Genomic DNA, 103,801 nt, shown 5'->3' on the forward strand with positions numbered 1-103,801 from the left:
GTGTTAACCTGGTTCTCCTGCTGTGGAACAGGTCAGTATGACCCTGTGAGGTGAAACAGTGGGAGCTTTCTGAACTCTCAGCCACTAATTGAAGGATTTTTGTTGTCGTTTGTGAATATCTGTCGGTTCATGCCATGAGCCACAAAAAATGTATTTTATGGTTTTCTTCACGCTTTTGAAAAATGAACTGGTATATACTCAAATTTAATCAACAAACAAATACACAAAGAAACAAGATAAAGTACGTAGTAAAAGACTGGAGAGGTTATTATTTTAATATCCATTTAAAATGACACAAAGTTATTAGTCTTTCTTTAGTTATTTGAAAAGCGATGTGTCATGGTAAGATTTTTACAATGATCATAAAAAGGAGCAATTTACTAGACATACAGGGACAAGAAAAGAGACATAAATGCTTGAAAAAGTAGGATAAGCTATCAGAAACATTCATCATAATTTGTGAATAAGACCAAAGCCCCCTGAACATCTGAAAAAAGAAAAGTTTTGCCTAGGAAGAATGGAAGTATGGGTATCCATGACTTACATTTATCCAGTCCAACCAGTTAAACCTGGGTTTGAAGACTGATCACCTCCATGCCACGTTACACTACAACAGTTTATTCAAAATGAACCTCTACGAAGTTTAGAGGACATACTTTATACTTTATAGTAGACATACTATACATAGTATGTAACTAACTTCTTTGACATTTTTTTGTTACAATTATTTGGGATGCTTCAAAATGAGCAATATTCAAAACATTCTACTTTTCTGAAAATGTTAATTTTTGGGTTTCAAGAGCCATAAGGCATTAAAATAAACAGAAATAACACTTGACTTATATCTCCAGGTAATAACTATTTATAGCATTTAAATCACATCTGTATCTTAACTGACTGGGATCAATAAAACATTTTTGAACAGAAATAAACAATATTCTCATGTATTAAGTTTCACCCTTCGGTTTCTAAACTAACCCTATTGTGGATACATACATATGTACTTATAAACACTATGTCAGATTTGTTCTCTCTTTTTTTTTTAGCAACGGTTTGTTTTGTTTTTAATTGCTAAGAAACTACAGTACAGCGGACTACCATACATAACAGGTAGTATGCTAGTTGGAAGCGTCGCCCCGCCCCCACGGCACGTTGCGTCGTAGTCATGGAGAATGCGTTCCCCGCTCGTCCAATGAGAAGCGTCGCTGGGTCCATGTGTGTATTGTTTAAACTGCTCAAAATCTGACCGAGTTTCAAGCCCGATTAAACCTCCACCAAACTCCAGCTATGGCGGCTGCCGTGTCTCTCAGTACCACCTCAGGCACGGATGAAGGCGCAGACAGCGGGGCCACATTTGTCTCTCGACCATTTAGCGCAAACCACGACCTCGCTACGGATAAAGAAAACTTTATGGCCGGTGACCGTCAGCGTTACACCGAATTCGCTTCGGTGGAAGAAGACGCCACATCGGGCCCAGAATGTCAACGAAGGGTGGATGAGGATTTGATACCACTGAGCCCTGAAGATATTGAGAGCCGCCTGGAGAGAACACGTCGGGAGTTTTACAACCGTAGGAAAATAATAATAAAAAATTTACCACCGGATGTTACTAATCAGGTAAATGTGAAATTTTGCATGCTGTAATGAGCAGTTTGACTAAACGTTAACCTAGCTCCAAAATGCCCATCATGCTACCAATGTTAGCCTGCTAACCTTTTAACCCTGCCTTTTAACTTTTGCTGACGTGATGTGTAGGCTTAGTCTGAAACTGTTTACTTATGACCAAAAGGTAAAATTTATTCTGAAAGTGTAATTGGGTCAGATACACCGTGACATGTCTGAAAAGACAGTTGATTTACTTCAAATGCCCGGTGATAAGATCGCTGTTTGGGCAAAAGTGGTCATCTGTGGCCTGTTTCACCAACTTAGCAACTTTTGATATTTGGGGTTTCCCAGGTCAAATTAACAAGACATGGTGAAACAGGTGTTTAATCAGGACGCGAGTTACTTGTTTCACGTAGCAGTCTTTGTCTGTCATTGATGTTTTGTACTATTTTTAAATCTATTTTTAGTTTGGAACGTGCCTGGCTCGTGGGGAGCTGTAGGCCTGTGGGCAGTACCATTGTCCACAGGCAGTGGGGGGGGGCGGGGGGGGGAGCACAGGGAGTTCGAGATGTGAGGGTCCTGTAACAAAAGGTGGAAGGCGTAGAGACAAAACGAGTCAGAAAATGCTAGAGAGCGTCAGTATTTGTTTGTGAACGGGCAAAAGCACTGCAGAATTTCTGCCTCAACAATGAGGCAGTTGCCCCTTCACTCCCCTTTCTCTCCACAGGTGCACTAGTTTAACTGTGGACGTGAAAGAGTTAATTGTCAGGCTCAAAATCTCAATTTCAGCACTTTAACCCATGTATCACAGCCTGCGTCCTTCTCACAGGAAAAAACCACTGAGGTTTCATTTTTTGTAAAGCTTTGTTATTGAAGACACTTTTTTTTTCTAATGTTTTTTTTTTAATGTTTTGTAAACGTTTATTCACAGGAGGTCCATGATCTGTTGGGAAACTATGATCTGAAGTACTGCTTTGTTGACAAATACAAGGGCACAGGTTGGTTTAACTTAATATTTTGGTGAATAAACCCCTCAAACTAATATCAAAAAGCTAGTATAATCCATTCATGTTTAACTGTTAGCTGTAGTGCAGCTGATCATAGTTTGTTGGCGATATTTTGAAGTGTTTCATGGTAAATTTACGTTAAAGCAACTTATAGAAAACTTACAAATGTTGATGGGTTAGAATAATTTAATATGCTCAAAACAGTTCCTCCTATTAATCTTTAGCTATGTTTCCTTTATGTTTTAATATTTTGGGAGCATCTTTTTTTTTCCCTCTTACTTGTATTGTTCGTCATATTTAATTTTTCAGATTCACACTTGGACTGAGCATCCATAAGACTGTAATGTCCCTCTTGGATTAATGAAGCATTCAGATTCTGAAATTATAAGCGTCAAACTTATGGATGCAAATTTAGCTAAAAAATGCATGTCCTCATACCTGGGCTGAATACAGAAACCTAAGACTATTACGTTTCTGAATGAACTATTAGAAAGATGCCTACGCACAACTGTTGATTATTTAGTATTGTTCAGCTTATATTTAGTTTCAAAATATTGTTGCTGTTCTGGACAGCTTTTTAAATTTGAGAAACCCATCAGTTCCCTTGTCAAAAGTAGCCTGCGGTTCAAAGCTGTGACTTTCAACCAAAGTAAAGCCTTATTCCCCACATTCATTCAACAGTTAAATTGATTAAAGTTTATTCTTATTCATCTATGTGTGAATTCATGGCCAATATGTTTTGGTTTTTAAATGTGCAGACAAAATAAAGAGACCCTGTTCAACGTCAACTCGAGTAACTGAGTTTTGCAAACTGTCAATTAGTAGTGGGTGTCTTCTCCACCTCTTTAGTGCCTCCAGAACATGACTCTGCCACTACCATGCTTCAGTGGTGATGATGTGCTATGTTTGCCAAACAGTGGTTTTAGTCTGGTAACCAAAAAGCTTGACGTTTGTCTCAACCTTCTTCTAGTCGACCCAGAATCTCCCACGTGCCTTTGGGTGCACTCAATCACCCAAAGGCATGCATTTTATTAAATCTTTTTTACATTAGTGGTAATCTGGACATCCCAGGTGTTTTTTTTTTTTTTTTATTATTTTTTAATTCTACCTTCACATGACGCACACAAACTGCTCTCAGAAATGTGTCTTGCCAACAGTAACACTTCTTCAGGCTTCTGTTGACTTAAGCCAGACACTTTTTTTTTTTTTTAAACTCTTTTCTGTATTTTGATAATAGACTTGAATTTGTAAAACATTCAAGCCTTTAATATAAATTCCTAGTTATAGATCAAGATTATATTTTATTGATAAAGGTAATAAAATATTGGAATTGTATCTATGCACACAGATCCAGTTTGTTTTTGTGTCAAATCAAATTACTAAATATTTGTAATTTGTCTCCATTTCTAAAAGCTTTATGTAGGAGTAGAACTTTTCATATCTTATCCTTAGAAACATTTAAGGCACTATAACTGCCTTCCTTTACACACTGTGGTGTTTGATTTGTTTTAAAAGTCTAGTTTTAATATGTACAGCAGCATTTAGGTTTATATTGTGCTCTATATATAAAAAAGTTTGATTGCTGTATTAAAGATGAGCATCAAAACTAGTAAAGCACAGAGGGAAATGGCTTCAGAATCAAACGACTTGAACATAAAAACCTTGGTTAAAATACCCAGTGTGTTCCAGTAAGTCATCATTATGGCAGCCATAAACTCCCTTTGTCACGATTTTCCCTCTGCTTTGTCATAAATTCAAATAAAGCTGCATTTTCGGTGTGTGTGTGTGAGCTGCATCCCTTACCAGGAAGAGGGACTTTGATAAAACAAACAGAAGCTCCTGAAAGATGCTTGCTTTTTGCTTGTTTTTTTTGCAGTCGCAAAGCCATGTCTCCAGAAGGTTGACAATAATAATATTGGGGGGGAAAATGAATAGCAGTGGTGAAAATGGCGACTGCACTGTAGCTGCCAAGCTGTTGCAAGGCCGTTAAATTTTTATTTTCACAATATCAGAAGTCTGTCACTTTGAATAAAGTGAAGGTCAACAAAACTACAACTTTTCACGTCCTGATGTGGCTGTCGGCGACACTGAGTCGGCTGTCAGTCTCGCTGAGAGCAGTAAGGTTGCTCTGGCAGAAGAGACGGTGTCGTCTGACATTTTGCCATCAGCGTCGTCTTTTATCTGACAAGCTTAAGAGAAAACGGTGTCAACCGGTTCGCAGCTTGAATCTGTGTTTGAATGGCTTCGTCTTTGTTTTTATTTCTGATTTTTACGTGTTTTATTTGGTTTACACATCATTCCAAGTTAGTTTTTTTTTTTCCTTTTCTCCCCACCTATCTCTCTCAGCATTTGTGACTCTCCTCAACGGCGAACAGGCCCAGTGCGCCATCAAGGAGTTCCACCAGATCATGCTGCGGGAAAGGGAGATCTCCGTGCAGCTGCAGCCGACCGACGCCCTGCTGTGCATCGCCAACCTGCCCCGGGCCTTCACCCAGCAGCAGTTCGAGGAGCTGGTGCGACCTTTCGGCAACCTGGAGCGCTGCTTCCTGGTGTACAGCGCCTCTACCGGTCACTCCAAAGGCTACGGCTTCGTGGAGTACATGAAGAAGGACTCGGCGGCCCGAGCGAAGTCAGAGCTGCTGGGGAAACAGCTGGGCTCCCGCATGCTCTACGTCCACTGGACCGAAGTGAGCTCGCTCACATACCCGCAGCTGCACTCAAAGTGTCTGTGTGTGGACCGGCTGCCCCCGAGCCTCCTGACCGCCCAGGACCTCCGAAACGCTTTGGCCGACACCCATTCTCCGGTTTTCTGCCAGGTCAGGTTCAGGATGCACAAACACTCTGCTGCTCGTCAAGATAATAAATTCATTAACTTATTCCTCCTTTTCTCTCAACAACAATAATGAACAGATTTGAGAAAAAAAAATGCTTTTCAAGTTTCATTGTTCTATTATATTTGTTTTAAGGTCAGGTGATATGTTTTTGAAGCTTAGTGAAAAAGGCTATGCTTGTGACAAGTTGACCCTGAGGGTGTTGGGGTTATTTTAATTTGTTCTTATGCTTTCCTTTATGCTTGGTCTTGCATCTTTCACTGTTGCCCTAGTTTTTCTGTGGTTCCTGGGTTTCTATAGCGATAGGGCAGAGTTTGCTGGTAAAGACCAACAGGATCAGCTGGTGTCCTTCAGTATGATTCACTCTTTTTTTTTTTTTTTTAATTACAAAAAGGTGGAAACATTTAGTAGAAACATACATTCAAAGCTAAACATTAGTGTATGTGTAAAAGTATGATTTATATGCGCAGGTTGGTAAGGTACCCAAAAATTGTACTCCAAATAAGAAATTTGGTACATCTTTAGATGTACCAAAATGTAGTTATGTGGAAATTTTGGCATTTTAAAGATCAAATTGAAAATGTATCTAAATAACATGACCACAAAATGAGGGAAAAGAAGCCATTTTATAATTTTTTTTTAAATATAGAACTTATGAAATTTTAACTAAAGTCAAGTGAAAGTACAAAAGTACAGCATAGTAAAAATGCTCAAGTAAATGTAATAAATCAGTCACATCTATTTATGCGCGAATGATTTTCAAGATATAATGAAGAATCAGTTCAGACGAGTCTGTTGTGCGTTTGAGCTGCCAGTCAGTTCAATAAATGGCACAAAATGATTAGTCCATATGCTGACAGTAGATCTCCGGGTTGGTTTCACCTTTGGACTTTCTCTCCGTAGTTGGCTCAGGGGCAAGATGGGAGTTTCCGGCGTTTCGCCGTGCTGGAGTTTGCCACTGCGGAGATGGCTGAGGAGGCGCAGCGACTCGGAGACGGCCGGCTGCTGGGAGGGACGCACATCAGGGTGTCCTTCTGTGCCCCCGGCCCTCCTGGAAGAAGCATGCTGGCTGCACTGATCGCTGCCCAGACAACGGTACTATGGGAAAATTTGTGTACACTGACCCACATGGTCAGTCGTAGGAATCACTGATATGCACTTAGGATTTTATCGCAATATATTGCGGTACTACTGTGATAACAAAGACTATTAAACATTTTTTAAAAGCATTTATTTTTAGGTAATGGTTTTGCAGGATGGTGACTGCATGGCACTGCATTCATAGCACCAGAAATATTCTTGAAAAAACATTCTCATCTGAAATGGGCTGCAGGATGCTGCTTTCTTAAAAAACGTTTATTTTACCAAGTTGAGCACAGTAACTGCATTTAATCTAATATTTTCAAATCTACCGATTTACTGATGTTTGTGGAGAAAATATCAAAATAAAGTTTCTGACCATATTGTCAGTTTTGTTTTACTGAACATCAATAACTGGAATTTATCACGACAAACAATAAATCAAAATTCTTATAAGAGATTTTTAGCCATGCCCACCCCAGTCAGTCCCCCTCCCCCCCTGGTTTGTCTGTTTCCTGATGGGGTTTTTTCTTCTTCCTACCTACAAGGCTGTGAACAGGGGTAAAGGTCTCCTCCCTGACCCCACAACCATGCAGATCCTCACCAGCCTTAATAACCCTGCTGCTCTCAAGATGCTGCTCAACGTTTTGTCACAGGGACACAAACAGGGTGAGCTGTCCTCCGCCTCAGCTCTTTATCGGTTACTTTTCAGTTTATTGATGGTGTTTATTTGCAGGTCTCCTCGGAGTGGCCCCTGCCATCCCACTGCTGCCCAACCCCGCCCTGTCGGCGGCCCTGCTGCAGCTGCTCCTCCAGAACCAGGCTAAGGTCCAGCAGGTACCCTTACCTTTTGGCCTCCGCCTTGATGCCATCTCTCCTCCTGCTCCTTCATCTTCTGTTTGATTCATCTTCATCCCTCCTCCTCCTCTCTGTTCTGCTCCTATGTGCCATTAGCAAGCCTTTCTGGGAAATCATCTTCTCTGGGCTCAGGTGCTGCACAGTAAAGAGAAGAAAAAAAAAATCCCTGTTGTGGTTTGTGTGAGTGATGATGGTGTGTGAGGTGGAGGCTGGAACTTGATGGGTTCCAGCCGGTTTTTTTTTTAGGTAAAAAGGGACAGATTTGTCGTGGTTGGTAAGCTCTCTCGGGAAGAGTGAGGGTTTTCTGAGTGATGCTGTGGGTGTGCTTCTCTATTATACGCCTGGACTGTCAAACGCTGATATTTGAGGGAGAAGTTGGTGAGTGAACGTAAACGCTGGTTTTAGTGTGTTGCTGTGCGTCTGCAGTTTTTCCTCTGAGTGCTGCAGCCATGTTGGGTGACCCTGTGGTAACACTGGTCTGTCCTTTGGCCAGCAGGCGGGGCTCATCGGGGACAATCCTCTGGCTGCTCTGCCCGTCCAGCAGGGAGTCCATCTGCTTGGAGAGCTCCCTCAAGGTTTGGCATCTTTCACTTCCAGCCGGAGCTCCTTGAGCGACTAATGACATGTTTTTGCTTTTCATCTGATTATAAACATCTGTATCCTCTTAATCATGCATCACACTTCTAGCGTTTGCCAATGCTGAAATATTCAGATTAATCAGTTCTAATCATACTTCAGGAATCTGCATTCAATAGCGGAACAATACTGAGTAGCTTAAATGTATTCGTACCCTTCAAGTCTTTTTCTTGAATGTAATTTACTGTGATCTTGTGATGGAACAACGAAGAAGGGGATAGCTGTGATGCAGAAGGATTTAGTGTTTTTTTGTGTTTGGGACCTTCTTTAAGCTGATGTGCCAAAGTTAACATCTGTGCAACCAGTTGCACTCAGCAGTTCATTGGAGATTTTTGGTGAACATCATTAAGACCAAGGAGCACAGCATGGATAAAAGTTTGGAGGTGTATTATAATTTTTGTTAAAGAGACTTGGGTTAGAAAATGATACTGTGAACTTGGAGCATTTAGTGGAGCACAGTCCAGTGTGCTCCAGAACTAGAAAATATCTAGTTCTGGATTGGCATGGCTAGAAAATATCTAGTTCTGGATTGGCATGGCGGGGTGAAAAAGTAATTGAGATCCCCCCCCCCCGTTAGCTTGTTTTGGGCATTTGGAGGAAATATCTTCCACCAAATGCCGTTGTTTTACAACAATAAGAACTTCTTGCTAGAATGTATCCCAGTAGCTCTTCATTGGGGTTGATCTGTTTGGATTGCTGCAGGCGGCGTGGTCCCAGGTCTGGCTCTGCAGATGGAGGCTGTGCCCTCTCTGAAGCCAGGGTCTCTTGGCAGAGGCCTAATGAGGGAGCAGGATTCCCCCACATCAGCGTGCGGCTTCCCTCAGACTCCCTCTCCCTCCCTGCCAGGCATTTCCTTGCCCCTGATGGGTGGCATGATGGGGGCAGATGGCCTCACAGCACAAGGAGTACGTTTCAAAGTAGATTTTTTTTATTTTTTTTGTTCAATTCTCATCTAATTGTACGAGAATTGAACAAAAACCCTTCTCCTCACCGCTAGGTATCGATGCTAGGGGATCTTCCTAAAGAGATGAACCTTCCTCAGAGCGCCTTTCTCAATGCCAGTGTTTATCCTTCAGGTGAGATGCCGTATTTTTAATTTTTTCATTTAAATCTGTTCATGTGCAAGGCAAGCAGTCAGCCAGACACGTTCGGCTCATGTTTCCCTTCTCTGCAGCAGCGAGCAGCAGGCCTCACCCCTACAGGAAGCGGCCAACACTAAGCAACGTGTCTAACCAGCACACGCTTCACAACATGCAGCCCAACTACAACCTGCGTTACCAGGACTCCTACAGCCCCGAGTATCCTCCTCCTTTACAGCAGGTGATCACCTCTTCCTGCCCCGTCGGTTGAGTTAGACATGAATAGATGTCGCGTGGCCACTAGTGGGTCTTTCTGCACATTGCTGCTCAATTACGGGTCTATATGATGTAATTTGGTCTGATGCCCATCTGCTGCTTCTCCTCAGGATGCTCTGGCCTACTCGTACAAACAGCAGGAGAACCTCGACGTTGGAGCCTTGGCAGGATTTGGTCAGCAGGTAGTGTGTGTGTGTGTGTGTGTGTGTATGTATGTGTTCAGCTGTTTCAACCTTATCTAAGGCTTTTTTTAAAAAAAAATTTTTCATTCATTAAAAGTGAATTCAGCATATTTATCAGTTTTTCTTAATTTTTTTTGTTGGAATTTCTTCAGTTTTCCCGTCAACCTGACTACAGTGAGCGGTTTCCCCACTACGCTGATCCCAGCAGCCCACCCCTCTCCTCGTACTTCAGCTCAGGACCAGAAGCCAGCAGCAATGGCAGCCCGCCTGCCACCCACCTCAACAAGGTAACCAGCAAAACCCGATCATTTTCTATTTGAAGTATCAATCACCTGTCAGTGCCTGGATGTGAAGAAGGAGGCTAATAACAGGATGCCAGTGTTTAATGATTAACATTGCAGTGTGAGGGTAAGTGAGAAATGTGTGTTTTTTGTCTACAGGCTGTGGGAATGCCTCCAGGAACCCACAGCGCCCCCTACCTTCCAGACATGGGGAACGTTATTAAGGTAATTGACAGCTAGCCTCAAACTGTTTTTTCTTTAAAGGTGTTGGCTTTATAAAAAAGTTTTTTTTTTTTGTTTTTTTTTTACTATTTTCCTCTTATTTCTAGACCCCGATGAGTAGCCAGAAGCGTGTTTTTTCCCGGCTCATCCCGTCTCCGGAGCCGAGCCCAGAGGGAGGCTATGTGGGCCAGCATTCCCAAGGCCTCGGCGGCCATTACGCAGACTCCTACCTGAAGCGAAAGCGTATATTCTGAGTATTGTACGTTGAGCCATTTTTACGTTTGGAACAAAGCGGCATCTCCTTGTAAAGGATGCCAAGCCCCCCTCACCCCAGGTCGTCCTCGGCTCTGTTTACTCCTCAGTGACCTCCGGAGGGCGCTGGCGAGCGCAGCTTGTTGTCTGGACAGTGGGAACTCTATATGGTGTGTGGGTTTTTTTTCCTGTTCTTCTCTGCTCCATGTAAGTGTGTTTTTATTTACCGTTTTGTAAATTAACTTTTAAATTCTTTTATTTTGTGTTTAACTTGTACAGTGAGGGGGGGGGGGAGTAGCAATTTTATTTTTTGCATGAAGTGTGATGTGCTGGTAGCTACAGATTGTTTTGGCCAGTTTACAGCGCTGCTTCTTGAATATTTGGCTGTTCACACTTTCTAAAGGGACAGGCAAAGTATAAAAAAAAAAGATCTTTATCTCAGGCTTTTTTTGAAATTGCCTTTAAAAAATGTAAAAAGTTCAATATTTTTTCCTTCTACCACATGGTTTTGTATTTTACTGTAAAACTGGTTCCAGGCAGGTTTTTCTTTACTCAACATGCAATTTTCCATCCACCAATGATGAGTTGGGTGTGTCTGGTGTATTATGAAACAGCTGTGTGAGTCTGGGAAAGTTTTTCTTTTTTTTTTCTGAGGTCTCTCACGTTGTTCTTCTAGTTTCCAGAATCTGTTTTCAGCACTGGTTGTCCACCTGGGAGGGCACAGGTCACTGTCCTAACCTATTCTCACCTCTAGACGATAGTTTCTTACTCATATCTCCACAAATCATTAGTTTTCTTTGGGTGGGGGCAGGATTTTTTTTTTTTTTTTTTACTTGTTGGTATAGTTTAATGACTGGACCAACTGTAGATGGAAACTTTTTCTGCTATCATCAGGTTGGACAACTTGTCTTGATGAGCTTTAAATATTGGAGGCAGTTTGTGTTTGTTTCCATTCAGTCTGGGGACATGCTAATAGAAACTAATCACTGATTAGTCTAAAACATAACTGTCTTTTTATTCTTTAAGTAATTTATGGTTGACAGTTTGATTGTGAAAACCCATTACCTCGTACTTCTGCTATAAATGCAGCTATACTTGAGCCTTAACGTTTTCTGTAGTAATCATCTTACGCTGTTGGCTTCCATCTACATTTTCCATTTCTGTGTTGTTTGCTGTGTAAATAGTTGAAGCCTGATTTCTTTTTAGAGTCCTGAACGTATTTTCTTTATTCCTACCTGTGGTCAGGTGCCTTTTTTTTAAATTTTTTTTTAAATTAATTTTCCTGCTTTGTGTTTCGGTTGATGTGCTCCCGGTATGTTAGAAAAAGTGACGTTTTAAAGAGTGGCACCACAGCAGACTGTTCATGTTGTGTATGAACCAAGAGATGCAGCTTTTTATTGTGTTCATCGGCCGATTTTACAAATTATTTGGTTCCACTGCTGTGTCCTCATCTGTACCACCATGATTGCCTCTGTATGTTATTGTGACATGCGCAAGTAAATGTTATTTAAATCAATCGCACTTTGACTGATCATTTTAAAGGTAGCAGACTTTGGTATGTGACGATCAAAATAAACTTGACCCGATGTGTCCAAAAGTCGGAAAATTTATTTCATTTTTTTTCCAGACAAGTTCAAAGACTTTTTCAAACTTGTACTGATAAGTTTTGTCCTTCAATTCTAATATTTATATATTTTTAAAGGCATTTTTCATTCAATCTAGTTACATTTCTGTCATACCATTCCAATAGAGCCACATGACATCTGCTATATTAAGCATTAAAATATACAATTTACATTTTAACTCAGAATTTGAGCTCTCAAAGTGTTTGCCAAACCGAAACACAGATACTTAAAATATGTAAAAGAAGAAAAAAAAAAAAAACTTAAGTCTTCCTACTCGGTTTGAGAAGCCAAAATAGAAAAAAAAAACACTGGTGCTTTTGTTCCAACATAGAACGGTAAAACACACTCTCTTGTAAACATCGTCATTTCTCTTGTCTTGCAGATGGACATATTTTCATCCTGAAGCCTTCAATTTTGGGAACTCTGATAAATATGTCTGAAACAAAACTCTTTGTAAAATGTATCTGAATTCAAATCCAGCCTGATTTAGCTGGGTTGCTTTGATGATTTTGTGAAATTTTGATTGAATCCGTTAAGTCAGCCCCGTTTATTAAAGCTTTTAATCTGTAGAGAACGTGGAGCATATGTTGCCTCTTGCTAGTTTTATATCTTTGAACATTAATGGTGCCTTTCCAGATGTGCAATTTGCCAGGTCCAGGCACCAACGCATCATAATATACTGACTTCTACAGGTAGCACCGATAACGAGACAGATGGTTCCTCTGCGTAGATCTTCACAGAAAATTTGATTTGACACTTTATTTTTCTTGATAAAACTTTGCACAGCAAAATGCTGCAACATTTCTCAGTCTTGTTCCGCTTCTGCTTTATTCTATTAATCATTTCAACATTTCTGGTTAATGCGCAGAAAAGAGTTTAGTGACGCACATATTACATCTTTCTATCATCACAATGACTCTTGCGAGGACGTCTGCTCATTTTTCATGAGCAGAAGTCAAACCTCAACTCTTATCGTAAACCTATGCATTGCCAGTATATGCCTAAACTTAAGTCACCCCTTAGTCTTAAACCTAACCCCAAAAATAGCACTTTTCCTTCTGGGTCCTATAAGTTCTATACTCACAGTTTAGTATTTGTTAGAAAAATGGGCCTTACAAGGAGAGAAATGCTAAAATAAACACACACACACGTCACCCCAGCACGGTTTTCATTTCTCCATTGGACAGTCTCCCTACTTTGGCTCTCAGAGCTGTCCTAGTGGGTGGGGTCTGTCATGCTGCGGCCCCTGCTCCAGATCTGGTCTGAGGCTGACTCGTCTTACAAATGCAAAATGGCACCAGTCACAACATCCAAACACACCAAATGAAATCCTTTGCCTGGTGATCCACTGCTTGCCCTTGGATCCTCTTCTCTCTGTGCATGGCGATGGACTGACGCAGCTTTTGCCACCCATCGTGGTATTTTTTCATCTTCTGTTGCTGTTGATATTTAAAGATGTGCTGCTATTTCTAGAAGCGTTTTAGCTTGGCATTTCTTTAAGTCAATTTTTGCTGTTATTATTTTTTTTAAATGGGGTTTCACAAATCCAAGGTGCATTTTAAAGAATCTACAATCTGTAGAAAATATTTCAGTTAATGTTTTTTCTGATTTTTTTCATTTAACTATTATTCATCCTGCAATTTTCCTGCTTGTGTCACCTTCAGGTTGTGTAGATGCCCACAAATTATTGAAAATATACATTTTGATTGTTGTGTTTTTTTATGTGTTTAGTGTGGAGTTAGTACATTCAGGCATAACCATCCTATGATTTTTGTTTCTGAGCTACATCTGATCAATCATGGCTGCTATAGCTAATGATCCATTGGCATCAATATTTTTTGTCAATATTTGTTTTTTATTTATAAAAACCTTTTTTGTTTTACAAAAGTTATATCTGTTTCCTTCGAATCATTGTGATAAGGAGTGAAGAGAGTTACTACATCCCATTCTAATTTAATTGTACAGATAACACACCCAAATTTAGATTTGATAAATTTATGAATATTAGTAATTCCATTGTTAGGTTTTATATTTAAAATATTTAGGATACATTACAAGGACATTATTTTTATTTATTTACTTATTTGTTTACTTATTTATTTATCTGAATGGTCACTGTTCTACTTTATCCACTTAAGGTATCTAAAAAAAAATGTGGAAGTCCAAAAACTAAAATACAAACACTAGTTGGTGTATTTACTTTATAGTATACTGTAAATAAGATGTTTTTTTTTCTAAAATAAAGATACAAAAATAGTTTTGCATAGATATAAAATTTTTAAATTAGTTGAAAATGTTATTTTAAACAGTTGGTAATGACAGTCTGCAAAGAAATATAGTCCAGATCTAAATTAGCACTACATATTTTACTTAAACTCTACATAATAAGCAACAAACAGATCCTTATTCCGCCCCCTGACACTACGACTCCCTGAGTGGGAAGCCATATTACCTAATGTCACAAAACTCCCATGTTGTGCATCATTACAATGACACTTATTTTGCATTTTAATGTTATTGTGAAGCTTCTCGTCAGTCGCTGTTGGGCTGCAGCGACAGCTCGCAAGAGAAAGGGATTAATGATTTGGAAGCTTCTGTTCTCAATTTATGTTGGGGCTTCAGAAAATAAAATGCGTGCCTCGATGTTTTGATACTGATTTTACGAACTCAGTGTCGTGACTGGAAATGATCAACTGAATCTATTCCGTAGAGTTAGAGCTACACATCCTTTTTTGTTGTCTTACTTAATGAAACGACTTAATGCTCGATAATCAATTAATGCTCGATTATCAAATCTGATTCAGCCACTGCTGAGGTCCCTTAACCGTGTACTCAATTTGCAACGAATGTCTCGGTTCGTACTAATAGATCCTAATAGTGCTTCATTGCTGTGAATGTGACCTGTCTGAATGTTAAGCAGGTTCCTGCAAAGAGGATAATTATTTAACAAACTCACTAATCAGCTACCGAGGCTGATAACAGGTTGCTTTAAAAAAACAACAAAAAAAACTGAAATTGAACTTGTCAAAATGAGAGAGAGCCTAAACACGATTCTCTGATTAGACAGCCTGATGACATTCAGATATGAAAGGGAGGGGTGAAAAAAAACACAAAAAAAACTAAGTGAGGCAACTGCTTTAAATGTCACCCTTGCTCTCACAGGCCCAATATTTTCTGCATACTCTGGCAGTGATGGTGGGTCAATGCAGATCTTATCAGGCAGAAATGAAAAGCTTCAGTTGTTTAGTTTGATTGATGGGAGTTCTGGACCGAAGCTCTTCGCCCAGCAGATGAAGGTGCGAGGAGGCAGGAGTCCTCTTCCTCTCAGCAGCCATCAGAACGAGACGCTTTGATTAGCTGTTGTTCTTGTACTCCTGCTGAGCCTCAAGGAGCAGCTCTGCTGAGGGAGATTGCCCCTTGCAGCTAAAAGCATATGCCCCCCCCCCCACCCCACCTAATTACCCTCCCCTCCTTTTTTTAAGAGTTCGTGACATTTCTCAGAAAGAAAAAAACAAAAAACGGCTCACTTTGGGTCCGTCGTGGCACACAACTTCTGTTTTCAGCATCGATCCGTAAGAGAGACACAGAAACGGGCAGCATTATGAGGGAATCTTTCAAGCAGCCTGCCATTACGTTAATGTGCTTCTCGCCGCCTCTGGCTTGATTTTCTTTCTGTAATATTTATTTTTAATGCTTCCAGCACCTCTGAATTGTGTTTCGCATACCTGCAGCCTGTCTACCCAGAGTTCTCAGAGGGATCCGCCGAGGCTTGGTGGACGCTGTGTCAGACACATTTAGATTTCTGCCTTTCATTTTTCCTCCCACACAGTTACCCTGCACAGTTGCTGGTGAATGCTGCTGAAACCTGTTTTTTTTTCTTTTTTTTTTTTTTTTATATTTCTTTCCAAACACACACACTGAAACGCAGAGCTCTGAAGACAAATCACTGCAGCACCGTTTTACCACGGATGACAAACATAAAAATAATAGATAATAAATCTCCCAGAGCTCTGTAAATGCTGTTCACTTCATGGCGGCACTTTGAAATCTATTTAGACGTACACGTTGTAATCTGCATGTAAAAAAAACAGGGGGGATTCACACGTGCAATGATTTATTGCAGCTTTATTTTTGATGGAACAGCAACAAAGCAGAGCCAAATAAGGTATGTCAGAAGAGCTGTTTATAGCTGGATTAGTCATAGAAAACAGCCCACTCCCCCCCTGTGACAAACAGTCTATAAAATAGAGGAACATCTCGGTAGACCAGGAGAAAGCCACTCGTCTGCTTTTCCCTGCATGCAGAGCGGGGAGAGAGCCTTTCAGTTTGAACCGAGCTTGTGCTCATGGACCCAAACAAGATTAGAACCTCGTGGGGATTGAAATCCCCCAGCACCGACACATCCCTCCTCACCCACCCCTGAAATAAGCTCGGGTATTGTTACGCTCTTCATTTTCATCTTTTTCCATTCAATCCTCAGTGGGACTGTATATTATACGGGCAATGCAAAATTGGATAGCTACTTCCTGTAGTATGGAAATAATAATAATAATAATAATAATAATAATAATAATAATAATAAAGATACGTTTAAAAAAAAAGACGTACCCGGTGCAGGGATGCCGTGGTAAAAGAGGACACTTGATTATTAAAAAAGAAAAAAAAAGTCACCCATCTTTTTTTTTTACTTCTTAATAAGCACAGTAGCATCTGTTTTAACATATATAGTGGTAGAGAGTGTGAAAATCACATGAATCTGTCTCAGAAAGCTAACTAATTCCAGCCTCTTTCTTTAAAAAACCCCCCAAAAAAACTGATCTTCCTCATCTTCCTTTCTTGCTAATTCATAAACTCTGGCCCGTACAGCTTAGTTCAACATTAATGGACCACTTTTATCTTGCGGGGCTTTGTCCGTTCCTCATATTCTTCCAATGCCATTAGTCACTTTTCCTCTTTGCTATTCTGACCACTGCTGCCTCTATTTCAGGAGTGTCGGCTGGAGAGTACATTTACGCTTCACTTTATTGTGTGTTGCTCAAATAATACCTGACAGAACCCAAGGAACATGAAGAGGCAACACCGAGAGATTTCTTTATGTTTTAGATGTGCAAAAAAACCAAAAAAAAAACAGCCAAATCGTACAGATTTAACCCACTATTTCAATCAAGGATCTGTTTTTAAAGAAAATGATAGACGTTCCTGGAGAGGATAGTGAGGGGAGCTGAAAGGGTCATTGGAGTGGATGTGTTTTGGAGCTGGAGGGGTCGGGGCTCTGAACGGTTTCAGACTCCTCACATCCTCTAGAGCAGGGGTCACCAACTCCAGTCCTCAAGGGCTACCATCCTGCAACTTTTAGATTCACCTCTGCTCCAAAATGTCTGAATTTCCTCACCAGCATTCATTCCTCTCTGCAATAGGCTGGAAATGAGCAGTTTATTTGATCCAGGTGTGTTTGAGCAGAGACGCATCTAAAAGTAGCGGGACGGTAGCCCTCGAGGACTGGAGTTGGTGACCCCTGCTCTAGAGCCTTTAGACAAACAGAACCGTCCGACTGTCTTACAACTTTCTGCCTCAAGCTGGTAAAACGCTCAACTGTTTTCAGATTCTGCACTTCATAACTTTATTTTCTTTCATATTTTCTCTGTCAAAGCCCATTAAAGAACTCTTTTGTTACATTAGCTATCAAATGAAAAAACAACAAATCAATTAAATTAGGCTTTCTTTGACACATTGTAGATTTACTTTGCATACATTAAGTATAACAGTGTCAATGTATTGCATACAGACGAATTTAATTTCAAAAATACGCTTATTTGCCCCCCACTCCCCCATTTTGATCAAACAGTTTGAAGTCATTAAAAGCATGACAGACCATCTGAGAAAAACGTGACCCTGTGGTCATGCTGACATTTGACTCCCGTGCCCAGTTTGCAGTTATGGCTCCACAATGCCATTAAGGGAAGGTTTATTTGCTCGGAAATCTATTTATCACGTCATTTGAGGTCTCAGTAGTGCCCAGTGTGTCCCTAAAGTGAAACACTGCCTCGCTTCCATGTTGCAACATTAACTCTTTGCCTCCGCCGCCTTCAGCTGTGCAGACATTCCAGGGAGAGCTCATTGGTTTGGAGGAAAACGAGAAAAACACTCACCGCTTCAGTTTGCCATCTTAATTGAGCTGAAAATCTCAAGGATTTTTTCATTTTTTCATTTTTTTCTCCAGCTCTGCTCCAGAATTCGCCTGTAATTAGTGCGAGTCTGTGCAACGAGGCTGACGTTACTCTTGGAGTCGTTTGGTCACGTAATATAAATACAACACAAAGTCTTGCCTGTTCCATTTTTTTGTCATCTTTAGCAAACGAGTAAACGCAAAGTTGGACACACACACATGGAGTTTCACACACACACACACACACACACACACCAGCCATAAGACTATTGCTCACTGTCAGGAAAGAGGTGAGGATTAATATTTCATGGCTCTCCGCTGGCAGAGAGCGGATCTATTTCTCGACATTCCCTGCTGTCCGCTGATTAGACTTCAACGAAGCCCAGAGGCCAATGACCATCTTCCTGTCGGACACTCACAGCTCCTGGCCTTCTTGTAAATTGCTTTAAAAAAAGAAAAAGGAAAAAGAAAGGAGGCTTCCCTGCAGGTCAGATTAAGATCCTTTCAGTCTCCTGCACATACCTCCCAACTAACATTAAAATCAAGGTGGGGAGTATGCATAAAACCTGGTGTTTTTCTTTTTTTTTCTTTCTTTTTCCAGAGACTGCACAGCCATCTGTTCCACAAGTCAGACTGCTTGGCATTTCAATTATTCCTCACAAAATGAATGTATATCATGGAGAGCCATTTGATGAGGGTGGTCATAATAAATCAAATACTCGCTAAATGAAGTGCACAGCTGATTCAGGCACTAAAGCCTTTCTCCCCCCACCCCACATACACACACACACACACAACGCAGAGAAGAGATCCAATCCGCACTGCAGTCTGCGGTCATTTTGTCGTCCATCCTTTCCGCTTTCATTATTAGCATTTTATTCATTCAGGGAACATTAAAAGAATGCTAATGGTCTGGCAGTGTTTTTGTTTCTGTGACTTCATCTCATTTGGATTGCACTTTATGTTGAAGTGTAAACAGTTAAGTTGCTGGGGATGTTTCTGAAAGGTCTGAAATTGACCTAAATGGAGCTGAAAGCACACCACAGTCTGTACGCTTTCTTTTTTCTTTTATTGGTTTGAGTTTGTTGTTGTGAGGTTTTCATTACATGACCTTCAATTGTAAAAGAAAGACTATTATTCAAGATAAAGTGCAAGCACAGTTGCTATGCAGGGACATAAAATCCAATACTTCAGGAGTTTGGAGTCCTTATTTTATCTCTGCTGAAGGAATTCATTTAGTTGTTTAACGGTCTGGAAACAATTCTTCAGGATGGAACTCTTTGCAGGGAAATCAGACTCAGCTTAAAAACAAATATTGTAATCATTTTAGTTTTAATTATTTATTTCAGCAAACTGAAACATAAATAATTTCACATACAGCCAACATCAGATACACATAAATGTATCAACATCGGCTTATGCTTGAGGAAAAATGCTAAGTTCTGAATTTTAACGTGAAACATACACTCTGTAATATTCTTGCATTAAGGGAATACAGAAATAAGAACAGGACATAAACCTAAATCAGAAAATTTTAGTCTGATTTAATCTCAGGGAGTGAGGGAAAAAAAATGTATTATGTTTTTTTTCATTTAGTGTAAAAAAAATCTGTCTACCATTCTTCCTGCATCACATTCCAGCTTTCTAAATATAAACTTTATGCACGACAACTGACGGTCTTCTCTCAAGAAAACATTCTTGAGTGTTTGTCAAGCTGCCCTCAATCAAAACAAACATTAATTTGCAGATTTATTCACGGGGTAAGAAGACATATTAAGTGCATCGAATCTTAAAAGAAGAAGGCACGTATGAACCAGACATTACGCATGCTAGACTTGAAATCTGGGGTACATTTTTTTCCTTCTTTTTATTTAATTCGTGGCTCAGAGGCTTTTAAATTATGTGGCGTTTGAGGGTCGACATGTGAAGCCCGAGGAGAGCTTGGCTGAACGATATGCTCCATTCTCTAAAATCCCTATTGTGAACCGTCCCGCGGTATCAGTTTCTGACAGTATTTAACACGCACATTTCCCTCAAAGCCATGAACTCGGAGCAAGGCTGAGCCTATTTGACCTGTGCATTGAACAAACATAAAGATCAAGAGCGTTTGAGAGCTAAGATGAATTAGCGTCATTCGCAGATTTCTCCGAACAGCTTGACATTTTTAGCCAGTTACAAAAATGCAACAAGAAAGCAAAGGAGCAGAGCGTCTTCAGCTGAGACAAATGTCTAATATTAGGCCTCCTCTGGCCCTTTAAAGACACTGACAAAATGATTAATGCTCTTCTGCATCACTGTGTTCTCCCTGCAAGCTTCTACAGCTCAGATCCTGCAACCACACTTTTACAGACTAATTAAGACTTGAGCTTTCTCTACAAATATACAATATACGTTTCCGGATTCAGAAGCGATGTCAGTGTGTGGAGCGTGACTAAAGCAAGGCGAGCTTTGCAACAAGAACTCCATTCACTCCTAAAACATCCCCGAATGATGAAATCTAAGAGCGGAGTAAATGCGAGCCACTTTTCAAACCGATTTTATTGTCTACAAAAACGTTCCACTACTTCATCAGACGCGGCTCGATTCTTTCAGCTACATTTCTCTGCTCATTTTTCATCCCGTACGTTCTGGTCATGGATGTTTTCCTGCTGTGTATTGGTTTCAACTTTAATACCTTAGCTCAAAGCAATATTTCCTCACACGAAGCAAGTAAAGCAGAATGGAAGTGTGTGGTCTCTTCTTTTTTTTTTCTTTCTAACTGACATTCAAGTGAAATGCAAGTGGAGTAATGTCTTGATTTGAGCCAAGCCAGACAGGAGAAGAGACAGAAGGCACACGAACAAGAGGGAAGCAGCTCCTTACAGAGTCGGCCTGCTTCGAAAGGCGGTAATTACAGTATAGACAGAATCCAGACTAGAAGTCTATAACACAGTGAGGCTGCATTTCTTATGGTAATGCGTTTGCTTCTCTCAATAACACAAAACATACGAGTTTGATTGAATTTCTTTTTATGTTCTGTGCCAATCAAAGCCGCTAGCCATCTCAGGATGCTATTGGACAAGTTCAGCTAAAACATATGAAAAAAAAAACAAACAGTCCAAATCAATCCCATTATGAGCCAACGCAATTCAATACATCCGATTTGGTAAATTAGTAAATATGAAAGGCCATTTTATGCATTTTGCAGATAAGGAATTCAATAGAGTGCATAAATGTTTTACTTTGATTGAATTCGCCTCACGCTGTGTCTTAGGCAACAGAATCAGAAGGGGAAAAAAACTCCCCTTTTATCAGAAAGAAACCAGAAGCAACCATTAGGATGTCCAGTAATCTGCCTCCACTAGCTGGGAAACGACAGGAAGGACAGAAACATGAACACACAAACGTAAGGCTAGGTTACAAATATGGTGTAGAACAAAAAAAAAATACAGATAAACAAGTAAACATGCAACACTACAAACTGTTGTAAATTGTCATGAAGTGCTTCAAAATAGAAACAAACACAAAAAACAACAATAAAATGTGTTCATTGGCATTTTATGGCTAGAGATAGTTTGTAGAAAAGTTAGAAATGATCATACAAAGGTATCAGTCAGGAGCTGGCTACAAAAAAGCTAAACATTATGCGTCTGTCATGGCCCAGGTAAGACTTTTATCCAAAATTTAAGAAGAAATATAACAAGACTGACATTTCTAAAATTGGACAATCATGTGATGCTTGGACAGCTGTTAGAACAGAAACAGTTAATTGTGGATAAACTAAACTAAACTAAGCTAAGCTAAGATAAATTAATCTAAACTAAACTAAACTAAGCCACACATCACCAAAAGAACACACTACCCATAGTGCATATGCTCGAGTTACTCCCCTTCAAGACATTTTGTTAATGGAGTGGCATCAAGAATTTTTAACCATGAACAAACTTCTGTCAGAAAACTGAAGATGAAAAGGAATTTCTTTCCTGCATCACCTTGAGTTCAAGACATACCTCAAAAGTAATAAAAAAATGGCTACAGCAGAAGAAAATTAGAGAGATGAATTTGCATGATAATCGTGGCAGAAATAAATCTAAAAATCTGAGTTCAGCTAAAGAAAGCTTTGGGAATCCCTGACCGGATAGATTTGAAAACCCTTTGCAAGTCAGAGTGGCAAACAGAGAGCAAAGGTCAGGGATGTCCACTGATAGAAATGTTAAAGGGGCAGCATGGATTAGCTCCAGTCAGTCCCAACCCAATGCTTTTTAAAAGAAAGATTAATGTCCTGTTTTACAAGTTGAATGGAATAGATATTTGCCTATATCAGATTTTACAATATTATTCAAAAATCTTGCAGCCAGTATTCCAGCAATAGTCTGGTGTTTCTGGGTCAAACAACAAAAAACCCCTGTTGTTGTTAATAGAAATCTTCGGTGCTTGAGGCAGCACCTTTTGGTAGAAATGAGTGAATGCTTTCAGTCGGCCCTGAGGAGAAGGTGGACTTGCAGGTAATTCATCCTGACGCTGCCTCCCAAGGGCAGCATTTTTCTAGTTACAGTACAGATTGGTGCAGATTGAACGCCGATGCTGTGAGCAGAACACGGCTCTCCATTCAGAACCCTACGCTGTACTGTCAGATGTGTTCTCTCTTATTGGAAATCAACTTTCTCAATCGAATGGCGTTATTGTTTTTTAAGCATTAAAGCTCATTTAGCTTCCAAATCGTCCCTTTTGAGCTGTCAGGAATCGGGATTAAGCAGATTAGAACGAGGAGCTGAAACATCCAGAGGTTTCTGGTTGTTAGTGACTTATGTCTTATCTGTTTTAGGGTCAGCAGTGGCAATAAGTAGAGCATTTCGGATGGCCTGTTTCTCTGCAGCCTTCTATTTGAATCTGAAGATTATTTTAGGTCAAGTCCAGAGCCGTGGAATGAGTCCAACAAATCACCAACAGGAAATATTTTATGGAGGCAAGGATCTGTCTTCACTTTTATGCAACCTAAAAGATTAGACTTCTAACTCACTTGCTGTCATAAGTAAATCTTCTATTATTTTTTTTTTATGGAAAATTCTGATGTTTGAGGAAAGTTTCAAAGCTAAACTCAAATTATGTCTGTGCAGGTAAAACAAATTCTTATGCTGTTTTCCTTAAACCCCAATCAATATCTGACCTAAAAGTGACAAGATAGCTCAGTAATTTCAGTTACTTCATTGCAGTAAAAATGTGCTGAAGCGGAAAAGAGGATAAACCGTGTAATCCGGCTTTCGGGAATGAGAGCATTATTCGCAAAAGTGGCACTTTTATCACCGAGGCATTAACTTGTCAGAAGATAGGTTTGAATTTCTGTAAATTAATATACAAAATTTGAGAACAATGATGAGAAATTGTTACTCATAAATGTCCTTACAATTAATTTGGCCTAAATGGAAATGACCCTTTCTCTGACAAGAAAATCTACCCAACAAACCAGGTACTTTAACGAGCATTGGGGTCAGCTACTTGTTGCCAACCTAAGGAGCTGACTATGGCAATAGTTGGCAGAATTGACATATGGTGCATATCAAAAATATCCATAAAGCTACAAATTTTACCACAATGTATCAATGTATTTCTGAGTATTTTGTAGTTGAGCGACAGACCAGCGTGGAGAGAGATATGTTTTCAGTTTACTTGCCGCAAAAAAAAAAAAACATTAAAAATGCGACTTATGTTTATATTACTTACTCTACCCATAATTAAAACCCAGTGCAACAAATTACCTCAAGAAGTTACCTAGAGTCCAACAATGTGAAATTTATTGTCAGTGGATAAAGTTCTGGGAAAGTTTAAAGCAGGCTTAACTCATTCAGTCATCCAACAAACCAAACAAGTTGTGTAAGAAGAGCCCCGGGCTGTCTCTGGAGGAGCAACAGATGTACGCAGCTCATGATGGAGCATCAACTGACTGTAAATTCTGCATTGCATAAACTTCTCCTTTATGAAAGAGACATTGTTAAGGGGGGGAAAAAAAGCCTGTTTGTTGTTTGCTACAAGCATGTGAATGAATTTGCTCTGGTCAAATACCAAATTTAAACTCCACCACCTCCATGCATCTGTTGAGCACCACATACTCACAGTAAAACATGGGGATGGCAGCATCATTCTGTAGTTTTCAGGGTATTTGATAGTCAGGCTATTAGGAAAACGACTTTTATACAGACAGAACCACGACGGAGAGTTTATCGTGTTCATGTCCAGTCTCAGTCGATGACAAAACAAATGTGACAGATGTTTAAGAGTTCCCGATTGTAAAAGAATTACTTGAAAACTGCAGATATGCACTGCTTCGTGTTGGCCCATTATATAAAATACCAAATAAATACATTGACGTTTGTGGTTGTAAAGAAACAAAATAAGGAGAAAACAAATATACGTTTCAAGACTATGAGTGCTTTTGCATGGCGTTGAAAACATCATACAAATGACTGTGCTCATTAATTTTAGGCACAATGCGGCAAAAAAAAAAAACCTCGTTCTGTTTGTCCAATTAGTTTGTTTTGTGTTAGGAAAATGCGCAGGGAACGGGCATGGGGCATAACGGATGCGCGCAAAGAGGAACAACCACTCATCCACCACAGAGAGAGCGAGGGAGAGGGAGGGAGAGGGCGCGCTGTGATGAAGCCAATGTTTTGTCGTCGAACTCCAGCAAATACGAGGATGGGGAGATAATGGTCCACACTGAGAAGGATGACTGAAGCTCAGCAACTATCAGTTTGCGCCTTTTTTTTATGTCACAATTGGACTTAACACCTGAATCTTGAAAAATCTGGACCGCAAAGAACAAAAGATCGCATCTGGGTTTTGGACAGTTCTTCGCACCATCCTGATTTATTTATGTATTTTTTTGAAGAGTGGGTATTAGAGTCCAGTTTTAGATTCTCGGGATTGATCATCTCTGTGGATGGAATACTGGAGACCTCTGCGCTCGAGTTTGCGCACAAGGATGCCGTAGCTCCACACGAATCGTGATAAATGAAGTACTTTTTGAAATTGGCTTGGATATTTTAGCTCGGCCGGAGAGACACACGCACAGCAATAATAGCGCAACACACAGGGAGAGGAGCCAGCGCCAGCGTTCTTTGTGTCTTTGCAATAAGAGGCTGATAAAAAAGCAATAAATTCTCCAAAATAAACACTGTCATCCGGCTGTGCGCCATGGGCGATCAGGCGTCAAACTTCAGGAGACGCAGCAGGACCGGTGTCTCATCACCAGAACCCCAGAGTAGTGAGGATCGTGGCCGAAAGGAGATTCTGGGATAAACTGAAACTGACCACCGCCGATAACAATGAGATTAATGGCTTTCTGGATGGCTTGACAGGTTATCACTGTGACAGTTTTTGATGTTATTCAGAAAACAAGGTTCAGATCTGGGCTGTGCTGGACTTGGTCACTTTGATTTGTTCGCTCAGACATCAAGTGGCAGAGAGGGAACATGAAATGATTCGCTTTTTGCTTCAAACGCGCGATTACAGCCATATCATTTAGTCAATAAGTTAAAAAAAAAAATTGATATTAGTGTATTATATTTAATTTTTTTTTGCACAATGATGGAACCACCACCATGTTCGAAGAAGAGCCTTTCGCTGTCGCTCCCGGTTCCTCGGGAGGGACAGGCGACTCTGAAACCTCCACAGCATCTTTGGAGACAGCCCCGGACCCCGATTAAAATCAAACACCGGGGATACTCCGACACCGACCGGCACCACCACCGGCACATGGAGCGCTCAGACGCCGTGGATACGAGTGACCGACCGGGACTGAAGAAGTCTCGGATGTCCTGGCCGTCCTCCTTCCACGGGACCACAAACACATCCATCGGAAACTGTGTCGGGAATAAACGGTAGGCGAGGAGGGAGCAGTGCGCATCCCAACCATCTCAATAATAGCCCATGGCGGAACCACAAGGCGTATGCGTAAACGGGAGAAGGAGGGGTGATGGTGTGGTGGGGAGTGGGTCATTTTAATGAGTGTGCAACAACGCGGTGCATGTGAAGGGTTAACCCATATGCCGGGGCTTTCTACCTGGAGGCGTGGGCTTTCGGTGCGTTATGCGTCCTTGGGCAAATTGTGTCAAATATGTGCCTGAAAAGGGACAAATAAAATAAATAGAGGGAAAAAAAAAAAAAAAAAAGCAGGCCGCCCACTCCTTACGCAGAATCAGCATCTGTAAACACAAGTAACAGTTTTGCAGTCCACATGCTACATGTACCCCGCGAAAGAGTAACACCGATGCGAGTCTGCGCGCGCTCCAGGCCTTTACGGTAGCGTGAGGTGGAGGTGCGGGGAGGGGGAGATGGAGGGGGAGGGGGAGTTGGAGCCCAAGCACATGGCAGAACCTGAATATGGGAAATGCTCTGACCTCTGACCAGCCGAGAGGGTTGAAATAAGTAAGTAAGTAAATAAATAAATAAATAAATAAATAAATAAATAAGTAGGGCAGTGACTGTAATGAGATGAGTGGAAATTATGCAGCGCTACCTGGACATGTGTCACCACCACACTGTCAACACAGATGGTTTCAGACAACATCTAATCTGGGCCACATGGCTGCTCTCTGATCAGATATGACAGTGAGATATTCGTTGCATCAACCAGAGGGCTCGGGCTGACACCGCGGACAGATACCAAGCCCAAACAGATAGAAGAATTGTACTATGCACGCCTACCTGCATGCATCCTGGCCAATCCACTGTTGAATTGAATTATATGAAGCATGTTCAGCAATAAAATTAGATTCAAGTCTTTTCATTAGGTGAATCGTGAAGCAGTACAACCACTTTGTTCTTACCCAACAATTTGCCGTTTGCCTTGAAGGTAACAGGGTTGTTTTTTGGGGGTTTTTTTTCTTCTTCTTTTCTTAGCTGCTTCTTTTTAGTGCAGTAAAATGCACAGTCTGTTCAATATGAGGTAGCTTTGCAGTTAAATGACTCATTTTTATGAGATTATCTGAGGACGGCCAAGGCCTATGCTGAATTATCAGTTTTAAGTCAGTCTTCTGTGGTTCTTTCAAATGCGACTAGAAGTTGACATGAATGATGATGAAACGTTGGGTCAGGCAGTTATGTGTGCTTTTCTTTTACTACTGTCATTAATTTAATGACACAGACGGCCAGCCCAGCGGGCCCCAGGGAGCACAGGGGAACAAGCTGACTAGAGGAAAGCCGGATATGTGTTTCAGATCCCCGGACACGCGCTGAGACGGTCTGATTTTTAGTGCATTGGGACTTACTCGGCCTGTCCCTCTCTCTATGTGGGCGGTGAGAGAGGGAAAGAGAGCAAGAGAGAGTTGGAGATAATTTAATTCCAGCTCTCTGTGCTCACCATGCCGGCTCCAACTGTTCGTGTTCACGTCGGCGCATCGTAGCGCATGAGGTGCAGTGTGCGATTTATGGTGTGTTTTGTGATACACACCGGTCAGGAAGGCACCGAGCGGCCACGGTTGCCAGATAAATGTTGCGTGTCCAGAGTAGTGGTGAAATGAGGCTTGCTAAGTGTGTTTGTGTGTGTGGGTGTGTGTGTGTGTGTGTGTGTGTGGAGGCATATGTGTGGGTTGTGCACAGGTTGATGCCTGACCTGTAGCCCGTATGGTTGCCATTAAACCTGACATTATCTCTTCTCATATCAATGGGAGATCAGAGGGATTTCTGTTGTGTTATTACTGTCATTCTTCTGTATTACAGGGACAATGAATTCCTCCTCTATGATTACTTCAGGATGAGGAATGCTTTGAGGAGATGCCTCATCCTGGCTTTGTTTTCATCATCCTTCATGAAATCCATGTTGATGCAGCTGCTCTGTGTTTTCAGCCGTTGGCTATGTTAGGTTAAATCTGGCCTATGGAATACAGATCAGCCTGTATATACTGAAAAAGAAAAAAAAACCTGCATATGCTTATTTACATGAGCAGAAGGGATAGAAATGTGGGCTTAGCAGGACAGCAGACCAACAAGGAGGACCTGTAGGAAATCTCAAAGTCAGCTTCTGAGATTGGAGCTTCAGAAAACATCAGTCAGTAAAAATCAGTCTGTCACGACATATCTTTAAATAATTCAGAACAGGTTTACATGTGGGCATTTATGCCACATTCATTTTGAACTTCTAAGGATGCATTGAATATGTCTTAGCAGACTTGAATGATTGTGTACATTTTCTGTGATTTTCACACACACACATAAAATAAATAAATAGCAGTAATAGGCTGCACAAGTTTGAATTATTTAATCCACACTTCAAAATTAGTCAGGCTCAAACAAATACGCGTACCAAAATGTGGTTCAATTTGAGCAGATTTCACCTCAACCACATGTTGTTTACCCATCAGTAACATCCTGCTATGTTACTGACATTTTATCACGTTAATTTAAATCAATTGGTTTCAGCTGATGGGTTGAAACCAACCCATCACCCTGTCGGGTTGAAGTTGACCAGTCCAAGGCCCAAACCTGTCATAAACTGGAACCTACCGGAACACCTGTTTCACTCTCCACGGTGAATCAACTTTACAATCCAAGTGGAATGAGTGTGTGCCGGCCAAAAAAGAAGCACCTGCTCCAAAATCAACATCTTTAAGCACTTCTGAAAGCCTTATGGTCAGTGGGCACAGTGTCTGAAGAATGCTAGAATGAGTCAAGATGAACCTTATAAGCTGTAAAAGCTGTCAAACATGATGGTAGCATCACACTGAGGGTTTGTTTTGAATTCTTCTGTACTGGCAGCCCAGTAGGACTTAATGTCAAATCAGCTTCTATCTGACGGAAACCTGGATGTGGTTCGGCATTCCAGAAATGACACCAAACAGACATCAAAACTGATGTTGGAGTAGATAAATCTTTCCAACCCCACTGGAAGTTTGTGGACTAACCTGAAATACCAGGTTTGTTGGAGGAAAGCAGTTCTGCTGAGAGCTCAAATGTTCATCAGGAACTATGCCAGGACCTTGTCCATAGCTACATGATACTTTTAGGGGTATGTTCATATGTTCAAGTTGGTATGTATAGTTTTTACCAGATTAGAGAACGAAAAACACAATAACTATAGATGTGTTCCCCACTTTTTCATTTTGGTCATTAACATTAATGCTGTACAATCATCTTGAAAAAAATGGCTAAAACCTATTTATGCTTTGTAAACTTCTGACCCATGCTGTAGGATTTCAGTGCTTTTATCTGGCCCCAAACATGTTTTCTTTTTTTTTTTTTTCATGTAACGTCTAATCAGCCGAGGAACACGGAGTATTTTCATGTAGCGGAGAGGGGAGGGGGGGAATGATTGGTCCTTGGTTTCGTCGAGAACTGGCTGACCCAGAGTGCGACCTCGGTGTCTCAGAGAAGCACACTGTTCAATCAAAGGAGGGTCGGTCAAGACCGCGTCTTGCAGCTTCAAAGATCAATGATCCCGAGAGCTGCTGGAGGGAAAGCCTCACGCAAGGTTTAAGTGAGAAACAGATTGAGATGTGCAGCTGTGGTAGAATCCCCTCGAAAACAAAACTGATCTTCACGCTCATGAGTCTGTGGATGAGAGAATCCGGGTGCCGTTCCGCATTCCTCCTTGAAGAATCCGTCTTTTCGGTTGTTTTCGCTCGTCTATTTCTGTGCCTATGTTATAGCCTACAAAATGGCAGTCTTAGTGGCAATCAACTTCCCCCGAGAGAATCCGTTTGCCTCCTCCTTACATCCCCGATGCCTTTTGTTCAGCCGTCTCATCAGCTCTTGCATAAGGGGAAGCTGATATGAGCGTATCAGTCATCAGGTCCTGTCCCCTCTACGAGCCCTGGGAAGTTTTAACACCCAAATAGCGTACTGACAAAGACAGAGCAGCAGGTCATCGTACAAATCTGCTGCCATGGGTATTTGTCTTAACCCTGCTACTGAAAAAAAAGCAACAACAAAGTGTGTCAATATGAAGAAGAACCCAGTGGATTTACATCAGGAGTGGCGGAGCTATAAAGTGAAATAGATGTGCCGAAAAGAAGGGAAGCCTTCACAGAGTCGAATCGCAGCAGAGAGCTGGATTTCTGTTCAGTTGTCTGTAGCAATTTCAAACCAAAGCTTTTCCCCACCAATCACCTCAGGCTATCTTAACAAGATTTTGTATCCCATAAGCTACAAATCCACCTCAGATTTATAACCCAGAGCTGTCTTTTTTTTCCCCCTCTTTGTTTATTTGTTTGTTTCTTTCTGTTTCTTGCTCGACTGACCGGCCGGCCGCCACAATAATTTCGATCATAATGAGGAACAGCTTCGGCTAATTACCTAACAGCTGTATCTCGAAGTTAATCATACGTTTACATTCCTAGAAATAATAAGAAGTCCCCACTCTGAGGGTGTTCCTCCTAGTAAATGTGTTTTAATAGCACTAAGTAATGGACCTCTTATCTCATTTGTGTGCAGAAACCATCTGTTTAAGCTACAGATTGTGCTCCTCGGTGAATACATCATGCTTCCTCTTTACTCTCGGAGCTAATTAGTATCCGGAGGCGGTGCGTGTGCTGGAACGCCACTCGCTACTGGCCGGGCTCAGGCAGATCCCAGGAAAACCTTCCCATGAAATCCCTTTTGCGTTAACACAGGGATGACACCAAACAAGTGCGTGTGTGTGTGCGTGTGTGTGTGTGGGGGGGGGGGGGGGTGCGTGTGGGTGTGTGTGTGTGGGTGTGTGTGTGTGTGTGTGTGTGTGCGCTCCCGGGCAGAGCATGCAGCCTTCACCTGAGGTCTCTTTCTTGTGTGTGAAAACCTTCTTGTGCATAGCCTCTCGCTGACACTCAGGCCGCCGGTTTTGCACATTCAGCCGGTTGTGTGAACCCAGCGGAAACATCGACATCCGTGCATTTTAATTACCTTCACACCAAATCGCATTAAAGTGGTGATTGGCCAATTTTTATTTATTTATTTATATTCTTTTGCTTTTCACAAGTGGTGACTGGGCAGCGATCCCAGTGGGAGCAGACAAAAGAGAGCTGCAACATGAGGCACAACCAGTCAACCTGCATTCTGCCACCATTATCTCCCCCATTCGATGGAGCTTGTCCGCTTTCATTTTATTTCAAACAAGTCCTTAGTCCTTTCTCATTCTGGATTCATGTCCATTAATTCCCCTTCATTGAACTTTCTGTCTTTATTATGCTCCACTTTCCCCCTGTTTCATTCAAGATAGCATAGTGATTTTGATAAGCCTGAAGCTACTTCCTCCCCCACCCCCTCTCTTTTTATCTGATAATATTGTTCAAATCTGGCTTTTGTCCATTCAGACAATAGCCTTTGATTTTTACCTCACTCTAAACGGGAGATATTGATTCTATCCTTGTTTTTTTTTTCTCACGGGTTTTTTTTTCTCTTTTCACCATGTGCTCCCCTCATCATCGCCCCTTCTTCTCATTGGCTCCCCGCTGCCTCTGAGATCGTTTCTGATAGTCTTATTGCTTACAGCGGCATTTAGCGCACTATCATACATTTATCATTTCATCCCACACTCTCTCTATTGTCCTTTGACATCCTTTGTGGCTTGCAACGACCCCACCGCACACATATTTCATCTTTCTGTCTTCATGAGGATATTTGCATTGAGTTCCATTCCTTTCTCATTGTTTCCTATGTCCTAACCCTGACCATTACCCTAAAGTTAACTTTAAAGCTAACCACTATCAGTACATGGCAAACCCTAAAATAAACCTAAGCTTAATCCACACCTTAGTCCTAAACATAAACCGTAACCCGAAAACCATCACTATTTTTTATGGTTGTATGAATCTTCACAGCATATTATTTTTTAATTTTAAAAATTGGTCTTACAACATTAGAATTGCAAAAACACACATACTATTCCTGAATTAAAATCTGATAAAAAATCTTTACATTAAAGTGAAGACATTTTTTTGATTAAATCAAACATATTTACATATCTCTTGCGCTAAGGATCATATTGGGAACAAACATTGTCTTTATGTGGCTGGAAATCAACTGACATAAAAAAAGAGAGTTCAAACAGACCTAGACATCAAAGAGAAGTCTGTTTGATCGAAAAAAAAAAAAATATATATATATATATATTTTTTTTTTTCTCGCTTGCTCTGAAGTGTAAAAACAAACCTCCTTTAAACCCAATTTCAAATCACTTTCTCGTTGGATTTATTCTTCTTATGTCAGAAAATAAACCTTTTTAGCTCCAGTAACAGTAATTTATTCTTCCGCCCCATTGGCGAAGAAGAACTGAGAAGGAAAAAAAAAGAAAAAATAAAAACCTTTTGAGTGAAATCAAATTGCCCTCTTGAAACCAAGATAGAGGTCCTCAATGCTGAAAATGATTTAAATGTCAAAATGTGCCGTTTCAGAATATGGGAGGTTTTTTTTTTTTTTCGCTCTGAGCAAATACATGGCTGAATTAAAAACTGCACACTGACACAGCTGCTGTGCTTCCAGTAGACGAAATTTCTCAGAAGCAGCGGTGTTCTGTTTTAGTGGTAGCAAGAAATGACTTTTCTTTTTTTTTTCTGTTTTCTGATGCTGGGACACAAAGTGATGCCACGAGGGGAGGGCAACCCCTTCTGAAATGCGCTTCAGGCTGCTGTCTGAGTGAAGATCTGTCTAAATGACTGAAACTGACAACCCCTCTGTCAGCTGTGTGTCACTGAAGCGTGCACACGGCGGAGCAGAGAGAACAAATGTAAGGCCGTGTGGCGGCGCGTCGTGTCCGAACCGCTGTGTGTCTGGCGAGGGGAAGTGCAGAGCAGCTCATCGGAAAACTCACAACAAATCAGAGCTGGGTGACATGAAGGCGTACACCTGGAGACCATGCTTCGTGTCGAGAGACTCGCTTTAAGACGACTGGAGCCAAAGTCTCATCTGAGGTCTCAGATGAGATCTCCTGCCTGTGGATGCTTTTCTTGCCCAAATATTCCTGGCACGGTCAACCTCACTGGACAGCTTTAAAAGGGAGTCTTTCCTGTTTGGAGTAACTGGACAGATGGCTTTACTGTGTTCATCGTGGCCTTCTCCAACGTTTCTGACAAAAAGAAAAAAGAAGAAAAAAAGCTTTGATCAGATTGTCATTTTTGTATTGTTCACGCTCAATATTTTTTTTCTCAGTGCATCATTAACACCGCTGACAGATTGAGAGTGTGACCCAGGCAGAGTTAGAGGACAAAAAAAAGTTTGTTTTACCCACTGCTGGTGTTGTACAACTCGCTGAAAGGGCTTTTATTTGAGCTTACATGCTGATAATTCAAACAGTTTCAGCATGAGAGCTCCCTAAATGTGCCAATGAATATTTCATAGTGTGCTAATTTAGAAAATAGACAAAACAAATCAGGCGGTGAATGCTGATTGCTCTCTGAATCTCTTGAAGCAAAGAAGACTGTTTTGAAATTCACAGTAAGAAACAAAAGCTAAATGCGGTGCCACGCAGAACAGAGAGGAAGTCAGGCTTATATACTGTAGATGCTTTTGTGTCTACATTTTTATGCCATTCATGTGATGTAAGCAATAAAAAGTACATATGAGGATATTTTAGCAGAGAATCTCTCTTTTTTTCACTTAAAAGTGTTATATATTTTTCAAAACCTGCTCACAGAAGCCATTAAAATCAGGTTAAATTGTAAAAGTACAACTACTTTAACTTTTTTTCCTTCATGAAGAATTGCTAGGGCAAAGCAAAGGATGTTGAGTCCATGTAGATGGACACGTAGATAGACATCCGTTTATGATAAAAGCTTCTTAGTTTGAATTATTACATTTTCAAAACATAAAAATTAACAAGACAAAACAAAACCGACAGAGTCCTCTTACATGACCTCTTCCTGTAGTGCCATGAATTTTTCTACAATCATCCTCCCATCAACTTCCGTGTCCCTGCTGGGAAAACATATCATCAGAGCATGATGCTGCCACCACCATGTTTCATAGTGAGGTGAGGTGTGTTCCAGGTGAAGTGCAATGTTCACCCAGAACACTGGACGGATTGCAAAGTGCTCTCTGAAACGTCGTGTTCCTTTTTCTTCATGATGTTCACATCATGAAGGACCAAAAGGACAATCTGATCAACACGTTTTAATGTAAATCACATAAAATCCTAATCAATTACATTCCCATCTGTGGTTGCATTGTGTCAAAACTTGGTGGGCTATGCATATGTTTTGCAGTGTGCTGCATAATGTACATCTAACGCACGTAGTTAAGGTCTGTGAGAGCCGTATGAGTGTCTGGCTGGAAAATCGTGCATACCTCGGTTTCCTGTGTTTCTAAAAGAGCCGCTGTTCCATGTCCTGACCTCTGCTAAGTCAAGTGTGAGCTACACAACCTGCCAAAACATTTCTTGTAGGTCATGTTCATGTTCACACATTAAGGGGAAATGTGCAGACTGTTGGAGGGCAGAAAGAGGAGAAAAACATGCCTCAAAGGTCCAGGGTGGTATTTTTGTGTCACGCTTCTCTCCAGTCTGACTTTTTGACATTTTGAAGAGGCTTCTTCTCTAGTTTGAGGTAAATCGCTGTCCTTTAATCTTTTTTTTCATTATGCAGTTTACCACGTCTGGATGGGATTTCTGAAAGATGCTTCAGCCGAACGGGAGATGTGTGTTACCTCCAACAAAGCCGGAGTAATTAGGACAAATGATGCCTTGGGTTTCTCTTTGTGTGTTTATTTCTGATTCAAGGGCTTATTGTATGATTACTTGTGTGAATTGGGGGTTCTGTTGCGTGAGGCTTCCTTAACGGAGATCAGAACCGACTCCTCTCTCTGTGCATTTTTCCTCTCCAGAGCTTCTTATTCTTTTTTGTTTTTGGCTTGTTTTCTCAAGAAAATCCCGAAAGCTTTCTGATGCAATTCACAGCAGAGATGGTGCTCAGCCAAAATTTACAACGTCCCAAAACCGAGCTCCTGTTTGCGGCATCAAACTCCAAACGCAAAGATCCGGTATCCAACGGAATCCAAACTAGTTATTTCTTGGAGGAAGAGGACACCCCTGCTCAGATAATGTCAATATTATTAGCTTTAACTGGCAGACTTCATCAAACAGGTGGGATGAGAGAAACCGAATCCATAGAGAGGCTGTTAGGATAAAGAGAGTGGAGATAAGGTAAGTGTGGTAAAAAATAAATAAAAATGAGGCAGGAGCACACGTGTGTTTCAAGGACAGAAAATGAAGATGCTTCTCTTCACAGATGACTGACAATTGTGTGTTTTGTCAGATAAAATTTCATGCAATATCTGTCTGCAATTGGTCGCGCTCGTCGCCACTCATGGCCACAGTTGCACAAACCAGCGGTGCTGTGTACATCAACGCCGGCCTTCCTCTCTCCCAGGGTGCTATAAATAGGAGGAGAGAAGCCCGGGGCTCTCAATGTAATGAGATTAAACCAAACCAGCCTCAGCTTGCACTGTTTTATTGAGCTTGATTTCAGTTTCTATTCCATATTCCAGTATGTATATTGAAGATATTGATTGTGGCTGCTGCCTCTGCAAGCTAAACTGAGTCCATGGAGGAGCCTTTTGCTCAGGCATCAGTGTGTTGTGCTGGTTTGAGAGGATCTGCATATGGGGTGGCAGATAAAGGCACAACTGAGAGATGAGTGATAATGGGGAAGACTCGTCTTGCACCCTGTAGGGCCTGGTACATAAAGGGGCGCTCATCATCATGGTAAAGTGTTTGTCACCGTGCAGGAGCGTCATGAAGCGTCAACTTCTGACTTGAAATTAAATCTCCTCTTTGCTTCTTGACTTTTTTGCAGCCGTTTTTCCTCTCTCTCTCTCTCTGCCAGTGGAAAAACAAAAGCCAACCGCAGTACAAAAGGCTCGCGCGCTGCTTTCGTATAAAGGCAGACGGCGAGTCACTTTGGCACAATTAATTGTGGATGCCTGTGCGTGAGCATGTGTTTGGGTGAATGCTTCCTTTTGTGAGACGAAAAAGTGTCTGGGGACACGCAGAGTGGGAGACGTGCATTCTGTTTAGACATACTGCCGACTCTCGCAGCCCATATTCCCAAAGTCTGACATTTTCAGACGGTCTGCTAGACTCCGACTGCTATTTCTATCACAAGCAGGGCTCATTACCCAGTCTCAGCATCTTCCTCCATCATACCGCCATCAGTTATGGAGAACATGGCTCCCCATGTTCAGTCAATTCTCTGCTGATAAATATACTACAAGTCACTAATCTACCACCTTTGTTCCCATTAGCAGCAAACACTGCACTATCATAAGAGTGTGGACAGATGAAAAAGGGGAGGGAGAAAGACAGCAGTGCAATCTATCTTCGAATTTAAAGCCACCATGAAGATGACAGAAAAACATTCGTCACTCACAAGCTTTTCTTTTATGACTTTCGGTTTTTTGTTCAGTCTGAATTCGGCAACCGATTGATAAGAGAATGAATAGTGGAGCTGAACTCTATTTAGGTCTCTATGAGATATAACATAAGCAAAGAAGTAGCAAAAGTTTTGTTTGTTACATGAGGTGGAAAAGGAAAAACAACGTAACCGAATGAGGGTAATCAAAGTTCTTGTGCTTTAAAAAGAGAGCGAGTCCAAAAGAGGCACAAGAGGGCAGGGAGCAGCATGGCATTAAAATGACAGACAGATTGACTCATCAGACAAGCTCTGCTTTAAGGCAATGGCCCCGAGGCAGTTTCACCATAAATGAATCTCAACTGACAAGCCTGCCTTTTTCCTACTAATGCAGTCTCGTTGCTATCCAGGATAATCATGCTCATTTCCTTATTGTTCTCTAACTAAAATGACTGTACCAAGCAGTGCCTGTTATTATTTTTTTTATTAGCGTTATAAGAGCAAGTCAAATGCAGTTCATTTTGTCTAATTGCTTGGTCTTTTCCGGGTACACTTTGAGAATAAATTAATGCAAAACAAAATAATAAGACAAATAATTCAGCTTAACTGAAAATTAAGTTAGATTTTTTTTACTGTGAAGTATGCTATACTTATTTAGGTATTTTTAAATGCTGATAATATAGATGTGGACAAATATATATAATTGTGGGGCGAGTCATTTATTTTAATGAAAATTTTTTTAAATAAATGAAGTCAAAACATTGTTAACATTTATACCCCACTTTGCACTTTTCTTAAGCTGATTACATTTGAAGTAATTTCTAATTAGTAATTCACGACTTTTTGTTTCCCTGGGGTATAAATATGATGTGACACGTTGGCTGGTTTGTCTTATCTGCTGGCCAACAGGCAGGATGATAAGCCAAGTTTTTTCTTTTGTCACCATATAGAGAAACGTGGTAAAAACAATGTCAAGAGCTCACTGCTAGAGAACTGCAACAAAGAGTGGCATCTTGACATCACCACGTTTCCAGAACAACCATCAGACAACATGCCAAACATCTGTTTGGGGTCTATGATAAGCTGCTTCTGTCCTAATGTAAACAGGAGAAGTTTCCTATACTCGTTTGGTGCTTTTATTGCGGCTGTGCTTTGGTCATGTGAGACTAAGACCGAGCTCTCCATGTTGCTCCGGACAGTGTTAAGTGCGGTGGAGGATGTGTAATGCTGAGGGCCTGTTTCTCTTCGCTGTGAACTTTGTCAGAGTGTGTGACGTCATTGAATCAAAGTCTGGTAGTCAGTGGCCATCTGTCTTTGTAAACAAGATATTTATCAAAAACATATTTATAAATCATCAGACATAACATCTAGCTCTTCAGTCCTGAGATATAAATCTTGTTGAAAACCTGTTTACCGATTTGTGAGCTGACAGCAGGAGTAGCACTAGCAATGAAACATGCACTGAAACTGGACACAAAAAAAGTGTTTATGTCAGCGTGTGTTTAAGTAATTTTACCAGTCAAAACTTTTACTTCCTATTTTGATCACATTGACATATCATATTATTTCCATTGTGTGACGCTTTAAAGCTTTTGCTAAATTTGACCTTGAGAGTTTCTCTGTCAGAGTTCAGCCCTGAGGGTCTGGCAGTCAAACAGACTACAACATATAGATTAAATCTTTCCCCCATAGCGCTTATGTTTTTACCACTTTCATTTTTCAAGCTGCGACCGAACCCTTCTTTATATTAAATCCCTTTCCTTCACTGAGTTCCATCAGAATTTAATCTCAGTTTTAAATTGATCTCCTCACCAGAAAACAGGAGTAGAAACTTTAAGGCTGTTACAATTTGCTTTATACAGTTTTACCACCATTGGCAACATAATCTGTCTTTAATAAAAACCTGAGTAATTGAGTGAAATCCGCCTCATCATCTCTGTAACTGAATTTACTTTAATCCCCCAAACATAATGTATGCATAGTGCTTTATATCAAGTAAAACAAACTCGCTCTAAACACTCATTCTGGATATCACAACGCACATTAATGAGAAAATAATGCATGCGCAGATGTAAACATGTTTGATCCTGCTGCAGATTTGCAAATTAAAATGTGCACTAAAGCAGAAATGTGCACATGCCAGCTCCCTCAGAACTCTAGCAAGTCATCTGTAAATTTGAGAAGATAAAATCTGTTTCATTTGCCGTTCTCATTTCCGAAATTATAACCAGAGGATCAAACCCACTCAATGAAGGAGTCATGAAACTGAGGCAGCCGACTTTATAAGTCCAGAACAACGTCGCCTGCGGAGGCAAAACAGAAAGCATTCAAAATTACAACTGAGGTGACAACAGTTAAATGAGCATCGATACAAGATTATCCTCTGCTGTGCTATGTCTGATGGGCGAAGCCTTTATTGGATCATTCGCTTTCTGCTGAGAGGATCAGGAGATAAACACAGATGTACAGTTGGAGTATGGCCTCTCTTGGCTGTTATCTTCAACAGACTTCGAAAGCCTAAAATGGCACTTATTTTCTGCCAGAGAATCAGAATGATCTATTAATACTTGTTCACTTTGTAGAGTTGCGAAAGAAAACTTCTCCCGGTCTTGATCAGTCATTTTTAGACACAGGAAACCAGCCTAGTTGAGTTCACGTTAATTAAAATAAATGAATTTAAATCTTGCTTATGGCTGCAAAAGTCTTGTATTTGTATTCTGTTGATGTGAGGTTGTACCCTCTAACCATCTCTGCCTCTGTTCCATTGACAGAGGATATAAATGTTCTTCCTTTTAAAAACAACAAGGAAAACTGTAAGCATGTTTTATGCATATTTCAAGCATTTGGCACAAAGAACAAACACTTCCTCAGTGAAATTCCACCTATATAACTCTGATATTATCAATATAAACTTCAGTTACAGCTTGGAAATTTTGCTGAAGTCAGAATGTGTTCAGATTCTGCAAGAAATTCGACATGCATCTGGTTGCTTTGTTACCTTTGTTTACATTTTTTTTACTCATCCACCAGTGGTGAGGTCAGACTTTTAGTTGGTCATCATACTTTTTTTTTTTTCACAGCCATCATAACATTTTTCCAGTTTGAATTTTATTAGCGCTAAATGTTTGTGAGCTTCGTCTCAAGTAATGTGGTGACCGTAAAAACATGATGCACTGTGACATTCATGTTTAATTCAAAGCACTGGTGCGCGTCGTAACAGAGCTGCTAGCATGCCTTTATATTCTTAATGCTGTTATTTAAAAATAGATATAATGACTCTGACAGCTGTCACATGACAATTAAATTATCATCCGAATCTGTGGATCCCCTCAGGCCTAAAGGGTGGACTGTGGAGTTCAACCCAAAAACTTATTTTTTTCCTCCCTCTTGTTTTATCCTAAAGCTGTTAGATTTTAGGCTTCCTTCACATCGTTTATCTGCCAAAAGACATGGCCTGCTGGTGGACACATAATTCCTCTTAAGAGCCATGTAATTCCCTGAGGGGTTAACTGAGAACATAACAGGCCTGAAAACAGATCAAATAGTGGACAGGCAAGCGGCTAACATGCTGGCAAGTCAACTTCAAAAGTGTAAAACTGTCAGTGTCGTCCTCTCAGCTCGTCTTTGTCAGAGCTACCCTCAAAGTGTCCAAAAAAGAGGGAGGTGTGACTTTATTTTTAATGCTTAAAAAAAAGAAAAGAAAAGAAGAAGCTCACAGCACGACGTCAAACGCCTAAAATAAGGAACAACGTGCAAAACAGATAAGCAGGAAGAAATTGCTCAGCCTCGTGTTCAGGCATAACATCGACGTGTTACGGTACGATTCAGAGCGTGAAGCTAAATGGTCCGTTCCACATGTGTTCAAATCGACCTTGAACGCTTTCACGCTCGGCTGCACCGCGCCCTGCATTTATTTTTGCATCACATTATATCCGTAATTATCTATCATTCGAGGGTAATAATCAGCAAATCGCCTTTGTTCTGGAGAAACGACTGTGATGAATGGGATGCCAGGGCTGCTTATTAGGCTGCAGTTCATATCTAGATTGAATTCAATATGACAGAATGTGAAATTGCAGAAATGATATGGAAATTTTTTGTCTCATGAAATTCAGATCAGAGTTTACCCTCCCAAAATAATAATAAAAAAAGGATTTTGTTTTCGCATTTTGCAGCTTTAGTTTTTCCAGGTCATCAGACAAAATATTCGCCTCAGACGTGGGTAAACTAACAGGTATCCAAAGTAACACATGTATGAATATGATTGCACAAGCCTCATCCAAGTCTGATTAGATTCGTAGAATTTAAAAAAAATCACTTAAATGCCCAGGTTTAAAGAAATCAGAAAAAAAGAAAAATAGATCAAAAATCCAGCAGGTGAGAATCATTCCCCACAAATCAAGAAAATTTGGAAAATTGGTACCAGAACAAAGATGCCAACCTACCTACAGATCTCATCTAGGAGGTCATATGGAGACAAATGCAACATGTAAAGCTCTGTAGACTAATGAGACACTAGTAGAACTTCTTGGCTGCTGCGCGTCCAGTTTCATTATTTCAGTCAAACGAGTTGGCGATAATGTTGATGGTTTGAAACTGGATGACCTGCTGCAACTGGCAGAACCAGGAATTCAGGTCTCTTCCAGAAAACCCCGAACGTCACCTTAAACTCATCTGCACTTGCGTTATGCAGCAGGAGGAGAGTGATCGAGAGCGACTTGGCATGGTCCGGATTTAAACCCTACTGAGATGCTGTGGGATGACCTTAAAAAAGGCCCGTCGTGTTTCAACAGCTCTCAAATGGGGCTGAATCAAAACAATTCACTCTCGGAGGAGAGGGGCAACATTCCTTCACGTAAATATGAAAGACTCATTGTCAGCTAAGGCAAAGAGTTTTAGGTTTTACTTTCTCGCATTGGTGCAGATTGGATTAAAGAGGCTTTTTTCCTCTAGAAAAAAAAATCAAGCTAATATCTGAAAATTGCTTTTTGTATTTGAATATTATTTTCTAATTATATGAAACATGATCAAGAAATCCATAAGAGGGAAAATACTATACATTTTCATAGATAGATAGATAGATAGATAGATAGATAGATAGATAGATAGATAGATAGATAGATAGATAGATAGATAGATAGATAGATAGATAGATAGATAGATAGATAGATAGATAGACTAAGTGAAAACAGGATTACATTTACAGTCTGACGGTGGAGAGGAAGGAACAGTGCCACAGTGACATAAAGGTAGCTCCCGATGACTCACACCTCTCTCTCTCTCTCTTTTCCTTTTCTTCATCTCTCTCCCATCTGGAATAAAATAAAAGGACCAGCAGCTCCAGCCTGCAGAGAGTCAGTTACGGGTGATGTGCTAAAAATACTGCCCCTCGTGTGGGCTGATAGGGGAGGACGGACTGGTGGGGCAAAGGCAAAGGGGAGCCAGGTTTATGGGTTTTGGCTGAGATGCCGGTGCTTTCCCCGCACTTCCCTACTGCTCGTGTCGGTCCTCATCGCCTCAACTTCACAGCGTTGCACTAATTGGAGTTTGTCAGCACACCCCTTGACTTTTTCAGAAATCTGGTCACTTCAATTAAAATCTAGTTCATTGCGCCTCCTTTAATCTTTCTGATCCATGTTGCTTCCTTCCATAAAACCTCCTGCTGCTTGCATTTCCTTGCGGAGAAACTCCATTAAACATCAAAAGTGAATCAATATGATAAGATTGCCCTCGCTCTTATAGCACGGTTACTCTCCCCCCTCGAAGAGTTTTTGTCTCTTCGCTCCCAATTTATCTGGAAGTGAGTAGCAGGAAACCAAACAGAGCACCTATTGATTACATCTCTCCATCTGTCATTTCGGATGGTTCAGTTGATCCATCTGTTTAGCTCAGTTTCCGTCTCAAGTGGAGGAGGAATAAAGTGCAGCGCGTGTAACTAAAACCAACCAGCAAAGTGGAACAATGCCCATTATATGAGTTGCACTGGTTCCCTTACCCTGTTATTTTGAAACTGGAACACTGGTTAAGAAAAAAAAAAAAAGAAAAAAGAAAAACACTGGGGTTCGGGAGTCACGACTCTAAAATACTTACATTTCACACTCAACAACCGCTGGGATTGCAGGGTGGGTGGGTGGGGGGGATGTTACATTTACATATAGAAGGCTACAGATCTCGATGAAGTAATAAACAAATTTGAAGAGAGACTTGGGAATAGGAAAAAAAAAAAGTGTTTTTGCTGCTGCTGCTTGTACTTTACTGAGCTGTAATGAATCATTTTTTGAGAGAAACCAGTGAGAAAAGAGAGAGAAGGAGAAAAACACGAATAGAGGAGAGACCCATATATAAAAAGAGAGAGACAGAGAAAGGAAATAACCATTCTGTCAATCTAGGCCGACCCTGTTGCCCCCCACCGTATAATATATGCAGCAGACAACAGCAAAATAGCTGGCAGGGAGTAGAGGCGGTGAATTTTTAAAGAGGTAGATTCCAGCTTTGAGGGTTTTTTAGAGGGACCTCAGAATGCTCAGTGTTCCCTGAAAAGAAAAAATGAGGCCCTCCTCCCAATTTTAGGAGGTTACATTGAAACAATCTTTGATGCTCAGACTGAGGAGGAAATTGTTTGATTTCTAAACAGTTAAACTACGCTGACGCCTGAAGCGACTCCTCTGACCTCAGCCTAATTGAACATGTGTTTTACTTCACGATGACACACACGACGAGTGACGAGCGAGGATGACTGCTTTTCAAGCTCAGCACAGCGAGGATTTATGACCGAAATATTGCATATGATGGCAACTTTGACATATTAAAACACTCGCTGTGAGTTTGCATACACTCATTATGAGCCTAAGATGATCGTGGATTATAATTACACACACAGACTTACATATATACATTGCATAATATTTGGTACACATCTCTTGGTCAGTTGCATCTCACTAGCATTTTCCTCAACAAACTGGATATTTGACCACTCATTTTGGCAGAGTTTATTTAAATTGATTAGTTTTCTGTGAAAAGTTGATTTTCTAAGTTTAATAACCAAATTCCCAATGTGGTCAAGTGTTTAGGGCTTTAGTGGGGCCCTGTTAAAATACATAATTGGGTCCAAGTTTCAATTATCTGACCCAGAATTCAAGGACATCACAGTGTTCGGAAATCGATAAGGCTCACCCTACTATAACTGGAAGATGCTGGAACACCAGCAGTCCCACTGGCCGTCTCTTCCACCCGAACCACTGGGAACTAAACTCCGGAGGTGGTTAAAATATTCCAGTGAGAAATGTGACACTCTCTCAAGAACCCCAATCCGTTTTCACTTCCTGTTATGTAAACAGATGCGACTTAATAAGTTCGTACGTGTTGTGTAAGCAGTCATCAATCCTGCAGCACAAATTATTTTTATGCTTGTTATGCAAGAACTGAAATTAAATCTCAAATGTGCCCTACTGGTGAAGTAATGTATGTCAGTTTTCAATAAAGCATTGCCAATGTACTAATTTAATATACTCTTATATTACATGGAATGATCACTATAGTGGTCTAATCCAAGACATTTTGTTCTGTAATTTTGATGATTATAGCTTATAGAAAATGAAAGCCCAAATTTCAGTATCCCAGAAAACTAAACTACTTTGAAAAATGTCATTATTGGAAACTCATGGTGTCTTAGCCTAATCAGCTTATTAACTCAAAACACCTGCAAAGGCTACCTGATCCTTCAAACAGTTTCTCACTCTGGGTCAGTACGCTGCACAGTCATAGGGAGGAGTGCTGACTTGACAAACGTCCAGAAGACGGTCACTGACACCCTCTGCAAGGAGGGTAAGTTACAAAAGGTCATTGCTGAAGAATTTGGTTGTTCTGTATGAGAGCATATCAGCAGAAAATGGAATGAAAGGAAGACGTGTGGTTGAAAAAAGTTCACCAGGAACAGGGAGAACCCGTAGCCTTGAGATGATTGTTAAAACAAACCCATTCTAGAAGAGCGAATACACAGAGACGTGGGCTACAAATGTTGCATTCCATGTTTCAAGCCACTCCTAAACCAGAAACAGGATGAAGAGTGAGTTGCCAGTGGAACTGGTGCATTGCACAAATTGGGTGGGGTAATGGAGTTCATTAAATTTACCTCAAATTAACAGCTAGACTGGTTAAAGCTTGGACATTTCCAATATGCCCAAACCTATATAAAAGCTGTTTACAGATGGGTAAAACAGGCTAACGTTAAGCTTCCAGAATGATTTCCCCTAAGTCACGACTGCAGCTTTATTGAGAATTTCTGAGCTGTGCCAGCAAACCAGTCGAGTGAAATGAGCTGTACTGTTTGTAATGAGAAATAGTTAAATATCCATCCAGATTTATCCCAGAAGCTTGTCAAAATCGATAAAAGGAATGCATTTGCGTAATCAAAACCTTGTACATTTAATCACAGTTTTAAAACTCATAGAGGTTGTTTGAAAAAAAAAAAAAGGGCTCGATAAATCCTTAAAAGCTCCAAATTATTATGCCTAGAAACCTCGTGGTTCCTGCACAAAATAACCCCAGCAAAACACCGGAATGGAAATAAATCATCTGCATTTTTTTATTGGTTTTCATTTACATGTTAACACTCATCGCCTTTGAGTCACAGAGTAGGTCGTATCACAAAGGTACAACTCAACAGAGCTGAAAGTTGAGCAGCCTGTGAAGCAGGCATTGACAGAACATGTCTGTCTGCACCTGAGGAGAGACTCCTGAAAGCTTCCAGGAGTTCAGAGATCTGCTGATGTGAAGTGACGGACGCCTCCGGTGGGTTTTGAGGAAGACCGAGTAGAAGACAAAAAAAACCCCACAACAAGGCCCAGGTTCCTTGAGTGAGTAAAAACACAGCGCTAAGAGCAATGCAAGTGAGCCACCAGGAATCTGGGTGGAATTTATTTATTACCGTGCTCTTTAAAGAGGCACTGCTGTGGCTGTGCTTTCAGCATGTGGAGGTCCTGTTGCTGTGCAGAATCATTACCCCGTCCAGTGTATCCCATGAACTAAATCCCTTTCCTGTGGCATTTGCCAGGTGTATGATAGCAGCCAATCCCTCCGGACTCATCCTGAAAGGCATGTGTTTTGCACTTTCACAGTCGGTGCCCGGCTCTGTTTGGCAGGCCGAAAGCTAGGTTGGTTATCCTGTGGGCAGGATAATCTGCTGTAATCTGTCGCTCTGTGATCTGGACGGAGCGCAGCGAGGGGCTGGACGAGCGAGAGAGGCCATGGGTGGGACAGCTGGGGGTTGGGGGGCACACACGAGGGAGGGTGGAATCAGGTCAGGGCCGTGACGCTGGGAAAAACACTGACTTGTTTACACCAACTACATTATCAGACAAGAGCGAAATAAACATCTGCGAGTTCATTCGGCTTTGAGGGTTTTTTTGTTGTTTTTTTTCTTTAAGATTAGATTTTTCACACAGTGTAGTTTTCCAGGAAGAAGTGGATCTCTGCGACATTGGTGACTTGCAGAGTGAGAGCGCGGGGGACGGGGCTGAAGTGGATGTGAGTTTTCATCAGGGTTAGCAACGTTTTCATTTATTATCTGAGAAAATATGTGTGACTCATCAAAGACTGACGCTTTTCATCCAACTGGGTGAAGGAAGAGTCTTTCTCTCTTCCGCACAATGTTTCGCAGAGAAGTATTTGAAAAAGGGATGAAACTGATTCCGAACCCTCGAGATTCAAAGAGTTTCATGAACATTCGGAAAGCCGAGTGAAAAAAGTCCGGAGGCTCAATTTCTTGTTTGCTATGAGATTTTTCTGATTTCAATAACAAACCCTCACATTTTTTTTGAAAGCTATAGTTTCAACTAGCCACATCCAGGACTGATAACTACCTGACCTTCTGAGTCAAGAAAATAGAACCTGTCTAACGACATGATGTAGGCTAAAAGATGTAAAACCCAAAGCATTAGGCAACATTCTAAATCAAATTCAAGAGCAGAAGGAAGAATAATAATAATGGAAAGCCAAATTACACAGTGAGAAACATGATATACTTAAGTAGAAAACCTGGAAACAGAGGTGAACCTTCCCACGAGAAGTGTGCCAACCACAATTACTACAAGAGAACATCAACAACTCATCCAGGAGGTCAAAAAAACAAACAAAAAAAAATTACAGCAGTGCAAGCTTCAGATAACGCCACTTTTCATGATTCTACAACAAGAAAGAGACTCAACAAAACGGCATCTAAGGGAGAACTCCGACGGGAAAATCATTACTGAACAAAAAGAACACAGAGTCTATTCTTGCATTTGCCAAAAAACATATTAATGAAGACTTTGGGGAAAATATTCTGTTGACTGACAAGACAAAAGTGGATTTTCGTGCTTTTTGTCCACCACGCTGTCTCATTCATGCAACCGTGTGCTGGGAAGAATTGCTAAAAGGATCTTAATGCAATAGCTTGATGAACTTAATGAGCATTCAGCAACAGGAGCAAAATAAGCCACAAGAGTCAAATTCATGGTTATTAAGAGAAGTTTTCTTTTATTTTTTGGCGCGAGAGATTTCTTGAAAGATGATAAAATATTAATAGATTCCAATAAATTCTGGAATTCTGTTGACCAACTTATCAAAGTCTCATTAGCAGTCTTCCCGGGGCTCCCTCTGACTGTTTACTTCCGCTCTTTTGTCCTGTGTGTTCCCTTCTCCCCCATGCATGTCAAAGGATTATTTCCTCCGCTCTCCATGTGGCTATAGTGGCCAGATGCCCCTCTCTTTACTCATGCAGAGAGGCGCCAGCATTCCCCTCAGAGCGCCTGCTCCTTGTGCATCCTACTGTAAATGTCGGCATTAAATTGTAAGCAGGCTCGAGTGTGACTGCGTCTCCTGTGTGTGCCCAAGAAGCACAAAGGGCAAACTGAGGCAAGTGGACATGGTAAGCCCGATCTGGACGTGTCATTTGAGATGTGTCCGTTGCTGGAGTGCTGCCCTGAATTGTCCCCTGGCTGAGAGTGCTTCATAATAATTATAAAAATAAAAAAAAAGAAATGCTAATGTACTTTAAAGTCGTGAGGATGACTTGAGCTTGGCAACAGAGTACAGCCGTGATTATATGGTCAACCTATAAAAAGAGCGCACTTTCCCAATTTGCAAGTCCTCCCTCCTCTTCCCTTTCCCCCTGCCCTCGCTGCCTCCCCCACAGTGGTAGCAATCAGCCAGGTGCTAAATGCCAGGGTGAGGCACCGCTCATGGGTGGGTGGGGGCTGAAATTGCACGTGGAAATAAGCATCTGTGCTTGCTTGGCAGTGTGGGAAGCGGGGGAAGGAAATAACTGTCATTCTCCACCGAGGCTATGGATTATGTGTGTGTGTCCTGTGGGGAAAGACCACGGGATGGACTCAGGCAGGTTAATCATTAACTTAGTGAACTGAGAAGAATGAAGGCTGGCGAGGGGGACCAGAACTTATTCATTGCTTTTTTTTTTTCTTTTTTTTTTGTCTAAATGAATGAGGACTGCCTCGTCCCTTCAGAGGAACCTGATCATTAGCAGGGAACAGTGAGAGGCAGAGATAGAAGAGCTGACACCAGCCAGACGGTTGGGAATTAGCTGATCTGGCGGCCCTGCCCTCGCCAGGGGCTTCTCGGTGATGGTAGTTAATGAATAATCAATGGCAAGAGAGGGTCAGCGGAGGGGATGCATGTAAATCTCCTCTACACTCTCATATAGACTTAATAGTTTAATTAAACTAATCGCTGTATTGACTCAGGGCTCCAAAGCCCTTTGAAGCTTGCTGTATTAATGACATGAAATCAGGCTCCCTCTTTTGTTGCAGAAATGTGTGCTGAGAGGAGACTAAATGAGCCGCCGTTGCTGCTGCTACTGCACAGTCCCAATTTTCCCCGGCTTATTCTGCATACAAAAACTCTGTGTGAGAAAACGCACGGGGGTAATTTAATAATCACGCCAAATTCTAACCTGCACAGAAGGCACCCTCAGCCAAGATATAATGCGCCGCGATGTAACCGTGTCGGAGCACACGCGGCAAATGAACTTTACATTTTCCGAGTCAGTGGCTGCGTTTCTCAGTCATGCAAAAGAAGCCATATTATCCATTATCACAAAGCTGTCTCGGGCGTGCGTCAGAGATGCCTTTCAGGTAGCATGGCAACATGGGAGACGGCAGCTTTAATGTGTTCCTCTGCAACCAGACGGAGACAGTTTGTTATCTTCCTCAAGGAGTCAGTCTATTGGCACAAATCCCCAGTCCCTCTGAAACCTCTGATTAACATGCGATTGTCCACAGCGATACGCTCGCATGATGAAGCCAGCGAGTGGGGAGTGCATGTTCCTTGCAAAGGCATTCACCAACTTTTGCATGCTTGCTTTTGTAATAACGACAAACTATGACCCGTTTTGTTGAAATTGCATGTGATGAACAGACACATGAGCTAGTAGCTGTGAGGCAGAAGCAAAACGATAGATGGTTTTCAACATTTGTTTCCAAAAAAACAAAAAAAAGTTCTTGACAAGAGGAACAGTAATCAAAGAAACACCCAAGAGGCCCATGGCGACTCTGGAGAAGCTTAAAAGATCCACAGATCAGGTGGAAGAATCTGTTAAATATGTTTTAATTTAGTGTTTTATAAAGTATATTTTAAAACAAAGCACATTTCACAAAAGTACTATTCAAACAAATTGTAAACAATGCAACAGATCACTGAATGCACTGTTTTAGAGATTAGGGGTATCAACCAAAACTCCCTGTCTACCGTACAGCTGGAGTTACAAAGGACGACTTGGATCGAACCACAATGCTGCGCAATCCTGCAAAAAGCATGCAACATACACTCATTTTTTATATTTTATCATTTTTATATTCAGCAGCAAGCAGGAGATGCCTTCTCAGCACAACTTCCATTGATGATATGTGCATAAAATTGCTAGTACACTTGTTCTGGGGACAACTGACAGATAAGTAGTCTTTTATTATCTGGCGCTCATGCCTCTCTGAGCAACTGCCCATGTGGTCCATATCAGAAACCGCCACTGCAATTGGACAAAAACTTCAGTCTCCAGAATTTTGAAAAAAACAAACAAAAAAAAAACGCCTACAGCGTAATCCCTGCAAAATGGGCTTCTTTATTAAATTCCTTCCTTTTTTCAGATTTATGTGCCACTTAGAGATTTGACAAAATGTTGAAAACCTCAAAAAAAAGAGAAAGAAAAATTCTTCTGCAAAGCACTGTGTATGTGAGTTCATGCATTAAAGCTGAAGAGTTGTGGGTGCACCTATATGAGAAACAGTGAGGAGTGTTTTTGCTACAGTATTTCTGTGTGCGTGTGTGTGTGTGTGTGCGCGTGTGCATACAGGGGTGTGGATGAGTCACTTTCAGAGGTTTCATGAGTTAACATTGAGCGGGGACTCTGTATTTAGCAGCAGATAGAATAATTGTCTCTTCATCAGCTCTCCAGAGATTACAATAGTAACTGTCAAGTGAATCAGAATTCTTGACATTTTTTAGTCTGTCATTGGAAGACATTGTTCAATCAGACTTTGTGTAAGGCCCTTTTTGTGTGCGACTTTCCAAGACGAGCTCTATCATCAATCCCCAGTGTGTCATATAAGCAAACGGTAGTTACCCTCGCTAAGAGAAAAAAGACTCAAAAGAACGGGTAAACTCCTGAATGTGCAAGGCAGGAAGAGAGGAGGAACAGCTTGACAAGGCATCTTATGTTCACTGTGTTTCTTACTGTGCTCATGCTTTAAGATGCTTGCTGAGAGGTAGAATTCATGCAGCAGATTTTTTCTTTCTTTTTTGCTGGAGAAAGGCTGAAGAAAAGAGCGGAAAAACAGACACTTCTCACAAGACATCTCATTTGTGCTCTCGTGTGGTTTGTGCAGAGTATATGGAGATGTGAGCAGCTACAAAAACATTATTATAATAATAACCAGAAAAGGAAAACATGGGCACACTTTAAAATGTCTAATCTGTATTCCAAACACAAAGCAAAGGGTTAGTGCTTCAACCAAAAACAAAATAAGACTGATGTTTGGATGGAGTTTTCCACCACGATGGACAGTAATTAGATGCCAAGAAGAGTTTAAATGGACTTTTCTATTGGACTTAAATCTGTTTGGAGCTCTACTAACCTCTAAACCTACATGAAGAGTTCTCATATTTCTAACAACTAATCTGTAACTTCACTTAATAAGGTTTAATTCTCAGAAAGTAACTACAGTCTGCTGAGTTGGAAATACTCCTCAGAAGCGTGAGTCATTTCTACAGTAAACTTAGCCATTATTTCTTATGCAACCTGCCTCTTTTATTTTTTTTGTTCTTAGAGGAAATTGCCTCATTCCCCAACATGTTGTTTCAAAATGTCATTCTACCAGCTTCTGGGGTTAATCAGGTTGCTGCAGAGATATTAATCGATGCCTGCTTTTATGAAAGCAATAAATTACATCTCAAGAGGCTGTGCAGAAAGTGAGCAGCCGGTAAAACTTCACATGTGCAGAGGTCGAGCAGCTGTAAACTTTTTTTCTTTTAGTACCGTTGAAGCAAAATGTTTTGGGGTCTTTTAAGAATTTTTTAGGGGGAGGTGGTATACATGGCTCTGAAAAAGTATTTTCCGTTATCCTCACACCGAATTATTTCAAAACGTCTGAAATTGCTTTCATGTCAGCCCATGATTACTTTCTTAGAAACAAAAACTAATTTCAGATCATGATTTTATTTGATAAAGGAGAAAAAAATGATCCAAACTAACCAATCTCTATGTGAAAACATTATTTCTCATGCCGTTATGCAATTACTGTGCTTTACGTGCTTATTAGTAAGTTTTTCTGAACCACAGCTGTAGGAATCAAGAAATCACTTAAACCTTAGAACCTGTCTGACAACATGAAGTAGGCTAGAAACGCTTAAAAAAATAATATGATCATACCAAAAATAAAAGACAAAAATAGTCAAAAACAAAGTTTCTGACATTTATCAGTCTAAAAGGGGTAACACAGCTATTTCTGAGGCTGACGAGCAGGAACTTAAAAAAAAAAATCATCTTGATGATCCACAGAGAAAAATATTTTGGTGAGAGGAAGGTAATGTGTTTTCAGAAGCTGTGTGCACTGTTACATTTAGCGTTAATGAAATACAGAATTTCTGAAGAAAAAAAAATCCCGATGCTGGCAGTCAAAAATGAGGGCTGTGGTGACGTAACGGTCTGAGGCAGCTTTGCCATAACGGATGAAAACATGAATTCTGCTCCCTTGAAGGAAAACGTTTGGCTTGTTTGTCATCGAGCCAACGCAAGTCAGCAGTTGAACGTCTGAGAAGCAAAAATAAACCTCAAATGAAGAGTTTGCTGTGACCTTGAACAGGTTGTTCCGGCTTGACAACCCGCCAGTGTTGCAAAATTAAGACAATTTTGCAAAGTGGATCGAATCAAAACTCCTCCACAGTAATGTCAAAGGCTCATTCTGTTTCTTTAAAGCAACAAACATTGAGTCGGTCCACCTAGCCTCAATGCTAGCCAGTAGCCTACAAAGGAACATTGCTTTTCCCCAAACATGAGCCATTTGAAAACTGCATGTATGTTGCATTCGTTCCAAACACTACACTAGTTCCAGCTTGAGAGTTTTAACCATTTATGGCTGCAATATAATTGGTACATTCCTTGTGGTGAATGCTATTTCCATGTCTAAACGCTGCAAATTGAGAACACTTAGGAGCCGGAGAGTCTGTTCTCATCTACAGGCCAAATGAAACGCCTTAGGTGAACAAGGCTGTTGATGTCAAAATACAAAAAATGTTTTGGGGACAAACCTTGCACGCTCTTTAGCGGGGCATGTAAACATTTACACAGGGGTATGAGTCAACCCCTTTTCCCCCCTGATTTCCCCCTCGCCTACCCCTCCTTTTAGGTTGTTTGTATATTCACTTCAAATCCTCGTTACACAGGCTTCGCATGCTTCTCTGTTCTAGCGCCTGTGGTCTGTTTCTCTCACTGATCAGCCTTCCTGTTGCTGCAGAGGAACTGTCAGCTGTGAGATAAGCATAGTCAGAGCACATGCTTTGCGATAGGGGCAGTGGGGGGAGGAGAGAAACTAAAACACAAGAGAGGGCAAAAAGGGCTGGCTTGTTCAGAAAATGTACACATTATCTCAGGTTGTTTTTGGAGCGTTTGGGGAGTTTTGAGGAGGAAAACTCGCAGCAGACTGGATAATTCATGGGAAGAAGGTCCGGTTCCAGCATACAGGAGTGCTGGGAGTCAGTGAGTTGCTCTGGTGTGAAATGTCAAAATCTCCTCTCCTTGGGACCTTAAAACAACCTGCAACAGGAAAAGGATTAAATAACAAAAACAAAAACTGGGAGCAAAACTGTGGATGTGAGACGCAGAGATCCGAGTTTACTGGGCCTGAGGATCACAGAGAAGGGATATGCATGTTGATGAACTTTGCCTCCTCCGGTACGACACGCGTGGGAGAAAAAGACTGAGGGGAGGATAGGCCCTTATTGTTGAATCCGGCTGTGGATTGAGGACGGTTTGCAGCACGTACAACTGGTGCTGCAGTCATGTCTGCCTGATGCGCGTGAGCTCAGTGAAGAAGTGGATGCGTGGGAGAGAGGCAGCCATACAGGGAGTGAGACAGCCCGTTGTAAGTGGAGGGTTGGGGGAGTTTTCTTTAGATGGTCAGCCCCGGCAGGGCCAGAGCCGGCAGAGATGAGTCAGAGGAAGCTGACGCGACAGCTGCGGTTGTGGGAGAGTCCCGAGGGTCCACCTCATGCCCCCTCAGTCCTTACCTCACCTGTGTCGCCAGATGATCAATCACGCGGACATGCGGGGTCCGCTCTGTTTCGCCGCTTGAAACTGAACCGCAGCATTCAGGAGCGCAGACGCTCGTCTCATTGTATATGCAGGTACAGTTTTCACCAAGGCACTTATATTTAATGTGCCCCAGTTTTTTTTTTATTATTATTATTTTAAATGAAAGTAGGTACGCTGATCTTTGTGATCTTCTGCTTTAGTTTGGCTCGAAATGATGCAAACAGCAGTGCCATGTGAATATTTTAGATTTTATTTTTAATTCAGAAGGCCTAAGTCTGATTAAAAAAATACTCTGGCTTCAGACAGAAACAAATAAAAGGGAGGATTAGCTTATGTAGCTTAGAGAGCGTCCCCCGGCAGACACTTTTGATGTGTTTTTCATTACAGGGGAAAAGTTGTTTAATGATAACTTGATCTGTTACCACGTTTATGGAGCCCTGTAGGGGGGGAAGGAGTGGCTCCTAATTGGCCAATTTGCAAGTATGAATTCTAAAAATATCAGGCTCTGTTTTAGGAATCAAACCGAGAGGCGCACAAGGCCTTTTTTGCTTTAAAAGCTTCACACATTTAGGTGAAGTGAGTACATAAGTTTCACTCTTATAAAAGGAATGCTGCAGCGGCCCAGTAACACAACGAAGTATTCACCTTTATACACACAACATTCAGTCAAAAATAAAAGGGACTGTAACAGATGTTTTCGCTTATGTTGAATTCTACATGCAGGAAAAAAAAAAAAGTTATACATTTTGTCAGATAACCGATTTCAATCTATGCTGTGCTGCTCTGTGGACACAGAGTTTATTTCAGAGCTGCAAGATCCAATCTTTTCATTTCTGAAAAGAAAAATGGTGTGAGGGATTCTGCTGAGGCCTGGTTTCAGGGTAACAGAGACGTGTAATTGAAAAAGTGTGGAATTCCTCGGTCATTTGAGCTTTACTGTAACTGGGCACTGTTGCTATCTTTTTGCTCCCAAACAAAAAAAAAAAGAATGAACTGCCTTTGAAAGCTCTAAATGTTTTGTGTTCTCTGGAACTGATGTTTTTTCTCGTTTCAAACACCGAACTTCTATTAAAATTCAATGCAGAACCCTTTTTCGTGGAATAGCCATGGATAGAACGCTAGAATACGTCATCTAGAATGCATTCATATGGATCCACTCATGCATACTCGGGATAAACAAACTGGCATTCCAGTCAGTGGAAGACAGAAGGCCAAAGGTCCACAGAGAACCTTGAATGTGTGCAAGTGGTCTCAATCGCTCATTTTATCGTCAGACCTTTGGGCTCTAAAACTGATCTCCACCCTCATCAAACTCCCAATCATTCACATTCTCCAAGAAACAGCTCCAGCTACAGAGAAATGGCAGTTTTTATTGCTCTGTTTGCTGACTAACGTGATTCCTGCTGAAAAATGACTTGTCAGTAAAGTGTAATTGTCAGAGCAGCCCTGTGGCAATCTGCCAATTCCACGTTAGTGCAGACTCGCAATGATATCTCAGGTCTCATCTCCTGCCTCTAATATTCCCTTTAAGAAGACGACAAACACTGCCGGCTGCAGCGTTGATGCATGGGCATTCAGGGTTCCCCAAACACTATTTACTAACACAGAGATAAGAAGTAGTAGCAAAACCACAATTTTTTTAAATTTTTTTTTACTTATATCAGATGTAAAACAAACTTTTCCTTCTTTTCTTCCCTCAGCTTCGATTCAGAAAATGGCCCGTCACCAGGCCGCAGTCCCATGGATTCGCAGGCGAGTCCTGGGTTGGTGCTTCACCCTTCTTTCCCCCAGAGCCAGCGGAGAGAGTCCTTCCTGTACCGCTCGGACTCGGACTATGACACATCTCCCAAAACCATGTCCCGCAACTCCTCCATCAACAGTGAGGGGTAAGGGCAAAACCGCTCCTGGGTGTATATGTACACACATACGGTAGTTTGAAATGATCTCATACAACGCAACAACTGTTGTAACTTTCCAAACATTAAATTAACCAGAACATTATAATTATTTTTGCTCCTTTTTTTTTTTTTTGTCCAAAAACTAGCTCAAATTAAGGAGTGTTTCAAGCAGAGCTTATTGCCAAAGAGAAAAGCCTAAATTCAGTTTCTCTGCAAACTAGACGTTTGTGTATGACAGCTAAAATAAAGTGAGTTTTAATACAGAAATGTTATATTATGAACTATATAATCATGGGAAAGATGCTGACTGGACAGTTGTCCCTCTTAAAGGAAACTTACCTGCAAATGGTCATTGCCAAAGAAAGATGTGTGGAAGGAAAAAGTTTGGAAATAAAAGATACGATACCAGGATTTTGAAGCAAAGCTCCTTCAGGAAGAAAGCTTCACAAGGCTGTGGAAAACCAAATTCTGAATGAGGAGTGGAGAGGCACAGAATCCAAATGGTTAAAGGTGCAGTGGGAATTTTCCATATTCAATTTACGGAGCCATACCATGATGTCGGTCCATTATGTTTTATCAAATCCAACATCAGCACAGTCTACCAGGAAGTTTTAGAGCACCCCATGCATCCATTTGCTGACAAGAGTTACTCTCCGATATCATTTTCCAGCAACACACAACCAGAATTGTCAACATCTGCTTCAATAGCCATGATATCGTTCTTCTTGATTGGCCAGCAATTTGGGCCTGACTTAAACCACACAGAGAATCTATACAGTTTTGTCAAGAAGAAGGCAAGAGACACCTCACCCCAAAACCAAACATGCAGATGAGAGGACGGACACCATCAGTGCCACTTGGGCTTCCTTAATACTTCAGCAAAGCCACAGGCTGATCACGTCCGTGCTACGCTGCACTGATGCAATGGTTCACGCAAAAAGAGCCCCGACAAAATATTCATTGCACATACTTAACAGCTCATTGACACGCTTTTTAGTAGGCCCACACTTCATTTTGTGTAATGTTTCGATATATGACGTTCACTTTGTGTTGAATTAAACGTTAAATGAAAAAAATATGTATGTATATATATATATATATATATATATATATATATATATATATATATGTATGTTTATTCTATAAGCTGTACCTATGCACAAACACTAACGCTGAGCCCCACAGCGACCCAAACTCACATTCATCTCATTCTCTACTCCCCTTTTTGTCTGCCAGGCATGCCGAAGACATGATTGTCACCCCTTTTGCTCAGGTATGTTTGCTTGTATTTGTTTATCATGCTTTTTACATAGTGCTCATTTTCTGCAGTATTGCAAAAGCAGGTGGAAAAACAGAACAGTGAACTTATCCCCCCCACCCCCCTTCTCAATTCTGCTTCTTCCCTCCCCTCTTCTCCTTCCTTCTTTCCCTCCTACGCTGTCCATCCATCCCCCAGGTGTTGGCCAGCCTACGAACTGTAAGAAGCAACTTCACCATCCTCGCCAATGTCACAACACCCACTAACAAGTCAGTATCATGCTGTCAGACACCCCTTCCCCACACTTGTGCTCATCACGACTGCCTGCTTATTGTGTAGTTGTGCATATGCAAATATCTCCATTTCCTTGCTCCCGTGTGGAAAACATTTTAACCGTCGCGATTAACTGGTTTATGAGTCTCAGACAATGCTCAGGGAAAATTTAATCGGCATCATTTGGCATTTTTCCAGCCAACTGACTGAGGGCTGAGTGCACGGAGCTTTATGCCTCAGATGTATGTCCCTGACTCTTTGCCCAGACGATGGAGACGGTCAATAATGCTAAAATTATTCTCCCTTGTAATGCAGTAGACAGAAGGAGCTCGAGCTGGCAGGCTTTTAGCACCACGTCAATATGATATATAAAGCAATGCAGCACAGAATCATCAGCATATATAATTACACAGTGCTGCACGGTGAGAAGGCCTTTCAAAGAACGCGGTCGTAAAAGAATGAAAGTGAGAGTCAGGCTTTGTTTTTGGATGGATTTATTGCGCTTTAAAAATACACATTAAAGCTATGATGTAAGATATATATTTGTCATACATATCTTAATATTAAAGATATCAATATATCTATCTAATATTGTCTGAACAAAGCCTTTTGTTGCCCGATACTGTAATGCTGATAGCAGTGTATTTTTGCGCCACAAGGGGGCAGCAGTGTTTTATTCATCCTCTCATATCATTATGTGTTCGTCCACAGGAGGTCACCAGTGACAAGCCAGCCCACTGTTCCCCAAGCTACTCTCTCTGGTATGCTGTCAGCTAATTAAAATTTATAGTCCAAGGAGTTTTCTTTTAATAACACACTAAGGCTCCGCGCTCCAAAAGATATTAAAAAAAAAAGTCATACAAACTCTGTCTGCCATCACTGAGAACACAATGTGTGTTATACTCAAACTGAGGGGTAATGTTTCATATACTTTTATTTATACATTTTTTAAATCTTTTTGTCTGTGTCAGACTGAATTAATTTAAACTAAAATCCATAGTCTGAGTGTTTTACATTGTAGCTAAAACAAGGGGCTGGAGAAATATAAATAAAAATAAATACATTTTTTAAAACGTGTAGTCCTTTCTTGTAATAAATGATGGCAAAACTTTAATAAACAGTTAAAAGACATGAGTTTAAAAGCCTGACAATACACAGGAAAAGGCTGTTTTTCAGTATTTTTGTTGTCATCCATTTGCTTTTCTTCTTTGAAAATGGGTTTTTACAGTGTGCTAAATTGTATTACATTGAAAGTACATTCTAAAACCATGCAAATGGCTACCAAAATAATTATATACCGTAAAACTTTCACCTTTAAGTGTTACCTCGTGTATACTCGCCATTTAAATTTTTTTCTTTTGTATTATTGATTTATTTAAGCTGTATTGTTTCCCCAAAGGAGAATTCAAAAGCAGTTCGTCATAAAAAGGCAAACATGATAATAGACACACTACATCCATACTACTATATACTATAAAGCCTAAGAAACATAAGAGAAGAATTTTTCAAAAGTTTTAAAAAGTTAAAATAGAAAACAAAATTTAGCTTAAAATCATGTCACAATGAATTAATTAGTCAATTAATTCATCTCTCCATGTAAATGTGTGTACATGTTTACTAAGATCTAATGACGTAAGGTGATGTATACACCTAGATTAAGACGAGGAATGAAATAGCCTTATTGCTGTCCAGACAAAGGACCTCCTGAAACATGTGGGGTGTCTCAGCGCTCGGAGAGAAGCCGGCTGCTGCAACCTCTCCTCTGACGCTCCACGAGGTCATGGAGAGTGTTTCAATAATTGTTCTAAATTACCTTCAATTTGTTCATTATCCCTCCCTGTACCTGAGACCTTGCAGGCTCTGGCCCTTTTAACCAGTGTGTCCTTCCAATTTTAGAGGAGCTTTGCACAGTTGTGAGTAATTGTTTGACCACCTGTCTTGGCAGAATTAGTTGATTTTATTCAAGAACAGGTCGGCTGGCACAGACATTTAAACATGGATATCAACAGGGTTGAATTTGGAGCTTTTTCAGAATCTTACTGTTAGTTTACTTTATTTCAAAACCAGCACTGATGTGTGTTTGGGATCATTTTCATGTTGGGACATCCAATGTTGTCCATGTTTCAGTTACCTCACTGTGGAACCAACTTTTTGGTACAATATACACATTTTCAATACGGCTGGGTGCTTTGGTGCTTGAAGTTAATCTGCTTTATTTATTCCAAAGCTCCCTTTTGTGTTACATTTTGATCTTATGTTTTTGAGATTGTCTTAGTCTGAACTTAAGATGCAGAATTTGGAGACGTTCCTGCTGCTACATAATTCCTCCCAGTTCACCCAGTGCACCAGTTCACCTGGTGCACTGTAAGGATTAACTATAACTATTAACTATAACTGTAACTATAAGGATTAAACAAACAAAAAAATTCAAACCATCAGTTTTGCTATTATTTCCATGCTTTTCTCCATATGTTGATTTAAGTGATTTCTTAGAGTCTTTGTGCCTTTCTCTCTCAGAGGAGACTTACCAGCAGATGGCTCGGGAGACTCTGGAGGAGCTGGACTGGTGTCTGGACCAGCTGGAGACCATTCAGACCCACCGCTCAGTCAGTGAGATGGCTTCCAACAAGGTACTGACACACAAACAGACCCACCAACAATTGCTTGGTAAGATGTAATAACTAGTGACAGTTTTACATATGGTCCAAATGGGGTGTTACCCATTCGTGTAAAAAGGGGGGACACACAAGCATCACCTTAAAAATATCCTATCCGACATACCTGGGATATGTCGGATAGGTAACAACATATATATGGACTTAATCTCCAAATGCTTATGACATAACACTTTTGCAAACACTGCTTAGAAATAAATTTTCTCCCCAGTTAAAAAAAAGATTATGCAGGAATGAAACAACATGTAGAGCCAAAGGAATCTCAATCCTTCCTGAGTTTATTTTCAGTCCTGCAATGACTTATCAATAAATTATACATTTTATTTATGGTTTGCGATATTATACATTCGTTGTATAAAAAGCACGACATGCAAATATGTTGCACCAGATATCAGAGGGTTGCTTTTTGAATTTGCACGCTCACACGAATGTGAGGATTTAGAGCAGCTTCTTAAGGATGCATGCAGTTGTATTTCCAGGGGCACAGGGACATAGAGGGAGAGAGAGAGGGAAATGATGTGACGGTCTGTGGGTGAGGAGGACATGAGAAGGAGGGGGAAAAGTGGTCCTGATGCTGATGTCTCCGCTGTAACCTTGGTTGCTATCTAACGGCAGCAGGGTCTGCCCTTCCCTTTTACTCATTGGCTTCCCGCTCTGACCACAAGACATGTGGTTTAGGCAGGAACCAATGACAGAGAGGTAATTCTCCTTTAACGCTGCTCTCTCTTAAAGAGACAGTGTCAGAAACTGTGCTTTCCCCCCCCCCAGAAATTGTCCTCATCTTCTGTCATCATTAATAAATAAAAGATTGTATTTATCATCTTCAGTCCGGCTTGCAATGAAAGAGCCTTAGACGAAAAAGAACAGACGGGCGTAACTTCTATGATTTGCCCGCGGATGTACAATAGAGGTACATACCTCTGGGGACACAGTCTTTGTGGAAACATTTCAGTGATACTGCAGAAGGGAGCAGTACAAATCCTCAACGCCATGCCAACATGGAGGTGCACACATGAACGTTGGCTCTCTGTCTCTCACTCTTACTCACACCCTCGCTCACACACATATTTGACAGACGTACATGCTGTCGTGTCGCACATGCGCACTCAGCCTCCAACTGGGAGGCAGCTGCAGAAACACACACACACACGCATACACGCATGCACGCGCCTGCAGCCACTGCCTGATTAGCTTGCGAGTGCTGTCTACAGCATCCAGGGAAATGGCGAAAGAGGCAGAGAGCACTAGAGGACGAATGGCAGCCTAAAGCAGCAGGATTAGACCTCTGGCATTTTGGGGCAGCTGAGGCATGGACTGACTCGGAGCAGAGGACTGGGTTGCGCTGCTGTCGGGAGGCGAGCCGATTGCCCGTGCACAGGCAGTGTACAGTTGAGGTTTGGAGAGAGGCGACTCAGACGGGCTGTTGCACCGGTAGTACTGGGCCGGGCCTTTGGATCTGTACCGTTTGGGAGGGGCAGGCGACGGGAGGAAAAGGAGATTGTTTTTCCAGACCACTGTTTTGGTGGGATTCTTCCACGGGATCGTATGCTTAGAGGCCTGCCTGCTCGCGTCCCTCTCTGTTTCTTCCAGTCTGTCTCTGTCTCATTCACTGTGTTCTTGTTTTCCTCTTGCCATCATCTGCATCCCTCTCCTTCCCGATGCTCCACTTGCCATCCAAGTTCCCTTCACCGCTGCTGTTCAAGATCACAAACGTCACTCTCCCTGTTTTCCTCACCTCTGCCATCTAACTCTTTTTATTACTGTTTGTCGAGAGAACCAGCTCTTGCGGTGTTGCTTTTTGTTTACATCCTTCTCAAATAAACACATCTTCTCCATCAACTCCTCTCTGTGTCCTTCAGACGGTCTCACATTCCCCTCTCTTTCGCTCCATCCTTACTCATTCAGCACTCATCTACCTTTTATCCTGCGGTGACTGTAGATTTGGGTCAGCCTGCTCAGGAAATGGGATAAGATGTAGTCTCCACTGCAGCCAGATCCAGGGGGGGCTCCTGCTCTGCCCATCAGGGGGATCCTCATCTCTGGAGCACACTGAGGCTGGAGCCTGACTCAGGACTGACTGGGTGCCCTGCTTTGGAGAACTGGATGTAGACAAGGAAAATCTGCACAGGCGGCCCCTACCCTCCACCCCTTCCCCATTCCCCATTTTGGGGCAGACGCCACTCTGGAGTGTCCCGGTTTGACTGGCTGTGGCCTCTCCCCACGGACCCTGACAACGCCCTCATGCAACTGGGGCACCCGCAGTGCCCCTGGCCCAATTCACTACCACACCTCATACCTGTGTCATAGGCCCAAACCCCCTGGTTCTCTCAACATGGGTGTGGTAGAGGCCATAGACCCGGCACCATCTCAGTGCCCCTCACCTGTACCGGGGGGCTACAGGCTGTCCCGTTCCTCCAGCTACAGTCCTCTGCAGGGGAGGTCAGGGGCAGAGCTGGACCTCGGTGCAGCTGATGGAGGTGTGAGGGAGGGAAGTGGGACAACGGCTGAACGCAGGACGCCATTGGTGGACCTGTTCTGCGAGACCTGCTCAAGGCCCTGGCTCATCGGTTGGTGGGACCAGGTAGGCTAATGCTAAACGAGCCAGAGTGTAAACAAAGTCTGGGAGTTTCAGTTTGGGTGGAGGCTGTTGGCACCTAATGCTCTACTGTTATGTACTGAACTAACTTTATTCTAGCATGTTTGCTTGACTCAACAGTGCAATTTGCAGTTTTATGTAACAAGAAAGTAAAACAACAAACATGGGTTTCTTAACACTTCATTCATTTGGGGAACTTTCAAAGACCTGGTAGTGACACTGTAAAAACCGTAAACATATTTGTATGTTCCTGTACATAATACATTACTTGAATCCACAGAGGATGAGGTGGAAGATCTTTTTTCATTGTTTCTGCACAAGTGGTGTAAAAATGTAATCCCGTTTGTCTTTGTACCTCTACACCACGTTTAAGGCTCCTTCTGCTAAGAGAAGAAATAAACAATTTAAAAATTAAGCTTGTACGTTATGATATATACTTATTTCAGCTTTATCACAAATGTGCAAATTCTATTCGAAACATCTCCTTCTTGCATCCATCTCACTCTCTCCTGGTTGTGTGTGGTTGCTGTCAACACAAATGTGAAAGAGCTTTTTTTCTCAAAAACGATCACATTTCTTGTCTGAAGTTTTTTTTTTCAAACAAATGTAACAAGTTATTCGCTTTGATCAAGTCATATTTTGATCTGGTGTAGTATCCCGTCCTAGTGCTGCTCACAGAATCTCTTTGGCCTTTTACTGTGTCAGTGAATTAGCTTAAAAGGATTCCCTTTTACTACTTTGTGTTTTATTTGAATTACGGTTAACTGGTCTTAGCTCAGAGCCCCACTCTGCACACGTTGTGACTGTAAGAGAGGGTAACCCTTCACATATACAGGTGTACATGTGCGTCTGCCCACAGTTATATCTGAACACTATTTGCATGTTTGCCTCATTAGTCAGTGTCAGAGGAAGTGTTATTTGTCCTGGCACTTGGACTGGCACGGTAGAAGTGTCGACTGGCAGTGGTGACTCAGCATTACAGCATTAGGAAAGGAAAGAACGGGGAGACTGAAAGGGTAGGTGGTGGGTGGGGAGGCTTGGGCTGAGCCTGTTGCCTAAGTGTGCCACTGGGCAACAGCTTTCCAAGTAACTGAGGTCTGATTCTGCCTCACTGCTAGCAGGGCTTGTTGTTATACTACCTATTTGCTTGTGATGAGCTGCAGACTGTATTGAACATGTGAGGAAGTGTGAAGAAAAAAAAAAGCGCTGAAACATGAAAGATGTTTTCAAAATGCCAACAAGGCAAAGATGAACTTGAGAGACAGGGGGACACATTTAAAGGTTGGAGAGCAAGAACAGAGCTTTAGTTTTCTTAGAAGGTAGGCAGGAATGCAAATGGACAGCAGGGAGATCTGGATAGAAGGAGACGAAGAGGAGAGAGCGTTGACCTTGGTAAAGGTCAGAGACACCTGCCGACTCCCTCAGATTGTCACCCAAACAGCCACCGCTCTCACATCAAGCTGAAGGACTGACTGTGAGGAGGCAGTTGCTAAGGCAACTGCTCTGGTTGCCATGGAGATTGTTATGTGTGAAAGATCAGTCAGTAGGACGCAGACTGAGGGGTCTGTCCGAATCAAATCATGCCCTCTCAAGACTCGCTTTATCCGGAGCCGTTACACCTCTCGTTGGGCGAATTGTGTTTGTGTCCAGAAATAAAGCATTATGTAAAACCGGGAAGAACGTTCAGGAAGAGGTTTGCTTCTCTGCGTGTGCTCACATTTGTGTCTGGGACCTGCAGACTGTGTCTGACACTGCAGATGCACAGAGAACAATATGTGTAAAAATGGCACATAACTGCAACACATCACTCAAGCTGGTGTGTTGAACAGCCTGTTCTCAACTGAGAGACAGGAGGATGGATGATTCATAATGGATTTTCTTGCCTCATAATACATCAGTGTGATAATTTTACTTGTATTGGAGCATTTCTACGGGCGTATCTCTGCAGATTCAATCTAAAACGTGTGCAGCCATCTTCATCACCAGAAACTCGTGTTTGTACTAAATCTATAAACTTATTCTCCCCTCAGTTCAAGAGGATGTTGAACAGGGAGCTGTCCCATTTGTCAGAGATGAGTCGCTCAGGGAACCAAGTGTCAGAATACATCTCCACCACCTTTTTAGGTACAACAAACACGACATTTGCTTGTTATTAAACTTAATAAAGCCGGGGTTGTCAGATGAAACTTTGTCTTGTGATGTGTTTTTATTTTTTCAGATAAGCAAAACGAAGTGGAAATCCCATCTCCGACTCTGAGGGAAAGAGAGAAGCCCATGTGTCACATCAGCGGTGTGAAAAAGCTCACGCACAGTTCCAGCCTTTCCAACTCCACCTTGCCTCGGTTTGGCGTGAAGACGGAGCACGAGGAAGCTTTAGCCAGGGTAAAAGAACTGACAGGCAACACAAGAAATCAGACCTGCTGGAGATAGCACAAAAGCCGAAATCAGTTTCTAAGCAAACAAATCTCTCATCATATTTACAGAAATACCATGCTATCCAGCAGTTATGATTGATTCTATTAAACACATAGCATTTTTGTTATTGATTAACACAGAATTGATGTCTGTGTGATTGTTAAAGCTGTCTGTTGTACCGTCAGGAACTGGACGACTTGAACAAGTGGGGCCTTAATATCTTTCGTGTGGCAGAGTTCTCCAATAATCGACCCCTAAGCTGCATCATGTTTGCCATCTTCCAGGTGAGAAGAAAATGGCAAACAAACCTAAACAATGTCACCAAAATTAATATATATTTTTTATTTTTATGTTAAACTGAGCTTCACTTTTGTTTGTTTTGTGGCTTTATTTTGCTTATTCTTACTGTTGGGTCAGGTGCCTAAGTCAAAGGCAACATAAATAAATAAACTGCTATGAGAAAACTATTTTTGTTTGCGGACTTGGGAACCAACACTGCCTTGATAAAGTATTCATGCCATTTGAACATTTTCAGATTTCACATTGTACTTCATTGTCTATATATATGATAAACCAGAATAGAATGGAATGGAATTGAATTGAATTGAATGGAATAGTCCTTATTAAATTTCAGTATCAGCAGCAGAATATTAGCAAATGTTAGCACAATTATGCACCATAAAAAGTGCAGTGCAAAGACACAAAATTTTACCAAGTATTTTTTGTCTAGTTTCTAGTGCAACTATTTTAATACACTTAAAATAAGTCTTAACTAACTTACAAATAACTGAACTTGATATTAATGAAAAAGTAATTGCACTGTTGGCAGACTTTTTCACCCATAACATGGGAAAAATTGCTTGAGTTAAAAAAAATCACCTAGTGGAACTAATCACCAAGAGAAGTCATGCTTGCAGTTTGCCACAAGCCATATGGGAGACCCAGTAAACATATGAAGGGAGTTTATCTGGACAGATAAGACCAAAACTTAACTTTGTCATATTTTCCCATGCCCCCTATTGTCTCTCTCTCTGCTGCAGGAAAGAGATCTGTTAAAAACTTTTCGGATCCCTGTGGATACTTTCGTCACTTACGTGATGACCCTGGAGGACCACTATCATGCCAATGTCGCCTACCACAACAGCCTTCATGCTGCTGATGTCACCCAGTCCACCCATGTACTGCTATCCACACCAGCTCTAGATGTGAGGATCACAGTTAGAACATCAATCCTAGAGAACACACACACATGCCACTTGACTGAAGTGACCGCTGTTCCTCTTATTTCTCCCTGACAGGCTGTATTCACAGACCTGGAGATATTGGCAGCTTTATTTGCTGCTGCCATTCATGATGTAGACCATCCAGGAGTGTCCAACCAATTCCTCATAAACACAAGTGAGTCAGAATGAGAGCAATAAAGAGAAATATATATCAAGTATATTAAAAAAAATATATTTCACATTCATAATTTATTTTCCAGGCGATTTTATTACTATTAAACCATAAACTAAGCAACCAAAGCTCTGCACTTACTGTGGCTTTTGTTGTTATTTCACTTATTGGAAGCTGTTTCATTAATATTAATAATACCTTAATTCTCTGAATTCTAGAATAAATAGTAGTATTTATTATATCATTTTTGAAACTGTTGAACCAACACGTTCATTCACTATATTTGTTGCCTCCTCAGACTCAGAACTGGCCCTGATGTACAACGATGAGTCCGTTTTGGAGAACCACCACCTGGCTGTGGGGTTTAAGCTGCTCCATGAGGAGAACTGTGACATCTTCCAGAACCTCACCAAAAGGCAAAGACAGAGCCTGAGGAAACTTGTGATTGATATGGTAGGTATCTGATAAACTACCGCAAAGAAAACTCTTTTCAGTTGTCATATTAGTCTTTAGCATTTTTCCCACACACTTCCAAAATACATACCGTTTGTTACCAGGTTTTGGCTACAGACATGTCCAAACACATGAGTTTGCTGGCAGACCTTAAGACGATGGTGGAAACCAAGAAAGTGACAAGTTCTGGAGTTCTGATGCTCGACCACTACACCGACAGAATACAGGTACTTTTTTATGTTAATGTGTGTTTTATGCATCTGGCTTTCAGTATTGCTGTGAAGGATCAAGTGGATTGGTTCATCTTCCCATTGTCAGTGAAGATAAGCTTTTGAAAATTGTGTGGAAGTGAGCAGCTGCCACACAAAGTAATTGTAATCATATAATATAAAAACACAGAGATGTCAATCTGCAGACTGAGTGATATGTGTGTGCAACTTTTACACAGGTACTGAGGAACATGGTGCACTGTGCAGACCTGAGCAATCCCACGAAGCCTCTGCATGTGTATCGGCAATGGACGGAGAGAATCATGGAGGAGTTCTTCAGGCAGGGAGACAAGGAAAGGGAGCGAGGCATGGAGATCAGTCCCATGTGCGACAAACACACCGCATCTGTGGAAAAAAGTCAGGTAAATGATTAGCAGTGGAGCACACTTGTCTGGATGGCGAACAGCTGGATTGCTGTTAATGCTGCAGGTGGGATGATAACCACAGAGCAGAGGCTGATCTATTAGCTCTGATCGCAGCAGTCGCCCGCCTACATTTTTAATGCCAATTTGCCGGGAGAAAGGTTGCGCTTGCTTGAGTCGAGTCAGTGTTATATTGTTTTTTTTTTCTTTTCTCCTGGATGTAGGTGGGCTTCATTGACTACATTGTTCACCCGCTATGGGAGACGTGGGGAGACCTTGTGCATCCCGACGCCCAGGAGATCTTGGACACCCTCGAGGACAACAGGGACTGGTACCAGAGCACTATTCCGCAAAGCCCATCGCCGCCTCCTGTGTGTCAGGAAAAGGAGCTAAACAAATGCATTGACAAGTTCCAGTTTGAGCTCACCCTGGAAGAGAGCTCTCAGAATGAGCAGGGACACGGGGACGACAAAACCACACCAAACCACGTGGCAGAAGACTGCAGTGACATAGACAAGGACGATGACAATGAGGACAAGGAAGATCTGATGTCAGAGGAGAAGAATGAGGACATAATAGAGGAAGAGGACGAAGTGGCAATGGAGGAAGAGGAAGGAGAGGAAGAGCTGAAACCTCAGTTAGGTGAGGAGCCACAAAAGGAAAGACTTTACGACACAAGTCCTGTAGAAGAAGAGGAAGATTCTTCTTCGCAAGCTGAAGATACATGAGGTCTGCTCCTGTATCTCCCTCCTATCTTGCACACGTTATGTTGTTGATTCTTTAAATGGCCAAACAAAGAACAAATATGACTGCAATGACAATACAGACCTTTAAGTATATTTTTCAAAAAGGGAATACATTCAAAATCGCTCAAAGAGAAGCTAATTACACAGCAACTGTAGATTTGGAGTGATAACAAGTTCTAGGACTAATTTCACTAGGAACTTAAGACTAATGTGAATCTAGAAGGCCATTATTGATGGGCAAAGGAAGACAGTGTAGCACTCTGGAGACTGGAATGCACATGAATAAACACACATGAAATCACACAAAAGCATCCACAAAAAGAAACACAATCAAATAAGTCGTGTAGAGTACAACAATGCAATGTGCATACATGCATGCAGCAAGCCATGCAGTATCATTGCATTTCATATGTGCACCTATTGATTAAAAAAAAAGACAAAGAGACTTACACAGGCACCTACATACACTTGACTGTATGTTTGTATGTGTGCATTTACACGAGGGACATTGATCAGTGATGAACTTCTTTGGAAAAAGCCATTCCTTATTGGTTTATTAACTCGTGTCTAAGTCAGTATTAGTAATTCATGTCTGTTAGAATCTCAATAGAAACTGCTCTCTTCAGAGAAGTTTCGGTGACTTTTTTTTTCCATTTCTGTCGGAAATAAAGCTTAAAAAAAAAAAGTCCGCAGAGTTGGAGAAAGAGAAGAGCGTAACGTGGAAGCGAAGAAAAGGAAGATGCTGCGTTGAAGGGGGCCCAGAGAGGCCCCGTATCCTTTTTCCCTTTACAAGGAGAGTGCTACTGGTGTAAGATGGCTCTGTGCCTTTGTGAAACATCAGCTTCCTGACTGAGGCTGTGGTGAAGCAATGCATTGTGGAACAGGAGAGTCTGATTTTTGGAATCATTTTTGATTGTCTCTTGTTCAAGATCTGTCTTTACTGTTCATGGTGTTGTGGTGTGTGACTCACACGTACAAGTTTCTGTGGTGACATGTTTTCAGCTGTAAGTCTTCCTTTAGTTGCTCTTCGGGTGTTATGACAACTCAGAACTTTAGATGCAGAGCAATCACTAACATCACCACTACCACCACTGGACTCTTTCAAGTCATATATTTATTTCCTATTAGACTGATTTTATTATTATTATTATTTTCTAAACTTTCAAAGAATAAGCCATGTGATGCTTTGAAGCATATACGTTTTGCCTATTTTATATTTGAGATTTTGCTGAATATGTCATAAAGGGAGAGAAAGTTTCATCAGCAGAACAAAAGTTCATTTGCTGTCTTCATTCTTTTGTTTGTTTTTTTTGTCGTCTCATACATAGCGATTCTCACCAAAGTAACGAAAGACAAGCTTCAGTGGGTGAGCTGAAATGAAGGAAATCAGGGAGGCAGAATGTCAGGGAAAAGGTCTGGCAGTCCCGAATCATCCTTTCTATGTTTGATGGTTTTTTGCCTTAACGTCAGATGCAGGATACATACCTATAAGTATGTAGATTTAAAGACATAATACAGATATCCTAGTATATTTATATCACATCTGTATACTTATTTCTGTGCTGGTGTGAAACAATGTATTTTGCATTTTGGATGGGGAAGTGGGAAACACTGCTGCCAGTTTTTGTCGTGGCTGTGCTTGGATCAACTAAAAGAATGTGCTGTTTTTTTTGTTTTTTTTTTAAACAAAAAATAAGATTGCATCCTATAGCTTCCGGGAGACATTTGAGATGAGATTACGAGATTATGAGTGAGACAGTAAGAGTGAAATACCGCAAGACGTTAAAAGATGTCGTCGCTTATGTTGTCGTCCGCTCACTGGCATCTTCGCATCAAGTGTCCAGGATCCGATCGGAACAGCCAAACAGTGCCAGGTTGTTTGAACGTTTGTTTTCTCACAGGGTAAATTAAACATTAAGTTAAAGGTAAGGGCGAGTTTCTGCAGGTCAGTAACTGAGCTCATGTGAAGTTGCCACAGATTGGTGCAACAGAAGCCTGTGTATTTGGTTGAGCTGTGAGGCTACCATGCAGGCTTTTCATGTAGTGAAAATGGGAATTCAGGATTACTATCACAGTTACTTAAATATAAAAAAATATATATTATCCCATATGCACTGGCCTTTTACTTTAAACATATTCCTTTGTTTTTGTGGCTTCTTGTTCTGTCATAAGCTATAAAAACAGTAATATTTAATTGCCATACAAACACGATACTGTAGCAATTGTTTCTTATTAAGGAAATTATTCAATTAATTGATTGCTGCCATTCTTTTTAAATGATGAAAAGAAAACATGGGAAAGTGTTTTTTTTTAACAGCTTGTGTACAGTTTATTTTTATATCATTCAGGTGGATGGTCTGGAAAATGAATCACATGCTGATGATATATAGCTATAATCATTACCACTCTTGTATATAATGTAATAATGTACTGTAAAATAAAATTTTATCCGAATTATAATGATTGACAAATAACCACCGAGACACCACAAGCCACCTCGTCACCTTGTCATTCTCGAACAGTATATTTCCTCACATGTGGGTAACATTTTGTCATAACTTTTAATAGTGCACACTTATTGTTCAAATCAAATAAATTTGTACCAGCACTTTATTTCATCAGGTTTCAAGGTCAAACAGTCGGGTTCAGGTAGTGTGCAGTCTGTGTATCCATCTGGGCAAAAATCCCAAACCCACAACATCCAGCGGTTGAGATATACTGTAAAATAAATTAGACATCCCCTTGAAAGAGTCTATGAGATTATTATTATTACTATTATTATTATTGTTTTTTTTTACTGAAAGTCACAATATGTGTCCTTATTTGACTTGGTCATTTCCAGCACTTACACTCCCTTTGTTTCTTAGTAACTTTAAGCACTATCTAGCCTGATAGCCTAAATGTCCGTCCCATGGTGGCCTATTTATCTGGTTCCCATTGGTGTTGCTGTCAGGTAATGTTATCACAGACTGACTCCCTTTGAGAGAAATCCTCTGGGCTTTAATTCACTTGTTTGTCATTAGTAACAGAGCTTGTTTAAAGGGAGATACGAAAAAAAAATACATGAAATGATTGTAATATTTGTAAATGAACTTGCTGTAATGTGTAAAATGTGTCCAAGTTATTTTTTATTATATTATTTTTATGAAAGTTTTTTTCCTCCTGACAGAGCCGAGGTGTCATTTTTGTGAATAAATGCATTTAATAAGCGACATCTATATATATAAAATAGTACAATAGTATATCAGTATATTTTTCTTTTATTTCACTGTTCGGTACTGTAAAGTGTGTTAAAATACAAATAAAGCAAGATTTTTATATTGAAACAAATATAGTACTCACATTCTCCTTTGACGTCAATTAACGTATTCTTTAACTCCCTTACATTGTTATGCATGATGGGCCTGTTACTGGTATCAAGAAGTACCGGTAACAGGTCAATGTCAAGGTGTTAGAAAGTTGGTTTCGAAACTGATTAAATATTATAAAAAATAACATGACATAAAAGGCCTTCAGAGTTCTGTACAACCAAATAAGAAAATACTTATTTCTAGGAGCTATTTTTTGTAGGCCTTAAAAATATGAATATGATCTCAACATTGGTGCATTTCACAATGCAATATGCTTTTAGATTTACATCATCTTTCAGACTGACTGCTTTAAATGTTTATGTAGAAGTTTAATTATATACAAGGACAGCAAGTCCCTAGAGATGATCTACATCTATTGGCAGAAGTACAATTGTTTATTACTAGGAGAAGGAAAATTTAAAGGAATAGATTAGAATATACTTCCCCAGGGCAAAATTGCTTATTTGTTGAGAAGCTAGTCCCATCCAGTGTTAAATATTAGTATATAAAAATATACCACTTAGTCATATAACATTTGTGTGACATTGTGAGTAATTAAATATACCCATGACTAGAACATAAATTAAATAAATAAAATGAAATAAAAACAAGGATGTACATGAAAGTATAAAACTAAATCTATAAATGAATTCAGAGAGGAAACTTAAGCTCAAAACCATTCAGAAAATGTAGCCTATATTTAAAATTGCTTTAAAGTTTTCATTTAAAATTGATATATTTGGCTTCTCAGCTTTAAACTTTCATGTAAGTGTGTTAAAAACAGTAAAAAAAAAAAAAAAAAGCTGAGCTGGCATGAGATGGCTGCACAGCTTCTCCTCTAGACAAATGTGACGTTTCTCCAGCTCTCTGCCAATCACAACAGGAAACTGGAAAGTCTACTTCAATGGCAATGATATGACAATGATCATGTGCAATGCAATGACATATCTTTGAAGTCTTAAGAATCTTTATTTAATCGTATAACTAACCCATTGCTGACAGACAGTTTAGAATTTTCGCTACAATGAAATGTCCTCTTGCTGTCCGCCAATCAAAAGAAGAAGAATGTCGTCCTCACGTGTCACGGATTTCCTTCTTTACACCAAATCACAAAAGAAGAAGAGAATTTTTTGTCCAATCAGATTTCAAAACGACAGAAGGGGAAAAGAAGGGTGGATACCTCTATACGGAAGTAGGTTATTCCACCAGATAATGATTAGGCATTGGCACCGATAAAAATACATTTTCTTTCTTTCTATTTTGCTAACTTGTTCACACTTCAGGTATTTAAGTTTATATAATGGTCACTGCGCAAATTTTATTTTGAATTTGCCATTTATTGTTCGTAGTTTAGCAAAGCCATTAGCACAATTTGCTAGTTAGCTTTGTTTTATCTGTACGAGCTAGTAGCTACGAACCTCTCTAGCTTCTGCCAATACATGGGTTTACTCATCAGAAGTTAAAGCTGCAAATTTTACTATTGTACAAATTGTGTGTATGTGTATTTGTATAGGCACTGTTGGGTCATTAATATAGAGGTTGACCATGGTAATGTTCGGTCACTTCGTGCTGCTGGTTCTGATCGGCGGAGCCATGTCTGCGGAGGTTCAACGTCCCCGCGGTGTTCCCTTGTCAAGTAAGCATTTTTAACCTGACTTATGATGAATTAAATAGTAATTCAATCATTTTATTTTGATTTGGGGGAGGTCTAAGCTCTTTGCTGTCCGTTTCAATGAATAACAGAACGCCAGTTTTATGAAGAGGACAAACCTTTTACGTGTCTGGATGGATCCCGTACTATTCCCTTTGACAGAGTAAATGACGACTACTGTGACTGTCTGGATGGTTCTGATGAGCCAGGTGTGTAAATCCTCCTTCCTGGACATTTATTCAGTTGTGATTTTAAAGTACAATAATTCTGACTCGAGGTGTTTATCCCTCCCAGGTACTGCTGCTTGCCCCAATGGCAACTTTCACTGCACCAATGCGGGTTTTAGACCAGGCTTCATCCCTTCCTCCCGCGTCAATGATGGAATATGTGGTATGCATTTTGTCCAGTTTCAAATGCACCTTTAGAAAAAAAAAAAATTAATAACTTCTTAACACTTACATTTTCCCTTTAGATTGCTGTGACACTACTGATGAGTACAACAGTGGTGTTGACTGTCAAAACACCTGCAGGTGTGTATTTTCTGTGGTTACAAGAAGTTGCTTAGAATTGACAAATGAAAATGTCTTGACATTACTGGTGTGTTTTTCAGGGAGTTGGGTCGCAAAGAGAAGGAAGAACTGCAGAAGATAGCAGAAATCGCAAAAGAAGGCTTTATGTTTAAAAAACAGCTTATCCACGAGGCCAAACAGGGGCTAGAGGACAAGAAGGTTTGGAGAGAAAAACAAGCTCTGAATTTAGTCCGTTTAGGATTAACATTGTATATTCTGTTAAATAATTTTATGGATTGTTTTTATGTAATCCATGCAACATTTGTGCAAACAATAGAATACAGGATTAATATGGAATTTGGGAAAGTGTGGAAATGTCCTTAGTTTTCATTCCTAATCTTTTCTTTTTGTTGTTGTTGTTTTTTTTGTTTTTACAAGTTCTGCTCGTAAAGTGATGAACCCAGGCCTAGTTTAGAAGTGTTTTCTTAAAATATACTTTTTTAGGTAAAGTGATTATTTTTAGCTGTACAGTACAATTCTTGATTCAGATTTTATTTGGGCTGAATTGGCCATTTCATTTCGGTTCAACAGAGTAAACTAGAAGATGTCCAGAACAGTAAGAAAGATCTGGAAGCAAAGGTTGAAGCACTGAGAACAGTTAAGGAGACTGCAGAGCAACCAGAGAAAGAAGCTAAAGAGCACCATCTGAAGGCCTGGGAAGGTAAATTAAGATTAACGCCACCTGGTGTCTGTAAAGCATATAAGCCCTTTCTTTCTTTAAATGTTCAATCTGTTCTTCCTCACAACATCTAAATTGTGGCAGACAGAATCACAGATGAGACAAATGTAAATTTGGCTTTTATTTCAGAACAAAAAGCTATCATTCGTACGGAGAAAGACAAGGCTAGGATGGCCGACGTGTTTCTTGAACTGGATGATGATGACGATGGCTTGTGAGTACCGCTTATGCTGCAAAATTTTCAGGATTTGTAAGAAATGAAAACGTTATTTGGAGACGAATATTACGTCCATTTAAGTTTGGAAAAGGACCCAAACTATATGCTTGTATTTAGTGTTGTTTTAACTTATTTTGTAATTATTCTCTTTATTATATGCCACTTCATTTTTTAGCCAACACACCTGTTTGGATATTATATCCAGGTTTTAATAAATTGATTAAATGTCATACCTGTAGGACTGGGCAGATTGTTGAATTATTTTTTTTGTAAATCTATGTTCTTTTTTCTGTTTTTTTTATTTATTTTTTTTTAGTGTGTCATTTACTGAACTTCAGTCCCATTCTGAGCTTGATCCAGATTCTGATGCTTCATTCACAGAAGCAGAAGCTCAGGTACAACTCTGGCTATTTCCTCTAAAACAGTGTTGCTAAACCAAACTTAAAACTCAAGTAGAGCTGATAAAAATGTATTGCTTTTTACAACTTTTCAGGGTTTGTTAGGTGGAGTGGACAAAGTGGACACAGTAGTATTTGAGACTGTCTGGAATAATATTAAAGAAAAATATGTTTCTGAGGTGAGAAAATTCAAAATCGTGGTTGTTGATAGATATTTGTTAAGCATTGGTGCTGCAGCTAAATGTTTGTCTGTTGGGATCAGTCCACTGCAGACGTCCCTCCACCAGGGGAAGCTGCACAAGAGGAAACCCGAGATACATCCTCCGACAATGACTCTGAAAACTACCCTGATGAGGACATCCCAGAGGAAGAAGAAGATGAAGACATGGATGAAGATGATGACGATATGGATGAAGGAGACTATAAGGTACATTTTTTGATTCTCAGTGAAACTTAAACTTGGCAAATCTCAGGTTTGGGTAATTCATCACTTCAATTTGGTTTGGTTTCAGCCCCCTTCAACGTCGCGAACTGATGACAAGAAGGACGATGATGAAGAGGGCACTATGCCACCCTATGACCAAGAAACACAGACTCTCATTGATTGTACGTGTTTGTGAGCCAGCAGTCCTTAAATAACTAGTGATTTTTTTAATTAGAAAGATTTCTGCTTGGTCTTCAAGACCTTAAAACTTGGATCTCAAAAGTCCTGGAGAATTGATGTTTGGAAACTTTTACGTGCATCGGTGGTCTCTCACATCTGACTTATCTGACTTTTTATGTGTTGCTAAATTCAGTGTAATCATCCGTTTTAATTCCAGCCGCTCAGAAAGCCAGGGATGAGTTCAATGAGGCAGAGAAAGCTCTGCGGGAGGTGGAAGATCAGATCAGGTACGTTTGAATATAAAAAGGCCTTTTTGGCCAATATTGCTAATTTTTGCCATCAAAATTCCTGTTCACCCAGCCATGTGTTTGGGGTTGCAAACTAAAACCTGCTGTTGGTTTGTTTCAGGAACCTTGAGAAGGAAATCTCTTTTGACTTCGGACCCAGTTCTGAGTTTGCCTACCTCTACAGCCAGTGTTACGAACTGACCACTGGCGAGTAAGTGCATACCTATCCACCCATCCATCTATCCATCCATCCATCCATCCATCCATTTTCTATACACCCTTGTCCCTTAGTGGGGTCGGGAGGGGTGCTGGTGCATTACTCTTTTTAAAATGTTTTCCAACTGTAATAGATTAATCTCTGAATGACTGCATATCTTTTTCTCACAGGTATGTCTACAGACTTTGTCCCTTTAACAGAGTATCACAGAAACCCAAATTTGGTGGATCAGAGACTAATTTAGGGTAAGGATGGGAATTTATATTTTGCATGTTTGTTGTTAGAGTTGATTTACTTGTTTTATTCAATATGTTCTGTTTCTGTCACACAGAACATGGGGTAAATGGGCCGGTCCTGAGGATAACATCTACTCTCTGATGAAGTACGAACATGGAACCGGGTGTTGGCAAGGCCCCAACAGATCCACCACTGTAAGTCTGAGGCAGCATTTGACAATCTCCGTGTTTGTTTTCTTTTACTTTTAGTTTTGAGTATTGAAAAAAAATAATAACAGCCTTTGTACAATATTAGGTTAAGTTAACATGTGGAAAGGAAACGGTTGTGACATCTACATCAGAGCCGAGTCGCTGTGAATATCTGATGGAGTTCACCAGCCCTGCTATCTGCCAGGACCCCGCAAGCTCTGATTCAGGACATTCTGACCATGAGGAGCTCTAGAAGCTCAATAGCTGTAAGTATTTTATATTTCCAGTGGTTGTGGATGCCTTATTGATTGCTATATATAATCATGCAAGTTGTTATAGTGGTCACATTTTTAAGTCCTAGATTATTTAAATTGGTGGATCTTAGAGCAATAAGAAGCTAACAATTTATATATGGCAAGGGGTTACAATAAAGCCCAAAGAAATATTATCAGTTATGACACAATGGTTTCGGTGTTCTTTACTGGCAACAATTATCTTTAGTTTTAATATTCTATATCGGAGAACTATGTGTACTTTGACCTAAGTCATACACTGTAAGTTTGCACGATAGCCACAGACATTCGTTTTTCTTGTATCTGAAATTTTCTTTATTTGGTTTGCTTAATTTCAAAGATGCATTCATTTAAACTGTTCTTCAAAGTCAAATACCAAAGGATGAAGTTGAACCTAAAAAAGTCACTACCTTTGCCAAAAGATGTTGTCTTCTGTCTTGCAGAACGCTGTGAAGGGACCACAGTCATTGCAGCAAAAATGTTTCCAGTCTGCATGCTGTTCCGCCTCCGTCTGCTTTCTTTGTAATAGTTACGGAAATTCCGAGGAGAAGTGAAATTATTGTGATCGGCACATCTTATCTTCCTGCATCTCCTGCAAGCTGTGCTCAGATTAGTCTTTTAAGTCGGATGTTTTGTCATTCCACTGTTATCAAATAAAGTTGTTTTAACCACATCTCACCCCGGTTGTAACTCTCCCAACCAATAAATCTCTTCTATCGTATGATTTCCATAAACTTCACCTCCATTTGATCAATTTGCCTGCTAATAAATTTGGCTCAAAATACAGGTTTAAAGTTCCTGTACTGCTGTTACTATGTAGGTTTATAAAGAATATGTGATCATGTGAATTATTGTGTAAGATCAGGTTTCTGTGATTGGAAAAAATGAGACCAATAAATGTCTTCCACCTCCTAATGTGACGCCTGTGCTGTACGATTCATCTTAAATCAAATTATTGTTAGTAAGTAATGTGGTAAGCATATTTTTGTACATTCTTAAATATCATCTGCTACACTTCATTAAAACATTGTCTTGATTCTACACCTGTCATTAACTGAATCTGATTAATCAGAAATGAAATCCAGATGTATAAGTAATTCTAATTTACATAATTAAGCCCTAGTTTGCACAGAATCTAAATTGCCTTAAGTTCAGCAATGTTTTTGTTTTCATTTGAGATGCAGTTTTTGCACAGCCTGTTTTGTGTTGTTCAATCATTAAGGAGGCGGTATTATTTTACTAATTTTATTAATTTACTATTTAAAATGAACATGTCACATGTTGATATAAACAAAACTGGTGAAAGAAGAATTTGGAAGAAAATATCTTGTGAATTAACCTTCTCTCAAAGGTTAATTCACTGTGCCATAATCAACAATTGTACATTTTTCCAGGCACATTGTGCCAATTTATACCACAATCAAATAATATTACCTCCAGGCATAAAAATACCTGAAGAGAAATTTATAATCTCTGTCTCTTTAAGAAGCTCTTTTCTACACTGCGCCTTCACCTCGTTATCACAAAAAGGCCTTTCCAGTATGTCGTCTGAGAAGTAGTTTGTATGATAAGATCAAAAGACACAAAGTTCCACCAGGTGTTTTACTAATTGCTGCTGCTAGTCTGGAGGAGCTGAGTGGGGAAAGACAGGGGAAAGGGTTGTTTTTGAAGTGGAAACATGGCTGGATTTGTGAGAATTTCTCAAACATACATGAAAGAATCAAAACAACTTGGTTTTAAGTTGCTTTAGATCTACCCATGATGTGTTGCATTTTGAGAATCGATTAGACTACTTCATGTCAGACAGGGCCTGGGTACAGCTGCGGATAAATTCATGATTTAGCACTTGTCATTCTCAAGGCTTTGGGCCAAATCCAGCTTGCCATGTGGCTTTTAATGTGATCACATAAAGTCTTCAAAAAAAGAGTTTGTCTCCTTAAACATTATTGTATAAATCAAATAAAAGTAGTGTTTGTATCAAATTATATAAATGTGAAAAGACACTTAATATTTCATTTTAAGAAGTACTTAATGACAGGAGAGACAGCTATTTATTAATGTTCTAACAGTTTGTCAATGGGTTTTATCAATAAATTCTGGCACAACCGGCCCTTTGAAAACCTTCACGATGTTGAAATGGCTCAACATGAAAGTTAACACTCCTGATTTAGCAGGTGGGGAATTATGTCTTTTCATGGAGCCAGGTTGGTTTGTATATATATATTTTTTAATTTTTTTTTCTCCTTTTGATGAATAAAATAATTGGAAAACTGCATTCTGCCTTTACTCAAGTCGTCTTTGTTTGATATTAATATGTGTTTGTCTAAAAAAGCTTAGAGATAAAAAAACCAAACTGGAATCTCTAAGCAGCTATATGTTTGGCACATTGAGAACATCACCAAAAGAACATTTGCAATGAAACATGTTTCTTTTAACCTCTTTCCAAGCCAGGAGTGAGTTGTGCTGAAAAACACTCTGATTCGAATCCACATCATTTATCAATAGTTTGTTGTCATTCAGTTCTTTAAGCCTATAAAAATAATAATCTTCCTATTGGTGTTTTTAGTAGAGGTTGGTGTAATGAAATTCTTGCTTTTGTTCTGACAATGGAAAAAAAACAACCTACAACACTTTTATTTGTAACTTTCATTTTATTTTTTTTTCTGGCATGTAAAGTACAAATAATTAAACAATTCCATGAAAAAGTCTTCAAGCGTCTTCAGCTGAAATCCCAGTAATAAATATCCTAGTCTAAACTGAAAGGTTTATTTTTTTTATCTTTGTTTAAATTTGACATTGTTCATTTGGTCATGTTTGGAAGTATGAGATTTTGTAGTATTTTTTTGAGTAATTTTTTATTTATTTTTTTTTGTTTCTGCTGACGTTGCTGTCGACAGAACTATTTGATCGTTTTTACCTTTTGATTTGTTCTACCATTCCAGGAAAAGGTAAGAAAAACATCACTAAGTTACTGCGTCCCCTCTTCTAAATAAATAGACACAAAATACAGTTGAGAAACAGAAGGACCACTCATCCCTTTGCAACTCGAGACACTCCAAAGAAAACCTTCCTGTAGCTTGTTGGAGCTCTGTGATATTTTCCTCCAGAGTTCTTGGCTAAGTTTGTGACTCTGAATAGCACGTATTGATAAAAAATGGCCTCACTGATAACATTTATTTGACCGATTCAGAGGCTTTAATAGATTTTGATAAATTCAGCCCATCAGCGAAACAGGAAAGCATCTTTTGAGCAAATCTCTCCCCCTGAAGAGAGCCGAAGCCTCACTAACGGGGGGTCGCCTTCATCTCTCAGGGGCTCACAGAGTGGTTGGAAAAAACAAGACTGTGATTAGGTTAAATAATTAAAAGATTTTCATTTAACAAGACAAACAGAACACAGGCAGTAAAGGCATAACATCTAGCACACAGCATGTATGTTTATACACTTCAATTAGTTAAATATAGCAGTGCATTCTTTGACTATGGAGAACGTTTCCAAATCGTACTTCTAAAGCTGTTTTTCTATTTGTCCCCCTTTTTAAGAAACAAAATGGTGTAACCACAATTATGGCAAACTTAAAATCTTTTAAACTTGCAAATATAATGAAATAAACCATAAATATACACAAAACATACTTTATACGAGGCAATAATAATAATCATAATAAATAGTTTTTAAGTTAACAATAAGTTAAAACTACAAGCTTAAAGTCGCCCAAATAATACAAGTTTGTTGGCGCTATTTTGAATTTTTTCAGTTTAAATTATTTTTATGTTGCAACAAAAGCTACCACAGACTTTACAAACACAATTGAACACAGTTTGATTGAAACAAAAGAAATCTAACTAAGTCTAAAATCTGCATACACTGTAAAAACTGCAACTAATAAAATGGAAGAAAAATAACAAACTGTACCCAATCGATGCAACCAAAACGTAATCTTCGACCCATGTGTGTTCTCTATGGCAACATCAACAACACAAATACACTAAGTTAACAAGTGAGTCCTGATATGTAAATTAAATCAAGAAATCACAGGAAAATGATATTTGAAATTGACGTGGGCTAAAACTGATGTTCTGTCAAGACGATATTCCTTTCCAAGTCATTGAGAAAAGCTCTACTAAAGTCAGCCAAATATGCAGTTTGAGCTTGCGTGGACAGAGCACGAAATATAGGGACCGAGGAAGTGGTCGTGGAACAATTTGGAGATCAGAGCTCATTCTTTTTCTGATTTGGTAACGAGTCTGTTCGATTTAGTCGCTTTCGCCTGAACAGTCGCTCCTCCTGCTATTCCTCAAAACCCTTTCAGTGTGACGTTTCTTTTTCTTTTTTAAAAAATATATATCATTTGTTCTCAGTCAATATAAAAACAAAGCACATTGCACTTACTGTTCCATAGGAAAGTTTTTTTGTCTTTTTTTAAAATGATTATTGTTGTTGCTCAAGCAGTGTAGTACTGTTTCCTGCCATAGTCCTCGGCTCTCTGCCGTACATCAGGTGTAGGTCTCCATATGGACCGGGTGTGGGAGAGGTCATGTTTGGACTTTTTCATGGCTGCAGTTCAATGTGGCCTGTTTTCTTGCTATAAAGTCTGTCGCTGGGCTCACCACGTGCTCAAACTGGCTGTGCTATCACTTGCAAGAACCAAATGAGCTAGATTAGACCTTTCTGTGATTAGCTGTGGACAACAGCAATCGGCATTTGCGGGGGAGAAACAGTATGAGTCGGATCAAAAAAAAAAAAGTCAGCAAAAAGTATTGGCGATGTATTAAAAGATAAAGATAAAACGGGTGATTTGAATGTTGGGGGAAATATGTGGATGCATTTTGTTTTTGTTTTTTTTGCCTCGGTCACAAGGTGAGTTGAGTCATCCCTTTTTTATATATATATATATGCCTTTTTTATACTGCATGATATATGTGCAAATGTAGTGGATTTTAGCATTTGGTATGGTGTTTTTCTTTTTGATTCAGAAATGGAAATCGATATGCGCAAAAGTAATTCTAACTCAAATTGTCGAGGGTCCTTGCTCAACAAATAACATAGATTTTTACAGCAATTATGTAGGGGATATTATAGTTAGTTTGTCCTTAGTACTGACTTGCAAAGCAATTCTTTGGCAAAACTCAAATCTATTTCATTATAAGGATTTTCAGTGTGAATCACCAGCACTTATTATCAATCTGCAAGCAGCTTCTTCAGTTTTACAGCTGGGCAGAGAGCCAGTCTCACTGCAGCTCTGTCTGGGATTTTCAGGTCAAAGAACTTCCATTGTTGAAGCAACACTGTACAAAATTTCAAGACAAGAGATGCTGAGTGCGTCTGAACGCTCTAAAATACAGATGTGTCTTGTCAGGTTGTACCCTGGCTGTTGAAATGTGTCTTCGTTTGGGTCCGATTCGCATTTGCCGGGTTTGTTTTTCCTCCAGATGCGGTTAGGTTTGTGTGAGATACGCGGCTCCTTCGCCCCCTCCCCAGATGTCCCCGCCCATACACCACGCTGCTTCTTCCCTCTTTCTCTGTGAAGATCAGAGGGTTTCAAACGAAGCCACGCGATGTCCCAATTTTTTTCCAAGCTTAAGAATCTGTAAAAATTCAGCACAAGGTCTTGTTCCTTTGTATGTATAAAAATAGATTATCTCTAATGTAATCCTTTTCAAAGAGACCGTCCTCTTTGGCTAACACAGCGTCACTTAGAAAAGCAAAAATGACTTGAATATAGCTGACCTTATTTAACGTATCATCATGCGCCTGTGTCTTGATATTAAAAGACACTCGCTCTCCACATGGTACATCAAAAATCTGGGCTGCAGCAGACACTTCCACTAGACGGGTTGGGCCTTATTGTTTCATCAAGGGTGCCATAAATAATCCCTATGCTCCTGGGTTGGGGATATTTTAATCACCAGCTATTTTTGTTGTTGCACCAAACTGATCGGGAGAAACTTGTTAAATGCTGTTTTTGTGATCAAAAAGGTAACTATGACACTTATTTGCAAGGTTGATGTACCGCCAATGATTGAACATTCAAAGTTACCAGGAAATTTTTTGAAGAAAACAATGGTCTTAGAGAAAAACGCATCACTTTTTCCAGACTAAAAAGGTAAAATAGAGAGCAATCATTCTGCTTAATGGATATGTGGTCAGATATGACTGCAATCAGTCATCAGCAGTATAATCTACACAATATTGGATATTTTAAACTACAAGTAGCATTTATCTTTAAGAAACGGAGGAATAATACTAGTGAATTTCACATTTTTGCTTCTTTGCGGGCCTGCCTTTATTATTAGTGATGTACTATTTCAAACATGTTCAAGTTTTTCTTCCAACTATGCCCTCTAAGAGCAGAAACATTCAGCTGTAGTGAAATAAACCTGCCTGTCAGTGACTGTTTTTGCTTGCTTTTTTTTTTTTCTGACGGCAAACTACTGGTAGAAAGGCATTGTGGAAATAAAACAACTTTTGACGCAATAAAGCTTCTTTTGCAAGCCAGCCAAAGTGTAAAAACACCAGTACTTTTGTCGCAGCTGTGTGATGATGAAACAGTTTTTCCCCTCACACTCATCACTCTCTCGCCCAGCAGAGAATTACTAATGAACGTCGTCACCATGGGAGCGCTGCTGCTCTGCTCTAAGTTCACAGACGGTCTGCCCGTATTCAATCCATCGCGTGGATGAGATCAAATGAAAAAAAAAATAAAAATACAGCTTCAGAGGACTAAATATGTGTAAATCTTCCTATTACTGAACTGTGTTTTTTTGTGATACGTTAACTGTTCTATTGTGATATTTCTCGTGAGTCTGTGTGGATAGAAGTGATGGCCTTTGAACTGCTCTTTTCATTGACCGTTGAGCTAAATCATGTTGGGTCTGAGCTGATAAGCTCTGATATATAAGAGAAAAATGCCTTGAAGCGAGGCACCACCTAACGCAGGTCAGGAAACAGTAGTCAAAGTTTCTAGAAAATGCTTACATACTCGGCTATTATAACCACCTTAAATATTGAATATATAGTAATATTTTAATAGACGTATATAAGAGAACACTGTTTTTAGTTTCATTTTCTTTGATCTAAAAAAATCACTGATTCAAAATGCCCAAGTGTAAAAAAAGTGACTACATCCCCTCCAGCAGGATAATGGGAGAGATGGTGGGGTAAGAGTTTAGGTAAATTGCACGTTTTTTTTTTTTTGTTGTTTTTTTTGATAATTTTGTTCATCAGTTGTCATTATTTGCCTGAATTCAATCAAAGCACTCAGTACACATTCTCTGTCACATTCGTTAGACTGTCTCCTAAATAGAAAGCTCTTCCCCCTTGCCCCCCTCCCTTTCAGAAAGCCCCCCACCAGCTACGCACCCCTTTTCTAATTCAATCCAGGCAAATACAGGGAAAGACTAGCAAGTTGTGAAAAGAGAAAAGAAAGAACTCCACTAGTGTGTTTGTTTGAAACTCTGACTTATCTACGCTTGAGAATGTCTGTATGCTTTGTGTGTGCATGTGTTCTGTGCATCTGCACATCTGTCTGTGTGTGTGTGGGTGTGTGTATGTGTTTGTGTGCGAGCATGTCAGAGAGAGAAAGACAGAGACTCAGTCCAGGCCCATGTAGAGTGATGGCGCAGGGAGGCTTCAGGTAGGACCCCCTGCAGGTTCAACCAGCTGCCACCGGCGGCGTCTGCTTCAAGCCTTGTGCTGCTTGCTGGTTTTGAAGGAAACCTGCAGCACGCGATCGCCCAGGCGGTAGCCGTTTAGACTGGCGATAGCCATGGCGGCTTCGTCGTAGTTGGTCATCGTGACGAAGCCGAAGCCCTTGCATTTGTTGGTGGTGAAGTCACGGATGACTTTGACATTGGTGACGGCGCCGAAAGGCCCAAAGAGCTGCCACAGGACGCTCTCGTCCGCCTCAGGCGACAGGTTGTAGACAAAGATGCACCAGCCGGCTCCAGTGGGACCGGTTAGATTGACCCCGGCTAGACTGGTCATGCTGTCAATGGTGATGGGGGAGAATCTGGGAAAGAGAGGAGGAGAACTACCATGGGTGTCATTCTGAAGTTCCGCATAGCATTCACTGCTTTACATTATCTTCTAATAGCTAGGTATCTGTCGCATTTGAGGATCCCCATCTCCATCCTCTCTCTGCTGTACAGTAAGTAGATAAATATGTGTGGGCACCACAGTGGCTCCAAACTGCCTGCTTTTATACATAATGACACTGCGTGCCCTGAGACGAGACACCCACACAATGTGCATTTATTTTATTTTTTTCCTCTGCTGACCAGAGCCTCTGGAAGAATTAAAAACACATGGATCACAATGTTCAACTGAAATCACAGCATTGAACAAAACACAGAAACCTAGAGAGGGATGAAAAGCAAACTGGAATCAAATCATACGAAAAACTGGAGCAAACAGAAGAGAGACGCAAACGGAATCTGGTATGTCCATGCTGGTGAAAAAAAGGGGACATTAAAGCAACTGAAACCAACAATGTTAGTTCAGAAATAAATACATAGAAATTATTCATATTGATTCAAATAAACAAAAGGAACAAAAAGGTTAAACAAAGCCATGCCAGAATACCCCGCTGTTAGGAAGCTACAGATAGTGCTTATTCGGTAGAATGGATAAATGGGCTGTGGGCATTAAGAATTATGGCCATATGCAACTTCTTTTGAGATTAAAGCAGCATGTGGTATTCCGGGCACTTTGTTTGAAGGTTTTATTTTGGCATGAATGCTTTTGAAAGGACACCTTTTGGCATTTACCTCTTGACTCCGTAGCTGGCGTTTAGTAAATTGTCGAGTCTGCAACGCAAGAGGGAGAGTGAAGGGGATGCAGAGGTTAGTTATGAGATCTACAAGGAATGGGAGTGGTGGGCTTTTTATGGTTAATGTGTTGCGTCTTCATCAGCTGGCCTGCAGAGGGCATCCTTCACTTCAACGCAGTCTCATATCATCCAGCAACAAATTTATGATGTGACATATCGTCCTGCTGGTATTTCTTATTATTATTTATAAGTTACAATATCTTTTATTAGCGTTAATGTATAAACATATAGGCAAATTTGCATCTAGTGACAAAAGAAGGAAAGATCCCACAATGCTTTTATTTTGAGCGATTTCTTTTTGCTTTTTGTCATTTAGCACAATTATCCACATAAATACAACCCGGTAGTTTTGATTTTTTTTTTTTTTTTTTTGCAAGGTCTATGACTTATAAGCAGTATGCAAACCATAATGTATTTAACTTGATTCTATTTGTACTTGGAAAAATCTAGTTTCTTACATTGTGTTTGAGCTGCTATTTGGATCTGGTCCCTTTCCAAGTGAAGGGATCACACTGCAGTTTAAAAGAAAGTCAGAGAAAAAGTGTGAGGAGGAGGAGGAGAGGGAGAAAGAAGAGGGAAAAATACCATGTTTCCAAATAAGAAATAGTTACCTAAAGGAGAAAATTAATTATAGCTTTTATAATCAAAATGATTTTGTTTTCTTTAAACAGTTTACATGTCTTAATTTTTGCATATTTCCACTGACGATTACAACCTCCAGCTTCATCTCTTAGCCATTTTGTGGTACAGATGATGCATAAAAATAAAGAAACTGTAAAGATCTTCTGTCTCTTTCAACTTTACAATGACTCACTTTGAATTGAGCTCAAAAACTTGCTGTTGAAATGAAAATGTTTTTTTTAAGCAACAAAAGAACAATAAATGAGGGACTTATTTTGGGGTGGGGTGGAGTTCAGGGCGGGGTTTGGTGACGGTTCAGTACCTGAAACGTTGAGTCTGGTGGTGCAGGGGTCCCGTGTAGCGGCGGGCAGCAGTTTGGTACAGCTGAGTCAGTAAGGCCTGGCCTGTTTTCTGGCTTGGGTTGTTGGCAAACTTGACTGTGATTGGCTCAGCGGCACCCAAAGGCTTCTGCCCGTTCAGTCCTTTGATGGCCTCCTCTGCTTCATTTCGCTTGTCAAACCGGATGAAGCCCACTCCCCGTGATATGCCTGCTCCGAAAACAAAATACAGAGGATTGGCGTGACTACCTTGGTGTTGGTGGGTCTGCTTGGCTTGAGGTGATCAGTTTTATTAAAAGGCCTTACCTGTAACTTGGTCCACTAGGATGCGGGACGTGATAATGCGACCATACTGGGAGAACAGCTGCTCCATGTCTTTCTGGCTCATGGTTTTGGGGAGTCCGCTCACATAAAGGTTGGCATCACGGATGGAGGCTGAACTTGGCCTGGCATATGATACCTAAAACAGATTGAATGATCTGTTGAATCACAGATACAGATCCTTGTAAAAGTATTCACACATCTTGAATACTTTTACGGACAGTATGATGTATTTAGTTGGAACTTAGAGCAACAGGCCAAACACAAAGTACTGAAACAATGTGAAGTGGAGGGAAAAAAATACATGTTACTCACAAAATTATTTTATTTACAATAAACCAAATGGATTATGTAAATAAATTTAGGTTTGAACTATGACAGAACAATTTTAACACGTGAATATGCTTTGATGTAAATCAGTCAATTATAGTTCTGGCTGCTCCTGAAGGTAGGTGAAGCTTTGTCCATCATCCCCACAGCATCATGCTCCCAACACTATGCTTTATTGCTTAGAGTGTTAGTTTTCCTCTACAACTAATATTGCGCTTGTTGGCTGAAAAGTTCAGTTTTACTCTCATCTTACAAACTGAAAATGTCGTTACACATGCCTTTATGCCCAACCTTCCTTTCACCTTCACAAAAATACTCAACTTAGTGTTGGCCATCCCATAGAAGACCTCAAACATTTGTTGCAGTTTATTTTTATAATATTACAAAGTTCAAGGAGTGCGAATATTCATGCTAAGTACTGTAAATAACCTTTAAATTACAATGTAAGTGGCAGTTTGAAGCAAGAATCCCGCTTATTCTCGCTCGTGTCTGTATTTACCTTAAAACATGACTTTCAGATTCATCACAGACACACTATTTAACAGCTGCGTAACCATTACTGCAGCTGAATCCAATCATTGCTTAACAATCACATGGGACTTCCTTGCTTTGCACTGAAAAGCATCGGCTTCAGTCAATACAGTTTCCCAAATTCTCCAGTGAGTTAATTAGTACAGCGTCATTTTTGATGCATCTGTTCGTATCCCACATGGCTGTTCTTCTCAGTCTCATTTCAGTGGCCTGTTTTCTGTTATAAAAAAATTTTATCTAAGTGATTGTGTAAGAGATTGACCTCTTGTTGCTTCGTTTTTTTTTAAAAATTCTGTTTATGGAAACATGAACAGTTGAGTGACAGATAGTCCACTGCAGTGCTTTGTTAGGAGTGGTGTGTTTGTGTGTGATGGAGAGACAGTGTGAGTGTTGTTGGAGATAGGCTGAGCCGTTCTCCCTCTGTCCTGCCTCCTTTCTTTGTTTCTATTCTCCAGGATGGGGGGGGGGCAAAACTCTCCAACCGAGCAAACAGTGAAACGCACCTTAAGGCTGGGAAGAGTTATCCCAACTTATGAATATACTATTCACTAAATAAATTTACAGACATCTGTGAAAACCGTACAGTCATTTTGCACCCATGTTTTACTATTAAAACTATTCGGTGCTAGTTAATTGGTCAACATGTTATCTTTCAGATGAATACAGGTGCTTTGATTTCATAAATCAGCACAAAGGACCAGCGTCTATTGTGTCCACAGAGGGACTGCGTGAGCAGGAGGGTTGTGCTGCGTGGTGATTAGGGTGTTCTGGACGAGGCGCGGGGGGGAGCTGCTCCGTTCGGGGAGCAGAGGCTGCCCTATAATTAACCCTCTCGCTGTCGCTCCCACAGTACAGATGGTGCCTCAAGCCCATATGGCCTCTAATCCCGTCATTGGCATTCTGCTCTCGACCCCTCCATCATCCCCCCCTCTCCTCCTCCCGCCCCTCACCTCCACCCACTTTCCCCCACACCTTGATCTTTTCTTTGAAGCTTTCTGTAAAATCAGGAGAAGATTGGAGTACTGACATCAGCTACTGTGTTTTTATATCTAAGAGCGGACATTTTCCTTCTTAAAAATTTTCTTTACGGTCACTGTGATAACAATTGGCTTTTTGCTTAGATATTTCCTTGCTGTATGTTTATCTTTGACTTGACCTAAAGTTCATTGTTGAGTCAGAGCATCTGCTCTGTAGATCCTGCAGTTTGTCTCAGCCTTTGATCAAGTTTGGGATTGGATGAAATTAGAGATTAATAATTTGATCCCCCCCTACTCCCCACCACCTCTCTGTCTATCATCTGATTTTGGGACAAAGAAGCCCCCTAATTAGCCTAGATTGAAGACAGATGGGCTAACCTGCACTGACCCATGTGTGCCACAGTCAGGCTGCCTAATTGCATTTCCATCACAAAAACCCTCCGCATGTTGTCCGCCCCTTGCTTTCTGACCTCCACTCTCTTACTCTCCTTTCACCCTTTCTCATTCTTCTTTTGTTCATGCTACCACTCCCTTCTGCCTCTCCATTTCCCCTTCTGCCCCCCCTGTATTTGCTCCCCTCCTGCTTTGACATCCGTTGCCACCTCTTTCACCAAACCCCCTTGACAAAATCTCCACTTCCTTCCTTTTTTTTTTTGTCTGGAATGAAAGATGAATTTGAAGTGATTCTTTTCTCAAAGCATCGAGTTCTGCCCACCTTGATTGTTTTAGTCTGCAACTTGAGACCATTTAGTGTGTTGATAGCCTTGTCTGCGTCATTTGGATCCACATAGTTTACAAAACCATATCCCAAACTCTGACCTGCAGGGAAAGACAGAATGACAGGGGATGTTGAGATTTTTCAAAACCAGTTGGAGTGACTTTTTCAGCCCATGTCAATTTTGTACCTGTTATCTTATCTCTGACTAGCTTGCAGGATTCGATCTCTCCAATGCTACCAAACAAACTTTTAAATTCTTCCTGGGTCATGTTCTGAGGCAGATAGTTGACGATCAAGTTGGTTTTGCTGTCATCTGTGGAGCCATTTGTGCTAATGACTGGGCCATTGGGCAGACTGGTTCCACTTGGACCGTTGGACACCTGCGTTTCCATGGTGCTGATTATCTGCTGAGGAAGAGGGTGGAATTAGATTCATTATTCACAAAGAGACTCGGCAAAAGTAAACCTTTAAACATGCTTCGAATCCATTATTTAACTTACAGTGATACATATGCTAATAGAGGCTGCGCACAGCAGAGCACACAGAGGCGGCTCACTCTCTAAGCATCAGAAGTGCAGGTCAAGAATCAGCGTTGCTAAAATGGAGGTGGACAAGGTCTGATTTATCATCCTCCCTTCCCCCTTCTGCTCCATCTTTCCTGCTCTCCTACTCCCTGCCTCTGGTCCTGCAGATGTCACAGTCCCTTTTCCTTACTCCTCCCATCCCCCTCCCTACTCTTTCAGGGTCAAACATCATTACATCATTACACAGGGACGGATGGTCAGAATGGTGGGTACCAGACTGGCATAAAACCAAGGGAGCTGTCGGATGGATTTAGCGCTCCAATAAATAATGCATATCATGGTTGGCTAAAATACTTTTTTTTTTTTAAACAGCTTTTGTCTTTGGACTCTGTGGCCTTTAATTTCCCAGTTTTTAAGTGAGCATAGAGATGGTGAATAGTGGAGTATTTTGTGTTGCTTTGATGCATCTAATTAGAGCCATCCAGAATACCAGAAAACGGCAACAAAGACAGACTTCCTGCTCCAGTTCCTCCCCCTCAGCACCAAGCTCTTTGAGACCAGATCAATATTATAGTACATTATGTCATAGACAGTCACAGGAAAAGTTTGTGCGTGTGTGTGTTTGTGTGACTGTGTGTGTGTGTGTTTATTGATACGGATTTTAATAACACTGAATTGAGCTGTACTTTATTATTATTCAGGAAAAAAACAGACTTTTACAAAAAAATAATGAAAAAAGGGAAAAATTAGATAATAAGAATACAAAATGGTGAAGAGATTTTTCTACTACAGCTTATAACTATTTGTTTTATTGTCTGATTTTTAAAATTTAAACACTAGGTCTACATTCATGTCTACAATCAAGTCTAGATTTTGATACAATTAGTTGTTAGTTTTTAGTTGCCTAATTTTTTTATTTAAAAAAAGTTATTGATTAAGGAGTATTTCTAAGACTTGTTAGTACACCTGTTACATCATCCAACCATATTTTTGTATTTTTTTTATTTCCTTGCATTTTTGTACCATTCTTGCTCGCAATTATGCGAAATATGAGTAAATACTAATGCTTGTTGGGTCGTTTTGTAAACAGTTACCTCGAACTCTATGTTTGACTTACTGCAGGTTGTTAATTTGTTATTATTTGTTTATGGCAAGATTCTCACCCTCGCTGAATCTCATGGGGAATTAAAATATTCTACCAAACAATAAAAGGAGTTAATTATCAGCTTCTACAAACTATTTCCTAATGTTATTCTAAGAAAGACCAATTTGATGGAGAAATACTGCAGATGTAATTTAAATGTATTTTTCACAGACAATATTTCTCACGACTGATGAGTGCCTCATTGACTTCATTAAAGTTCTCTTGATATTCTGTTCTAGATCATAATTTTGTTACTTTTATTGTTTCTGTTTCCACACCCTCTGTATTGAATTAGTAAAGTACGAAAATTGAACAAATTCCTGTTTTGGTTTTTTTGTTAAGTTTGATGGGTTTTTCCTAATAAACCCATTTTTACCTCATCTCAGCATCCATCTGCCTTGTTTTGAGACTCACCTTGACTCAGGTTGCCCTGGTTACAGCCCCTCAAAGACGACAGTGTTTCTAGCGGCTGACAAACTTCCTTACTTGACTGTTTGTTTGTCTGAGCTTGTAAGCAGCAGACACACAGGCTAGATGTATGTCGTACATATGCTGATAATGTTTGTCTTTGTAGAAACAAAGAACAGCGTGGTGACAGTTGAGACGGTGTAAAAACTAAAATACATCAAATGTACAAAGGTTGAACAGCAAAGAGAACAACAGCCTGTCATGTAAAGATTTTGAGATGAAGCTAAAAAGATACCTAAAATTATATGACTCCCTTCAATTTTTTTATAAAGAAACAGACTGTTTTGTTGTTTTCATGCTAGTAGTAGTAGTGCATTACTTTGTGGGGCAGAATAAACAAAATCTGTCCAAGTAATAGCAAAAGCTGTATAAAACAAAGGGGGGGAAAAGACATTTTCAGGGCATATTTGACTCTCCAACTGGAAAACCTCAGAGAGGCAGAGTAAGCATTTCCAGCAAACAGTGTGAGGTTATATAATTCATAAATCCACAGTGCCTCTCAGACACACAAACAACAAAATAAATAGATAAATTAAAATAATAATTTAACAACAACGGCTAGCTACAGCATGAAGATAAGAATACATTTAACAGATTTCTGCTTTTCTTGAAGATGGTATATAATTCTAACAAAAGCTTAGGAGTAACTTGTTTCAAAAACAAATAAAAGCATGAATTGCTGAATAAATATTAGTACGCATGTAGTGCAATCATAAGTTCTGAGATATTGAACCAGAAAATAAGCAAGATCAGTAACAGTTTCTTAGATACATTGCTGCGCGTCGCTCACCTTTTTATTTCTCTCTGATAAGGACGAAACATGATAAATAATTCCTGATTTTAAATCTCCAACACACCAACACAGCTGTTATCATCACGTTGGGACCCCCGCTGCCTGTTGTTTTTATTTCTATTTTAGGGGTTCTGTGAGACCTCCCTTAATATTTAATGGAGTGCATCAGCTTCGCCCACACACGATCCCAGACTTGCACGCAACAAGAGCTCAGCCTCCACCACCAAACACATGAAGCCAGATTTGCACGCAAACAAGAGGCCCTGCCTCCCTTCGCCAAACACACACCACCTACACTGTGCACAATTAAATTACAAAACAAAGGAGCGTTGCAAGACTTAATGTAAATCTATGTCTTGTGGTCTCTGTCCTCTGATGCATTCAAATCATTTCTGCTCCAAATGCATTGGAGCACTTGGGGCTGTATAATACAGAGGAATAGCATGTGTCTCGCAAAGTTTGCATGTTGCAGATTGAATTATGTGTTACAAGGAAATGAAGTGATTTTAGTGTTTATTTCCATAGGAACTGGATGGACATTTTCTTGTAGCATTCGCTATCTAAGGGTCAGCATATATAATAATTGACTGAAGTAGAAAATCCGTATATAATATAGCATTAGGAAATAATTTAGACCAACCATTTTGTTTTATCAAAACATAACCTAAGCAGCAGTCTCTTCGTCTTTGTATACAAATTATTTTAGGTGTGCAAGACATAATCTAAAGCAGAATGCTAGTGTAAAGTGTAAATGAGCCATCTAAATAACACAGATTACAGGATTATCCCAAACAAAGGGCATTAGCCACATTCTCCGCAGCTTAAGGGATCATGGTGGCAGATGTAACACAACAGGACGACCGGAGTCACAGCTCTTGTCAGCCAAGAACAGAGACTCCACACAGTCAGATGACAAAATAAAAGATTTCTCAAAGATCGCAAAGATCCCTGGGTGTTATGGACCGCTTTGATAAGATGACAGCAGACAGCGTCAAAGGCTGCAGGACACAAATCTGTCTCACACGTCCTTGGATCATGCGGGGCGCTATCCAGCGTGCTGAAAAGGGAGTGGCTTTCGGACAGGCTCTTTTGAAGACACAGATGGCCGTGAAACGACCAAAAGAAAATCGACTTTGTTCATGTTTTTTTTTGTTTGTTTGTTTCTTTTCTTTCTTCATTTCAAATCTCTAAGCACCGATCCGTAAAAAGAATATTTCAAACCTATTTAAACAATTTAAAGGATCTACCGATTTCTCTGTTTCTGCTGTGCATCGCCTGCTTTAAATCAAGGACTGGTGAGCTCTGCTGGCATTCATAAACCAGAGCGCCTATTTGCTGAATAAACGTATTGAAACGACCAAACAAAAGAGCCACCCGTTCCTCCTCTTCTCCCTCTCGCAGAGGGCTATGGCAGCACTATGAATATTAATGTAAACAGTGGCGCTTTGTGTCGAGGCCAGGGGCTGCAGGACTCTCCGGGAACAATGATCGTTACAGTTGCCATCTCCAAGTCAAAAACCCCCCAAAGAAATGTCAAATATCCTCAGTGGGAAAAGCCTGTTTTGTCTATATAGTATGTAATGTTTGTAATTTTTTTTGTATTTTTTTTTATTTGAGAGTCTTATATTTAATTGTGCTACAATAAAATAGTTCTCTTCTTTTACAATACATAAACATAATAAATAAAAATAGATTCGCTAGAGTAAAATAAATGCTGTTTATCAAAGGGTTTAAATATAGAATAAAAAATACATGAACGAAGGTCATTCATTTTTATATGTAAATGCATGCTGACCTACAAGAAGCAGATCTCTGCTTATATAATCGCATTTATCGCTTCTTTTGATATTTTCACTCTGCATTATTTGCCCTCACCTATAAAACCGAATAAAATAAATAAATAAAAAAAATTAAAATATATAAAAAGGATTCAGTATTTTACTCCATGTAGGCCCAGTGAATGGGGAGAGAAGTTTTTACCTTATAAGATCAAAGAAACGCTCTACAGTGATGGCCTCGCCTGTCCTTGTCCTTGAATTGTGTAAGTGCTTTGGAAAGGTTGTCTGACTCAACGCTTTTATTTGCTTGGCACTGCGGTACAGGCACGGGGGGCTGCGGACCATGTGGAGGAGAGATGCTGCCACTATATATATATAAAATAGGCCTGGAAGCAACAACGGGGCTCAGACAAGGAGAAAATATAATAATTGTTTAATATAAGGACAATTTATCGAGTAAATACTCTTTTGTGTGTGTGTGTGTGTGTGTGTGTTCCGGGTCTTAACGCGTGCGTCCTTTATGTTGTGAATTATTTATTTTGTGTACTAAAATTAGTCATCTAATAAACTGTCTAGGCTTTTTATACAAGTTAAATATGACTCATATGCTATTCAATTATTTTGATGCTTTGTTTTTACACACGTATTTTTCTTTTTTTCTGTGCTCCGACCAGATTTACTGTTTATTATTATTCGTTGTTGTAATTCTATGTAAATGGTTTTAATCTTCAACGGTTTGCATACACAAACCTCGTGCATTCAGCCGCGGATCATGTCAAGAGGCAAAGCGGAAAAGGTCGTTTAAGGCTTCAAGGCCCTCGTTTGATGCTCCGGTACAACAGAGACACGCCCAATCCAGCCAGTCGGCGCACACAGCAAAGCTAATTTATCAGCGCATCTCCTTTCATCCGACAAGCGCAGCGCAGGCATGGCCATCTTGTTGTGTGTGCAGCGCTATGATTCTTGGAGAAATGCGCTTTATATATATATATGTATATATAAAAATAAATTTAAAAAAAAAATGGTGCTGTCCGGGCGCGGCCTTGGTGGTGCCGTCACAGCCTCGGAGGTTTCCAGCCCATTTACTCGGTTGCATCGCTACGGAGAACCCTGAGGAATTTTGGACTTTGTCTGATTCAAAGCGAACCAACGGATGCGTAATCTTCTTCTCCTCACCCCACGCCCCCTCTATCGCAGAGTGACTCGACCCTTTTCCCCTCCCTCCCCTCGCCTTGTTGGATGGGCCCTCAGCCTCCGAGGCATCATGTTTTGTCTCACAAACCCGTCTCCAGCATCCTTGTGCAGCACCAAGCAAAGAAAGCCGCCCTCCCACCCCTCCTCCTCTGAACTCGGAGCATCCTTGATTCCCCCTCCCGCCCCCCACTCCGTCCCCATCACTACTATCACGCACAATGTCGAATGCAAAGCTCACTTTTCACAATTAGCAACGCATAATGCAGATGCGACGCTTGGGATGTAAGCATACACTGTAAAAAGAAAAAAAAAAAAAAGCCAGAGCTATCTAAAATGGCAGGATAATGTTTTCCTCCAACGCCGAGGCTGTCTGTAGGCTGAAGCGCGGCCGGTGTGGCGCATCACACAGCGTGAGACTGCTAAATGCCCGTATCGATCGTTAATCTCATCAGAATGATATGACATGGTGAACTGGACAGAAACGACAAGCTCCGCTGTGTGTGTCGGCATGTGGACACAAGTGGCGAGCGCTGCTGAAAACCAGACCGAGTTGTGGAAAATAAACGAGAGAATTCGTGTTGAATTAATTTATCAATGGCTGCATCACATGTGCGCATCCAAAACAAATACTACACAAAAAGATCCAATGATGCAACACCCCCCCCCCTCCCTCCACCCCTTTTTCTCTAAAATAAGAAAAATAGAGGCATACGTACAGTAACCATTCTTGACGTACAATGAAAGAAATCTAGGTCCTTCTTTTCACAGGTCTTGAAGCGGAAGTCTCTCTCTCTCTCTCTCTGCGCTCTTGGGCCTTTATATTATTATATGGCCTTTATGTACAATTAGGAGCAAAAAGTAAAAGAAAAAAAAAAGGAAAAAAAAATACAGTCTTCGCCAAAGGATCTCAGTCCTGCGAAATTGTTGGTGCCTCTACAGGATGAAAATGAGGAGAGAGGGGAAAAAAAAGAGTTTTCTTCTGGAGGATGATGATGGAGAAAGCTTCTCTCCGTGTGGCGTGGGCGATGGTTCAGGAAAAAAAAAAAAAAAAAGAGAAGCAGTGATCCTCAGCAGGGTGTGTCCAGGGGAGGGTGTTCTGGTTTTGCTGCTTTTTGCGTGTGCGTGTATGTGTGTGTGTGTGTAATTCCTTGCTCCTCTCGCAGTCTCCTTCTGTGCCTCTGCTGCAATGTTCTTCTTTTATGCGTCCTCCTGGCTTGCAGAGCGCGCTGCTGATTGGCTAATTGTGCAGGGAGGGTACTACATGGCAGCCATTGCAATGCGCTCCTCTCCCATTATCCCCTTCAGGAGAGATCACCAAGAGTCCTCCCCCTCTCTCCCCTCTTCCATCTCTCCACTCCCTCCTTCTCGCTGCCCTTCCTTTCTTCCTGCCCCCCCCCCCCCACCCCCCCTCCTCTCTCTCTTCACACACATGCAGAGCGCAGTGAATAGGACTCCACCTGCACTTTCAGAACAGATGGGTGCAGCAAAAGGCAGTGGACTTTCTTCTTTCTTTCTCCTTCAGCACATTTCGCGCTTAGTCCTGCGTTAGCACAGCTCCTTCCTTTATGTATCAGTCTTCATTTGGGCCTTTCTGACATGACAGCAAACATCTCCACCCAAACAGGCAAGATAAAAGCAATTCACAAGTGCTCATTCTTAGCTGATAACGACACAGCCAGCAGTGGAAGAGAAAGAGGCAGAAATATGCAATAATTGGGTTTGAGTGGTGGCCAAGAGACAAAGCGCTGCATCCTTACTACATTACTACAACAAGGAGTGGACGATTTCCGGGCCTCTCCCCGTGCAACGCAGATGGTTAGCCACTGGGTCAGGTGCAGACATGGGAATACCAAATTAGACCCCCTGAATTAATTACTGACGACGCAGCAAAAAAAGGTTGAGAAAAAGGGCTACATTTCTAGCTTTTATCCAGTTAAGCCAAACAAGCCGTTATCCTTAGGCTCTTTTCTAACAGAAAGACACTAGCAGTGATTTTATTTATTTATTTTTGCTTCTCTACTTACGTTACTCTCAAAGTGTCCCCTCATGGAGGAGTTCCCAGCCCCTCTCGCTCTCTCTCTGTCTCTCTCTCCTTCTCTGCCTCTTTCTCTCTCTCTTCCTCTCTCTGCACACCTCCTGCTGTTCCCTCCCATGTGCCTGACTGTATGGTAAGTGCTCGCTGAGACATGCTGTTTGGACTCATCTATAATGTATCCCCTGCCCCGGGACATCATGTGTGACAAATGACCTATTTTTTGCGCAGACCCCCACAGGGCCTTGACCCGGGGGGTTGCGAGGTGCAAGTGTGCATAAATTACTACAGGTTTGTTTATTTGTGCGTGCATTTAGAGCTTCCATTCCTGTGTAAGAGGAAGTGAGAGATATTTTCCTCTTTTTTTTTGTTACAGAACTGATTTTGTGCAATCTATACATTTTGATGGCGTCAACGGGGCTGCCGAGGTCTTCCCTTTCCTCTCCTCTCCTTTGGTGACCTTGAGGAATCCTCAGATGTCTCTCGGTTTGAAGAATAATGGAAAAAGAAAATTGTCTGCATTATTGATGCTGGCCACTTGCCCTCGATTGATCCCAGGATCCATATTGGTGTATAAAGAGCGAGAAAACAAGTAACTCGCAGTCCCCGGCCTCTGAAGGTTTTCCTGTCTGTCCATTTATTTTACTGTCCTGCAGCTCTTTTCCAGCAAGCCTCTGAACATAGGCTCTGTCTGATATTTTACATAATTGCCTTACATAAGTAGCAAGCTTGGCTCAGAGCTTGGATGATATTAGTGAAGATGAATATTGCATGAGGAAAGCACTCGTTAAGCGTTAATAAGAGGATAGAGATGGAGCCCCACTGTCAGTCTGTCTTAACCCCGCCCCCACCGTTCTCTGACAAGCAGTGACTCAACTCAGCCTTGGATGCGTTGGAGCCCTTGAGTCAGTTTGCTAGTGAGGGAGGACAAGTGTGTTGTCCATGTGTGGAAGCACACACGTATGTGCCCTTGCGTGTGTGTGTGTGTGTGTGTGCGTGTGCGTGTGCGTGTGCGTGTGAGTGTGTGTGTGTGTGTGGTTCTTGTCAGCATGCTCGGCTGTCGGTGAGGAGATGGAGAGATTCACTCATTAGGTGCTTGTGTTTTTTCCCTTTTTGTCAGCTGAATGAAAGCGGCTCTTGTCACACAAAAGCAACCAGGTCCGTCAACTGACTGCAGTCCCACTTACAGTTCACACTTAATGTGAATAAATGGGCTTAATTGTGGCCTCTCATTAAAGCCCCTGTTTGTAGCATGGCAGCTGAATCCTCCATGTGGGTAAGAGGGCATTTAAAGCGTCTATTGTATGTTACTGAATCATGGATCAAGCATTAGTTTTGCTTAAAAGCTTTTTTTTGTGTGTTATTCTACTGATTATCTTCTTGTAGTTGAGGGTTTCTCCAGTAATGGTGGTCAGGAATCTTGAAGAAGTGGCCCTTTTCTTTTAGCATATTGTGGAATGCACATTAGTGGAGCATTTTAAAATGAATAAACTGAAGAATCCTTTAATCTTAAATGTATTTCATTGGGATTATATGTAATTAACCAGCACAAAGTAAGACATAATTTTGTCATGGAAGGAAAACAATACATAGGGTAATTTTTTTTAATTTTTATTCAGAAATAAACATCTGAATAGAGTAGCATGGATTTGCATTCAGCCCCCTTTACTCTGATACCCCTTGAAAAAAATCCAGCCCAATGAATTGATTTTAAGAGTCGGTGAATTTGTAAATATTGTCCGTCTGCATTTGATCAAGCCTCTTTAATCCAAATGTCACATGTTGTGGAAAACAAAGGGTGCACTTTACCTAAACATAAAAATAACATAACGGTTCTTTATTTTTATTTTTTTTAAATACCAGTTGATGAAACTCAATATTCAGTATGTGCAGGAAATAAATTCCTGCTAAAGCTCTAAAATATCAGAATTCCTTCCCCGTTCCTCATTATTATTTCATCAAAATGACTGCCTGTTGCCATTGCCCTGAGGTAAGGTGGAGGCTTTGTCCGCGCATGGGAAGAAGGGAGAGGGAGAGGGAGAGACGAGCAGAGTGAGCGAGTGACACTATGACAGTGGATCTGGGGGATGGGAAGGATGATTCAGCCTCTGGTCTGGTTAATTCAAGGGTCTCTCTCGACCAGGCCTGGCTCCAGCCATCTCTGAGTTTTTATTGTGTGGCAGCGGCAGTGAAAGAGGAAGGAATCCAGAAATAAATTAGCCTATTTTGTTTTGTTTTTTTTGTTGTTTTTTTTCTTAAAGAGAAATTTGGCATCTGGCCTATTTCAACCCTTTTGTGTTTTATTTGGCAATATTCTGGTGATCTCCCTCACGGGTTCACTCGCACTTTTTCCTCTGTCTCTGTGCTCTCCTTCTCTCCCTCTGTCTGTCTGGATTCGTTGTCTCTGGGCTATTATTAGAGTAGACAGGCTGGTGGGAGGAAGTCTCTGAAGTAGACGCTCTTGTCATTTTTTTAAAATTTTTTATTTATGTATGATATTCTGCTGGATTATTCTCCGCGTACGCTAGGTGTTTTTGTTTGCACGTATTCAATGTCGAACAAAGGGACGTGCAAACAAATCCGCAATCTTGTCATTTGATTGCCCTTCTTTGGTGGAATTCTCATCCATTTCTGTATACATGACCATGTTGTTCTGGGTCTTGATTAAACCGAGTAAACCCCCCCCCCCCCTTAACTGAAACCACCTTTTACTGTAAACCTTTTAAATATAAAGCCATGCTTATTAATCTTTCATCTTGTCCTGTCTGAGTTGATGTCAAGGGAGAGACCTTAAACACACATTGGCTCTTTGACATTCTCTTTGTTTTCCCCCTTTTCTTTATTTTACTCTCTTCCCCTTTCTATCAAAACATGTGGATGCAAAAGCAGTCAAAGGAGTCACAGGTAATCTTGCTTTGTTGGGTTTGGCCCCAGTCGCTGAGTAACTGCCTCGGTTTAATGAAAAGTAAATAAGACGGGGCACATTTTGTGCCTCAGCTTCAATTTTCCTCCTTGTTCTTTCACATTGAAGTTTATGTATTTATCTGACAGTGTGGAGCAGATTGTTAGAGAGATAATGCAGGCTGTGTGGAATATTTGAGTGTTTCACAGAAGAGCTCGCCGCTGTAGCTGTTTGTCTTCATTCTCTTCCCAGCTTCACTCCCCCTTCCTCCTCTCCCTTTTCACTCTCTTGCTTTTAGTCCCTGTGGTCCAGCTCTCTACCTTCTTGGCCTTTTCCACCCTCCTCCTCCCTCCAGTAATAGGAGGCCTGAAATCAATAGCACATTAGTCTTCCCGGAAACTCTAGCAGAATTAAATATGAATGACTGAGATTGCAGCTTTACCTGCTGCTGAGAGAGAGAAAGAGGGAGAGAGGGAGAGAGAAAAAGGCATCATCGCTCCTGGGATTCTGATTTACTTTTTTTTTTTTCTTCTTTTTAAATTGATTTCTTAAAACAAACAGCCTGATCATTTTGTGATTTCTGACTGCTTTCTAGATTACCGAGCTACTTAGTTTGCTGTTATTAAGCAGCGATGTGGACTTTCTCCGAAAGCGTGGCCTGATTGAGCAAATGGGATCACAGACGTCACAAAGCCGCGACAGCTGAGGAGGCAAGAAGAATCAGTCAGCCACACCCATCCTCCAAAGAGCAGCAGCTATAGCATTTGAATATGAAAGAGCATTTTGCTTATTACCAGACTGCATCTTTCTCATTTTTCTTCCCCCCCTTCTCCTTATATTTTCTCCACAGGCCGTCATTAGCATTTATTACGCTTTCAGGTTTCCGCTTTAGTACTTCCATTTTGGAAGTTTTTACGTGTAAATGTTTTTTGCTCGCCTGCACATCCCCTTAGTTCCATTTTCATTAACCGCCTCACTGTGTAAAGTGGAACAATTTCTTTTAACATGCTGCTTGGCTTAAAAGCGTAATTTGTGAGCTGGATGGAGAGTGCTAGCTGGTGGGAGGAAGGTAATATGATACAAAAAGCTTCTGCGTGTACGCTTCGGGGAATTGGTAAAGACTTGGGCACTGGTAAGCTAATACACATAGATGATATGGAAGAATATATCTCTGGGAGCTATATTTCACTCCATCAGAGATGAAACGGTTTGTGACAGATGGAGTGATATTGTTCCCCTGTACGGCCCATAAGTGAGGCCCCTCCTGCTTCTCCTCCCTGGCAGATGTAGCAGGAGGACCACAGAGCACTCTTTTTTTTTCCTTCTTCTTCTCCTTCTTCTTCTTCTTTCAATTGATTTGGGTGCTCAAACCCTCAGCGATCAGAGGATGACGGTTTGACAGGATTGTGGGGGTCTAGGTAATGAGCTGTAGAGGGTTAACTTGTTTCCTGTAGATAAAAAAAAATAAAAGTCTCAATATGGCAAAGAACCCAGAAACATATTATGCACATATGAAGTGCTGGTAAGCCGTATGCATAATAATCTTGGGCTTTTATTGATATATTTGAACTAATCTTTGTCCAGGATGGAATAAAGATACAAAATATCATTCAATGTTTGTTTGTTTTTTTAAGTAAAAATTAAGTCCTTGAGTTTGAATTTAATGAAAATGTTGTCTTATCCCCACAGGCTTAAGATGTGCATATGGCCTCAAATACACACACTCACTCAAAATGACATACTTTTGCAATAATCAACAGGCAGAATTCCTACTGGATGTTTGACCACTTTTCTTCACAGAAATGGTTCATTTACACGTGTTGGTTTCTTGGCATGGACCTGATTTTTAAACAGTTTCCACATTTTCAATAGTTTTGGAGTCAGTTTTTCTAGGAGTTTGATGTTAGTCTGCTGTGTATATATATATATATATATATATATATATATATATATATATATATATATATATATATATATATATATATATATATTCCAAAACTAGTTTTGATTTGTGTTTTGGGTCATTGTCCCCGTTGGAAAACCCAGCGGTGTCCAAGTTTTAACCCATCTAATTATAGAATTTGGAGATTGTCTTTAGTACTGAACCCAGTTTGGGACTGTATTCAAAGACCAGGACAACTAAACCTGAATCAGACCTTCAGTGTGATGCTTCACAGTTGGTACAGTGCTCTAGCTTTGTGTGCCTTACATTGACAAAAACAAATCAGCGGTGAAGTAAATTTAACATAACCGAATCTGTGAAAAATCAACAATAAAACTTAAAGTTAGTATCTTTACAAAAGTATATTGTATTTTTTTTCCAGAAAATAAATTGTTTAAGTAATAAGAGCCTATATTTTTAAGTTCATCCATACAACAACAACAAAAATCTGGTTATCTTTATCATGTTTCATTCAGTGTTTCAAAACCCCCAAAAAGCCATCATCACTGTGGCCAAACAGCTTAATCTTTGTCTTCTCTGATCATAAAGTAAAATTTTTTTGGTTGTTCTTGTGGAAAGACACAAATTTCAAGGTGCGAAATAATCAAGTTTGTAGACTTTTTGTCATCACTTCAGAATGGAAATTCACATTTATTCAATGTTTTCCAGTGTGGGAATGTTTTACGCATGGTTCTGTAGGTTGTTCCTGAACATCCTTACCAATTTTCGTTCATCTGAGGGTTACAGTTTTGGTCAAATGGTTGAAACTCAGACACCTTCTGGTGTTCCAACAGGATGAGGGATTATAAAATATACTAATATCAGTTTTGAAGGCTTGCATTAGGTATCCCCAAAGCCCTGAACTTAGGCCTACTAAATGTTTTAAATGTTTACAGATTATGAATAAAAACCAAATCAATGTCATGGAGCTCATCAAACAAAGTGAGTCACTTCTGCTTAGAAAAATTGTCACATTTTGGAACTTGGACCTGGAACCTGCTACAAGCAACATGTTTCATTACAACTCTCTTAAAGACATTTAGCCAAATAGCCACAAGGTCAAATAGACAGTAAATATTTGAGCCTTTATGTACAATTTTGAGATAGTGCGTAATTAAAACACATAATGGTTCAAATACATGCTGAAAACTTCAAATTAAGATCAGATTTACATCTATAAGGACGGTGTAAGTAAACTTCTGCACATGCACATTTTTAACAAATGCGATTGTACGAGTAACACTGCATTTTGTGCAACGTATCATCTAGAGCTGGAGGATCCATTACCATAAATCTTGATCAGTGTGTGACAGCATATCTTATATCCATGGATGTAATGGAGACAGAGGAGAAGCTGTGGCTGCTCATACTAATCAACGTTCATTCCACTGATTCACTCTGATATATTTGTGAATATACAAATAACTGCATTAGCCAAATAAACTGTTTAGCTTCTACCAAGAGGGCCGGCCGTCTTTTGGTGTATTTCAAGGAAAGTGGGAAGAGCGATTCAGCAACGATTATTTTAAACTCCCATTTCAACCCCGACTGTTGGATCATCATTAGGAGGCTTAACAGCTGTCTTGTAGCAGATGTGCCCTGTTGCTTAGGCACGCTCCCCGTCCCTGGAGGGGAAAGGTCAAGACACTGGGTGGAGGTTGGAGCAAATATTCTTCTAAAAAAGCTGCATGTTGATGCTTTTAGAGAATTAAACAAATCAGCATCTGCCTTCCCAGTGTCGTAGGACACTAATTTGGGATGGAGATTAGCGTGAGCATCATTTTTGCTTTTGCAATTTATTCTTTTAATAGGTTTTCTTTTCTACAGTTGAAGGCAGGTCTTTATGTGAACTGCATAAAATGCACATGACCTTTTTGATTCTAACTGTTGTGTTAAAACTGTGTGAGGCTTACCAAAATCATTTTTGATTTGCTGAAAGTCAGGTTTGAGAGTGAGATAACGAGAATCTTGACTCCATAAGAGTTTGTTTTGGTGTAAAATATGCACATTGAATATTGAGTATTGAGTAATGCCCTATTCACAGACGCCATTACTTTAAAAACAATATTAAAGGCTATATTAATGTTTAGATGCATGCATTCAGGGCTAAAGACTGTTGTCCCATGGCCTGAGGAAATAA

At 40.5% G+C, this 103,801-nt stretch overlaps 4 protein-coding genes and 1 long non-coding RNA gene across 26 annotated transcripts; 3 read left to right on the forward strand and 2 right to left on the reverse strand.

Annotated features, from left to right (window-relative positions):
- Positions 1–1,081: 1,081 nt before the first annotated feature.
- Positions 1,082–11,825, forward strand: raver1 (ribonucleoprotein, PTB-binding 1). 5 transcript variants are annotated; one of them, XM_017306062.2, is made up of 16 exons: positions 1,082–1,617; positions 2,537–2,603; positions 4,959–5,428; positions 6,347–6,538; positions 7,072–7,192; positions 7,260–7,360; positions 7,478–7,513; positions 7,878–7,956; positions 8,720–8,922; positions 9,015–9,093; positions 9,192–9,337; positions 9,483–9,554; positions 9,707–9,841; positions 9,995–10,060; positions 10,165–10,316; positions 10,420–11,825. In XM_017306062.2, the coding sequence occupies exons 1-15, from the start codon at positions 1,288–1,290 to the stop codon at positions 10,309–10,311; spliced, it is 2,244 nt and encodes a 747-aa protein (XP_017161551.2). In that variant the 5' UTR covers positions 1,082–1,287; the 3' UTR covers positions 10,312–10,316; positions 10,420–11,825. The 5 variants fall into 5 exon arrangements, with proteins under 5 accessions (XP_017161551.2, XP_017161552.2, XP_008414223.2 ...); XM_017306063.2 differs by having other exon boundaries at positions 9,195–9,337; positions 10,165–11,825; XM_008416001.3 differs by having other exon boundaries at positions 1,083–1,617; positions 10,165–11,825.
- Positions 11,826–24,635: 12,810 nt separating this feature from the next.
- pde4a (phosphodiesterase 4A, cAMP-specific) lies at positions 24,636–70,858 on the forward strand. Of its 3 annotated transcripts, none has more exons than XM_008415999.3 (15): positions 24,636–25,956; positions 54,889–55,074; positions 56,323–56,359; positions 56,543–56,613; positions 57,329–57,378; positions 59,135–59,247; positions 63,919–64,012; positions 64,107–64,270; positions 64,489–64,587; positions 65,344–65,508; positions 65,602–65,701; positions 65,997–66,151; positions 66,256–66,378; positions 66,600–66,782; positions 67,007–70,858. In XM_008415999.3, the coding sequence occupies exons 1-15, from the start codon at positions 25,661–25,663 to the stop codon at positions 67,508–67,510; spliced, it is 2,340 nt and encodes a 779-aa protein (XP_008414221.1). In that variant the 5' UTR covers positions 24,636–25,660; the 3' UTR covers positions 67,511–70,858. The 3 variants fall into 3 exon arrangements, with proteins under 3 accessions (XP_008414221.1, XP_008414222.2, XP_081466250.1); XM_008416000.3 differs by lacking the exon at positions 24,636–25,956 and adding an exon at positions 52,079–53,280; XM_081610124.1 differs by lacking the exons at positions 24,636–25,956; positions 54,889–55,074; positions 56,323–56,359; ... (1 more) ...; positions 57,329–57,378; positions 59,135–59,247 and adding an exon at positions 60,482–61,873.
- LOC145552588 (uncharacterized) lies at positions 55,419–60,301 on the reverse strand. The gene is made up of 3 exons (XR_014088688.1): positions 60,211–60,301; positions 59,146–59,250; positions 55,419–55,554 (listed from the first exon to the last, which is right to left on the reverse strand). It is a non-coding gene; the product is annotated as an uncharacterized LOC145552588 (long non-coding RNA).
- Positions 70,859–71,918: 1,060 nt separating the features above from the next.
- Positions 71,919–77,133, forward strand: prkcsh (PRKCSH beta subunit of glucosidase II). Of its 2 annotated transcripts, none has more exons than XM_008415997.2 (18): positions 71,919–72,070; positions 72,392–72,514; positions 72,622–72,738; positions 72,824–72,919; positions 73,002–73,059; positions 73,140–73,257; positions 73,630–73,759; positions 73,907–73,991; positions 74,311–74,389; positions 74,488–74,571; positions 74,655–74,819; positions 74,905–74,998; positions 75,214–75,283; positions 75,405–75,494; positions 75,671–75,745; positions 75,832–75,931; positions 76,032–76,191; positions 76,662–77,133. In XM_008415997.2, exons 2-17 carry the CDS (start codon positions 72,424–72,426, stop codon positions 76,176–76,178), a joined length of 1,599 nt encoding a protein of 532 aa, XP_008414219.1. In that variant the 5' UTR covers positions 71,919–72,070; positions 72,392–72,423; the 3' UTR covers positions 76,179–76,191; positions 76,662–77,133. The 2 variants fall into 2 exon arrangements, with proteins under 2 accessions (XP_008414219.1, XP_008414218.1); XM_008415996.2 differs by having other exon boundaries at positions 72,053–72,161.
- Positions 77,134–82,590: 5,457 nt separating this feature from the next.
- elavl3 (ELAV like neuron-specific RNA binding protein 3) lies at positions 82,591–96,145 on the reverse strand. 15 transcript variants are annotated; one of them, XM_008415978.3, is made up of 8 exons: positions 95,502–96,145; positions 89,072–89,291; positions 88,882–88,985; positions 86,314–86,467; positions 85,992–86,220; positions 85,507–85,560; positions 84,987–85,025; positions 82,591–84,250 (listed from the first exon to the last, which is right to left on the reverse strand). In XM_008415978.3, the coding sequence occupies exons 1-8, from the start codon at positions 95,508–95,510 to the stop codon at positions 83,902–83,904; spliced, it is 1,158 nt and encodes a 385-aa protein (XP_008414200.1). In that variant the 5' UTR covers positions 95,511–96,145; the 3' UTR covers positions 82,591–83,901. The 15 variants fall into 15 exon arrangements, with proteins under 15 accessions (XP_008414200.1, XP_008414201.1, XP_017161727.1 ...); XM_008415979.3 differs by having other exon boundaries at positions 89,072–89,288; positions 95,502–96,144; XM_017306238.2 differs by having other exon boundaries at positions 85,992–86,217; positions 95,502–96,144.
- Between the last annotated feature and the right edge of the window lie 7,656 nt (positions 96,146–103,801).

This window comes from Poecilia reticulata, chromosome 8 (assembly GCF_904066995.2).
Source record: "Poecilia reticulata chromosome 8, P_reticulata-male-v2, whole genome shotgun sequence".
Taxonomy (NCBI): domain Eukaryota; kingdom Metazoa; phylum Chordata; class Actinopteri; order Cyprinodontiformes; family Poeciliidae; genus Poecilia; species Poecilia reticulata.

Coding starts and splice junctions, on each gene's coding strand:
- raver1 (XM_017306062.2), top strand. CDS start 1,288: ATGGCGGCTGCCGTGTCTCTCAGTACCACCTCAGGCACGGATGAAGGC. Junction 6,539..7,071: donor TGATCGCTGCCCAGACAACG/GTACTATGGGAA, acceptor CCTACCTACAAG/GCTGTGAACAGGGGTAAAGG. Junction 9,842..9,994: donor CTGCCACCCACCTCAACAAG/GTAACCAGCAAA, acceptor TTTTGTCTACAG/GCTGTGGGAATGCCTCCAGG.
- pde4a (XM_008415999.3), top strand. CDS start 25,661: ATGATGGAACCACCACCATGTTCGAAGAAGAGCCTTTCGCTGTCGCTC. Junction 64,271..64,488: donor ACGAGGAAGCTTTAGCCAGG/GTAAAAGAACTG, acceptor TTGTACCGTCAG/GAACTGGACGACTTGAACAA. Junction 64,588..65,343: donor TCATGTTTGCCATCTTCCAG/GTGAGAAGAAAA, acceptor TCTCTGCTGCAG/GAAAGAGATCTGTTAAAAAC.
- prkcsh (XM_008415997.2), top strand. CDS start 72,424: ATGGTAATGTTCGGTCACTTCGTGCTGCTGGTTCTGATCGGCGGAGCC. Junction 72,920..73,001: donor CGTCAATGATGGAATATGTG/GTATGCATTTTG, acceptor TTTTCCCTTTAG/ATTGCTGTGACACTACTGAT. Junction 74,390..74,487: donor TCACAGAAGCAGAAGCTCAG/GTACAACTCTGG, acceptor ACAACTTTTCAG/GGTTTGTTAGGTGGAGTGGA.
- elavl3 (XM_008415978.3), bottom strand. Junction 88,986..89,071: donor AGTCAGAGATAAGATAACAG/GTACAAAATTGA, acceptor CTTTCCCTGCAG/GTCAGAGTTTGGGATATGGT. Junction 86,468..88,881: donor TGCAGACTAAAACAATCAAG/GTGGGCAGAACT, acceptor AATCTGTTTTAG/GTATCATATGCCAGGCCAAG.